The sequence below is a fragment of the Sorex fumeus genome, unplaced genomic scaffold (assembly GCF_029834395.1).
Source record: "Sorex fumeus unplaced genomic scaffold, SorFum_2.1 ptg000002l, whole genome shotgun sequence".
NCBI classification, from domain to species: domain Eukaryota; kingdom Metazoa; phylum Chordata; class Mammalia; order Eulipotyphla; family Soricidae; genus Sorex; species Sorex fumeus.
In genome coordinates this window covers 10455430-10599608 of record NW_026606059.1, presented here as the reverse complement: position 1 = coordinate 10599608, position 144179 = coordinate 10455430, and the positions used below count along the sequence as shown (strand labels likewise).

General features: G+C 41.7%; 2 protein-coding genes, 1 non-coding gene and 1 pseudogene across 3 annotated transcripts; 2 read left to right on the top strand and 2 right to left on the bottom strand.

Moving 5' to 3' along the window:
* Positions 1 to 11958: 11958 nt before the first annotated feature.
* OTUD6B (OTU deubiquitinase 6B) lies at positions 11959 to 32843 on the top strand. Its single transcript, XM_056109972.1, has 7 exons — positions 11959 to 12153; positions 12738 to 12895; positions 16136 to 16216; positions 22395 to 22707; positions 24711 to 24772; positions 28288 to 28394; positions 32419 to 32843. Exons 1-7 carry the CDS (start codon positions 11976 to 11978, stop codon positions 32501 to 32503), a joined length of 984 nt encoding a protein of 327 aa, XP_055965947.1. The 5' UTR covers positions 11959 to 11975; the 3' UTR covers positions 32504 to 32843.
* Positions 18820 to 18943, bottom strand: LOC130023204 (uncharacterized; annotated as a pseudogene).
* Positions 32844 to 42490: 9647 nt separating the features above from the next.
* Positions 42491 to 142351, top strand: LRRC69 (leucine rich repeat containing 69). Its single transcript, XM_056113275.1, has 8 exons — positions 42491 to 42673; positions 66745 to 66871; positions 70992 to 71064; positions 79627 to 79822; positions 84370 to 84441; positions 114684 to 114785; positions 124675 to 124854; positions 142241 to 142351. Exons 1-8 carry the CDS (start codon positions 42491 to 42493, stop codon positions 142349 to 142351), a joined length of 1044 nt encoding a protein of 347 aa, XP_055969250.1.
* Positions 84608 to 84711, bottom strand: LOC130023076 (U6 spliceosomal RNA). Its single transcript, XR_008792399.1, has one exon. It is a non-coding gene; the product is annotated as a U6 spliceosomal RNA (small nuclear RNA).
* Positions 142352 to 144179: the final 1828 nt, after the last annotated feature.

Sequence of the window (144179 nt, the reverse complement as noted above, 5' to 3'; positions counted from 1 at the left end):
GTGTTTATATATATACACACACATATGTGTGTATACATATACACATATGTATATGTACATAACATACATATAGAATGGTAGTGAATGTAATGGAATTTAAGGCAGAATAAGGGCAAATTGGAAATTTGATTGAAGGGAGTATGTTGCTTTTTTATATGAAGAACTTGGGTTGAATTAGTTGACGTTTGAATAGAAGTGTGGGCAGTGCCCATACAGAACAGAGGAGAGAATACGGATATCTGAATGCAGGGTCAGTAAGGAAGTCAGTGTTATCTGAAGAAAAAGAGGGGCAGAAAAACGAGGTGAGAATGTGGCAGAAGGAAAAAGGAGATCAGAGGGCTGGAGACAGTGTTCAGTGGTAGGGAGTTTGACATGCATGCAGCCCACCCAAGGCATTTGATGTTCATGTAGCCCACCCAGGTTCTATCCCAATACCCCAAAGGGTCCCCTGAGCCAAGAATGATCACTGACCACAGTATTTGAGATTGTCCACTTCTCGAAAGCCTAGGATAATAACAAGGGGCATAATAACTATTTTTAATATTGATAGTTTCATAGGAATCTTTATAATTAACTTTATCTTTAGTCTTTTTCTTTTTTTCTTTTTTGGGTCACACCCGGCGATGCACAGGGGTTACTCCTGGCTCTTTACTCAGGAATTATTCCTGGTGGTGCTCAGGGGACCATGTGGGCTGCTGGGAAACAAACCCGGGTTGGCCACGTGCAAGGCAAATGCCCTACCCACTGTGCTATTGCTCCAGCCCCTCTTTAGTCTTTTTTAATAGTCTAGGTTGTCATTGGTCATTTTTCTCATAGGAGAGCAAATTTCATTATCATTTAAATTTTCATTTATGTGTATCTATATTCAATTAGTAATACTAGATTTAACAAAATAAAATTTATGAATCTTATTTAAAATTGTATCCACTGATGAACGAAATGTATTTTCTTTTGTTCCTACAAATATAGCTAAGTTACATTTCCCAGTCATTCTTTCCTTAGTGGCAGCCAAGTGTTCTGCTTATGGGCCAGAGAAGATAACTAGATGTGATATGGTAGAAGAGTTTAACTGCTGGTCTAGAGACTGAGCAGTGCAAGTCCCCAGTTTCAAGAGCTAGAGTTCAAAAATCGCCCTTACACTTTCCTCCTCCACATTCTTTTCTTTCTAAGAAAGATGTCGGGAGATGGCCCCAAGGAGAATGAGTCACATATTGGAAATGGCTCAAGAAGGAAGAACCTTGAAACAATAAATCACTCCTTAGAGAACATATTCACCAAAACTGTTTTTGAATTGTTTGGTGACAATTCAAAAATACTTTATTGTGTACACTGACCTGATCTCGGTGCTCCTTGGAGAACTGATTCTCATATCTCTTTCGTCTTTGGGTTAGCAAATCCAAAACATGACACAGGGGCACATTCAACTGTAAAAGACCTCAAAGTCAAAGGAAGAAAGAAAAAGGCCTTCATCACACACACACACACACACACACACACACACACACACACACACACGTCATATGTGTATATGCGGTCGCTTGCTTGCTTGCTTGATTAGATACTCTACCACTTTTGCTTCTTTGTGGTAAGTTTTATATGACATGTCATATAAAACTTTGTTGTCCAAGAAACTCCTTTTTGATATTTTCTTGTTGCAGCTGCCTGAATAAAGTAACCCCAAATCTGGGTCTTTTCAAAGTTAGACCACTGTTTCACTGTATTGCTGTCATTCCGTTGTTCATTGATTTACTCGAGTGGGCACCAGTAACGTCTCCATTTGTCACTGCCCTGAGATTTTAGCAGCCTCTCCTTACTCATCTTTCCCAACGATTGGAGACTCTTTCGGGGTCAGGGGAATGAGACTTGTTATAGTTACTGTTTTTGGCATATCGAATACACCACAGGGAGCTTGCCAGGCTTTGCCTGTGCGGGCAGGATACTCTCGGCAGCTCGCCGGGCTCTCTGAGAGGCATATATATATATATATATATATATATATATATATATTTCTCTCTATGGTTTGTTGCCTACTGTCTGAACCCCATCAAACATGGTGTGCTAATTATGGAAAATGGGTAGGAAGTGTCCTATGAAGTTCAAAGTTATATACCTAAAGTAAATAATACAAATATTTCCCTTAGTTTATTGTCTTTTGACTTTATCTACGTTAAAGGTATTTCAAGGACTAATTTTTCCACTATATGCTGTTTCTGCACATGGTCTTTCTTTACAGTCTCTGTAACTTTTAGTCCATGAAATGTAGATTTCAAAACTATTTTCTTTTGCTGCTAAAACTCATGCCTCATTCTTTCTCTGTTCTCATTAATCCCAGAAGACATGATAAGAAAGCAGAAAACTATTTCCTGCCTTGTCCCTCTCATATCTTCTTGGGCACTCACTTTCGTGCCCACTCTCCCTTTTGGTCATGTGTCTCAGCAATATGCCTCAATCCCCAAAGCCCCAGCTCCAGAGCGTATAAGGGACAGAGTGAGAAAGACAGATAGACAGAAACACACAGAGACAGAGAGAATAGTTTTCTTATCTATTTCGACTTTAAAAGATCACAAAAATTCCTCAGCTCATGACCCCTTTTTCCATATCCTCCAGTACTGAAGAGATTTGCAGTATCAAAACTCTCTCTCCTCTATTTCTCTCTCTCTCTCTCTCTTTCTCTCTCTCCTCTCTCTGGTTTTTGGGTCAGTGGTGTCATAGGTTACTCCTGGCAAGGTTCACAGGACCGTATGAGATGCCAGGGACAAACCAGGTTGGCCATGTGCAAGGTAAATACCCTCCCCGCTCGCTTTACTATTGCATAGACCCCTCTCTCTGATTCCTTAGCCTTCTCTCATTTATTATCCTTCTGCAAATCCATATTGAAAATCTAGGGGAATCAGCCCATTTCAATAAGCATAACTTAATAGCCCCTGCAAAATCCCAATGGTCATACTGTTGTTTTGTTTTGGGACTCCACTCTACAATGCTCTGGGTTTGCTCCTGGCTCTTGGCTCTTGGTTTAGGATAAATCCTGGGAGAGCCTGGGTACTGCATGTAGTGCTGGGGATCAAACTAGCATTGGCCACATGCAAGGCATATGCCCTAACTCCTGTACTACCTCCTCAGTCCTCACTTTTTTGTTGTTGTTGTTGTTGTTTTTCTTTTTGGGTCACACCTGGCGATGCACAGGGGTCACTCCTGGCTCTGCACTCAGGAATTACCCCTGGCGGTGCTCAGGGGACCATATGGGATTCTGGGAATCGAACCCGGGTCGGCCGCATGCAAGGCAAGTGCCCTACCCACTGTGCTATTGCTCCAGCCCCTCATTTGTTTTTTAAGGTAACACAAAAACAAGTTCTGGGGCTTAGTGTATGGACCAACATCTTTGATGAGCCATGATTTGACCAAGACAGAATATTTCAATACCAGAACACAAAGATAAGCCCTCTCTGTACTTTCTCCTGGTCCTTAAATTATGTCTAATTTTGCTGTGCAGTAGTACGAGGGTTAGGCTTGCCTTGCATTAACTCAGGTTCCATCCTCAGCATCAGTGGCTGTGACTTTGGAGGCCCACTCCCTGGCAGTGAGCACAGGGCTCCCTGATCACCACTTGAAAGCCTCTCTCCCCAAGATACTGATGGGTTTTTTTTTTTCCTTGTTTGTTTTTTTCTTTTTGGGTTGGAGCGATAGTACAGCTGGTAAGGCATTTGCCTTGCACGCGGCCGACCCGGGTTCGATTCCTCCGCCCCTCTCGGAGAGCCTGGCAAGCTACTGAGAGTATCTTGCCCGCATGGCAAAGCCTGGCAAGCTCTCTGTGACGTATTCGACATACTCAAAACAGCAACAACCAGTCTCACAATTTGTTGTGAGACGTTACTCATACCCGCTCGAGCAAATCGATGAACAATGGGAGGACAGTGCTACAGTGCTTTTGGAGTCACACCTAGTGAGGCTCAGGGCTTACTCCTGGCTCTGCACTCAGGAATCACTCCTGGTGGTACTTGGAAGACCATATGAAATGCCAGGGATTGAACCTGGGTCAGCCGTGTGCATGGCAAATGCCATTCCCGCTATATTATGGCTCCAGCCTGAGAATGATCTGTACTTATACGTGACTTTGTTATAAAAAATTGAAAATACCTTAAAGCTAACAATATAATATTCCAGTAAGGGAAAATTAAAACACAGAAGCACTAAATAAGTATTTCTACCACTTTGTTTTCTCATCTAATTAATCAAGGGATCAGTGACACAAAATGCTTTCCAGGATCAGTCATTATGGCAATAAAATTTTTGCAATGTTTGCAAGATTGATTACTGAGATATTACAGTTTCAAATTCATTGTTTTTCTCTTTTAATCATAAAATTTACTTATTGATCACTTATTTTGTACCAAGTACTATTGGAAGTGTGGTGACATCAAATTATTTAAGGGTTGAAAAGATAGTACAACAGGTAATGTGTTTGCCTTGTGCACAGCTGACCCAGGTTCGATCCCCAGCATCTCACATGATCCCCTGAGCACCGCCAGGAGTAATTTATGAGTGCAGAGCCAGAAGTAACCCCTGAACAGCTCTGGTTGTGACCCAAAAATTTTTTAAAAAATATTAAAGTATTCATTTTCCAGAGAGATAGTAGTTACCAGTGAAGGTATTTACCCTGCAGTCTGTTGATCTCAATTCTCTCCCCAACACACATCCCAAGGTAACGGTGAGCATTGTCAGGAGTGACCACGGAGCACAGTGCCCAGAGTAGCACCTGAGTACCACTAATTATGTCTTAAGCCCTCTCCAAATTAAAGCATTTTTTTCCTAATGACTATGAGAAAAATTATAGTCACATAGTTAAGGAATTCAAATTCCCAATCAAACACAGCTTTTGAAATAATGCACATATTCTCGGCCAGAGATGTTTTTAATGAAGAGGTAAGAGAACAATAATTAGAATGGCATCTCGATGTCTTGTATTATGGATGAAGAAATATTTTGGGAAGAAAAATGATTTGCGGGTTCAGACTCCACTAAAATTATTGCTCGATACTAATCTTTTGTCTTTAAGGAAAGTAAATTGCCTCTTTGAGCCATCTGTATTTTATATTCCAGATGGTTTTTACTTCTTAACAATCTAGCTGAATAGGAAAAATTGCTTGACTGAATTAAAATTCTGCATTTAATTTGAAAAAAGTAATGAACAACCTATTGGGAAAATAATATGCAGGTAGTTTCATGTTTACCTTCTACATTTTGCCATGGCATTTCTAGGCAAAATGTTCTTTTTAATTACACTTGCATTTTTACACAGAAGCATTTAAGGGCTACACTGACACAAAATAGACTTTGCAGAAGCTTATACTTGTACTGGTAAAAAGCTGTATTATTATTGGAAAAACTACATATGCTCCCGTTAAGAAGACTTTATGAAGTATACTAGTAATAGACTGCAGCATTTATCAGTGTAACGATAATTAAGTAACCCAGAGCAAATGTGCCAGAAACCTGGAGAAAACTCAGTTAAGGACAGTAAAGGCAAATGATAGGCATAGAGATGAGAGAGAGAGAGAGAAAGAGAGAGAGAGACAGACAGAGAGAGAGAGAGAGAGAAAGAGAGAGAGAGAGAGAGAGAGAGAGAGAGAGAGAGAGAGAGAGAGAGAGAGAAGAGACTGAATGCATGTTAATTTCTAAACTTTAGGGCACAGAAACTAGAGCGAAGCCCCCAGCTTCCCAGGGCTAGCCCAGCAGGCAGGGAGCTTGCCTTGCACACAGCCCCCTGATGGTCCCCCAAGCCCACCTTGTGCTTCCCGGAGCAAAGAGCCAGGAGTAAATCCTGAGCACATCCAGGTTTGGCTAGAAGCTCAAGTAAAACTTGCTAATGAAGCGAGTTCAGCTGAGGAGAGGAATGTGAGGGATCAAGGCCCCTGCTCTGGGCTGTGGGAAGCTGCACCGCCCCCACACTGCAGAGCGAGCCCCTGCTGCAGATGGCTGCACCTGGACCTGGATAATCCGTGCCTGGTCACTGTGACCGCGGAATGTGCTCACGATGTTCTTGAAGTGGTCCAGCCCTGCTCTGCAAAATGATACGCTGGGGAGTTTCTGCTCCTGGGCTCTTGCCAGCTGCCTGCGAACACCCACCATCAGATATTCTATGAAACGGAGCTCTGCCTTTGTTCAGGGCCCAATCTCTTAAAAAATGTCAATTGGCTTAGTCGCTCGCCCAGTAGAGACGACGTATGAATCGTATGAATGCCTGAGCATTTTCGTAAATATATTCTGTATGTCTCTCGACTTGTTTTTATCTAACATTTTCTTGAAGCATTCTCTCCTTATCAACAGATAAAGATCTGTTGCATTCCGTTTAGATTTCCATCAATTTCCAGTGTGGGAGTACATGTCCAAACCTCCACTGGCCTTCTCCTATCATGTATGCTTGATTTTTAATGATGCAAAAGAGTTTTTATTAAAAGAAATTTAGAGATGTGTGTGGGCGAGAGAGGGAAGGAGGCGGGTGGGTGGGAGAAACACAGGCTTACCAGCTTTATCTTTTCTGGTCCCCCCCCTCAAAAAAAATATATATATTTTATTAGTGAAACACCATGAGGTACAGGTATAGACTTATAAATTTTTGCGCTTGTGTTTCAGTTATACAATGATCAAGTACCCATCCCTCCACCAGCGCCCATCCTCCACCACCATGGGTCCCAGCATCCCTCCCACCCCCCCATACCCCCGTCCCACCTTGCCTCTGTGGCAGGGCATTCCCTTTTGTTCTCTCTCTCCTTTTGGGTCCTGTGTTTTGCAAGAGAGGCATTGAGCGGCACTCATGTTTGGTCTATAGTCTACTTTCAGCATGCTTCTCCCACCCTGGGAGGATCCTCCCAACACCCTTTGTTTGGTGCTCCCTTCTCTATCTGAGCTCCCTTTTCCCCTAGCATGTGTGGCTGGCCTCCAAGTCATGGAGCAAAATTCCTGGTACTAATCTCGGCCACTCCTGGGTGTTAGTCCCCAAATTTTATGTCTTTATTCTCTAAGTTTTAGTTCTTCTATTTTTAACTTTTTTTTAATTATAAAAACTGGGGAATGCGAGTTCCCAAGCAGTGATCAGGGGTCTAGAGGCCACCCCCTGTGAACCTGCCAGACTTGGGTTTCAATGTGGAGATCCCTAGGATGTAGTGCTGCTTTGCCCCAGGGATCTTGGGGACCATCAAGGACACAATCAGCAGTGCTGGGGGAGGGGCACTTTGGTACCACAGACTGAGGACTAAACCTGCTGTACTCTCTTTCAAAACATTTTACACCTTTTTGTTACAAAGACACATAATTTAGGTTCCCATATCAGCTGTCCAGTATTAAACTGGGTTTTCCACCTCCATGCTCTGTCTGGTGGGAGGGTCCTCCTGAAGCTGTTTCGAGACTCACTTGGACACTCACTTTCACTTACTTGTACACCAACAATTTTTGGATTAAGCCACCAAGAGCAGCAGTACTTTCAACTTCATGGCTAGGTGCAGTATTTTCTCTCAGTACCACCAATTAATTTGTGCTTTTGCTGTGATCATCTTGGTGCTAAAAAGTATGTTTTTTTTTGCTTTTTGGGACACACCCAAGCAATGTTCAGGGGTTATCCTGGCTGTGCACTCAGGAATTATTCCTGGCTGTGCTTAGGGGACCATATGGGATGCCAGGGATTAAACCTGGGCAGGCCATGTGCAAATGCCCTACCTATTGTACTATATTGCTCTGGTCCCAAATACACACTTCTGTCTCAGGTCTTCAAGACATACTACCACAAGTTTTTCATGGAGCTGGAGAGTAAAACTGGTAAGAAGCTCTTAGCAGTGCCAGGGGTTCTCCCTGAGCACAAAACCAGGAGTAATCCTTGAGGTGTAGCCAAGAACAAACAAAAAGTTTTGCCAAATCGGTTCTTACATTCAACAAAGGTTTTAATAGCTTCTATCATTTTGCTCTTGTTCTTCGGGATTGTCACAGTGAAGAACAGAACATACCTCACAAGCACTGATTTTCTCCTTTTAAAAAACCCAGAATCACTATTTTAGTTTATTTCCAGGTCAGTCACTTGACCTGGTCTCTGGCAATATTAACAAGACATTCCGTACGCTTAGAAGCAATGAAGAAAAAAAAATGAGATTAGATCAAGCTCAGAGGAAAACGACATAAAGAAATGTAACAGACAAGATTAAGTCTGAGGCTGTCGCCAGTGGGAAAAAATGCTCATCCATTGCATAATGAGCACTAAGCACCGCCAACAAGCAATAAGTTTGGGGGCCATGGTCATATTTGTGACCCCATAGTTTTGGTTTTGATGGGGCACACCCAGTGGTGCTCAGGATTAATTTCCTGGCTCTGCACACAGGGAACACCACAGGCAGGCCTGGAGGACCATACGGGGCTTCCAACAATCGAACCCAGGTTGGCCACCTGCAAGTCTAGCACCCTCTACACTGCACCATTTCTGCAGCTCTGAACCCCGTTATTCTATGCTTCAGAGCACTGCTCGAGGGCCACCACTGGCAGTGCTGGGATTCGAACCAAGGTAGCAGTTGCAGCTGCCTGCTAGGCAAGCACCTTAATCTCCGCCCCACTGACCCACTGGTGTGGGCTCATGACTGGACTTAGTGGCAAAGGGCATCATATGCAGGCTGTGGTTAGGTAAGGCATCTCTGAAACATGAATTGTGACTCACGCGATAATAAATCTTTGTATTTCTTTTGTTACAAAATTTGAGTGATCATATCCCTACATCTGTCAACTCCCAGGATAAAAAACACCATGGCAGAAGCAGCTTAGCTTTTTCAAAAACAAAAAGGATCGAGGAGCCTCTGAAACTGGGAATAGACAGGATCAGAAATAAAAGTAGACATAAGGAAATGTGGGACTTCCTAGGATGTAGTGCAGTGCATTTACTGAAATTTAAGGGGGGGAAAAAGGCCTTGGTAATTACATGTAACTCAAAAAAGGAAAAAACAGTGAAACAAATAAAAACCCCAGAGAACAAATTTGGGTAAGATGATGAGGTCAGTTTAAGTACATTAAGAACCTGAAGAACTAGCCAAGTGAAACTAAGCCAAAGATTAGTTACCCTTATAAAGAGAATAGAGAGCTCTTTCTACCAAATGAGAACACAATGAAATCTGCAAGTCAGGCGTGAGATCTAGTCACAAATAGTACTGGCCAGTCTTCAGAACTGAGAAATGAATCTGTTGTTTAAGTGTCCTACCAGCTGTAGTATCTCCAGAGCACCCCACCCCCCCACTCATGGGAAAGCTTGGACATGCTGAATACTTTTGGAAGCCCTGTTGCTATTCATGTTACAGTGCTTATAACACGCTTCCAGGCACAGCCAACATTATTGTGAAACATTAATGTTTCAGAAACATTATAGGGCAGTTAACTGCTATATGGAGGTAGGCTAGATGAAGGTAAAAGGTAAAGGTAAAGGCCCTCCCGTTGATCGTCGATTTGCTCGAGCGGGCCCAGTAACGTCTCCATTGGAGACTTTGTTGTTACTGTGTCTGGCATATCGAGTACTCTCGGTAGCTTGCCGGGCTCTCCGAGAGGGGCGGAGGAATCGAACTGGGGTCGGCCATGTTGGCCGCTTGTAAGGCGAATGCCCTACCCGCTGTGCTATCGCTCCAGGCTAGATGAAAAGTACTGAAAAGTACGAAATCTGATTTTTTTCTGAGCGTTAACAGGCTGCCAGCTGGTTGACTCTGCTTTACCTCACCTTTTCACTTAGTTAAACAATTTACAAGTCCAACATATTTTTTGCTAAATATGCTTTATTTAAAGGATAACTTTATTAAGTACATAAAACGAGCTTATTCTAGGTGCATAAAATTTTAAAACTTAAAAACTACCACCCACACCCAGATATGAACAGTGTAACATGAACATTATTCACAACACAGTCTCTTACAAATGGCACATCTTTGTATGCTACGTTATAAAATTGCACTTTAACAGTTTTCAAATCGGAACTGTAATTAAACCTTTCTTATTTCCATGACTTATGACTTCCACTATCCTTAAATCCTGACTGTTCATGCAAACACGAGTATCCAAGTTGGAGGCATATTAGGTGTGCTGAACTTCTTGCTTTCTTACTGTTTTTTTTTTTTCAGTTCCATCCAAAAATACGCGGTAGTTCTATTTTTAACCTGTACCGTCACAATAGAAAAATCGACTTACAGCAAACTAGCACACACAGCAGTAACTACCGATTTTCCCTCGGTGAAGATGCACATAAAATAGTGTTATAGGTGAAGATGCACACAAAATAGTGTTATATTCAGTGTCCCCCAACAAGTACCGTAAAAAGGGGGGAAAAAAACCCCACACTATCGGTATTAAGATACAAACCCGGTCCTACTCACCCCTCAAAAATATTTCAAACAGGGGAAAATGAAACCACTCCTCTTAAGACCTGAAAAGGCCACTGTGCGTTAAAGAACATGCGTGATCTTTAAAAAAAAAAACTACATGCTAAGTACAAAAGCGTTGATCCCCGCGGCCCTGGATCTTCCAAGGTACCTTTTCCCGCTGCAACAAAGACATCAACAAAAACCGCCTTTGCAAACTTTGCACGGAGCTTCCTATCAGCCTCGCTAGCCCAGATCGGTTGCAAGCTGCCGAACAGGGCGGCGTCGATGCTCCCTAACTCTCATTCTCCAGGGGCTGCAGCACCGCGCGCAGCATCTCCCCCAGGCGCGGGTCTCGCGCCGCCAGCTCCCGCAAGGCCGGCACGTCGGGGACGACGGCGCGCCGGCCCCCGTGCACGAAGGCCAGCCGGGCCGGGTAGAGGACGCGGGGCTCCAGGCCGTGGTCCTGCAGCACCCGGTAGACCGCGCTCCACTGCCGGCGGGCCTGGAGCACGGCGGGGGAGAAATCCGAGGCCAGCCGCACGCCCTGGCCCGCGTAGGTCACCTCCTTCCGCTGCCGGGCCAGCTGCACGACCCGCTCCTTGTCGCCCAGGCGGCGGAAGGTCACCAGGATGTGCCGGGGGGTGCCCTTCTGCTCGTCGAACCGGGCGGGGACCCGCTGCGCCCGCTCGAGGGGGAGGGGCGGCTCCCCCGCCGCCGCCGCCCCCAGCTCGGGGAAGTTCTCCCCGAGCAGCGCCTGCACCAGCGCCTGCGCGTCGTTGGCGTGGTCCTCGGCCTCGGGGACGCCGATGAGGCGCAGGTTGTACCTGCGGGACCGCTTCTCGGCCCCGGCCACGGCCCGGCCGCGCCCCCGGCCCTGCCCGTCGGGCGGCGACCCCCGATCGCCGGGCTCGGCGGGCGCGCGCGGCTCCGGGGGCGGGACGGCGGCGGCGGCGGCGTTGGCGTTGGCGTTGGCGGCATCGCGGAACTCGAGGCCCCGCAGGCGAGCCGACATCAGCCGCTTGATCATGGTGCACAGGCCGCGCAGCTCCTGCGACACATTGCCCTCGAAGCGGACGCGCTCGAAGCTCTCGGCCAACGACTCCGTCTCCAAAGGCGGCATGGCCCCGGCTGGCTTGAAAAAGAAAAAAAAAAAAACAGCACGGCGGGGCGTGGGAGCGCCGCCGCGGCGGAACGGGCTTCCACCTCCCCTCACCCAGGCAGCATCTTCCCCCCCCACCCCGGGGTGTTCCCCACACCAAGAGCGCGGCGGGGCGTTTCCTTACCTTCCTCGGCAAGCGAGCGCACCAACAGAGCGAGAAACAGAGACGAACTCGCCCCGCAGCCACGAACGCGACTTAAAAAGCCGGAGTCAAGATGGCCCCTTCTACGTCATCTTCGCGCGCCTCGCGTCTGGGCCAATCGCCTGCGCTGGAGGGGGAAAGCCACGCCCCCGAGCTCCCCCGGGCTCCGCCCCCTTCCTCCCTCCTCCTCCCCGGCGTGGGAAGACGACGCCTGCGCAGCCGCTGGCCCGGGCTCCCGGCTTCAATGACTCCGCTGGAGATCCGGTCCCGCCCCGGGGGCGGGCCTGCGGCGGCGCGGCAGCCAATGGCGCGGCGGGTGAGAGTTGAGGGGTGGAAGGTGCCCGGCTCGCCGGGGCTGCAGGTTGCTCCCAGCGCGTGGACCGCGGGCTGCGTGGGCAACATGGAGGCGATCGTGGACGACGAGCTGGATGAGGAGGAGCAGCTGGTGAGGAGGCACCGGAAGGAGAAGAAGGAGTTGCAAGGTGATGGGGAGGGGAGGAGGGCAAGCCCTGGGGATCGGAGGGTCATCCCGGATCTGGGCAGGGGCGCCGGGCGGGCAGTGCCCTGGGCAGTCTGCAGCTGCGATCGGGAGCTGCCCGGACTTCCCTGCCTTCGCCCCAGGGGCCCTCCCATCCCTCCTGGCGCCCCTTCAATCCCTTTGAGTTGGAGGAGAACGTCGCCCAGTCTCCCTTCCCCACCCCCACCCTAGTGACCTGCAGGGTGGTGTTTTTCCCAATACCTCACCTGGGCTCTGGAAGAATTCTGACAGCACGTCATTTCCAGCGTGCATTTTTTTTTTTAAGCTTTTGCCTCCTCGCCTCTTTCCCCCCGGAACTAAACCCAGAATTGGTTCTTGCTTCTGTGTATCCTGGGGGTCTCGGCTTCAGCTGGACTCTCCTCTGCAATTCAGACTCTGATCTCTAGGACGACACCAGCTCACACAACCACGTGTTCCTCCCTCTCCCTTTTTTTTTCCCCCCCTGCCCTTCCCCTTTTGATGGTCCCCGTTTTTATTTTTTTCTTACACCTTGGAGTTTTGACTTCATGATTTTGGGTGTCTTTCCAGCCAGAATTCAGGGCATGAAGAACGCCGTTCCCAAGAATGACAAAAAGAGGAGGAAGCAGCTCACTGAGGATGTCGCCAAGTTGGAAGCGGAGATGGAGCAGAAGCATAAAGAGGAGCTGGAGCAATTGAAGATGGCATCGAAGGAGAAGGAGAGTAAGGTGGTACACGGAATGCTTTGTGCCTACGGCATTTGTCAGCCGTTGTCCTTTTGTGAACTGCTTATTATAGGAGGGAGGGAAATGCTTATTATAGGAGGGAGGGAAATGATCGCTTAATTTGCATATGCATCACTTTGCTTTCATGATTTGGGTGATCAGTGGGGCTGGAGTGGTTCAGCAGGTAGGGTGCTTGCCTTGCATGCCCTCACCCAGGTTCATTCCCCCGTTTGTCATATGGCCCCTAGATTTCCCTCCCTCCCCTTCCCCCAGGAATGGTCCCTGGACTCAGAGCCGGAAGTAAGCCCTGAGCATCACAGAACATGCAGAACATGATCCCAAACAAAACAGAACAATTCAGTGACTAGGTTTACATGATTACCTGGTTTGCATGCTTTTTGTAAGGGAGATCAGCACACACGTAGGTTTCATGGTTTACTTGTCCCAAACGTAAATTTGTAAAGCTGACTGCAGTGGAGGACCAGATTTTGAGACTTAGAATTGCCATAGAGTACCTAGGATTGGAGCATGAATACATTTATAAGCTTGCTCAGCATAAATTTCGCCACATATAGAAATAGAAATGCTAGTTCTAACACAAGGGTTTTCAAGAATTAAATGTGCTGTTGGTTACCAGTTTTAAGTTATAAAAGTGCTTTGTGAACAAATTGTAATGAATGAAATTTACCGATGTTTCTTGGGCAAATTGGAACATGCTGTCACTTTAAATTATTTTTATCAGTTGTGCTAATATATGTTGTGGATCAAGCACTTTAACATATTACATGAGTTACCTCAGATAATTCCTGTAGCCATATAGAGAGATATTAATGAAGTAAGTAAAATAGTCGCAGATTAAAAGTTCTGTTCCGGGTTCCTAATAGCTATTGAGGTCTGTCCTGGCTTCCTAATAGCTACTAAAATCCAAAGCCAAAATTGAAAATCAGAGCTCTGTAGATAATGAATGGCAATGCAGTTTGGGCCAGCATGGTAGTTTATTGGCGAGGTTTTAGATAACAAGAATCATAGACTCCAGAATCTCACTCCAGTTTTGGTTCTTAGAAAGTTCTTATGTCTGTACAAGAATTTTACTCACCTAACTCTAATTTCACAAAACACTATAACCAGTATTAAGTAAACAACCACTCCTTGAGGTCTTAATCTGATTTTGATATTTTGATCATTATTGCTGGATTTGTTATTTTGTCACTTGTCACTTGTCATCCTGTTGTTCATTGATTTGCTTGAGAGTGTGCCAGTAACATCTCCATTTGTCCCTATTGCATGCTAGCATAGCCCAGTGTCGTATTGGGGCCTCTTTCAGGGTCAGTGGAATGAGGCCCATTATTGTTACTGTTTTTGGCATATCAAATACACCACAGGTAGCTTGCCACGCTCTGCCGTGGGGGCGGGATACTCGCGGTAACTTGCCGGGCTCTCCGAAAGGGAACTGTTAGTGTTATTTTATTTTAGACCCTGATGTGTTTTATGTATGTGTCATTTCCACAATTATGTTAGCTGATAGTTGGGCTAAAAAAATACTATCTACCTGGGTCGGCTTCGTGCAGGGCAAATACCCTACCCATTGTGCTATTGCTCCAGCCTCATAATTTTAATCAACTATTCTGATGACAGACTGGAAATAGCACAGCGGGTGGGGCATTTGCCATGCACGTGGGCGACCTGGGTTTGATTCCTCCACCCCTCTCAGAGAGCCCAGCAAGCTACCAAAAGTATTTTGCCCGCAAGTCAGAGCCTGGCAGCTACTCATGGTGTATTTGGATTTATTTTTTTTTAACTTTTGCGTTACACCTGGAGATGCTCAGGGGTTACTCCTAGCTCTGCATTCAGAAATTACACCTGGTGGTGCTCAGGGGACCATGTGGGATGCTGGGAATCGAACCCTGGTCGGCTGCGTGCAAGGCAAACACCCTACCTGCTGTGCTATCACTCCAGCCCCTCGTGGTGTATTTGATATGCCAAAAATAGTTAACAACAAATCTCACAATTCATTGTGAGACATTACTGGTGCCCGCTCCAGCAAATCGATGGACAACGGGAGGACAGTGCTACAGTGCTAATCCCAATAGTTAAATGCTGTCGTCATTTATTTCATTAAGCAAACACCTAATACATGTTTGATTAAGACTAGCTTTACTTGCAGCAGTAATCACATTCAATTTTGGGGTTTTTTTTTTTGTTTGTTTGTTTTGTTTTGTTTTTGGGTCACACCCGAAAAGCATTATTCCTGACTCTGCGCTCAGGAATGATTGTGCTCAAGGGACCTTTGGGATGCTGGGAATTGAACTGGGATTGGCCGCATACAGGGCAAATGCCCTCCCTACTGTGCTTTTGCACCAGCCCCTCACATTCCATTTTATCAGTGGGGAAGGATCGAAAATTTCAAGTTGTTACAGGGGTCAGGAGTTGTACTCGTAAGTTTCCACCTCATTAATATCCAGAAAGATCCCTACTGCCTCATTGGCATGGAGGAAGTTAGTGATGAACTGAATCATCAGTGTAGGAGTTTATATCTCCCATAAGGACTGGCCACGTTGGAAAGGGAAGGGCGGGCGTGCTGTTGAAAATAAAGAAAATATACCGAGAGTACTTAGATCAATTATTATGCTTTCTAGAAGGGAGCAAGTGGGGATGAGTATTATCTTTGAAGAGCTGTAAGAAAACTTCTTGAGGGGCTGGAGTGGGACTTTAGCGGGTAGGAAGCACCCAGCCCGGCAAGGTTCGATCCCCGGCACCCCGTAGGGTGCCCCAAGCACTGCCAGGAGTGGTTCCCGAATGCAGAGCCAGGAGTAACCCCTGAGCATCACTGGGTTGGCCAGCCTTTCCCTATTCTCCCCCGAAAAAGCAAAAGAACTTCTTGGGAATCTAACAAATTCTGCTTTGAAAAATGAAATAAAGAACCAAAATAAAACATGTCATCTACTGCAGTGTCTAAGGCCGTTCCTCAAATTTTGGCAGGGAAGGGTTTGAGCCATAACTCCAAGAAAGTGTTTAGAGGAGCTACTCCCAGCTTTGTGCTCAGGATTGCTCCCTGGGGCAGTGCTTGTGTTGACCTTGTCCCGATGCTCGCTGTAAGCCCTGTACTATCTCTCCTGCCCTCAGAGATTTCAATTGTGGGGCCACACATAGTTGTCGTTTTCTGACATATAATGATCTAATACTTTGAGTAGTAATCGAAAAAGTCTTTTCCATTAACTTCTTAATGGTTTTTGTTTCCTCCAGGTAGATTCTGTTGCTGTCGACGTTTCAAACTTGGTTCTTGAGAATCATGCGCCTCGGATATCTAAAGCACAGAAGAGACGGGTATGAAAGTCAAGTCATCAAATGTTTATGTTCTGGCTGTGTGCTTAGTAGTGTTTAGGTATTATATCTGAAGAAAATGGGCAAAGCAAAGTGGTGGCAGTTTCTTGTCATAAGAACTTGCACTTATTTTCTGTGTGTCAGCTACTGTGCATCACGTATCACAAAAGTCAGGGCATGAAAACAACCTAAATGTCCAATGACAGATAAATTTTTTAAAAATGTGGTATATATGCACACAAAGGAATACTATACAGCAATGCAAAATGTGTAGATTATAGGAAATCTCATTTAACCCTCATATTCTATGAAGTAGGTGCCCCTATTTTATAGAGAAGAAAAATAGACTAACGCAATATAAAATGACACACAGTTTTGCAGTGTTGCAGAGGGTGGAACTAGCAAGGAGTGTGGAAAAGAATACTTTAAGAATACATTATTAATACTTTATGAATACTTTACGAATATGTTATCCCAGAAAAATAATTCCCAATCATCAGAATGTTGGGAAAGGTGATCCTGATGCACAACTTTGTTTGAAAAAAAATATCCTGAGATTAAGAGAAGCATTAAGGCTTTGAATCTAGATGTAAAACAAGATGTAATTTAGGTGTACGAGATTCTCAGAGAATTGTGAATGTATCTATGTAATGACTATATGAAAATTCAAAGAAGGAAACGTTTGTTGTGTTAAAAAAGAGTGAGTTGAATATTTAAGGAAATATAGTTATCAAGGGCTGGAGCGATAGCACAGCAGTAGGGCGTTTGCTTTGAGCACAGCCAACCCAACCCAGCTGGGCCAGGTTCGATTCCTACGCCCCTCTCAGAGAGCCCAGCAAGCTACCAAGAGTATCTCGTCCACATGGCAAAGCCTGGCAAGCTCCCCATGACGTATTTAATATGCCAAACACAGTAACAAGTCTCACAATGTTACTGGGCCCGCTCGAGCAAATCTTTGAACAACGGGAGGACAGTGCTACAGTGCTACAGTTTTCAAGATAGAATATTTGAAGTAGGAGAAAGAACATGCATCTAAACAAATGTGGGAGTGAAGTTTTGTACCATCGAGAGCTATAATTAATTGATTGGAAGTAGTGCATAGGGGGTTCAAAAATATGGGAATGATTATTTTGCTTTGAACTAGTAAAAGGGTTTAAATAGATTTATTTTTCCATCCTATCAGATAGTGTATTGCTAACAACAGGGTATATGTGGTTTTCTGCTTTAAATTTGTTTATTTGTTTTGGGGACGCATATTGGTGGTATCCATGGTCTGCTCCTGATTAGATACTCCAGGGACTATGCAGTGCAAGGGATTAAGCTCTGGCCTCTACTTGCAAAACACATGCTGCATCCCATGAGCTATTAACCCAACGCCCACTGAAGAAATTTTTCCTCTTTGTTCCCAGGGCCTCTTACATGCAAAACATACTTTTTACCACTGAGTTACACCCTCAGATTCCTATTTTTTTTTAATTTCCTTTGAAGGCTGAGGGGATGGGGGCTAACCCAGTGGTGCTCAGAGGTTGGTTACTCTTGGCTTTGTGTGAAGAGGGTCATACCTGGTGAGGCTCAGGGGACCATTTATGGCACCGGGGATGGAACTGAGTCAGCTGCATTCGAGACACATGCCATTACCCTTTTACTATCTTTCTGGCCCCTGAATTTCTTTGAAGGCAGATGTGCATCTTAGAATTTGGTGCTGCATAACTGAACAGTGTTGAGTTTGGTGTCAGTCAGATGGAATGTATTAATTCTCTCTCTTGTTGTGACCAGGTCAGATTTATAGCCTATTTCTAGCCTGTTTCTCATAATGTGACTATTACTTAATTTGTTGTTTCCAAAGCCCTTAACAAAAGACATAGAGATCGAATGGATCAGCAAGTGATTGTATTGTTTACTGTATTAAATAAACAATATATGGATATGGTAATATTATTTATGCCTTTTAAAAATGTCAGTCTTGCCTGGGATGATGGTACAGTGTATATGGATTTGCCTTGCATGTGGCTGACCAGGTAAAATTTCTGGCACCCCCTAAGGTCCCCCAAATTTCCTGTCAGGAGTCATCCCTACCTAGATTCAGGAGTAAGACATGAGAACCCCCAGGTGTGTCCCGTTTCCCTCCCCCAAATTTTAGCCTGAGAGCAGTGTTTTTTCTGTTTGTTTGAAGATTCAGTAAGTGGTAAATATTTCTCGTAACCTGTATACAACTTTATTTTTGAATACATGTCATAATTGTGAATTAAGGTTTTAGGGTAACTTGGAGATGATGTGGTTTAACTGTTTATTTAACATGCATGAAGGTTTTATAATTGTTACGTAGTTTGGACAGATAAAAACAAAGGACATCTTTTCCTTGGGAGTAGCAAATAAAGTGTTTGTTAAAATTGCCTCTACTTAGTGACTTATACATCTTTCGTAGCCTATTTAATTCTTTCTGTTTTGATTTTTTGGGGGCCCCTCAGTTGTGCTCAGGGTTCACTCCTGTTGTGGCCTAGGGGACGAATGTGGTGTTGGGGATTGAACCAAGCCCCTTACCTGCTACACTCTCTTGCCAGCCCCAGTTTATTTCTTTTTTAAGTTAAAAAGAATTTTATTTGCATTTTTGTAGACCTGGAGGGAAGTGGAGAGAAAAATACTTCCTACCCAGTCATCTCCCCCAGCCTGCCTTACTGTCCCGAATTTTAATTGCAGTCCCAATTTAATTCTAAGAAAAAAAATCTTGGAGTAGTAACTTGGTCTTGCATCTTAAGAAACTAAGACGAGCAAATTAAACTGAAAATAAGTAGAAGAAAGAAACTAAGGTAGTGAAAAGAATCGACATAGAGACCAGCAAAAGTAGAGAGAACAAGGATTCAACTCCTTCCTTCCTGTGTTTATCAAAATTGATTCATTTCTGCCTGGATAATTAGGCAACAAGAGAAAGAAATGGCATAGCTGAAATGACTGCCTTTCTGAACTATGCTCTCAAAACTTTTAGGGTTGTTTATGGTTAATGACATTAACGCTTGATAGTGAAGTCGCCCCTGGAAATATTATCTAAAATAATACTACAGTAATAGAATTCTAAAATAGAAAACAGTAAAAGTTCATAATGCCTGAGAAAATTAAGCCAGAAAATAGGATGAAGTGTTGGATAACAGGGTCTTTTCAACCTTTGGTTTGTTTTTGCTGAATATATAGCCATTGAAAATCCAATACCACGCGCTAACCAGCCAGGCTAACCAGCGAGGATGAAAGCCAGCTGACTGATAACTGGTCATCAGGAACCATGCTGGTCTCTGCTACTAGCATGTCCAAACTTTATGAACATTCATACATGAGCATGACAGTATTGTAGAGAAAATACGTTCTTTCTTATCTAGAAAAACGTTGTAATTTCTTTAAAAAAAATTCCTGTAACTTAAGTTGGAAGCTCTTTGATATGGTAGAAAGAGTTGAAGGTAGGATTTAGCATAACTGACTTTCAAAAAAAGAAACAAAAAACAAATGTAAGAGTTGGAATGATTTTCTTGAGTGTTGTTGTCGCTATATACCAACATATATCACCATGGCTCCAGTTTTACTGACAATATATATGCGTATGAGTTAATACATTATTTTTCATCCTGCATATATTTCCAGTGGGCTTCATTGGTGCCACTTTGCGTCCAATACTTTGGTTGTAGTAACCAACCAGCTCAAGGCCATTGTAGGAAAATACATTCCAGGCTGGGGAAGAGCTCCAGTGGATTTCCCACCAGTGGCCTGGATAGAAAATTCTTGCTTCCTAATATGCAGGCAGGGCAGGATGGAGAGAGAGGGTACAATGGGATTAGTGCTATAGAGGCTTGAGTGATTTTGCTGACCGTATGAAGTGCCACTCCCGGTAACTGGTACCTATTGCCGGTGACAGTTGCGAAGTTCACTGTAGCTCCCATCTGCCCGTTCAGGTGCTGGCGAGAAGGAGTTCTCTTGACTGTCCCAGATCACTGCTTGGCTCTGGCCAGATGTCTGGCTTTCGGAAGTCTTTCAGTGTGCTGTTTCCTCCGAAGAGGGAAACGAGGGGTTTGGGATGAGATGCTGTCCAAAATGCTTCTTGTCCTTCCCTCTGCAGTTGCTTTTCAGCCCTTTATAAAGTTATAGTGCCATCTTGTGTTTTAAGAATTTTATGTAGCTGTGGTCCACAGACGTAGGTATGCAGCTCCATAAAGAGGTTCTTGTTTCTCTGTCCTGGCTTGGGAGAAATAAGTTAAATAGCTGTCTTTTTTATTAGGGGAAATGATAACGGTTTTGCTTCAGGGAACTGAGAAATCATTTTAGGTCCATCAGCTGTGGCATATTATAGGCACATAGTACAGTCTGTGATATGAAGTTAAATTGAAAATTTCCTTCCCATTCCCTCTACCCCCAGGAGGCGTTAGAGCTAGGGAAATGAAAACCTTTCTATTTTCCTGTTCTTTTCGTCAGTTCATCATGTATTTTAGTGTATTTTGTTTAACTATTTTCTTTTTGTCTTTTGGTTTAACTTTTTTTGTTCTCTTAAATTGAAAATCACTTTTCCCCTTGAGCATACAAGTTCCTCTCCTCCCATTAAAGAAATAGAAGAGTACATAAAAGCATCTATACACGTGCACACACACAGACACATAATCTTATTTTGTAATCGTACTCTCTAGAGAAAAGCACTTTTAACTATTGGGTGTATTTCCTTTGCTTTGTGGAACTATATACACATACACACGTGCATATATTTTGGTTTGGGGGCCACAAACATTTGTGCTCGGGGCTCACTCTCTGCTCTGCGCTCAGGGGTCACTTTGGCAGGGCTCAGGTGACCTTATGTGGTATCGGGGATTGAACCTGGCTTGCACGGCAAGTACCTCACCCGCTATACTATCTCTTTGGCCTCATTTTAGTGCACTGGAAATATCACAACAGATCTTTGGAGCCGGTACTGAGATTGATAGTGATCCTTCAGAGTAACTCAGTCTGTAATATTTAAATTTTTATAAAGAAGTTTGTTTTCACTAACTTTAAATCAGAGGGCATCTTCTTTTTTTTTTTTTCCCTTTATTTTATTTTATTTTTTTTAAAGTTGTAGATTTACAATTTTTTTTCTTTGGTTTCAATCATACAATGATCAGATACCCATCCCTCCACCAGTGCCCATCTTCCACCACCATGGATAATATCCCTCCCACCCCCATCCCCCCATCCCCCCTGTCTCTGTGGCAGGGCAATCCCCTGTGTTCTCTCTCTCCTTTTGGGTGTTGTGGTCTGCAAAAGAGGCATTGAGTGGCAAACATGTTCAGTCCATAGTCTACTTTCGACATGCATCTCCCCTCCTGGGAGGATCCTCCAAACATCCTTTATTTGGTGCTCCCTTCTCTATCTGAACTGCCCTTTCCTCTAGGATACCCGGCTGGCCTCTAAGTTATGGAGTAATCCTCCTGGTGAGAGGGCATCTTCTTACGTACACGTTTTTCATTTAAGATGGAGTTCCTGTCCCATTCTAAGGACTTTTGCGTATTTATTAATGTCTCCTCAGTGATTTAGTATATTAATGAAGTGTAATAAATTAAAAAGCTAAAATTAGCTCAGAATTAAGTATGTTACCTGATGTGCTTATTAAGGCCTAAGACAACTCTGTAGCACTGTCCTCCCGTTGTTCATCAATTTGCTCAAGTAGGCACCAGTAACGTCTCCATTGTGAGACTTGTTGTTACTGTTTTTGGCATTTCAATATGCCACAGATAGCTTGCCAGGCTCTGCTTTGCAGGTGGGATACTCTCGGTAGCTTGCTGGGCCCTCCGAGAGGGACAGAGGAATCGAACGCGGGTTGCCGGCGTGCAAGGCAGACGCCCTACCCGCTGTGCTATGACTCTAGCCCTAAGGCAGCTCAAATTTTGAAAATGATGAAAACCTTGAGAAACATGACTTGTTGCTTTCAAATAGACTTCAAAGAGAAACTCAAAATTTCAGTAGAGTTAAGTACCTTACGCATGCAGATAAGGTTGTTTCCCCTTCAAACCAGTTCACAGAATAGAACATTCTTCAAGTCCTGAGCTCATCAATATGATTGTGTTTGTGGAGGAAGGAGGAAAGCTGGAAAAAAGTTTTTTGAGAACCCAAGACTTTAATTTCCTTGATAAATTTCCGTTAGTCCTAATTTTCACGAATCAACTTTCTACCCCAGGATAAAAAAGCCGCATTGCAGAAGGAACGGGAGGAGAGAATAGCAGAAGCTGAAATCGAAAACCTAACTGGAGCCAGACACGTCGAAAGCGAGAAGCTTGCAGGAATATTAGCGTCTAGACAATTGGAAATAAAACAGATTCAGTCTGACGGTCACTGTATGTATCGAGCCATTGAAGATCAGCTGAAAGAGCAAGAGTGCCCGCTGACCGTGGCTGCCTTGCGGAGCCAGACTGCTGAGTACATGCAGAACCATGCACAAGACTTTCTGCCATTTTTAACAAATCCCAACACGGGAGACATGTATACTCCAGGTAGTTTGTTTTGGGGGACGGCGGGGGTGGGGGTGAGGAAGGGGAGGTAGGGGTTGGTTCAGTTGTACTCAGGGGTTATTCCTGGTATGAGCTCAGGAGTGACTCCTAGCAGTGCTCAGGGGACCATATGTGATGCTTGGAATGACACATGAGGCCGAAAGGGTGCAAAGCAGGCTACTTAAGCCTCGTACTGTCTGTGGCTTGGTTTCATTTTCTCCTCCTGTGTCTTATTGTTGTTGAACTGGTGATTATTGGTAAATAAATAATCTGTTACTGAGATTCTAAGAAATAGTCACACAGACCTTAGCGGTAAAGAGAATTTTAGACTTGGTGAATTGGTTTCTATAATTTTAGCAAATACCAATACATTTTGCTATATTAGGATTGTTTTATATTTAACTGTTTTGTCATGAAAATACTTTTTTATGTAAGACAGAATTAAACATAGGATTTAATCCTATTATATAAAAAAAAAAAAAGTTCCCAAGTTGATATTTCACAAAGCTAAACATAGCTTTCACCAATTTCTGGAAGCGGAGACCATGATGAGAGAGTGAATGAATCCTGACTGGAAAATGGATGTAGAAAATGAATCCTTGTTTTACCAGTATTTTGTGAGACATGTATATATATATATATATATATATATATATATATATATATATGGTGTTTGTTCCAATTTTAACTTTCTATATGAAAGTGTATATGCTTAATAGTATATACTATTAGACTGTTCTTAGATCTTCCACCTCCTCAAGGCTGATCTGGGAAACTTTCTTTGCCTAAAGTTTATACTGAAGTAAATAAGGTCAGTACTTCCAAAATAACAATTGGAGGTACTTTTCGATGTTACCACTGGACATAGTGAATCAGCTTATTTGTACTTTTTTGTGACGTTCGGGGATTGGACCCAGAGCTTCAAACATGTCAGACAGGCACTGCACCATTGGTTGATCTGTCCCAGGGCACTCGTTTGTCCTTTTTCTGTTATATTTTGGGCTATACCCAGCAGTACTATAATTACCACACCATATTTGATGGGGTTCAGACAGTAGGCAACAAATCAGAGAGGGAAATATTATATATCTGCCTATCAGAGAGCCCGGCGAGCTACTGAGAGTATCCTACCTGCACGGCAGAGCCTGGCAAGCTACCCGTGGCGTATTCAATATGCCAGAAAGAGTAACAATAACAGGTCTCGTTCCCCTGACCCTGAAAGAGCTCCAGTCATTGGGAAAGATGAGTAAGGAGAGGCTGCTAAAATCTCAGGGCTGAGACAAATGGAGACTTCACTGGTGCCCGCTTGAGTAAATTGATGAACAACAGGATGACAGTGACAGTGACCCAACAGTGTTCAGAGGCCACTCTCAACTCTTTGCTCAGGAGTAACTCCCAGTGGTGCTCAGAGGGTCATATATTGTTTGGGAATCAGACTGGAGTTTGGCTACAGTACCCTAGGGGGAAGGCGCTATCCCTCTCACCCTCATTGCTACCTGTACCCTGATTCTCTTCATTCATTCAAAGGGAACCTGCTTTTCTAGGGATAGTGTTTTGTATTATAGTCTTTTTTTATGGTATTGTTGGGCATTACGTAGTCTCTTGCTGAAGGAAGTAAGTAGTAGTGGATTGCTTTACTCCTGGAAAATGTTGGAAAGTTTTAGCACTGTAGCACTGTCCTTCCGTTGTTCATCGATTTGCTCGAGCGGGCCCAGTAACATCTCCGTTGTGAGACTTATTGTTACTGTGTTTGGCATATCGAATACATCATGGGTAGCTTGCCAAGCTTTGCCGTGCGGGCAAGATACTGTCAGTAGCTTGCCGGGCTTTCAGTTAAAATTTGGATCTGGAGAGTGAATAAGATTATGGAAAGAGCACTCAGAGAAGGAAGAAGTTTACACATTGGCCAGTGTCGCCAGGGATTGTGGGAGCTATAAATGGGATTTTTGTAACATGAGTTACGAAAAATATGAAATGCCATGATGTGTTTTATCTATTCTCTGTAGAGGAGTTTGGAAAGTACTGTGAGGATATTGTAAACACAGCTGCATGGGGAGGTCAGCTTGAGGTAAGTCTGTAATTATTCATGGTGTTTGCGAATTGTTGCACTGTTTCTAAATCCTGCCTGTAGGTTTTGAACACATTTGTAAGATGATTCCAGTTTCTGTTTGATGATTACATTTTACAAAAAAAGTATTTGATTTTCCTTTTTTGGTGGGGAGAGGTGGGGCGCAGGGCTCACTCCCGGTGGGCCTGGGGGATTATATGGGGTGATGATCATACCTGGGTCAGCCACATGCAAGGCAAATGCCCTACCCCGCTGTCCTATCTCTCTGGCCCCTCTGTTTGCTTCCTCTGACAGGGCGTTGGAATAGGGCGTTAATTTAGGTGTTTGATTAAAGTATGTATTTTTGGGCAGTGAAATAGTATTTTTTTTTATAGCAGGGCACTTGATCTGTGATGGCAAACATTTGCCTCCATGATTTTATTTGTGATGCTGCTATTGGAAAGCTATTTGATTTTCTGGACATTTTATGTTCTAGCGAGCAATAGCACAGCAGGTAGGGCATTTGCCAACCCGGGTTCGATTCCCAGCATCCCATATGGTCCCCTGAGCACCGCTGGGGTAATTCCTGTGTGCAGAGTCCGGAGTAACCCCTGTGCATTGCAGGGTGCAACCCAAAAAGCAAAAAAAAAAAAAAAAAAAAAAATTTCCTGACTTAATCACTGTGGGAAGAGCAAGATCTCTGTTTTATCCGAAATAGGAAATGGGTGTGGAGAGTGAATTCAGCGTGGCATGGGGTTAAGCCCTGACCCCCACTGTCTCCTGAGCACAGCTGGGAGTGGACACTGCCCCGAGTCCACCCCCCACTCACCTGAACTGGCTGTAGCCTCCAGGCACAGGTGTGGCACAGAGACAGGACGTAATATTTTTCGTGAAATTTCCCATCACATCCTACCACGAGGCGTCTGTTCCCATTGTCATCAGTTCCCAGTCTTGTCACAGATGGACCCAAAAGCAGCGTTGGAGGCGCTAGTGTTCACACGTCAGGAAACGAGATGTTCAGAGACGTCATAGGGAGTGAGCCAGGGTTTTTTTTTTTAACGCTCTGATGACGTTTCAGCCTGTTTGCTTTATATCCTCTAAAGCTCCTAAGTGGTCCCTCTGTTGCAAGTAGCCCGACTGATTGGGAAGTCGAGGGATAAGAGCAAGCTGAGTTTTTGGGTTCTGTCTTTTCCCTCCTCTTGGGCTTTTCATGATCCCGGGGATGTTCACGCACCCCCCTCCCCCCATGCTTGAGCTTCTTCATTACTGAACGATGACCATAAGAGCATGAACCCAAGGATGTGGACAGTAGCTAAGGCAGCGTGCCCGGAACTCGGAGATAGAGGTTGTTAAGAGAGAGGACCGGGTGGATGAGGCCAAGAAGACGGTGATGATTCTTGTGGCTCTTGAGTCGTCACTTCCTTCGAGAGCGCTTTGTTAAAGGTTTGCCATAGTACTTCTAACCGCATTTTTCTCAGCATCTCTGTATTTGTACTCTCTCTGCGCCACCAGAGGGAACTGTGTCCATTCCTTAGATACGCTTCGACTTGTGTCTCTGAAACTCGAAGTAATTTTCATAGTGACTTTGTGACCATATTAGGTGTAATTAAAGTTCCTTAAACTTCTTATAGGATTCACATATTAGAGAGTAGTTGAGTGTTTTTTTTTAATTAAGAAAAGCCAATTAAAGTTGGACAAAATTCTCCTTAAGTCGTTCGTCTTTGAATTCATTTGAATTAAGAGTTGCAGCTTTCAGTAGGGCTGTTTGAATTCTCAAAGAGAAAAATCTTCATGTGATTTATGAAAATTTAGACGAGATGTTAAGATTTCTAGAATTTGCTTCAGACCCTCCACTGCATGCTTTTAAAATACATTATATGGGGCTGGAGAGATACATAGCTGGTAGGTTTATATCTGGTACCACTTGCCTTGTGCACACCCAGCCCAGGTTGAAGCCTGGGCATCTCGTGTGGTCCCCAAGCACCACCAAGAGTGATGCAGAGCCAGGAGTAAGCTCTGAGCACAGCTGAGTGTGCTCCCAAAACCACATAAATTAATTAATTAAACTAATTAAAGCACGGTGCAACACACTTTTGTATTCCTGAAGAAGTAACTTAAAAAAATAATTTTTAATTTTTTTTCCAGTGCTGGGCATTGAACTTGAGGTGTTATGCATGCAAACCTAGCTGTCTACTACAGACCTGTATGCCTAGCCCTTCTGCAGTAACTTATCCCCCCCAGCCTCCCGCCATTTCTTTGTGCCCTATTTGCGGTTTCTGGGCAACCATGCAGTGCCAGGGATAGAAAGCCTATCATCACCCTGTGGTGTGATCTCTCCAGCCCCTAAGGGCATTCTTGTTTGTTAAAAACCAGGGATGTAGCTCAGTGGCAGTGGGTGTGCCCTTGGCACCTGACGTCCTGGGTTCAAGCACTGGCCCTGCAGAAAGCAGAAAAACCAAAATATCCCCAGGGGACCAGGTGTCAGAGGGCATGCACTTAGGGAATGACTGTGCTTATAGATCGTGTCATTTGTGATGTGAGAGGCACCGGTCACCAAAAATTGGAGACTGGTAAATGGGCTGATTTTGAGGGAAACTTGGGTTAAAGAATCACACTTCCTCAGCTAAGGTCGTTTTCTTGCCTCATGTGGAACATCAGGTAGGCATTTGGCTTTATTCATTCTCAGATGTTAGGTCTGAGAAGCAGAACAGTAGATTATACTAAAGATTCTTATGAGGATCGAGGGAATTAAATTAGTATATATGGTCACTGTCACTGTCCTCCCATTGTTCATCAGTTTGCTCGAGCAGGCCCAGTAACATTGTGAGATTTGTTAACTGTGTTTGGCATATGGAATATGTCACGGGTAGCTTGCCAGGCTTTGCCGTGCCAGCGAGATACTCTCGGTAGCTTGCCGGGCTCTCCGAGAGGGGCAGAGGAATTGAACTCGGGTCGGCCGTGTCGGCCTTGTGCTATCTCTTCAGCCCGTTGGGATGGGAAATTTTAAGTGCATTCAAAAGTAGGCTGGTTTCCAATCTTATTTTGCCTACTTTGCCCCCCTTTTACAATAAAATCACTCAGCAGCCCTCCTGAAGGTGTACCTTTTTCTAGTGAACAGACAGAAAATTTGTCCTCCTGACACCCCAGTTACTCTGGTCACGGTCCTACCCCCCTCAGATTGCTCCTTGCGCTCCTGCGTCTTCTACTTTGGGGTACACTGTTCTGGTGTTCACTGGTCATGAAGCCAAGCTGGGCCTCCACACCCTGGTGTGCTGGGTGCTGGGTGCTGATAGCTCCCAAAAGCCAAGGTACTGCCAGGGTTTGAATATTGCCCACTCAGTTTAATAGATACTATATTTATTTGTGTATTCCACAGAGCGCTAAGAAGTCCCCACGGTATGTGATTTCTGTTCTGATCAGCTTCTCCTTTTCACGGGTACCTTAGGAGTCTGGGACTGGAGTAAGCTTCGTCTGCTTTTCTTTTTATTTGGGTCTGACTGTTTTCTTTGCTAATTAATACGTTTTCTTTCTTACAGCTAAGAGCACTGTCTCATATTTTACAAACACCGATAGAGATAATACAGGCTGATTCTCCTCCTATTGTGGTTGGTGAAGAATATACCAAAAAGCCATTGATGCTTGTGTAAGTACCTAGAAATTTCTACTGCTCGATTTTTCATCATTAAGACCATTTTTTTTTTTTTTTTGGTCTTTGGGTCACACCCAGCGATGCACAGGGGCTACTCCTGGCTCATGCACTCAGGAATTCCTCCTGGCAGTGCTCAGGGGACCATATGGGATGCTGGGAATCGAACCCAGGTCTGCCACGTGCAAGGCAAACGCCCTACCCGCTGTGCTATTGCTCCAGCCCCCAATTAAGACAAAATTAAGACAATTTTGAATTAATCAAAAATGACTTTTATTGAAAACACTGTGGTTTATAAAACTGTTCATTATACAGTTATTTCAGGTATTTAGTGATCCAACACCACCAGTGTGACCTTCCCTCCACCAGTGTCCCCATTTTCCCTCCTATTTTCAACCTGCCCCCTTAGGCACATAACAGATTTACTTGTTCCAACCAAGCTTTAAAGAACGGCAAATAGAATGATCAGAAAATAAATTAGTAAGAGCCAATTTGTGACTGCTATATGATTTTAACCTCTGTAAACAAGGAAAATAAAACTCTTTAATACAATATAATAAAGTGCTTCTCATTTACATAAGTAAGTTTTTAACTCTGGAATCTAAAATATATTGCATTAAATTTTATTTCCTAGTTGGATCTCATTATGGTAATAATCATGCTTTACCTGTCGTTAATAAGTCTTTTTAAAAAATTATGTAATGATCCTAAGCGAAATGAGTCAGAAAGAGAGGGGACAGACATAGAAAGATTGCATTCATCTGGGGAACATAAAGTAACAAAATTGGAGACTAACACCCAAGAGTGGCCGAGATAAGTACCAGGAGGTTTACTCCATGGCTTGGAGGCCAGCCGCACACGCTAGGGGTAAAGGCAGCTCAGATAGAGAAGGGAGCACCAAATACAGGCTGTTGGGAGGATCCTCCCAGGATGGAAGATGCATGCTGAAAGTAGACTAGAGACCGACAATGCCTCTTTTGCAAACCACAGCATCCGAATGGAGAGAGGGAACAAAAGGGATTGACCTGCCACAGAGGCGGGGTGGGTTGGGAGGATGTTGAGATTAGTGGTGGTGGGCACTGGTGGAGGGATGGGTGTGTAAACTCAAAAAAGGGCACAGCAGCGACAACGGCTGCTCTGTCTTTCCCGCCGCCCGCGTTCAGTAGTCTCACGCCGGTTCCCCAACCCCGGGGAGGTGGATGGCGATGGGCAGGCGAAGGAAGGAAACGAGGGCCAGGCTGGTTGGTCTTAGTTGCAGTTTATTCCAATCCTCTCTCCATACATTCCTGTCTCCCTCCTCTGCCTCCCCCTGCCATTCTTACAGTCTCATTATATCCCCCTGCATCAGGGATTGGGGTAACAATTACACATTGGTGCAATCACAATCAATAGAGGTAGAATTCTTTCCCTCGGGGACATCTGCTCCTAGGACAGATCCTCATTATCAGATCAATCCACCCTAGAGCGGGTTCCCCTGGCTGTGTTTCTCCTCTCCTTGTCTAACAAACGTGTAAGCGTATGTAATATAAATCATTTTGTATGGATACAGTAAGAAATACCTTAAACTTATAGAATTGCCCTCCTAGGGCCATCTCGATCTCAGACTACAGTGCTCAGGCCAAATAGTCTTTCCCACCCCTAACAGAATCCTAGTCTCGTCGTTACTTTTGGATCATGAGAGCATTTGTCTATGATCAGACTCTTAACTTATAGTTAAGAATCGTGGCACTTTGGCCTGGCCCATTTCGATGCCAGGGTAGCTCACCACTTGCCCTGGGTCTATTCAGTCCCTCGTCAGGACCCTGCTTTGGGGGTATTAGGAACTAAGGGCAATTGAGGCTTAATTCAAGAAAGCACATGCCCGGGAGTGAATAATATTCAGAGGCAATTAAATCCTGAGTTAGAAAGCATAATGTTAACGGTCTTCCTGTATCTATACAAAAGGGGCATTGCTTTAAAGTAAACTGTTCATAAGGCATAAGGAGAGGAGAAAGGCAATATTTCACTCATACATATAAAATCATAGATTTCTGGGGAATCTAACCTTACAAATTAAGAGAGTCTGATTAGGGGAAAAGCTGATTAACTGGTGGGGGAGGAGAGCATAGGGAAGAACTTACAGATAAACACAATGGAATGGAAATGCCTCAGGAGCACTGATGGGTGTAACCTGATAAACCTAAGCTCCTTGTGGAGAAAGGGAGAAAGGACAAAGCAATGTCATCCTACCGATGGCTACTCAATCACTGTAACTGAAACCCAAGCACAAACATTTGTAAGTCTACAACTGTACCTCATGGTGTTTCAGTAATAAAAAATTTGTAAAAAATTATGTAATGATATATTGTGACATTTACATAAAAAAGGTAAGGCCTGCTTATGTGAATTTCCCCCCCTACGTTAACATATTAACATAACCATATTGACACTGGTTTGCAGACTTGTTCATGAGGATTTATTACAGGCATTCAATATTCCAACACCAATCTCACCACCATAAGACAATTTTAATGTTGTATATGGTGATTAATAGAAAATTGAACTGTATCTGTATAAAATCATGTTGTAGGCAGATTATAGAATTAGCTTGTCAGAATGTGTGACTTGGGTAATTTTAAGCATCTAGTTATTCTTGTGTTTAAGAATAAAGTGATTTTTGATTTTGGACCACACCCAGCAGTGCCCGGGGCTCTCTCCTGGGTCTTTGCTCAGGGATTATTCCTGTTGGGGCTTGAGAGACCATCTGGGTGGCTGGGGGGGGGGGGGGGTTCAAAGCCGCATTCGAGACAAGCTCTCTGCCTGCTACACTATCACTCTAGCCACAGAAGAATAAACTAATTTCTTAAGGCGACAATGTTTTAGAATTATCTTGTTTATATTTTCTCTTTTCGATATTAATGATGCTGAAACTTTAAATAAATTAAAAATCTTCATGTGACTTATTTGTTCCTTAGAATTTCATTTTATTTTATTGTAAGAGTATTTTTTCCTGATTTAAAAAAAAATCATGGAAATCCAATTTGGGTATTTCAGTAAAAGTAGTATTTTTCGCTAACCCCTCAAAGTGAGTAATTACTGGCATGACAATAGTTAGAAATTTAAGGGTTTTTTTTTAAATTTATTTATTTTTATTTTTATTTTCATTTTGTTATTAGTGAAACACCATGAGGTACATAGACTTACAAATTTTTGTGCTTGGGTTTCAGTTATACAATGATCAAGTACCCGTCCCTCCACTGGTGCCCATCCTCCACCATCACAGGTCCCAGCATCCCTCCCACCCCTCGTCCCCCATCCCATCTTGCCTCTGTGGCAGGGCATTCCCTTTTGTTCTCTCTCTCTCTCCTTTTGGGTCCTGTGGTTTGCAAGAGAGGCATTGAGTGTCAATTATGTTTGGTCTATAGTCTACTTTCAGCATGCTTCTCCCATCCTGGGAGGATTCTCCCAACACCCTTTACTTGGTGCTCCCTTCTCTACCTGAGCTTCCTTTTCCCCTAGCACATGTGGCTGGCCTCCAAGTCATAGAGCAAAATTCCTGGTACTAATCTCGACCTTTCCTGGGTGGTAGTCTCCCATTATGTTACTTTATGTTCCCCAGATGAATGCAATCTTTCTATATCTATCCCTCTCTTTCTGACTCATTTCGCTTAGCATGATACTTTCCATGTAGTACCACTTGTATATAAATTTCATGACTTCATCTTTTCTAACAGCTACATAGTACTCCATTGTGTAGATGTACCAGAGTTTCTTTAACCGGATCATCTGTTCTTGGGCTTCGTAAGCAGTCGGTCTTTCCTTCTTCCCCTCCTGTGGTGATTGACCTGCCTCACACTCTGCTTTCATGGTTACTCCATCAGTTCTTCCTGATGGCTGGTGTTCCTCAAACAGAGTTGAAGTTCTAAGATGTCCACGTCATCTACTGAACGTTAATTCATTCAGAGCACCGGGTTTTATACGTCTAATAAACATCTATATCCTGTGAATTACAATCATCATTTCTCCTTTTTTTTCATTTCAGATATATGAGGCATGCGTATGGCCTAGGAGAACATTACAATTCTGTTACGCGGTTGGTGAGCACAGATACGGAGAATTGCAGCTAGTCTAGAAAATGTTGCACAATTACGGTTTAGCACAGTGTGCTGATCGGCGTCTTCACACCAAGTCTGGATTATTGGAAAATGTTACTGAAAAGTGGAACTACCTTAAATCAGTTTTATGGCAACCCTTGCTAACAGGTTTTTTTAAAAAAAATACGTCAGAAAAACTCTAAAGTGTCCTTTAGTGATATTTAAAAAAAACCTTTACAGTCCTTTGTGGAGAATGTCATTCATAAACCAAGATGGTACCTTATTCAATGATTTTCTTTTTTTAATTAGTGTAAGTTTCTGATCATTTTGTTCTGTGTTGAAATAAAGTTGAAATGTCTTTTCCTTCTCATTATTTTCTGTGACCAATATAATTTTTTTTAAAGAAACGAAATGACTCAGTCTCTTTATCGTTGCAATAATGTTATAGTGATGGCAAATTTAATTAATGCTTGGAAAAGGAACTTGATTACAGTTTCCTCAGTATTGACAGGATTAATGGCCCAAAGCTTTTAAAATAATTCCATTGAATTACAGTTTAGAAATTTGCTACACTAGGTTAGAGTTTTAAATATTCGGGTGGGATCAGCTGTTACATTTTTTATAAAAAGACCTATTGAAAGGCAAATGGGTCTTTCTTGTCTGATTAAAGCCTCTAAAGAATTACAGATTATCCTTTGTGTGTAATTTTTAAAAAGACCCAATAGATGACTATCTTTCTAATTCCTTTGTTATTACCTGCTATTTTGTTTTTCTTTTCTTTTCTTTGCTGTTCTTTTCTTTTTTGTTTTTGGCTTATGGGGCGTACTCCTGGCCAGGCTTTGAGGGATGCTGAAGTCAAACCTGGTACATTCAAGGCAAGTTCCCTACCTGCTCCGCTAAGCAGCTTCCCTCCTTTACGGTTTCTTAAACTTCAGACTGGAAAAATTTTCTTGATTATTTTTATAAGTTTTCTGGTATGCTTGTGTTTTCTCTTATCCGCCTCAGCTACTTTGCGTCCATTGTATCTTTTCCATTAAGACAACTGATGTCTGTCTTAGTCTGTAATTTCTACAGGTTGAAGAAATAGTGATGGAAAAGGGTGCCTGGCCAAATTCACTTCAAATTCTCCCTCTGTTTCTATCCTTCCTCTCACCTTCTGTTTTAGAATTTTCTTTAGGATTAGAAGAATGGCCTTATTTATTATTTTCTTAATACCCTCTTTCCTGTAATTTAGATATTTGACAATTGTTCCGTTGCATGTATGAGTGTAGTTGAAAGCTAAATGTCTGGGAGCTAAGACCATTGTGAAAATCATTATACAGTATTTTTTTAATTATTATTATTAGCTTGTGTTTTATTATTAGCATGAATGGTTTTATTCAGCTCAGATTTCAGGTTACCCCTACCAGTATTCTTCCAAGATACTGCCCTTGTACAAATGACAATTTATTCTCTAAGGAAGGCTTTTTGTTGTTGTTTCGGGTCATACCTGGCTCTGCTCATAACTGGCTTGGTTCTGGGACTGGCTCTCAGCGGTCCTTAGAGAATTTATCATATCTTAGTCCCACTGCGCAGTACTCACTCAGTCCGTTGAACTCCTCTTTGCCCCAATAGGAAGTGTTATGAAAATGAGATCTTTCAGTTTGAGGTATTTTATTTTTTCCAAATCAGAAATATAAATAACTATATGAAGTTTATCATACTTGAAGTTTTATTCCCTGAAATGCAGTTCATTTGGGGATTTGGTTTTTTGCTTTGGTTTGGCTTTTGGACGACGTCCAGTGATGCTCAGGGCTTACCCTTGGCTCTGTGCTCTGGGATCATGTCTGGGGCCGCTCAGGGACCTTACGGGATGCTGAGGATTCAGCCCGGGTCACCCGCATGCAGGTCAAGCTCCCTACCCGCTATGCTGTCTCTCTGGCCTCAAGAAACGCAGCTAATTTTTGTAAGCAAAGGTTGAGTTTAATCTATTAAAAATGGGGGAGTGTTTGTGCCATGGATCTAGCAGATAACTATGTGGGGAACCAGTCAAGAGCTAGTACTGCACTGAAGGTATTCTCAGGTCAAAGAGCCAAACAGTGGCCTGTGTTCCAGGACAGCAGGTAGGCAATTGGCTCAGATTCTTCAACATTCTAGTCCTTAGTCCCAAGCCCCTCCAGGGACCACTGAGCACAGAGCCCAGGGACCACTGAGCACTGATCACAGAGCCAGCACAGATAAATCGGTGCATAGAAAAAGATCAAAATCCATTTTCCTCTAGACAAAATATTAACTTTGTCTCTTTTGAGATCCATAATCTGACTTTTTTGGGGGGTTGGGGGTGGGAAGTGGTTTGAATTTAATAAAATAATGACATTATAAAATACTAGCCAACACCTTGGCTTTATTTTGAAGTAATGTTACCTCAAGGCTAAATGATCAACAGTAAATAGTAAGGCAGGATATTATAAACCTAGTTATTATAAATTCCATCTATGTTTAAAGTATTCTAAGATAGGGGCTGGAGCAATAGCACAGCGGGTAGGGCGTTTGCCTTGCACGTGGCCAACCCGGGTTCGATTCCCAGCATCCCAAATGGTCCCCTGAGCACTACCAGGGATAATTCCTGAGCACAGAGCCAGGAGGAACCCCTGTCCATTGTCGGGTGTGACCCAAAAAGCAAAAAAAAAGTATTCTAAGATAATTTATTGGTAGTAGTTTCTTTTTCTTTTTTTTTAATCCCCTTACAGGCTGAATGGGATTTTGTGATCATAGATTTTAAAACTTTTTTATTACTTTTTATTTTTAAGTGATCATTATAGTTAGGAAGTTTATATGTTCAACTTCTGTTCTTTCAAGAAACATCAGATAAAAATCATTTTAGCTAGATCTTAATATTGAGGTCTTTTAAAAAAAATGGCAGATGTTATTTTAAAGCAATCTGTTCTGATTTAGTATTCTATCTGTTGATGGCCTAACAGAAGTTTTATAAGCTTTCTTTTTCCCTAACTCAGAAACTATTTGTCAGAGTTCTGGAATATTTCATTAATTTTAGCCATTTAAATATGTTTACAACCTGTTAAAGCAAAAGAAATGTGTATGTGACTTGCAGTAAGCAATATAGCTTTGCTCATATTATCTGATATTTGCCAAAAGAATAAAATCGGAATTGATGAAATCAGCACTTGTTTGTTCAGGTTGTTATTCTTTAACAATGTAGAATTGTTTAGAAATAGATCAAAAGTTATTTTGTTTGAAAATTTCATCCCATATTTTGTCCTCAAATAATTGAAAATAAGACAATAGCAGATTTCCTGCCTCTTTTTGATTTGAGATAAATAGGTGAACATAGATAGTGCTATGCTCCTGATAAAAGCGAGAATAAAACAACCACTGTGAGCATTGACTCTTAGGAAGCACGTTGAAACTTGGAACCTCTTAGAATAACGAAGGTTTATTCGGAGAAACTAATTAGAAGAATAAGACTTGTGGGAATCAAAGAAAAATCATCTGTGTATAAGATTATTATGAGTAGCAAGAGTGAAGTTTGCACACATAAATGAGATTTTTCTGCACAGGTTATTGTAAACAGTGGGTGAGCAGGTTAGTTTTTTCTGAGTATTTTATTTTTTATTGGTAATGCCATAGAAATTAAAGGGTTTTTTTTTTTTTTTTTTTTGGTCTCGTGTTTTCATGGGCTGGAGTGATTGGAGTGATAGAACAGCGGTAGGGCGTTTGCCTTGCGCGCAGCCAGCCCCGCCGAGCCGGGATCGATTACTCCACCCCTCTTGGAGAGCCTGGCAAGCTACCGAGAGTATTCAATATGCCAAACACAGTAACAAGAAATCTCACAATGGAGACATTACTGGGCAAATCGATGAACAACGGGAGGACAGTGGACAGTGTTTTCATGTACATTGAATCTTTCTTTCTCCCTTTCTGTCTCTCTCTTATTTTGGTTTGCTTTGGTGCCACACACATTACATTGCATGCAGTGATGCTCAAGCATTATTCCTGGCTGTGCACTCGGGGATCACTCCTGGCCACACTCAGGAGGACGATCCGGGATGCCGGGGATGGAACTCGGCTGTGTGCAAGGCCAGCACCTACCTACTGCACTATCGCTTCAGACCCTCTTTCTCCCTTTCTGAAATCTTTGAAATGCTCTTTCCATCTCGTGTGGTGGGTGGCGGGTGGAAGGGGGTGTGGAGCAACAAAATTTGTAAGGTTGCTAATTCATTTCCTCGAATTGATTAATCGATTCTCTTTTCCTTTTGCGGTGTCATGAATCGAATCCAGTTACACACGCATGCAAGTGCTCTACCACTGAGTTCCACGTCCTGCTAATACTTTTTCAAGCTAAATTTCGGGGGCATCTTTTCTTACTCTCTCCTACTGCCTCAGTGTGAGAGGTGGCTTCTGCTGGTGGTGCCTCTGAGACCTTGGTCTTACGTCAAACTTGGGTCTGGCCAGGTCCACTTTCTCTCCAGCTTCTATCTTTATTTTTCTTATTTATTTCAATGACCCTTGTTTTGTGCACTCGGGTCTCTGCTGCTGCCTGCTTTAGGGGGGTCTGTGGGGTGACGGGGATTGAACCCATGTGGAGCTGACGGGGGTTGAACCCACGTGGAGTTATGCGCAAGACAAAGTGCTATACCCGCTGTGCTTTACCCCGGTTGGACAATCACCCACTTTTGATAGGAGAAACAAGGATATGAACAGTGAAATGTGTGCTATGTAATTTATGGTAAGTACAAATCCCTGAGCACACAGCTAGGAGGAAGCCTTGAACACTGCCAGTTGCAACCTCCCCAGATAAAATTCAAAAAATAAAAAATGAGCACTGGTGGAGGGATGGGTATTCGATCATTGTATAACTGAAATCCAAGCACAAAAATTTGTAAGTCTACAACTGTACCTCATGGTGTTTCACTAATAAAATTTTTTAAAAAATAAATAAAAAATAAAATAAATAAGCCAGGGTGTCCTGCACATGCGTCACATGTTGGGGGAACCTGAGTGCCATCCCGGGCGTGCCCATGCCCTTTGCCTTGACCCAACGACAAAGAGAGCCGTGACTCTGATTTCTCACAAACTGCTTCCTTCCTGTCGGGAAGTCTGAGCCACTAACTTCCGAGACCCTCAGAATCAACCCGTTTCTCTGCAGACGGCATCTGAGATGCTCCTGGCGCCCGTTGGGAGCCCTCGGGTTCCTCAGCAGTAAGGGGCAGAGGAGAGAGGGACACAGGGCAGGCCATGGCACAGTGAGCAGATGCTGTCACCTTGGCCATCCCCAGAACGATGCTTGCACACGTGAGCTTGGTTAATAAAAAGGGGGCTGTCTCAGTTAAAATATCCTTGAGAGGTGGTGCCTTTTTGTTGGCAAGATTGCCCAAACTCTGGTCAGGGGATGAGGGGGCCCCTGCTGGCACTTCTCAGACAACTGCCTAACGCAAGGGCCGAGGGCGTGGCGGGAGTTACCCAGGCCTGTGCTTTTGCTGAACCCTGAAGCGCCGAGAAGGGGACTATGAGGTTTTGGGGATCAGGGCCCAGTCCGTGCAAAGTTATGTGCCTTGCTCCTATACGATCTCTTTGACCCAATGTACTTTTTTTTTTTTAATTTTTACTCAGCGACTGCCATTTGCCAGGCAAAGTGCTAAATGCTTTTTGTTTGCCCTCACAGAAGATATGAGCTGTTGGTATTTTCATCCCTATTTTACAGATAATGGAAATGAGGACTTGGAGCAGCTGAAAATGAATAGTTTGCAAAACCACGCAGCTAGCAAGTGGCCCGGCTGAGTCTGGCATGCAGGCTTCCGAGAACCCAAAGCAAGCCAGACCTTTCATTTCCATATTTAAAAAGAAAATAAATGGAGAGAAACCCAATATTCTTTATTACGGGAGAATTCCTACAGTAGATTTCTAGAGCAGCAGCTGTCAGTTCATGCTTGAAGAGGTTGACCCCAGGTCTCCAAACATTCTTGTTGCCTAATAAGCTTGCTTAACCAAACCAAATGAAGGCATTGGGTTTTTCTCTCTCTAAGACCTTTGTTTATGAACCACAACTTTTCATGAATTTTTGAACTTTTTAATCCGTTATTTTGTCATAGGATCCCTACTATAATAGGAATTAGCCTGGTTTTTGTTTGGTTTTGGTTGTGTGTGTGTGTGTGTGTGTGTGTGTGTGTGTGTGTGGTGTGTATGTGTTTTAGAGTGAATAGGTAAGGGGCTGGAGCGATAGCACAGTGGGTAGGGCGTTTGTCTTACACGCGGCTGACCCGGGTTCGATTCCCAGCATCCCATATGGTCCCCTGAGCACTGCCAGGAGTAATTCCTGAGTGCAAAGCCAGTAATAATCCTGTGCTAGGTGTGACCCAAAAAGAAAAAAAAAACAAATAAAGTGAATAGGTGAAACAAGCCCTCTCAAAATTGATTATTGGTTTGCTTTAAGATACTTGAGATTCTAGCATGCTATATTTTAGCATTCTTGTAGCAATTTATACTTCCCAAATATTTTATAATTGTTAGCTAGCTGTTCCCCACACAATCTCAGTGGACCTGATTGGTTTTTCTTTCTTGTTATTTTACTGATGAGGAGAGAGATAACCGCTTGGACTTGCTTAAGTTTTCTTAAGTCAATAGCTCTGACTCCATGAGTGTCAGCCCTAGGATTCTTATCCTGTGTCGAGGTCACAGGCTGATATGACAAACAACAAAAAGCCTGGCAATTTTAAACTTTCTCTGCCAAATAGATGAATTGTTTTTGGTTTTTGCCTGCTGGTAAAGCTCTGGCTGTTGACCTTGGATGAAACCCCTGAAGGCCTACAGCGGACGATAGGTCATAGATCTGATTTGAGCATGGAGACTGCATTTCAAATGAAGGTGCTCTGTACTTCAAATCTCAACATTTCAAAACAGTATGTCCCATCTCCTTTCCTACTTCTTTTTCCCTGGTTCTTAGAATCTTGGGTCTGTGTTCTAGGTCTACCCTGACAAATATACTCTTATTTCTCCACATCTTAAATTGTGGTCCATCTTATCCCATGGACTGCTAAGGCCCGGTTCTAGGCACGTGCATACACGTTATCACTCATTTCCCCTCTGTGACCCCTTTTGTTCTCACCTAGGATAGTAACTGAAGCTTTGTCATTATTATCCCCCTCTTTACTCTTTACCTACTTCCAAGGCTTCCTGCTGCTAAAGGGAACTGCTAGATAAACGTAGATATGGGAGTGATAGCACAGCGGGTAGGGTGTTCGCCTTACAAGCGGCCAACATGGCCGACCTGAGTTCGATTCCTCCGCCCCTCTCAGAGAGCCCGGCAAGCTACTGAGAGTATTCGATATGCTAGACACAGTAACAACAAAGTCTCCAATGGAGACGTTACTGGGCCCGCTCGAGCAAATCGACGATCAACGGGAGGGCCTTTACTTTTTACCTATGACCGCTGTCTTCCTAGCAAACAGTGACTGCCCATTCCTAGAAGGTGAAGTCCAACCCTTCTTACCCTGGTGTTTAAGGAAAGCCCTTCATGACTAGTTCTGTATATAATGTCTCACCGCATCTCCCACCACTCCTATCTGTAGACATATGCACTAGAGATCGTGCTCCTTAATGGCACTCTGTTTAAGCCTCTGAATCTTTTTTTTTACATGCAGCTTTTGCCAGGATGCTTTCTGCTGCTTGGTGCCAGTTGGGATAGTACCCCTGCAGAGAGTTACTTAAAAGGAAATGAGTGATCATGAAATTAGAAAACAGACACACCAAACACACACACACACACACACACACACACACACACACACATCAAGGGCTTAATTAATTAATTAATTAATTTCTTGCTAGTGGGAATGCCAACTGGTCCAGCCTTTTAGGAAAACAATATGGGCATTCCTCAAAAAAAAAAAAAATGTAGAGGCCTCCCAGCACCATCTTACAGCACACAGCAACAAAGAAGAAAACTGACTGGAGGGCCCCACAGCTCCTGGAGAATGCTTCAGGCCCCAGACAGAGCCTATATCACCAGGAGGTCCCAGATGGGGTAGGTGCTGCCATCCTGCCTTCTCCAGATGGAATCCTGGTGACCATGAGCTTCTACAAGCATGGCTCTGGAATGTGGGTACCAGGACATTTTTTCTGAACATTTCCTTATATGCAAAGAGATCAATGGAAAGTAAATTATCCAACATTTCTCCCTGAAAATCAGGCTTGACTCTTTTGCAAACCACAACACCCAAAAGAAGAGAGAGAATAAAGGGGAATGCCCTGCCACAGAGGCAAGGTGGGATGGGGGAATGGGGGGTAGGAGGGATACTGGAATCCATGGTGGTGGGAAATGGGCACTGGTGGAGGGATGGCTATTTGATCATTGTATAATTGAATCCCAAGCACAAAATTTGTAAATCTAAAACTGTACCTCATGGTGTCTCACTAATAAAAATTTTTAAAAAATGTAGAAATTGAGCTTCCATATGACCCAACAATACCCTCGGGGATTATGCCCTGGAGGTGCAGAAGCACACAGCAGAAATAACTTCTGTACATAGCCAGAATCTGGAGACAACCCAAGTGTCTGAGAACAGATGCCTGGTTAAAGAAATGATGGTACATCTATACAATGGAATTGTATGCAACTGTTAGGAAAAATATTTTTTTTATAGGGTCAGAACTTCCCTGTGCTCAGGAGTGTTGAGTTTGGAGACTTACAGTGCCAGGAATGGAAATCAGGGTCTCACCGCACTCTAGGAATGTTCCTTCTCACTTGAGTTAATCTCCCCAGCCCATGAGGCCTCTCAATTTTAATGATACCAAAGTTGATTACAGAATGATTAATATGATTTATTTTGCAGGGAGCATGGAGGGGCAGATCCGGACGTGCAAGAATTTACTCCTGGCTCTGCATTCAAGGCTCACTTCTGGCTGTGCTCAGGAGACAGTATGCAGGGCCAAGGATCAAAACCAGGTCGACTGCTTGCAAGGCAAGCATCTTACCTGCTGTGCTCTCCAACGCTAACATCATTTTGTTAGAATTGTTTTCAGGGTGTGGTTTATGCCATACCAAGTAGTGCCCAGGGCTTGCTCTTAACTCTGTGCTCAGGAATCTACTCCTTGCACAAGGGCCTATATGTTGAGCCGAAGATCAAACCAGTGTTGACCATATGCAGATCCAGTACTGTAACCTTTGTGGATTAGCATTTCTTACTCAGAAACTTCACCAAATGTTCTCTAACATGTTTTCCTAACTTCTGTCATTCCCACAAATTTTGAAAATCAGGATTTTAAAAATGGTGTTTTTTTCCCCTTCAATCTATTTTTCTTTTCTGTTAGCTTCACTTTTTCTGTGAAAACAAAATTTATACAGTAAATTGCAGTTCTTTATGGAAAAGCAAAAAAAAAAAAAAGCTTGATTTTTTTTTCCTTTACAGATTTCCAGACTAATAAAGTCCTAACTGTAATCAAGGAGTTTCTTTTTTTTTTAAAAATACCTATATGAACTCTTGTATTTATTATTTTTTTTTGAGGGATGTGGGGGCACTCTTGACAATTCTCTGCACTTACTCCTGGTTCTGCACTCAGGAATCACTCCTGGCAGTGCTCTGGGGACCATATGGGATGCCCAGGATTGAACCCAGGTCAGCTGTGTGCAAGGCAAATCCCTCACCTGTTGTACAATCTCTCCATCGCCAGAGTTAATGTATTTTGATGTATTTCTCGTTACATTCTAGATGATTCTTTCTGACCCTCAAACTTTCCCATTGTAGCTAGGTTGGTGGGGAGGGGTTGCCGTGCTGTGATCTCATTGGTCATTGGTCATCTTCTCGTGGTAGTAGATGTCCTCAGCTAGTAGTGCACGCGTCCTGCCCCAAGCCTAGAATGAACTATTCCCCTTCCCTAACTTTTACATGAGACTCTCCTGCCTCCACCTTCACCACGCTAGATTTCAGAACGGTGTTGTTTCCATGACGCCGATTCAACAAATAGAACTTTGAAGACCACGTTGGCCAAGTCACCGGCTCCCTTTTCCGATTTCCCTTCGGTCCTATGACTGAGAAGTTGCTGCTCAGAGCTTTGAAGGGAGGGAAGAACACCAGGATCGTTACCTTGAATGGAAAGAGGTTGACAAAGATGCCTGCAGGGCTGAGGTCTCTGCCGGGGCTGAAGATCTTGGACCTCCAGAACAACCTCATCTCCGAAATAAGTGTGGAGATAAAGAACCTGACCCAGGTGAGGAATAAGGAATCTTGTGAATTACTGGGATGTTGCTGGAAGGTGCCAGAAGGCTTTCCCCCAGTCCTTGATGCTTGGGCAGGGGAACATTCATGTCAGTGCTGCCATGACCTCTTGTCCAAATCTAAACCAAGAGGCTCAGGTCTGGGTCCATTTTCTGAAAACTGTCACCTGGACAGGAGTTGGGAGCCTGGGTTTTGTCTACCTTGAGGACTTCATCTGTAGTGGGTTGGAGGATCCTGGAGACCATGTTGACCCTGGACCCTGAAGATTTTACATATGGAATGAGGAACCCACGGGGAGGTCGGAGGGGTCCCTTTTCAATTTCCTCACACAGGCTGAACTTTGAAATGGACTATTGGCAGCGAATGGGAAGGAGGGAACATTCATTTCTTCTGAAGTAGTCTTTTTAAAGAGGTTAGTATTTTAAATAAAGAATATCCTCCTTAAAGAGCAACAGTTGACAGGAATGGATCCCAGATGCTTGTGTTCACATGTAACTTGGATAGAATAACGGGAAAGTCCAGCTGTTAAAAATCTTGAGGTTGGGAGGAAGGCAAGGGACATGAACTTGGCAGTTTTCTTTTTGTCCACGTCTAAGCTGTCACCAGCAGTGCAGAAACCTATGGAACCAGCTAAGTAAGTCATCGCAGTTTGTTAGTTTTGCCTTTAGGTCACAAAACCCAACAAAAATACCCTCTATTCTCAACCGTCGTCACCCACCTCATTTCCGTTGAATGTACCTAATGGATTTCAGCCTGTAATCCATGTCCAAATAGAGAATTGCAAAGTGATTCCTTCACACACACACACACACACACACACACACACACACACACACACTGCAGCAGTCACTTCAGAAATCGCAGCTATAGAAACAGAAAAACAAGGACTGGGACTTTTCTTATAGGGTTTTCTAAAAGGAGTTTCAGTGCAAAGGAATTCAGGATTCAAGTGAGCCATGGAACAATTTCCTGTAGATGATTTAATCTGGTTGTTTGGTTTTTGTTTTTTGCCAAACCAGGTGGTGCTGCCACTCAGTGCTCATGAGATCGTGTGGTGCCGGGGATTGAACCCAGAGCACCCCCGTGCAAAGCATAGGCATTAGCCCTTTGACCTGCCTCTCTAGCCTGGAGTTTTTTAATTAAAGGAATATTGCAATGTATTAGGAAAACCAAACACTACCACAAGCTTGGACAAAAAAGCAAGGATCTTTTATTGCAGGGAGTCTTGGTTTTGCCCAGCATCGTTCAAAGGACCATGCAGTACTGGGAATTAGATGCAGGGGCATGAAAACATGTAACCCAGCCCTTTGAACCACCACCTCAGCCACAACAGCAACTATCTCCTCTTCTATCCTTCTTCGCCTCCAATTAGTTTTAACTCATCTTTTTTCCCCTTGATTCTGTCCATCCTAGTTAGTCCTTTCTTGCAAAGCCATTATTAGTGTTTTCTTTCTTCAAGGTTATTTTAATCTTACTAGTGTTATACCTGTTTCATTAAACCCCAGTCTCACTTTACTTCCACTCTGTGGGATAGATAACAATATTAGCAACTATAATCTACATTAACTCTCTTTCCCTTCTCAAATTCTAGTTATTTCTGTAACTTGGATAGAATTTACATTATATTCCGATAGCACAGCGGTAGGGCGTTTCCCTTGCACGCAGCCAACATGGCTGACCCGAGTTCGATTCCTCCGCCCCTCTAGGAGAGCCCGGCAAGCTACCGAGAGTGTCTCGTCCGCACGGCAGAGCCTGGCAAGCTCCCCGTGACGTATTCGATATGCCAGACACAGTAACAACAAAGTCTCCAATGGAGACGTTACTGGGCCCGCTCGAGCAAATCGACGAACAACGGGAGGGCCCTTACCTTACCTTTACCTATAACCATGATTAAATCTTTACTTTGTCCATGGATAGTTAAAAACAAATCTATCAAATAATCTGTAGATAGTTATATACAGCCATAGTCATATATAGTCATATTTCCTAACTATATATATAGTTAGGATATCTATAACTATATAGTTAGGAAATATGCACATGAATATATTACTGCATTTATTTTTTTAACATAAATCACGATCACGATCATCCTGTTGTTCGTTGATTGCCTTGAGCAGGCACCAGTAATGTCTCCTTCACCCTAGCCCTGAGATTTTAAGAAGTGCCATATTCAAGGCTCTTTCAGGGTTAGGAGAATGAGACCATCATTGTCACTGGTATTTGGCATATTGGGTACGCCACGGGGAGTTTGCCAGACTCTGCCGTGTGGGCAGGTTACATTCGGTAGCCTGCCAGGCTGTCCAAAGTAAGAATGAGATAATAAGATGTCGCACAGCTGCGAATGTGGCCGCATGCTTTCAGGAGCTGGGTTTTATAGTCTCTGGGTCTTGGCCGTTGATGGATTGCACGGCACCAGGGGGCCAGTTGGTGGGTGTGACCCCTGCCTACTGGAAGATGGAGGATCTGGGTGGAGGATGCTCAGCCTCGATCCGAGCAGGCTTGGAGATCTCAGCCCTGGGACCTGCATGCCTTTGTTCCTCTGTCGGTACCTTCATGTGTATGGAGAGTGGTCTCAGCATGGTGGTGGCTGGTTCTGGAGGTCTTCAGCTGCTGGAGATCCGCTTGGGGCAGGGAAGAAAACTCAATAATATAATAGATGGATTATTTTATTCTTATTTAGGCACTATGATTTACACATTTGTTGATGATAGAGTTTCAGGGATAGATTTTTCCAAGTATCACTGTCCACATCCATTCACCAACGACCCCAAGTTATCTCCTATCCCTGACCCATTCCTTGTCAGATACTTTTTAACTTTAAATATAGTACTTTGGTCCCCATACTTGAAGAAGTGCTGGCTCTGGTGGTTTAGATATATGCAGAGACCTCAGCTCTGTTCCATCAACATGTTTTTAAGCCCTGGTCCTTGCTGTTATGTTACCCTCAGACCACTTCCTGCTTCTTCCCTCCATTTCTCTAATGTCCTGTTATTTTCATTTCTGTAATACTGGACCAAGGATTTGCCTATCTTTGCTACTTCCCATTCTCTCTTCATGTTACTCTGTATTCCATAGGTCAATGAAAACATTAGATATCTATCCTTCCAACTTCACTTAACATAGAATATCCCAGCTCCATCCAAGTTGCAGTGAATTATAAGAGTTCATCAGTTCTAGTGGCTGCATAGCATTTTGTTGTGTATATTTACCACAGTTTCATTATCTATTTATCAATCATTGGATAACTGGGTTGTTTCCATACCCTTGTTATTGCAGTGAATATTGGTGTGCATATATGTATTTTCAAATGAATGTTTTTGTGTCTTTGAGACAGATATCAATAATGGAATTGCTGAACATATAGGAGTTATTCTTGGTTTCTGAGGAGTCTCCATACTGTTTTTCTATATGTACTGAATACAAAAAAATTTCCCAACATTGAATGAAGGTTCCTTTTTCACCACATCTCTATCATCACCAGTTGTTTTTAGACTTTTGGTATGCGCTTTTCTCACTGGTGTGAGATATCTCATGTTGTCATAATTTGGTGTTTAGATAATAAGTGCCAGTGAACACTTACTCATGACTACTGACTTTCTTCTTCACAGAAGTGACTGTTCATTTCCTCTCTTAAATTAAAAAGAAATTAAGTCACTGTGAGTTACTTTTTTGTTGACTGACAGAGTTTCATGTACAGTATTTCAACCCTTCACCATCACTGAGTGCCCCTTCTCTCCACCACTGACTTAGGATCACTTCATGAAACACCCTCTCATCGCAATTTTCGTGCCATGCGAGCTCAGTTCTGCAGACCAGTTTTCAGGCTCTGTTGCCCTTGACCATTTGTTATTCCCTTATTATGCTCCTTTCTTTCACACTGAGAAAGATCATTCTGTCTGTCCCTCTCCTGACTGAATCCACACAGTCTGTAACCTACCATTTCCATTCATGTGGCAGCAAATTGCATGATTTTGTCTTCTGTATATGTACCATTGCTTCATTTATTCACTCATCTATTCTTGGCCACTCATGTGGCTTCCAGATTCTGGCTATCGCGAATAGTGCTACAGTAGAATGGTATAGGAACTCAGATGTCTTTTCTGAGAAGTTTCCATATTGTTTTCCCCAAAAGATTGAACTAATTAACATTCCCTACAGCAGTGGATGAAAGTTCCTTTTTCCCCTACACCCCATGACACTGGTTTTTTTGGTTCTTTTTGTGCCAGTCTTACTGGCATGAAGTAATAGCTAATTATTTTGTGTTTCACTGATAAGTGATAAAGAGCAAATTTTTAATATACTTACTGTTCATATGTGTGTCTTCTTTGAGGAAGTTCCTGTTCATCACTTCCCATTTTTAATGAGATTGGTTAATTTTTTTCTTGTTAAATTTTACAGGTGCTTTATATATATAATATATATACACATATATATGTGTTTGTATATATAAACACACATATTTTGGATACATTGTTACATAAGTAGAGGGCAGATAGTCTCACCAATATATGATGTATCTTTTTATTCTGGTCATTTTCTTTGCAGTGTAAAAGCTTTTTAGTTTGATGTAATCTCCCTTGTTTATCTTTGCTTATATTTACTTGGCCAATGGCCTTCTCTAGAGTCAATAGCATGAAGATTTCTGCCTATGTTTTCCTCAATATAATTTATCGGTATAGGTCTGATATCAAGGTCTTTAGTCATTTTGAACTTGCTTTTGAACATGATGTGAGATAGGGGTCTGAGTTATTTTTTTCACATGTGACTGGACAGTTTTCCCAACACCATTTATTGAAGAGGATTTTGTTACTTCACTTGATACACTTAAGTGTCCTTTGTGAGACAGGTGCTGTCTCTGGGTTCCCAATTCAATTCCATTGGTCTGAGAGACTGTCCTTATTCTAATACCATACTGTCTTAGTTACTATAGCTTTATAGTACATTCTAATGTTGGGTAAAGAAAAACCTTCCGCCCTACCCAGGATTTCTTTGACTATTTATAGGATTTCATTATTCCATATAAATTAAGCAACATTTGTCTATATCTTTAAAAATATGTGTAGTGATATATAGGAGTGATAGTAATGTAGGTAGGACACTTGCCTTGCACACAGCATACATGGTCCCCCAAGCTTGCCAGAAGTGCTTCTTGAGTGCAGAACCAGGTGTAGGCCCTGGAGACTGCAGGGTGTCCCCCCCCCCCCGCCCCAAAACGTTCTGGGTATTTTTCTAGGAACTACATTGGATTTGTGTATTGCTTTGGGTAGGATTGTCATTTTCACAATATCAGCACTTCCAAATCATGAACAGAGTATATGTTTCCATTTTCTTACATCTTACTTCTTTTTGCAGTGATATTTTTTTTGTTATATGTCTTTCATCTGTGTGTGTGTGTGTGTGTGTGTGTGTGTGTTATGTGTGTTTTGGAATACATCCCGGTGTGCTCAAAGCTTACTCTGTGCTCTGTACTTAGGGATCAATCCTGGCAGGGCTTGGGGGCCTATATGGGGTGCAGAGGATTGTACCAGGGTCAACAATGTGGAAGGCAAATGCTCTGCTACTGTACTCTCTCTCCAGCCCCAAGCTCTGTTGTACTAACTAACGTTCAGTTAGGCAGTCTTAGGCACTGAGATAAGGAATGGAGAGAAATCATTTTTCACTAAGAGTTACGGGACTCGCTCAGATTTTGTGACCAAGAGCGGCTTTCTCAACCTCCTTTTATTTTCTGTTTTATTGTAACTATGTCCAGTGAAATTCAACAGAGTAGGAAGAATCAAAACAAGGAAATGGAAATAGAGGATGAGCATGTATCAAAGCTTGCATTGTTTTCCTCTGTTTAGAAGCAATCGGTTACAATATCCAGAAAAGAAAACAGGATCAGTTATAGGAAAGAAAACATGGTCAGTTACAATTTCTGAGGAAGAAAACATGGTCTAGCACTAGACTCCATAGGTCACGACTTCCTCACACCTGGGGTCTGTGATAAACAGGAGCGGATGTTTTTCTCCTATTTCTTGTTTGCATATGTAGGAATGCCATAGATTTCTGTGTGTTGATCTTGTAACCTATTATATTACTATGCCTGTATTTCTAGTGGTTGTGGTTTTTTTTTTTGTAGCTTTAAGGTTTTCTAAGTATAATATCATGTCACCTGCAATAGTGGCAACTCGACTTCTACTTTTCCAATCTGAATGCCCGTAATAATTCATTATTGCCTAATTTCTGTGGCTGGTACCCCTAATCCTATATTGAATGGTGGGAGTAAGAGCGGGCAGCATTGTCTTGTGCCTGATCTGGAGAGAAGGATTTCAGTATTTTTATCACTTAGTAAGATATTAGCTGTGGGTTTGTGCCAAATGTTTTTAATTTTATATAGAAACTTTCTTATATCCCCCTTTTATTGAATTTTTTTTATCACCAATGGGTGTTGTATCTGTCAAATGCTTTGCATTTATTAATATAATCATATGACTATTTTACATATATCGATATAGTGCATTCTTTCTCCTTTTTTATGGGGTTATTAAATTTATTGCTATTTCTATTTTTGAGTGCCTTTATTTAATTTGAATATTAAGGCTTTGTCTGATATTTTTTATTCTCAGTCCAAAAGAGAGCCCCATAAGCTACCGAGAGTATCTCGCCCACACGGAAAAGCCTGGCAAGATACACGTGAGGGATTTGATATGCCAAACACAGTAACAACAAGTCTCACAATGGAGATGTTACTGGGCCGCTGGAGTAAATTGATGAACAACAGGAGGACAGTACTACAGTGCTACAGTCCAAAATGAGAGAAGGTTGCAAAAAGCCCAGTGTGGTGGGTGTAAAATGACCCCTATCCCATCCTAGGCTCTGACCCCACCATCGGAGCGGCTCCAACATCCTCATTTCTGGGAAGGGGGCGTTGAGGAAGATACGCACACCACCACCTGAATGCTCACTTAACCTATTTGACAATAATCCCTTCCCCGTTCTTCCCTTTCATTCTGCAAAGAGTACTTAAGACTCAGAGGCACTGCGGTGCTACTCCCTACAGATAACTGAGTCCTGCCTAGCTTGGAGGGCTGCTGAAAGAAACCCGCTCACCCAGCGGGGCGCGCCCGCTGCCTTGGGCTGGGCCGTCCAGACTCTGGGCGGTGATGGTCACTGTGTGCCGCAGGATGTCGTCGTCTTGCTTCCCTCCTTCTCCCCGACAACCCGGCTCCACGCAGGGGTAGCGCTAGGCCACGTGTTTGGGGTCTTAACTCCGCACTTGGTGGGAGGGAAACCAGGGCCCCCCAGCAGCCGCCGCTCTGTCCATAGCTGGGATGCTGAGACCCCTCCCTGCTGCCCCCTTTCCTGCCTGATTACCGCCCCCCTCCCACCCCATCCCTTGGATGCTGCTCCCTCCGCCCAACCCCTGCCCCTGCCCCCTCCTGGAATTCACCCCGCCCAGAAAGGAAAAACGAGGTACCGTTTGGTTCCCCCCAAAGAAGACTGTGGGGTGGAGAAAACAGCCGAAGACAGAGAGGATGCCCAAGAGGGCAGGGGTGAAATGTGCTATTTTCTTGAGTTATCTCCACCCAGGACTTCATCCTCCATCCTCCAAGCAAAGGTAATCTCTCTCTTCTCTCTTCTCTCTTCTCTCTCCCCTCCATGAGATTCTCCTAATTGGGTGCACTGTTTTTTAGGTTACTTTCGACTTAATCTTTCAATTTTGTAGGAATAACTGTTCAGATACTATCCTGGCCTCCTGGTCTGGTCTTGTGGCAGTTCAAATCTTGCACCTGTGTTTTCTTCTTCTTTGTTTGTTTTCTCTTTGGGTCACACCCAGCGATGCTCCTGGGTCCCTCCTGGGTCTGCACTCAGGAATTACCCCTGGTGGTGCTAGGCGGACCTAATGGGATGCCTGCGCTCCAACCCAGGTCAGCCATGTTCAAGGCAAACGATCTACCCCTTGTGCTATCGCTCCAGCCCCGCATGTTTTATTCTTCATGTTTCATTAATAGTTGTTAGTAGGAAACAATGTAAAATGTGTTTCCTCATGGGTAAACTCCCCAGAGTCTTGATAATCATTTCTTTGTCTTTTTATGTCTACCTCTACCCTTTATTTTCTCCTTCTACTGTTTGTTAGGATTCTAAGTTTGGTTGGGGGGTTCCAAGGGTGGGGAGAAGGGGGTTCGGGGTCATGGTAGTGCTCAGGCATTATTCCTGGTTTAACCCCCGTATGATTTCTCTAGCCCAAAATGCTAAATTTTAATATCTCTTTTCTTAGTCTCAAAATCCTTAGAGATATGACTCAGCCCCTTTCAAGAATTAAATTGATTTGAAATGATAGATTTCTCCTGGTCAGCCTTTAAAGAGATTATATGACATAATCAGTTTAATGACATTATGGTTTAGCTGTTCACAAACAAGCAGTTTTCCTCATAGAACCTCCAATGTTATAGAATTTTGAAAAAAAATTCTTTCTTCTCTTTTGTAATGTGAATTCTAGAAACAATTTGACTAAGAGGTTTCTGAACCCCTCCAATGGTAATGGATTACTTATACAGCTCAAAAACACTCATTCTCACAGATGCTAATTGGAAAGGTTCATCAAGAAGAGAGCTTGGAAAACAGCAAAGAGGCCAGAACAAGAGTTTGGAAATCCTGGATTCTATAACTGTTTGAGTCACTTACTGGCTACATGCAAAGCACTTAATTTTAGTGTGCCTCAGTTTCTCCCTTTGTTTATTTTCCACAACAGTATCCAGCACCATCTGTGACTCAGGCACTAAAAATTGGTGACTCAGCAGTAAAGCATACAGATAACAATCTCTGCTTTTGTGGAGTTTATATTATAGTTCGAAGAAATAGAATAAACAAATAGGATGTGAGGTGATGATTCGTGTGAAGGAGAAAAATAAACTACAATGGGGGACTGTATTTTGTGGTACTCTGTTGAAAAGTTGATGAATGACCTTTGCCGCAAACAACGGTCTTTGTGGTCTTTTTAACTTGGTGATGTATATTCAGAGGTGAAAGACTAAAACATTTTCTTTTAAATCCCTGCATGTTCAGGCATGTAGCTCGGCAATAAAGTACTTGATGTGTGTGTGTGTGTGTGTGTGTGTGTGTGTGTGTGTGCGCGCGCGCGCATGCGAAGTCCTGGGTTTGAGCCCTTTTGCCTAAAAAAAATTGAAAATTAAACATATAAAATAAAATATATAAAAGGTAAAAGGTAAAGGCCCTCCCGTTGAATAAAACAAAATCCCGGAGGGCATTTTTAAGATTAAAAAGTATATCGTTTGTTTGGGGGCTACAGCTGATGGTGCTCAGGGCTGATTCCTGGATCTGTTTTGAGAGATCACTCCTGGTGTGCTCAGGGGACCATATTGGGGTTCAAAACAGTTGGTGTCTGCATGTAAGGCAACAGTATTACCCAGTCTACTTATCTCTGTGACTCTGGTGAATGTAATTTTGTTTTTTGCTTTTTGGGACATACCTGGTTTGCAGAGTGGTTGCTCCTGGCTCATGCACTCAGGAATTACTCCTGTTGGTGCTCGGGGGACCATATGGGATGCTGGAAGTAGAACCTGGGTCGACCGCGTGCAAAGCAAATGCCCTACCCACTGTGCTATCGCTCCAGCCCGGTGAATGAGATTTTTAAAAGGTAGTTTAACTTTTTAGTTGTGTTGCTACATATCATACCCTTTACTGAGTTAAAATGGTGAGGAAGAGGAGGAAGAGAAGGAGGAGAATAATGATTGAAGTTCTCATACTTAAAAAACAATTCTCTTTGTCTTCTGGACTAGACTTTTGTCAACATAGGAAGAACAGTTTCTCCTCACATACTTATTTCTGTTTATATTTCCCGCATGAGGCAAAGTGTTAAACTAGTTGATATTTCCTAATATCTTAAATAAGGACGATTCCCTTAAAATTTGCCCTCACAGAATGATACCAGTGGGAGCTAGAGATATAGTACAGGAAGTAAGGAATTTTCCATGCTTGTGGTGGAACCTGGGTCCATCCCTGTCACTATCTGGACACCTTGATCCAGATCCACAAATAACTCCACAAATAGTTGATCCAGATCCACAAATAACTCCACAAATAGCACCACTGCTTGAGGTTGAGCCTCATGTCTGATCGTGGGTTGCCTTGGTCCCGTGCATCTGATGTTCAAGGTCACTACAGTGATGTCCTCGAGGCTGTCTCTCCAGGTCAGAGACCTCCTGTGTGCCAGAGCCCTTTTTCTGACCATAGACAATTAAACACAGAAGTCAACAACGCTAAAATTTAGCAGAATTGGATGATTTGTAAAATGGTTACTGTTTTCAAGTTTAAAATACTTTCATTTTTTTTAATGTTTACTATTCAATGGACTTCTCTCTCCCTCCCTCCCTCCCTCCCTCCCTCCCTCCCTCCCTTCCTCCTTTTATTCCTTCCTTCCTTCCTTCCTTCCTTCCTTGGGCTGAGTAAAGGGAATTTAATAGCATGTCCCACTTGGGGGGGTATTATTTGGTTATATGATGCTATACATAAGCAGTAATGAGAACTGGTAGGGTGATTGCAATGGGTTCCAGCTGAAAAAAAGAGGCATTTAAAATGAGTTTGGGGAATAGGACTTGGTGACTATTGAGAGAGAGAGAGAGAGAGAGAGAGAGAGAGAGAGGGAGAGAGAGAGAGGTGAGAGAGAGGTATTCTAGATGCTTACAGTTCTTGACCATTACAGGATTACAAGGGAGGGGTGGGAAAAACAGCCCTGGTTGGTGTCTGCTGACATTGTCCAATTTTAGATTTTGAGTGTTAGTGACAACATTACATCCACTTGAGATATCTTTGGAGCCAAAACTAACAAGTTACAGTTTTTACAGGAATAACTCAATTTCTGCACTTAAGAAAAGAATTCAGTTGCACAAGTCCAGGATGTGGGTTATTTCCTTGAGAGTTAACTTGGGGCTTTTTGTTGGCCACAGACAAAATTAAGTTTGTAGTAACAATGTGCGGTGCTGCCGACAGAGTCCACGCCGTCCTGAAAAAAAGAGGCATTTAAAATGAGTTTGGGGAATGAAGAGAGTATCTGCCCTAGAAGCGGCTTTCCCCGAGGGAAAGAACTTTCCCCCTATTGATTGAGACCGCACCTCTGTGTAAGCCCCAACCCCTCATGCTTTTGGCGGTCAGTGCTGGGGCAGAGGCCAGGGCCTGGCTAGCGTCTGTGCTGTGAGGTGAAGTCTTCTGTCTAACCCGACCGGCCATGTTTTTGGGGAATTAAGTTAGAGAGTCACCGGCATGATGAGGAGTCTGGGAAATACGTCCTGAAGTAAACGGTTAAGGAAGAACGAAACGAATTCAGAGGCAATGTTACAGCATGCTTCAAAAAATGTTGAAAATGGTTATATGAGAGAAGGAAGCGGGGAGTGAGGAAATAAAAGTGTTTTTCTGACTGTTGTGGAAAGAATGGGGTGAAAGTTTCTGAGAGCTATATCACTGTATCACTGTCATCCCGTTGTTTGTTGATTTACTCCAGCGGGCGCCAATAAAGTCTATTCGTCTCATCCCTGAGATTTTAGCAGTCTCTCCTTACTCATCTTTCCCAATGATTGGAGGCTATTTCAGGGTCAGGGGAATGAGACCTATTGTAATTATTGGTTTTGGCATATCAGATATGCCATGGGGAGCTTGCCAGGCTCTGCCCAAGAAAGCTTAAATAAATGAATAAAAAAGATGTCTATATGAGATTTTTAAAAAAGCTAACCATTATTCAGCTAAACATTATTAACACGCCATTTCATCAGTAAAGAAACAAATAGTACCCGGCCCAGACAAGGTCAGACCTGAACACCTGAAGAACCTGCCGTCAGTACTCATCAATACACTGGCTCGGCTCTTCACTCGCTACCTGTCTGAATGCAAGGTTCCGTCCCAATGGAAAACCAGCAGGACCGTACTACTGTTCAAGAAGGGAGACATCCATGACATTGGCAACTATCGCCCAATCTGCCTATTGTCTGTCATCTACAAGTTGTTCACTCGAGTCATCCTAAATCGGACTGGCAGAACACTAGATGAAGGACAACCATGCGAGCAAGCAGGGTTCCGCAAAGGATTCAGCACCATCGACCATATCCACATGATAACCAAGCTCATTGAGGTTTCTCAGGAGTTCAAGATGCCGCTCTGTGTAACGTTCATTGATTTAAAGAAGGCCTTTGATTCTGTTGAGACGGAAGCGGTCATTGAAGCCCTAGCCAATCAGGTCATTCAAGCCCAATACATCAAGATCCTCTGTGAGCTGTATTGCAGATTCACCACCAGGATCTCACCATTCTACAAAGAAGTGATCGATGATGTCAAGAGAGGGGTTCAGCAGGGTGATACCATTTCACCGAAACTCTTCAGTGCCACCCGCGAGAACATCATGCGACGACTGGAATGGGAAGGAATGGGAGTGAAGATAGATGGTCGGCAACTACACCACCTCCGCTTTGCTGATGACATTGTTTTAATAACACCAAACATCAGCCAAGCGGCACAAATGCTGACCGACTTCGACCGTGAGTGTGGAAAGGTCGGACTACAGATGAATCTTACGAAGACAATGTTTATGAGAAACAGCCTCATTCCTGACACCCCATTCGCTCTCAATGGAACGATCATCTCCGAATGCAACAGCTATGTGTACCTAGGTCAAGAAGTCAACATGACAAATGACCTGGCACCCGAGCTGCGCAGGAGGAAGAGAGTGGCTTGGAACGCCTTCAAGAGCATCGAAGAAATAGCTAAGAGGACGAAGAACCTCCGGCTCCGGGCACATCTCTTTGATTCCATTGTTCTTCCAGTATTAACATATGCCTCAGAGACCTGGGCCCTACGCAAACAGGGTGAGAACACTATTCAGGTCTCCCAGAGAGGAATTGAAAGAGCTATGCTTGGAATATCACGTTTCACTCAAATGAGAGAAAGAATCCAGAGTTCCCGTCGACGATCAAGAATCAGGGACGCTGTCTCGTTTGCCAAGGTGTCAAAAATCAGATGGGCTGGTTATGTAATGAGATTTAGAGACGACCGCCGGACTAGAGCTGTTACTGACTGGATTCCACAGGATGTCAAAAGACCGCATGACCGCCTACCTACCAGATGGTCAGACTTCTTCATCAAGATCATGAACGATCGGTTTGAGGCTCTTCATGTTCTTAGAGCGAACAGACGCCATTGGGCTACACTAGCACTTGACAGAGACAAATGGAGACGTTACTGGAGCCCGCTCGAGCAAATCGACGATTAACGGGAAGTCAAGTGTGATCAAATGAACCATTATTCATTCAGTTCATGAGGAAGGTGCAGAATTGCTTCCTTCCTTTTTATTAGCGGTATTAGTCTCCATATGAAAGTTTTTTTCTGATTAGAAGCTCTAATTCTCTGACTTATGGGTCCCAGAACTTGCATCAGGCTACTTTCCACTCATTATTTTGTTTTGTTTTGACTTTAATTTTTTGTTCAGGGGCTATATTCTGGTTCAGTGCCTAGGAGTGACCTGCAGTTAGTGCTCCGGAACCATGGGTGGTGTGGAGGCTTTGAACCAGAATCCTGGCCACCACAGCTGCTGTTAAGGCAATGGCGTATCTAATGTGGCACCTTGACTTGTTTTCTGTATCACCAACGCTAACTAAACGACTTGCTTCTTGGTTAGTTGTGTCATCACGAAACAACTAGGAACCCTGCAGCTCTCTCGCTGCCTGTGTTCTGTGGTCTCAGCCACTTTCCCAACCAGGACGGCCAATGGCATGGGTGGATGAAGGAGGACACGAGAGCCAGGCTGGTTAGGGATCAGTTTCCCTTTATTTCATTCTCCCCACAAGCCTGTTCCAATCTCTCTCAGCCCCTCATTTCCAGTCTCCACCTGTCTCCCTCGCTCATTTCTCTGTGCTCCGACTCGAAGCCTTTGTCTCTCCCTAGTCTCTCACTAACTCCCCGCATTGGGGGTAGCCACCACACCCCTAGGTCCCTAGCACAGTCAACATATCAAAGACCTTCCTGGTCACCTTCAGCCAGGGGATCAGGCTCAAGGGCAAAATGCCACTTAGGGGTTTTTCTCCTTTCCTTAGTCCAATAACTTGAGTAACATCTTAATTAACATCTTAATTCCACTTCCTAAAATTAGTTATTAGTTAATATAGACACAGTAAGAGATACTTTAAGCTTGTAGGGTGACTCTCCTGGGGACATCTCGCTATAGACCTCAGACTACAGTGCTCAGGCAAGATTAATCTTTCCTAACCCTGGCAGGTTATTATTCTAGTTGTTACTTTTTGGATCATGACAGAATTTATTCATGATCATGATCTTAACTTACAGTTAAGTATTATGGCGCTTTGCCCTGGCCCATTTGGATTTCAGGGTAGCTCACCCTGGGTTGCCCTGGGTCCATCCAGTCCCTCATTGGGACCCTGCTTTGGGGAATCTAGGAAGTAAGGGCAACTGAGGCTTAAGTCGAGAGAACAGATGCCCAGGAATGAATTATCATTTGGAGCCAATTAACTCCCATGTTACAAAAGCATAGCATTAGCTATCTTCTTGTATCTACACAAAAAGGACATTGCTCTAAATTAACTATGCAAAGGACTTTTAAGGAGAAGAGAAAAGCAATATTTATAAGTTAAAAGTAAAGTAAGTAAAGGCCCTCCCGTTGATCATCGATTTGCTCGAGCGGGCCCCGTAACGTCTCCATTGGAGACTTTGTTGTTACTGTGTTTGGCATGTCGAATACATCATGGGTAGCTTGCCAGGCTCTGCCGTGCGGGCGAGATACTCTCGGTAGCTTGCCGGGCTCTCCGAGAGGGGCGGAGGAATCGAACTCAGGTCGGCCATGTTGGCTGCGTGCAAGGCAAACGCCTTACCGCTGTGCTATTTCTCCAGCCCCTGTTATAAGTTAACAGAGTCTGATTTGGAGATAAAGGTGATTGGCTGGTTGGGGAAGCAGAGCACAAAGAAAGAGGTTACAAATAAACACAGAGGAATGGGAGCACTGCAATGGGAGGAGTAACCCAATAAACCTAAGCTCCCTGTGGCAAGGCAGAAAGGACAAACCAATGTTACCCTACAATTAATATCACGCCTCTACTACCAGTACTTGGGAAGTGTGTTTGTGTGTGTGTGTGGGGGGGGGGGTTCTTGCCTATATTTTTCTCTCTAACATTCAGAATAGTCTAGGCACTGTGGCATCTAGTAAGTATGATTGAATTAATGAAACATTTACACTGGGTATTGATGCATTTCTTAAAGGTAACTTAGGTCTTGTTTACTGGGGCTCCTGGAGCTTTGTGTATGATTTATGTTTTCTAGCACAAAGCCCATGTTCTTGCCCTGGAGGGAGAGTATAGATAGCCAGTCTCTCAGACACTTTGATGAATTTGAAGGCCACCAAGACCTCTCATATTTCCTTTGCTCTCATAGTCTGTCAATTCTGTTCATTTTCTCTTAGTTTTAACTTTGAAATCCTTTAAAATGTGAGGTTTGAGGTTTTTATAAAACCCTCTTCATCTGCTACATGTGGTATTATTTGAGTGCGGGGCACAGCCACACCCATTGGTGCCCATGTGGTACTTCTGGCTCTGAGCACGGGAATCACTTCTGGTGGGCTCAGGGAGCCATATATGGGACGTTGGGGTTTGAACCCAGGTTGGCAAATGCTCTACACACTGTACTAGTGCTCCAGCCTCTCTTTGAAGCAAAACTTCTTCAAATAGTTGAGTCATGCTCTTCACTTCCACATTCTTCTGTAATATTCTTAATCAGGTAGCTCAGAATTTCATGTAGTTGCCTTTTGTAGCTGGAAGACCAGGATCCAGGATGCTAACCCATCATTCAGATCAAATACCTTCTCCTGAACCACCCGCCCATTTTATATCCTTCTCTTTTGAGTGATGTTGAATCAGAAAACCAGTTAGGTTGCTAGCCACCCTACTACGTTTCCTCACATCACTTTCCAAACTTGCCTTTTCCTTCTCAAACCTCTTGCATCTCCCCTAGCAGGTTGCTGTGTTTCAGTTGAGGAAAAACTGACTCATAAGCAGGAATTCGCTTGTCTGCTTGTCGCCTAATAGTCCTCTTTTATGCTAACCTCCACATTCCCTCCTAAGACTTGATTATCTTTTAATTTAAGGCCCTCCCGTTGATCGTCGATTTGCTCGAGCGGGCCCAGTAACATCTCCATTGGAGACTTTGTTGTTACTGTGTCTGGCATATCGAATACTCTCGGTAGCTTGCCGGGCTCTCCGAGAGGGGTGGAGGAATCGAACTCGGGTTGGCCATGTTGGCCGCTTATAAGGCGAACGCCCTACCCGCTGTGCTATCGCTCCACAATTGATTATCTTAAATTTCTTTTTTAAATCTAAGACTGGCATTCACTTGTAATTTCCTTTGGGCTGGAAAGCAGCAGTCCTTAGGGGCTCACTGTAGTTTGGAGATTAGGGTTGGCCCCTGGGGGTGCTCTGCAGACCATGTAATGCCAGGGATGGAACTCCTGCCTCCTGTGGTCACAGCTTCAGTGCTCTGCTTCCAACCTGGTTTGTATTTTCCCCTACAGTGCTACAACTGAGTAGTATTCCTGACCCTTAGGAGACTCTGTCTTTATCTTTTAAATATTTATTTGCGGGGCCACACCTAGTGGTACTGGGGGGGCGGTGCTGGGATCTGAATGGGGCAGGGATGGGGTGAGGGAACTTGAAATATGGAGGCTGTACGCAAAGCAGCCGCCTTAGTCTCTGTGCTGTCTGCTCCATCCATCTTCATCTTTTTCTTTTTTTAATTTTTATTAGTGGAACACCATGAGGTACAGTTGTAGACTTACAAATTTTTGTGCTTCGGTTTCAGTTATACAATGATCAAGTACCCATCCCTCCACCAGTGCCCATTTCCCACCACCACGGATCCCAGTATCCCTCCCACCCCCCATCCCCCCATCCCCCCCTGCCTCTGTGGCAGGGCATTCCCTTTTGTTCTCTCTCTCTCTCTCTCTCTCTCTCTCTCTCTCTCTCTCTCTCTCTCTCTCTCTCTCTCATCTTAAAGGAGATTGATTCTGAGTTGCGCCTCTCCTAAAAACAATTGGTCTCGTTCAACACAAGCTCATCTCTATTAGCATATATATATTTCTAGAGGCAGAATCTAGCTTTAGCTTTCTCTCCACGTCTCGTGTTCTTTCATAGCAAAACTTCTTCCAGTAGTTGAGTCATGCTCTTCACTTCCACATTCTTCTCCATGGCCCACTTCAATCCCTCTCCCGACACTTCACCCTGATTTTCAAGGTCACTCATGACTTTCATGTTGCTAAATCCAGTGGTTTTTCTCAGCTTCGACTTTACTGAACCTTCCTTTGGGATTTGACCCACATCTTTTGTTTATTAAAATAGTTTTCATTTTCTTTTGACTTCTTTTGTGAAACTGTTATTTGTCTCGGAAAGCCTGAGTCGGAGGTTTTGGTAATGTCTTTGGAACTTGCTCTCAGGAGAAACCTGTTCTCACAGACCCCAGTGAGGATCCTGATAAAGATGCAGTTGCAGGAGAAATTTATTCTCATCCCTATTCACCCTGAGTTCTAGCACATGCAAAGGGGTTGGTTCCTCTGTTGCATGAGATGGAAGATGCAGGCAAGTCAAAAATCTTCCATGCCTTTCAAGGTGAGCTTTTCCCAGCTGGAGAGATGGTGCAGCAGGAATGGCTTTTGCCTTCCTGGGTTTGATCCCACTGGCCTGGGTTTGATCCCTGGCATGCTTTATGTTCCCTGACCCACCCAGGAATGATTCCTGAGTATACAGTCAGGAGTAAGCTGGGTTCAAAAACTACAGAAAACAAAAACAAACAAGCAAATAAAGAGTGAAGCTTCTTTCATTAGGAAAGGAAATTCTGCAAGGAAGCGTGTAGGAGAAAGTTCTTTTTTTTTTTCTTTTTGAGTCACACCTGGCCATGCACAGGGGTTACTCCTCGTTCTGCAGTCAGGAATTATCCCTGGCAGTGCTCAGGGGACCATATGGGATGCTGGGAATCGAACCAGGGTTGGCCGCATGCAAGGCAGATGCCCTACCCGCTGTGCTATTGCTCCAGCCCCATGTAGGAGAAAGTTCTTACCAGGAAAACTCCACAGGAGCCAAGCATTGGTCACAGGTCAATAAAGGGTTTCTGTTACCATAGCAAATAGTGTCTGTCCACTTTTCCCTTCACTAACCATCTCTTATGCTCCTCTGCTAGGTTCTGGCTTCTCCCCAGATGCTCATCAGTGGTGTTTTCCTCAGAATCTCATGTGAAACATTTTGCTTGACAGACTGAACACTCATTAATTTATCTAGGATTTGGTCACACTGAAGAACACAACTTAGCTTCAAATGGCCTATTTGATATGCCATTACTACGTGGTCTACAAGGCATCTTAATTTAATTTGGAATAAAACAACTTTTAGTCCCTTGTCCAGTCTCCCAACTTGCATTGTTACTAGTTTTTCTCAGCTCCTGTGTTCCAAGATTTCTTTTTTAGCACTGTTCTTCTCTTATTCTTTTCTTTTTCCCTTTTTATCCTGAGGAGGATCGGTTAGGGTCTCCCAGCTCTGCTCAGGGCTTACCCCTGCTCTGCACTCAGGGATCACTCCTGGTAGGTCTTAGGGAACCATATGAGATGCAGGAATTGAATCTAGGTCAGCTGTGTGCAAGGCCCTCCCCGCTGTACTATCATTCTGGCCCTGGGGGGTTCTGCCTATTTTTTTTTCAGCAGATTTGGCACATTCTGATTTTATTTTGAAGTTCTTAATCCAACGTGAATTAACTTTTGTGCATGGTGTGAGGTATGGTTCCATTTTTTTTTCCCCACTGGACATCCATCCAGTTTTCCCAGCATCATTTGTTGAAGCGGTCTTTCTTATTCCATTTCATGGAACCAACTCCCTCGTCATAGATTAACTGTCCAGAAATCAGAGGGTTTATCTTGAGACTATTTTGTTTCATTAGTCTGAGAGGCTATCTTTATCAAAGTCCCTCAAGTTTTGATTTACTACAGCTTTATGGTAAGGTCAGCACGTGCGGTACTTCCCACCTTGTTTTCTCTCAAAATGACTTTGGTTCTCAAGAAAGTTTTATAATTCCACATACAATTTTAGTAGAGTTTGTTCTAAGTCCTTTAAGAATATCAGTCACAAATCGAGGTCATCTCTTTTCTGTGGTGGGGATCAATTTGCCTTCAGCTTGGAGTCAGGTTGAAGCTCCTCGTGGATCACTGGTGCTGTTTGCGGGTGACACAAGTATCTGGGCATCTCTTGCCCACAGCTTAGCTCTCTCTACCCATGTGGCCCCAGTGTAAACTGGAGAGGGAGAGGGATTCTGATCTCTGGGTCGACCTGTGCAGGACGTGGCACTGCAGTGCGGGAACTTTTGAATTTTCTTTAGTTGAATCACCGTGAGAGCCACAGTTACAAAACTGTTAATGATTGTGTTTCAGTCATAGTGTTCCAACACCCATTCCTTCACCAGTGTACATTTACCACCAACAATGTCCCCAGATTCCCTCCCGCCCCCAGCCTCCGGCCTGCCTCTAGGGCAGACTCTCAGGCTCTTTCTCTCTCTCTCTCTCTCTCTCTCTCTCTCTCTCTCTCTCTCTCTCCCCCCCCCCCGACACACACATACTTGTGCATTATGATTTGTAATACAGGGGTATTGACAGGTGATCATGTCTATCCCTTTACCTCCTTTCAGCACTCAGTTCTTGTCCAGAGTGATCTTTCCAACTATCATTATTATTGTGGCCCCTTCTCTATCCTGACTGCCCTTCCCAACAACTTGTAGCAGGCTTCCAACCATGGGCCAGCATTCCTGGCCCTTGTTTCTACCATCTTTGGTATAATTTCCATCATATATGTATATGTCTATATGTCACTGTCACTGTCACTGTCCTCCCATTCTTCGATTTGCTCAAGCAGGCCCAGTAAAGTCTCCATCGTGAGACTTGTTGTTACTGTGTTTGGCATATCTAATACGTCACGGGAGCTTGGCAGGCTTTGCCGTGTGGGCAAGATACTCTCAGTAGCTTGCCGGGCTCTCTGAGAGGGGCGGAGGAATCCAAGGCAGAAGAATCAAACTCCGGTCGGCCCAGTTGGCCACTATAGCACAGCGGGTAGAGCACTTGCCTTGCACCGACTGACCCTGGTTCGATTCCTCCACCCCTCTCGGAGAGCCCAGAAAACTACCGAGAGTATCTCACCTGCACGACAAAGCCTGGCAAGCTACCCATGATGTATTTATATGCAAAACACAGTAACAACAACTCTCACAGTGGAGATGTTACTGGGCTTGCTCGAGCAAATCGATGAACAACTGGAGGACAGTGCAGTGCAGCGTATGCCTCTATGTATGTATTTTTAATTAATTAATTAATTAATTTTTAATGTACGACTGTGAGGTACAGTTACAGACTTACAAACTTTTGTGCTTACGTTTCAGTCATACAATGATCCTCGATTGATACCCACCCCTCCACCAGCGCCCATTCTCCACCACCAGTGTTCCCAGTATCCCTTCCAATGTATGTATATTAATATCCCGCAAATGACCCAGCATCAGGGACTGGCTTGGTTCTCAGGGTCCATCTTGGCGCCCCCCACCCCTCCGGCCCCCAGGCCAGGTTTATCCCAGCCTGCCAAATGGGAAAGGAAGTGCAGGGCACTAGGCCAGGCACTCTGTCGCCTGCTTGCCCCATCCAGCCCTGGTTTAGGGCACAGAGGGTGGGGTCCTTTGGCATTCCAACGGTCTCTGTGTGGAAATTTGAGGCTCCTGGAATGTGGGCCCACAGTACATATTTTGAAAAGAAAAATTGATTTAGGAGGCAAAGAGATAATACAGTAGGTAAAGCTTGTTTTGCATGCAGCTGACCCAGGTTCAATCCCCAGCATCCCATATTGTCGCTCAAGCATGCCAAAAATGATTCCCAAGTATAGAGCCAAGAACAACCCCTGAGCATTGCTGGGTGTGGCCCCAAACCTCCCCCCCTCAATTGATTAAGCTGCTTCCTTAGGAATGGATATATGAGTTATACTCATTCACCCCCACCTCACGAGCTGGTTGTCGATATATTTCTAAGTATCAGAAAAATCAACATTCAAAACCTCATATTTGAGCCAAACATTTAAAACCTCATTTTAGAGCCAAACTTGACTATATATTGTTTATTTATTTGCTATGCCACGAAATTTTTTTATGTACTTAGGTTACATTCCTAGGTTTTTAAAATAAAATACAGTGACGAAAATATAATTCACAGAAGAGAATTTTCAAATACCTGAAAAGTATATGGTAAGGGAAAATAATAAATTCTTCGCCTTGTTGCCTGTTTTTCAGCAAGCGTACTGATATTTTTGTTTTGGACTAAACTTTTGAAGGATGTTTTTATAGCTGATAACTTGGGAATTATGGATAATGTCTGTCTCTAGAACGAAGGGCAGGCACACTTAATGCCCTTTACAAAAGATTGAGGTTTCCTAAATGAGGGCTCTTCTGTAATACAAACCATAGCATACATTGTAACCATCTGTTTCTGTTTGCAATGCTGGTATGAAAGTTGAATTATTGTGGACATTGCTATTTCTGTGATAATAACTTGTCCTTTGTCCTTTCCCAGGGGTCTCGTGCTTTCTACCAGTATTCTTGACACTGTGTTAACTGTTTGCCTGAAAGTTGGGCAAAATCTTGAATATTTTGCAACTTCTGGCACTCATAGTTCTCATAATTTGTTCACAGAGATCTTTCTTAACACTGGTTGGCAGCTGTGAACTTTCTATTAAGTATCAACAAAATAATACCTCCTTTTTTGGAAAAGAAATTTCAAATAGTTACTATCGTAGGCAAATTGGATCCCCCAAATATGCTCAAATTTAATTCTCTCTGACCTATAACTATGCTAGGTCATATGTGAAGGTAAATTCAGTGTACTGGAAAAATGAACATTAAGGTTAGCTGACTTTGAGATGAAGAATTGATCCTTTTTTATCCAGGTGGGCCCGCCGTATTTCAGAAGGTCATTAAATTGAAGAGTGTCAGAGTGATATGATTTGAGAATGACTAAACCAGCCACTGCTGGATTTGACCCGGAAAGAGGGGCTAGAAACCAAAGAACATGGACAGCCTCTAAAAATGGAGAAAATGGCCTTTACTGGCCCTTCTAATCTTTGTCAACCTGAAATCTACGTTGTCTGATACTAGTAGGGCCACCCCAGCTTTTTTGAGGGTGTTGTTTGCTTGCAGGATTGTTTTCCATCCTATGACTTTGAGTCTGTGTTTGTTCTGACTGTTCAGATGTGTTTCTTGTAGGCAGCAGAATGTTGGGTTCAGTCTCTGAATTTGTTTTGCCACTCTGTGTCTCTAAATTGGTGAATTTAGACCATTGGTTTAGACATTTAGACCATTGTCTCTAACTTGGTGAATTTAGACCATTGACGTTGAGAGAGATTATTGTTATGAGGTTTTGTGTCATTTTTCTGTAAGGGTTTGTTGTGCTTGTAGGGGTTTGTCTTGTGTTACAGTAACCCCTTTAGCCCATCCTTTAGGTTTGGTTTTGAGTCTATGAAGTTCCTGAGTTGTTTATCCACAAAATAGTGTACCTTTCCTTCGGCTCTCCGAGAGGGGCAGAAGAATTGAACCTGGCTCGGCTGGGCTGGCTGTGCGCAAGGCAAATGCCGTACTGCTGTGCTATCACTCCAGCCTGGTGTTTCACTAATAAATAAAAAAAATTAAAAAATTAATAAAAAATAAAAATGGAGAAAGAAAAGAAAACCTTTTCCTAGAGCCTCGAGAAAGAAACACATTCCTCTCAATACCTTGGCTTTAGTTCTGATGTCTTATTTGAGAAATCTAGATTTTCCCTCCACTTTTAGTGTCTCCAGAGCTGGAGGATAATACACTGCATTAGAGGTGTGTTCCTAACACTTCTCTGGGTCCCGTGGTTATTGCCAGAAGTGCTTGAGGGCCACCAGAGTTACCTGTCGCATTGCCTGGACATCAGTTTATGGTCCCAGATATCAAATGAGTACTGTAGCACTGCACTGTCCTCCCTTTGTTCATCGCGTTGCTCGATGAACCCAGTAACGTCTCCATTGTGAAACTTATTGTTATGAGTTGCTTGCCAAGCTTTGCCGTGTAGGCAGGATACTCTCAGTAGCTTGCCAGGCTCTCCCAGAGGGGTGGAGGAATTGAACCTGGGTTGGCCCGGTTGGCTGCATGCAAGGCAAACACCCTACCTGCTGTGCTATCACTCCAGCCGAAAAATGATATCTGTTGGGAAGTACAACCCCAATAAACTGGCAGGTTTGGATTTGAACCTCAGCATCCATCCCGTCGTCCCTTGATCCTCAGCATCCATCCCGTGGTCCCCTGGGCTATACCCAGAGCATTGTGTGCGCTACAGATTGGGAACAATCTCTGTACCAGCAATTACTGGATTACATCATAAGGGAGCATCTGAGTCCCTTTCTAAGTGGTTCTTCCTGTGACTAATTTGTCACTGAGTAATCTGTGCAGGTGGTCCCTGCAGGGCACATCTTCTCACCACAGCACGGTAAGAGTTTTACTTTCAAACTGTGATCACACAGAGTGACACTGAAACTGACCCCCAGTCCTCTGTTCACTCGTTCTCATTCCATGTACCAGAATGTCTTCCTGACCTAAAGGGAAAAGCTTAGATAGGAACACATCATATATTTGGCAATATCTTTTATATCAAAAATCTAGCACCTTTTCTGATCTTTAATGCTTTTCAGTCCATTGGTTACCATATTAGTCTGGAGTGGGTTGAGTGAATTTGAATGGTGCTTTTCAGCACCCTTGGGGTGCTTTGGGTAACAATTTAATGAAGTTAAAGTGCTTTCATTGAAAATTACTTTATAATTTAATTAACAGTGAATATGAAATTTAAATTTTATTTATAAATTTTGTTATAGGAATATGTGAAATAATTAAGGTATGTTAATGTGTCTTAGGTTACATGGATCTCAGAAAAGGAATTTATTTTTTTATTTGAAGGAGAATGATAGATGAGTGTATTCAGTCTCTTTATGTTTGCAGCTGAGAACACTAAATTTGGGAAATAACTGCTTAAACGAAGTTCCAGAAGCGATTAAATACCTTACTTCCCTGAAGCAGCTTCAGTTATTTGAAAATAACATTCAAAACTTCACAAGTGAAGCATGTGGTAAGTTATTCAAAGAATAGTAATGTCAAAGTAATCTAATATTTAATAATGTAGGAATAAAATATAAACACAGTTTACATTAATCTTTGGAGGAGATATTCACACCCCACTCTTAATATTAAGAAAATTTCAGGGAGCAGGAGGGGTAGTTAAATGAGCTGAGCATGTGCTTTCCATGGAGGGGGCCAAGGTTTAATCCTCAGAATTCCATGTTCCCCCCGGGAACTTCCAGGAGCAATTGCCAAGCGCAGAATCAAGCGTAACTCCTAAGCACTGCCCAAAGAAACGAATAAGCAGGGGTCGGAGCTATAGTACAGTGGGTAGGGCGTTTGCCTTGCATGCTGCCAAGCTGGGTCCGATCCCCAGCATCCCATATGGTCCCCCGAGCACCACCAAGAGTAATTCCTGAGTGCACAGACAGAGTAACCCCTGAGCACTGCTTGGTGTAACCCAAAAAGCCAAACAAAAACAAAACCCAAACCACTAATAAGCAAATAAATAACATTATAGTATGTTTTAGGGAAGGGACTCACACTCACTTCCTTTCTTTTCTTTTAAAATATATATTTTTGTTTTTGGACCACCCCTAACAGTGTACTGGTTTTATAGCAGATTACTGGTTTTGAGTTTAGGAGTGATCGCTGGCTTTGCTCAGGAAACCATATGTGGGACCAGGGATTGAACTGGTGTTAGCCACATGCAAGGCATGCCTTTTAACTTCTGAATTATCTCTTGGGTCCTGTAAGGGACAATGTTTTAAAAGAAAATTTTAAGATAATGCACCTTTTTCTTCAACTAATGTATTTCTTCATATGTAGACCTACGAAAACAGGTATCACTGTTAGTGAATTTTCCCCTTTCATAATCAGTGTTTATTTTGACTCTTGAATGAAAAATTCCTGTTTGAGGATTAGAGAAGTACATTAGTTGAAAATCAAAGAAATAAAATTTGTTGTCAGATATTTATTCAGAATCTTTGGTTTGACAGCACAGCCGGTAGGGTGTTTGCACATGGCCAACCCGGATTCGATTCTTCCCTCCCTCTCAGAGAGCCCGGCAAGCTACCGAGAGTATCCAGCCCACATGGCAGAGCCTGGAAAACTCCCCGTGGCATATTCGATGTGCCAAAAACAGTAGCAACAAGTCTCACAATGGAGACTTTACTGGTGCCCGCTCAGAAAATTGATGAACAATGAGAGGACAATGCTGCAGTGCTAATCTTCGGTCGTGATACTAAGTTTAAATTAATTTGGGAAGAATTTCTTAAGAATAGATATGAAACAATAAGTGTTTTTCTTTTATTTATGTTTTTCTTACCTAGTAATTTCTCTATTCAATGTGATACTCTTCCCATTAAGTGTAGAGTGGGTATCAGGACAGAAATCAGGAAAAAATATCCAGGTGATTTGCTCGAGCGGGCCCAGTAACGTCTCCATTGGAGACTTTGTTGTTACTGTGTCTGGCATATCAGATACTCTCGGTAGCTTGCCGGGCTCTCCGAGAGGGGCGGAGGAATCGAACTCGGGTCGGCCATGTTGGCTGCATGCAAGGCAGACGCCCTACCCGCTGTGCTATCGCTCCAGCCCAATCCAGGTGATAATAAAACATTTATTGACATAATATGGTTTATAAAATCACGTCTTTTAGGCATGCCATATTATAATCTGACATCGGTATGTACTTCATGATCACCAACAGAATTTCTGAGTTTCTCCATTGCTGGAAAATGATCTCCTTACTGCATTTACTCCCTCTTCTTTTAGGAAACCACCCGTCCTTTCTGTGGACCCAGGAAGTTTTATAGTTTGATTCATACAAGTTACTTTATCACTCTTTTACTTTATTCCCAGTGGCAAAAATCAAAGATAAATTTTGGAATTTATAAGTTTCTAGATAGTTCCAGGTATGATATATAATAACTGCCATCGTCAAGCGGCATGTAAAAGTTTTATTGTATAGCATGCAACATTTGGGGGAGATTTTTAAAAAACTACAGATGTGCTCTACTATCCTCTTTTTAAAGTATTTTGAAATCATATTTCCTGGAGAAATAATTTTTCTTTTATATAAGAACGATAAACACTTATTGAAGCAACACATTATATATACATTATATATAAATAGGTCATCTATGGGCTGGAGCGATAGCACAGCGGGTAGGGCGTTTGCCTTGCACGCAGCCAACATGGCCAACCTGAGTTTGTATTTGATATGTCAAACACAGTAACAACAAGTTTCACAATGGAGACCTTACTGGGCTCGCTCAAGCAAATTGATGAACAACGGGAGGACAGTGACAGTGATGTCATCTATCATATCACATTAGATATAAAGTTATATGTATAAATTATATGTACATGAATGACTCAGGGTCAATTAACATTGAATTAGAAAGAAAACAGTTTACACATAAGAAAAAATTAAGGGTATTCAGACAGATAATACTGTTTTATGAACCATATGGACTGGGGAAATTTAAACTATATACATACATTATAGCTGTCACTGTCCTGTCACTGTCCTCCCGTTGTTCATTGATTTGCTTGAGCAGGCCCAGCAACATCTCCATTGTGAGACTTATTGTTACTGTGTTTGGCATATCAGATACATCACAGGGAGTTTGCCAGGCTTTGCCATGTGGGTGAAATACTTTCGGTAGCTTGCTGGCTCTCCGAGAGGGGCAGAGGAATTGAACTCGGGTCGGGCATGTTGGCTGCATGCAAGGCAAACGCCCTACCCGCTGTGCTATCGCTCCAGCCCACATTATATATATATATATATATATATATATATATATACATATATACATATCTGATTTTTATCACAGTCTAGCGTGATAATTTAGAGTTCTGTAAGAGAGTATTTCCCTCGGGCTTTTCATATTTTGAGACTTTCAAAACATAATCTGCTTAGAGTGCCCTTTCCTGTGTCTAGATTCTGCATTTCTTGATTCTGGCTGTTGAACTTTAAAAATCCCAATTAGTGTGACTGCCATCACTTTCACTCTTTGTCAGATGCTGACCAGCCACACATGAAGGTAGTTTGGTCCCTGGGAGTTGCACCTTGTCTGGGGTGTATTATATGACATTGTCCTTTCTGACTGGTGTGGATGGGACAGGTGGGCCCGTGTCTCGGGTGGGCTCAGTTAGATTCTCTTGCTTGAGGAGGATGGTGGTGAGTAACGCAGTTTGCTTGTTTCGAGAGAGTCATTCGCATGAAGTGAGCAGAGCTATGGGCTGACCCTGGCTCCGAAAGACACTGGTTCTATTTTGGCGTCCCGATAAACAAAGTTAACTGAAGTGTCAAAATTTGCAAATCAGGGGAATTCATGTGAGAATCTGAGTTTCTGAGCCTTTTTTGTCTGTTTTGAAAAGGAAAGCTTAGCAACACTGGAATCACGTTCCACACCATGGCAGGAGCATGAGCTAGAAGAAGGGCAGCTGCCCCCTTAGTCACGTCTGAGTGCAGCTGGGCAGATTCTCACCAGGTTCTCTGTTGCCAGTCCTGCCCCGTGCCCTCAGGGTGTTGACTAGTACCATCTTGGCTACCGGAGTCATTTCAGTGGGAGAACCATTGCTACACTGTTTGTGGGCACAATTCAGGGGGTGCAGGAGGATGGGTATAAAAATATGGAAGAGTGGGGGAAATTTAGGCATTGAGACAGAGGGGAGGGAGGGAGGGAAGGAAGGAGGAAGGGAGAGAGAGAGATGCTTATGAAAAAGATTAGGGGAGAGAAAATATGAGAGGGGAGAAAGAGAAATAGAGAAAATGCACATGAAGCTGTAATAAGAAACTAAATTCTGTATTCCACAGACATTCCCGGAGAATATATATATATATATATATATATATATATATATATATATTCTCTGCCTTCTGATTGATACCCTTCAGATTTTGATCCCAGTCATAATATGCCTGGCGGGACACTATCCTCAAGGAACAAGACTTAGCTTTGTAAATTTGTATTAAATCCCCATTTCTTATTTGAAAGTTTGTCATCTACAGCCTAAAGAGCCTTTACGAAGGCAAGCAGGAAAACAAAGACACAAGAAAAATGCCTAAAATGATTTCTTTTTTCTAACAGATAGCTATCATCACTAAAATTATTTCCCAACAGATGGCTTACAAAACTTGAACCTGCTTAATTTGAACAACAACAAGCTTACCCTGCTTCCTGAACAAATCCAAAGGTAATGTGGTTTATAGTGAAATTTGGCAACCCTCCCCCCCTCCTCCCCTCTCCCCATCTCACTAACCTCTACGTACTGCCCTTCATCTCCTTACTAGATATTTGTGCTTGGTTTAAAGTCCCTGTGACACTTCTCAGCAAATGGGCCTCTGAAGGACTGAGGCCGGTTGCTCATCTGAAGATGCAGAATCCTTAAACTCTTCTGAGAAGTGTTACCAGCCTGTTTTGATAGTCTCAGTGTAAAAGAGTTTGACGCTTGAAGTTCTAAAACTAATTGTGCTATTGAATTCCCAGCTCTGGGGTACTTGGGCCTTAACTCGGTTAAAGAATCGGGAACGTTGCATTGATTTGATATGAATATCATAAACAATTTTCAGCGTCGTGGAAGAGGTAATAGAAAAGCAAAGAATTTAAAACCTAGCTGCCATTTTCATTAAATAAATAAAAAAAAGAAAGCCTCCACATTTTATGATCATTAACCCCCCAAAATTCTGTTTTTTCTTATCGTGCATGTCCACAGATGGGCTGTTAATAGTGCCTTTTTGGAGCCAGCTGAGGACCTTGTCCTCTTGCAGGCAAAACACCCTCTTGGGCTTTTCCTCTGACAGATGGAGAGCGAACTCTACTCAAATTTACTTAGGAGACTCTCTTTATTGCCTGCTGAACAGAAACAGATGTTTAACAGAGTAAAAGCATCCAGATTTTTAAAAGGAGGAGGAGACGAAACTATCAACAGTCCTCAAGAAAGGGATTTCTGCAGCACCTAAAGTTGACTCCAATTCCCATATCTCCACCTGGACCTCTTGATAAATGTGTTATATGTACCAAAATGGTCTTTACGGAGGACATCATGTTTTTAAGTCAGAGTAACAATCGAAAGCATTTGGAGTCAGTATCATTTCTGTAGAAGGGAAAGATTTATCACAATGAAAATGTCAATAATGCTCTGCTTGCTTTTTCATGAATTCAGTTGAATCAGTTGATCTCTGATTACACAATGAATCAAAGGATACCTTAGAAGATCTGGCAAAATGGACTGGAAAAATAGATCAGCCTGTGAGAGGCAGGCTTCTGCATGCTCAAGCTCTGGGTTCACTCTCCAGTACCTCATGATCCCCTAAACACTGGGAATGACCCCTGAGCACTGAGCAGGAAGCGCTCTCAGGTGCACAAACAAAACAGAAACCTGGCAAAGTACTTCAAGTGGTATTTTATTGTGACTAATTTTGGAACATTGGCTTTTAGTTTTCTCATCTTTAAAAGAAAGAATTTTGAGTCAATGAACTTTAATATCCATGCAGCTAAACTATGTTGTGATACCACAGTTTAGTAAAATTAGTTCTTTTTGGAGTGGAAAGCACAATATTCAATGAGTCATATAAATTTTATTTTATTATTTTTTTTTGGATTTATATGTTTATTTTTTATTTTTTTTCCATTTTTTTCTTTTTTTATTAGTGAAAAACCATGAGGTACAGTTATAGGCTTACAAATTTTGTGCTTGGGTTTCAGTTATACAATGATCAAGTGCCCATCCCTCCACCAGTGCCCGTCATCCATCCCCATGGGTCCAGCATCCCCCCCCACCCTCATCCCCACCCCCCCGTCCCATCCTGCCTCTGTGGCAGGGTATTCCCCCTTGTTCTCTCTCTCTTCTTTTGGGTACTGTGTTTTGCAAGAGAGGCTTTGAGTGGCAATCATGTTTGGTCTATCGACTACTTTTAGCATGCTTCTCCCACCCTGGGAGGGCCCTCACAACACCCTTCATTTGGTACTCTCTTCTCTATCTGAGCTTCCTTTTCACCTAGAGCCTGTGGCTGGCCTTCCATTCATGGAGCAAAATTCCTGGTACTAATCTCAGCCATTCCTGGGTGTTACTCTCCCTTTTTGTTGCTTTATGTTCCCCAGATGAATGCAATCTTTCTGTGTCTATCCCGCTCTTTCTGACTCATTTCACTTAACATGATACTTTCCATGTAGTACCACTTGCATGTAAATTTCATAACTTCATCTTTTCTAACAGCTACATAGTACTCCATTGTGTAGATGTACCAAAGTTTCTTTAACCAGTCATCTGTTCTTGGGCACTCAGGTTTTTTCCAGATTCTGGCTATTGTAAAGAGTGCTGCAATGAACAAACATAAATTTTAGCAATGTAAAGGCTTTAAAAAAAAGTAGGTTAGTGAAATATATCTTCTCTGTATCGTTCCAATTTTAGTATATGTGCTGCCGAAGCGAGTGATAGCACAGTGGTAGGGCGTTTGCCTTGCACGGAACCAATACGGCCGACCCGAGTTCGATTCCTCCGCCCCTCTCGGAGAGCCTGGCAAGCTACCGAGAGTATCTCACCCACACGGCAAAGCCTGGCAAGCTCCCCGAGACGTATTCGATATGTCAAACACAGTAACAAATGTCTCAATGGAGACGTTACTGGGCCCGCATGAGCAAATCGATGAACAACGGGAGGACCGTGACCGTGAAATATATAGGTTCATGCTATCTTATAGCTAATTCCGACTTCTTGATATTTTCTGCATCCCATAGGAAGCTGATTAGTTACCTCGTCAAGGAGGATTACGTTTTCTGACCTGAGAAAGGTTTTCGTATTTCTATACCCACAAGTCTTCACTCTAAAATTAGGCTACTTGGGTGCATCCATCAGTCTCTTGAGGGTTTTACGAGTTAATCCATCAAAGATACTTAGAGCTGAATCGGAAACATACTCCGTTTCAGTGCAAGCTCCATGGATGCTTGCATCGCTATCGTGCTTTCATTCACTTTTGTTCCCAACTTTTATTACTTCTTGTTACCAAAGATTGACTTGTTGCTTCTATTGTAAAACGCAGTGAGCATGCGCAGTGAGCGTGCGTGTGGCTCAGCATCCTTCTCTTCGTCTGTTGGTCAAGGAAGCAGTTACCTTAAGCAGCAAAGGTAGTGGACAGGTTCATTCAAGGGGGAGCTAGTAGGGAGCTAGAATGGTCGCGCCAGCTCTAAGTGGACGTTTGCTTTCCTTCTGGTTGGATCTTATGTCTTATTTCGCAGCTTGATTGGGACAGGCAGAAAGGCGTTGGGGCGACTGGTTTACTTAATCTCTAGAATGTGGGTTCAGGGATAGGAGAGGGGTTTCCTCAAAACAGCTCTTTGATGAGCCGGGGGCACAGCCTTAGTAAGAGAGGAGTGTGGGGGGCATTTTTGAGGGCAGCCTTTCTGGAAGGGAGGAGCAGAAGAAGTGACAAGCCCTTCAGGGTAAGCTTTTTCCAAATCCACCGATTAGTGAAGTTACTCTCGACCTCAGTGGAGAAGGCGAGCAAGTGTCTTCTCTCCTTGTTTCTCAGGTGGGTATTCATCCTTTTTTTGCTCTGTGAAATGGACACGTGGGCAGATGTTTCTACGCTCAGAGATCACTCCTGGAAGTGCTCCAGGAACCCTATGTGGTGATGGATTGAACGCGGGATCAGTTAAAGGCAAGACGAATGCTCCCCCAAGTTGTACTATTGCTCCAGCCCCATGTGTTTTTAGTACAAATCATGTAGTTACTGGAAAGTGGCTCAGATGCCTCTTGACTTTCAGAGGCCCCTGTCTGAGCTCCATCTGGAGAGACCCTAAGCACTATTGTATGTGACTCCCCCAAACTAGAACAAAACCAGCTCCCTATTTCACTGAGAAAGTTGGGTTCACTTAATTCCCTTTCAGTTAATTTATCTTGCCATAAATAGATGCTATGTTGCATTTATCCCAGCCCTTGGTTCTTGCCATTTTTATTAAGATTAATCATATTTTAATTAATCTCAAGGATCTTCCAATTGCTTTGGTTCTGTTTGGGACTCTTTGGGCTTCTTCTATGAATGTATGAGTCCATCCTCAGATTGGGGAAAGTCTTGTCTCTTAATTTCTTCTACCTAAGCTGCTGCTTTATTTTCTCTTTCCATTCTTTCTGGGAACGCTTTCATTTGAATACTGTTTTTCTTGAGGCTGTTCCAGAGATCTCTGATTATTTCTTGGTAATAGTTTTTCCTTTCTTCTGTACTTCATGATTGGTTCCCTACAGTTTGTGAGCCTGGTGGATGCATCCCTCTGCTTCTGTAAATCAGCTGTTCATTCCTGCACTGTGATTTTCAGTTCTCCACTGTGCCCCACAACTCCCTGAATGATGCCCTTCTATTATTTTCTTCAGCCTAGCCATCTTCACTGGGAATACTTCACTGGAGACATCTCACTAGAGACAGCTCTTGTGTGCTTGGTGCCCTTCCATAGATAGATAGATAGATAGATAGATCTCTCTATATACATATATGGAAGGAAATACATATATTTTAGATACAGTACATTCTACTTTATACAACATGGACATATTTAGCATATATTATTTTGCAGGCATAATTTGGAATGCTAGAAACACTTATTTTAAATTATGGGCAGAACTTAGCTATACCTCTCAGTTTATTGACTCCAAATTCAATTCTGTTTTTGCCTTTTTCAGGACATCTGCACATCAGGACAATGATCTTTTCTTTTTCACCTTTTTCTCCACTTTCCTGGCCAACTAACTGTCATGGAGTGTGTTGATTCTTTCATTTAGCTTCCATTCAGTGTGGCTGGGTGTGTAAACTTCCTACTGTGTCTAGTGTGGCTTAGCAGGGATCCTCCTGTGGTTGGTCTGAGGCTGCCACTTTAGGTCCCTTTGTCTTGGAGCTTTGTCTTGAGGGAAGGTGGGACTGTGTCGTTTCCATGTGTGCCCAGGAGGGTGGGCAGCAGGGGGTTGGACTGATTAACTGATTGGCCCCTCCTCCCTATGACCTCCAGATGCCTGAATCAAACTCCTTTCAGCAATTTAAAAATTTTAACCATTTTACTGGGAGCAATTTCATATTTCACTGTAGTTTTAATTTTCATTTTTCTGATGTCAAATGACGTGGAGCCCATTTTCTGGTTTTTACTCATCATTTCTCTATATGTGAAAACATTTTCTTTTGTGATGTATTAGCTTCAAGTATTATTTTCTGTACTATAAATGTATCAGGTTTCTTTCTCAGAATTGAATTGCAAGAGTTTTCCATGTATTCTGGTGATAAGTACTTTATTTTGCATGCTTATTTCTAATGTGTCCTTTGTCTTTGAATTTCTCTCATTGATATTACTTTGGTTTTTCGATCACATCCAGCAAACAGCTCCTGGGACTCTGTGATCCTGCATGCAAAGCGTGCACTCTAGTCCTTTGAGCTAGCTCCCCTGTCCACTTTGAAATTTTATTAATAGTTTCTTTATACAAATTAGAGTGTTTAACTAACGCTCTGATGGAAGTTTCAGTCTGAAGGTTACTGGAGCACCATGCAGAGCAGAGCCATCTCCTTAACTAAAGCCTTCTTTAGTTTTTCTCTGTAATATTTTGTAGTTTTACAGGATTTTGTTTAATGTATTCTTAAATTTTTGATTTTTTTGCTTTTAAAGTGTAGTTTTGGTTTAATTGCTAACTGTTTGCTGTTTGTAGATAGAGACAAAGATATTATCTAGCAATTAAACTTGTAAAAATTAAATTGCATATATATTTTATATATACACACATGGGCTGGAGCGATAGCGCAGCGGTAGGGCGTTTGCCTTGCATGCAGTCAACATGGCCGACCCGAGTTCGACTCCTCCACCCCTCTCAGGGAGCCCGGCAAGCTACCGAGAGTATCTCGCCCACAAGGCAGAGCCTGGCAAGCTCCCCATGACATATTCGATATACCAAATGCAGTAACAACAAGTCTCATGATGGAGACGTTACTGGGCCTGCTTGAGCAAATCGATGAACAACGGGAGGACCGTGACCGTGATATACACACATATGTGCATGAAAACCATACATGTATTTAAACATATACATGCATGTGTATATATGAAAGTGTACACATATGCACATGTATGTGTGTATATACAGATATATGTGCATATATTCGTGTATATACAGATATACACATATACTTAAAATTTTTTTTTGAATCACCATGAGATACACAGTTACAGAGCTGTTCTTGGCTGGGTGTCAGCCATACAGAGTTTCAACACCCATCCCTCCACAAGCACACATTTCCCACCATCAGAATCTCAGTTTCCCCCCCTGCCCTTTTCCCCCACACCTGCCTCTATGCAGGCACCTTTTTTTTTCTTATCTTTCTCTCCTTTTGGGGCATTATTTTGTAATCCAAGTACCGAGAAGTTATTATGTTTGTTCCTTTACAGCACACAGTTCTTATCCAGTGATCATCTCCAACTATCTTTGTCATACTGGTTCCTTCTCTATCCCCGCTGCCTTCTCCCCCAGTCGTTGAGGCAGGTTTCCAACCATGGACCAATCCTCCTGGCCCTTGTTTCTACTGTCCTTGGATATTAGTCTTCTAATGTTATTTTAATATCCCACAAGTGAGTGCAATAATTCTATATTTCCCCTCTCCTTGTGACTCATTTACTCATTTCACTCAGCATGATACTCTCCATGTTCATCCATCTATCACTGTCACTGTCCTCCCATTGTTCATCAATTTGCTCGAGCGGGCCCAGTAACGTCTTCATTGGAGACTTCGTTGTTACTGTGTCTGGCATATCGAATACGTCACGGGTAGCTTGCCAGGCTTTGCCGTGCGGGCGAGATACTCTCGGTAGCTTGCCTGGCTCTCCGAGAGGGGCGGAGGAATCGAACTCGGGTCAGTCATGTTGGCTGCGTGCAAGGCAGACACCCTAACGCTGTGCTATCGCTCCAGCCTCATCCATCTATATAAATTTAAAAAAACTATTCTTTGGAAAGGGTCTGGGGTTTGCTCCCCAGCAAACTTAGTGAGTGTAATCAGCTGGTTCACTGCTTGGCCCTGTAATGTAAGACTTTGTCTGGTGGTGCTTTGAGGGATTTCAAATTCTGGGATTGAACTTGGATCTATCCACTGGATAAACTCCAGCCTTTGGACAATTTTCCTGGCTTCAGATATTCTTATTTCAAGGATAATTTACTTTATGGCCTTTAAAAGAAATGTTTGCTAACCAAAAGTGATCAAGAGATTATCCTAGTGGCCAAGGAGACAGTATACTGGGTGAGGCTGTCAGATAAGGCCTTTCAGGTGATATATGACATATATGAACATCAAATATGTTCCCCTGAGCATTGTCAAGAATGATCCCTGAGCACAGAACCAGGAAGGAGTAAACCTTGAATATAGGCAGGTGTGGCTCAAAAAATTTAAATAAAATCCTATATGTTTAAATAAATTTTATAGTTTCAGTTTTTATTTTTAGGTCAGACTCATCTTAAATAAATGTGTATAAGATGTGAGGTAATGCTTAAAGTTTGTTTTTCCTCATAAACTTGTCCAGTTATTGTAATGCCATTTGTTAAAAGATGCTGTTGATAATTACTACTTACTGGCTAATCTTGCAAAGTTATTTTTAAAAAATATATGCCTTTTATCTTTTATTTATTTATAAAATAAGTATAACAACTTTAGTATTGTGCTGATTATTAAACTTAATGTACAAGCACTTAAATGGCATTTAGTACCATATTTTTTCTTGCTTTTTTATTCAAAATAATTAATACTACTTTAGCTTCTATAACAGTCTTTCCTATTGTTCTGAACTTACAAGTTCTGTTATTTTAAGAACTTCTCATTCTTATTTTTGTTATTCTAATATTGACTGTATATAATCTTATAATATACATTAAGTACTGCACCTACCATTGCAAACTCAAATTTTCTTGATCTTTTCCTCTCTACCTGATGTTGTGTTCTTCCCTGATTTTATGTTCCTACTTCATACCTTCATCTACACCGTGATATATACAGCAACTTATCTCTACAAAGTAAGAGAAATACTTTCCACATGAACTAAGTTATTCTCATATCTATTTGTTAGAGTCACGGTCACGGTCCTCCCGTTGTTCATCGTTTTGCTCGAGCGGGCCCAGTAACATCGTGAGACTTCTTACTGTGTCTGGCATATCGAATACATCACGGGTAGCTTGCCAGGCTTTGCTGTGTGGGCGAGATACTCTCGGTAGCTTGCCAGGCTCTCCAAGAGGGGCGGAGGAATCGAACTCAGGTCAGCCATGTTGGCTGCATGTAAGGCAAATGCCCTAACCGCTATGCTATCACTCCAGCCCATTTGCTATAGTATCAATGTCTAAATATATATCTGTGGCTATATTTGTTACCATATCCAGATCTATGTCTATCTATAGGCAAATCTCTACATGTATATCTATATTTATGTATGTACTTCTTCATGATATTTTTCTTTTTTGCTGGCATTCACTTCAATGCATTTAATATATATAAAAAAATAAAAAATAGAATTTTCATTTTTGGAAAACTAGGTTTTATTATAACAATAATTTATATAGAAGAAATCTGATTATAAAATGTCTTTGTACGCTAATTGCAACAGAAATTTTTTATAATCAAATGATCATTAATTGTGAACACAACATAGGTAAGGCACCAATAATCTACTAAAGTAATAGTAATGTAACTTCTAATAAGTGGCTTCTATACAGTGTAAGTTTCATCCACATGCTTTATTATTTATTCTTTAGATTATCCAACCTTAGATATTTGAGTATAACTAATAACAAGCTCATCAGAATTCCTGCAGAAATTTGTTTCCTTAAGAATCTTTCTGAACTTCATCTTAACTACAATCAGCTGAGTTACCTACCTGAAGAGATGAAATGCTTGAAGAAACTCCAGAAGCTTTTCGTGGTCAGGAACAAACTTGAAGCTTTGCCAGAGGTAAGAAAAACATGGATACCAATTTTCTTTGCTTGGAGAAGAGCTTTTTAAAAAAAAAACATCTTGGGAGTGGGAACAAAATAGTTGTGGCCATCCAAGTTCATTTTGGATTTGTTCACCCTCAGATTATATGTAATCAGTTCCCAAAGCCTCTATGACAAACAAAAATTATAGCTTGTACTATTGCACATAGGAAGGCTTGCCTTGCCTAGTAAATAAAATGCACTGGTTCACTTAAAATTTGAATTTCATTTCAGCAATGGAGAATTTTTGGTGTAAGCATATTTCAAATTTTACAGGGAATCACTGTATCACTGTCATCCCGTTGTTCATCGATTTACTCTACTGGGCACCAGTAACGTCTCCATTCATCCCAGCCTTGAGTTCGAGCAGCCTCTCCTTACTCGTTTTTCCCAACGCTGCTGTATTGGAGGCTCTTTCAGGGTCAGGGGAATGAGACCCGTTATTGTTACTGTTTTTGGCATATCAAATACACCATGGGTAGCTTGCCAGGCTCTGGAACTAAAAATATTGTCTGAATTTAAATGAGTTTTCTACATTTGATCTGGCAGCACTATATATGTATGTATACATACATATATCAAAATATAAGTTTATTTTGGCATTGGAACATGTGCTTGGTTTTTCTTCCCTGTCACTCTTGGGCTTTTGCAGCCTGCTCTGTGCCTAGAAGACTGACCTGAGCAAGCACGAATCAACACCTTTGTCCTTTGTTTTCCTCCTGGAGACCAAATGACCAATGAGAGGCACTTGCAGAAGAGAGCCCAGCCATGGTATCTCCCACGAAGATGCCATTCAAGCACTTCTTGAATTTGAATTCGAGCACTTCTCCGTCCTGCCTCAAGCTCTCTTCCTTCCACTTAAGGCTTCTAATGATTGCCTGTTTGAGGCAACTTTGTGAATTTTGGGAAGTAGTTTATTTCCTGTTTGAAAGAATCTTAATTGGTTTCCCATATCTAAATACATGATAGATTTATTAAACTCCTGAACTGTTTCCTGCTAGAAATGTGTCAATATTTATTTTTCTTCATGCAAATTAGGATTCACTTGTGCTTGTGTTGGTCGCAGCATATTATGATCACCGATGGCCTGACTCATTGAATCCATATAATTTGATGGCCTTCAACAATAATTATCAGAAAGCTTTGAGAAAATAAAGGTTTATTACTTATAAGACCTGGAAGTTACATGTTCACTTGTTGGAATAGTCAGGGGTAGGGGGACAGAAAGTTTAAGAATGAAACAGGTTCTGTGCTCCGTCAGGCTTAGATTTTAGGGTTCCTCTTCCTTTTTTTTTGTTTTGGAGTCGCACTTGGTGATGCTTAGGGTTTACCTGGCTCTGCAATCAGGAATCACTCCTGGTGGTGCTCAGGGCATGATATGGGATGCCGGGGATTGAATCCAGGTTGACTGCATATAAGACAAGTGCCCTACTACTGAGCTCTTTCCAGCCCTAAGTCTTTTGGGTGTGTGTGTGTGGTCCTTTTACTTTTTATTGGTGCTTTCAAATCATGAGTGGCCATCTTAAGCACACAGAAGAAAGTTAAAAGAAGAAAAACATAGAAAGTTCCAATTGGCCAGTTATCTAGGTCTGCATTTCTCTGTGGGGTAAGACCCCAGGATATCCTCAAGGACACAGGCGAAAATCCTGTGAGTCATCAATCTAGGACAGGTGTTGGGTGGGCGCTCATAGGAGGGAGACAAGGTTAAAAGCAGCTATGATCAGAACAAAGGTTGGAAAGTATTCACTGAGAAGAAACGGGAATATGTAATCATGTGATTGGCTGTATGTTGGTGTTATGTCTTACTGCAGTACATATCTCATGTATGCAGACACTCACCATTGAGCTTAGTTCAAGCACTTGAATTATGAAAAGGAAATGTCAGTTCTGCGAGTGTACAGTACAATTTGATAGTACGGAGTGTGTGTGCTCTAGTAAATGGAAGAAGAGAAAAGGAGTGTTTAATATGCAGCCCCACGAAGTGAAAGTTCTCAAGGAGGCCAGTCAGTTGGAAGAAAAGAAAAAGAAATGAAAGTACGTTTTTCAGAAGGCTGGCTTGCAGATTGGCCTTTGGGTAGTTAGTAAATTGCCATGTGGGCTGGTCCTCTGAGCCATAGGGGTCCAACCTGCATGCTATCTCCATTGTAGAGATCTTTGGGGAAGAGGAGAGAAACATTATTTGAGTTCTCAACAACCCAAACTCAGAGGTAGTGGCCAGTTTTAATTTTCTAACTCTTAATTCCTTTTGGATAGACTGGTTTCAATTAGAGTTGACATATAAATGATCAATTACTACTGTTTTTCTCTTAAAATAGTCCATAAAATTCCATATACAGGCCAGAGAGATAGTACAGCGGGTAAGACACTTACTTGCCTTGCATGCTGCTGATTGGATTTTATCCCTGGCATCTCATTATAAACCCCAGAGCCCTGCCAGAAGTTATCCCTGAGCACAGAAACAGGAGTCATACCTGAGCACTGCCAGGTGTGACCAAAAGCAAAAAAATTGCACACACACTGACATTTTATTTGTAACTTGTATATATATGTATATATGCATTATATAACTTGTGAAAGATACAGACTGTAAATAAGTATGCTTAAACTTATTAATAACTTTAAGATCTCAATTTCAATGAAAAGGAAAATATCTTGAAATTACAGAATGAATCAGTTCAATTCATTTGTTGGAGGAATAAGCAAATATAACAGCAAAATGATTGCTGTGAAGCAATACATTTTTTAGGACTCAATAACCACTCTATGAGATAAATCTTATTTCTTTATTAGAATAAGGGCTGGAGCGATAGCACAGCGGTAGGGTGTTTGCCTTGCATGCAGCCAACATGGCCGACCCGAGTTTGATTCCTCCGCCCCTCTCGGAGAGCCCGGCAAGCTTCCGAGAGTATCTTGCCTGCACGGCAGAGCCTGGCAAGCTCCCCGTGACGTATTCGATATGCCAGAACAGTAACAACAAAGTCTCCAATGGAGACGTTACTGGGCCTGCTCGAGCAAATCGATGATCAACGGGAGGGCCTTTACGTTTACTTTATTAGAATAGAGAAAGAAGTATGGAACTTAACACACTGTGCAAAAGTCTGAAAAGGCTCAAAGCTTTATCTGATTTTAAAGATTACTTCAAACCAGTGCACTTTTATACATTCCAATAACTTTTTATTTTTAAAATGAAAGGTGCGAGTTTTAAAGGCGTTGGTTTTAGTTTCACTTGTCTATTTTTGCTTTTGTTACCCTTGTTTTCATGTCATATCCAAAAAGGATATATCCTCAAGCAGGCCCCAGTAACATCTCCTTCGTCCTAGCCTAGCCCTGAGATTTTATAAAGTGCCACATTCGAGGCTCTTTCAGGGTCAGGAGAATGAGACCCACAATTGTTACTGGTTTTCGGCATATTGAATATGCCATGGGGAGTTTGCCAGATTCTGCCATGTGGGCAGGATACTTTTGGTAGCCTGCCAGGTTCTCCAGAGTAAGAACTAGATAAGATTTCGGGAGCAGAGTTATAGCCTCTGGGTCTTGGCCGTTGATGGGATTACATGGCGCGGGGCGGGGGGGCAGTTGGTGGGTGTAACACCTACATACTGGAAGATGGGGGATCTTGGTGGAGGAGGCTCCAGTCCCAATCCAAGCAGGTTTGGAGATCTACACCCCGGGTCCTGCACACCTGGGTTCCTCTGCCAGTTCCTTCATGTGTGAGGCTGGCAAAGACCGGAGGTCTTCAGCTGCCAGGGCTCTGCTCGAGGTGGGGAGGGAAACTCAACCCACCCTCCCCCAAGGGGCCCCAGTGAGGACAGCCACGAGCCACCAGCCAAGGGGCCCCTTGGGGGAATGTGGGTTGAGTTTCCCTCCCCACCTCGAGCAGAGCCCTGGCAACTGAAGACGTCCGGTTCCAGCCACAGCCATGCTTAAGATCACTCTCCACACTTTTGGATGAGCCTCACGCATAAAGGAACCGGCAGAGGAACCCAGGTGTGCGGGACCCGGGGCGTAGATCTCCAAGCCTACTCAGATAGGGACTGGGGCCTCCTCCACCCAGATCCCCCATCTTCCACTATGTAGGCATTACACCCACCAACTGCCCCGGTGCCGTGTAATCCCATCAACAGCCAAGACCCAGAGACTATAAAACCCTGCTCCCGGAAGAGAACAACTAATTCAACAAACAAATTAAATTATAACTTCTATTAGAATATCAATTTTATTGAGGAGGACATTGAAGTACAATGAGATTAAGAAATCTGTGCCTAGTTACAAAGTGCAGAAGTTTAGATTTTATCCTAGAAGTGGACTTATTCTTGAGCACCAGGTTATATCATCCCTGAGTGATTGGCGGAAGCAGAGAAGTGAGAAAACCTGAGAATCCAAGGCTTTGGATGTGCCTTGCGAGGAGAGATTGGAGCTCAACTGGTAAAGAGGAAAAATGATCAATAGATAGGGTGTGCATTTAAAATAAATACACATATTGGATTATAAAAAGCTTCCCTCTCCTTTTTGTTTCTGATACAGGGACTTTGTGTTCTCAGAAACTTAAGAGTTCTAGACATAGCTGGAAATCTTATCCAGGCATTTCCACAAGGAGTAAGTAGAATCCAATTCCTTTATTATTGAAAATAATTCTGTTTAGGCTTAGGGAAAAAATAGGAGCAGCCAGCAATACCTGTGGTAATTGGAAACTTGAATTATACAGATGACTAAAAGATTTGCTTTGTTCTAGTATTGCAAAACCTATTCTCTTTTCTTTTTGTAAAATATAAAACGCTTCATGAATTTGCATTTCATCCTTGTTCATGGGACCGTGTTAATCTTCTCTGTATTGCTCCAGTTTTAGTATGTGTCTTGTCAAAGCACATGTTCCATTTTCGTTGTATTCTGTGCCTGTTGAACTTACTTGAATTGAAAGAACTCTAATTGCTACCATAAATATTTGAATATATTAGTTATGGTTAAATGTACTTTGTCAATTTTTTGTCACCTTAGTCTGGAGTGATAGCACAGCGGGTAGGGCATCTGCCTTGCACGCAGCCAACATGCCGACCCGAGTTCGGTTCCTCCGCCCCTCTCAGAGAGCCCGGCAAGCTACCGAGAGTATTCGATATGCCAGACACAGTAACAACGAAGTCTCCAATGGAGACTTTACTGGGCCCGCTCGAGCAAATCCATGATCAACGGGAGGGCCTTTACTTTACTAGTCTTTGTGAATATATTACTTTCATGAACACGAACTTTTATCTCTTGTAATTCAATGTGGCAGTTTGTTGTTTTTAAGACATAAATAAATATTTTCCCATTTGCAAGTGAATTATTTTTTTGTTTAAGTGAAAAAACATGATTTATAAAGTTATTGGTGGTTGGATTTTGGCATATTTCAATACCAATCCCATCATCAATGTCTGTATTTTGATCTTGCTTTATTTCAGGTATTTGAAAAATCTTTGGTCTTGGCAATTTCTAACTTATGTTAGGTGTTTTATATTGCTCTTTTATCCCTTTATCACTTGATCACTTGACATCCCTTTAATCATCAATTTGCTCGAGTGGCTGCCAATAACGTCTTCATTCGTCCCTGTCATGTGCTAGTGTAGCCCAATGGCGTGTGCTCATTCTAGGAACATGAAGAGTGAAGCATGATACTCCAAGCATAGCTCTTTTGATTCCTCTTTGGGAGACCCGAATCGTGTTCTCATCCTGTTTTCATAGGGCCCAGGTCTCTGAGGCATATGTTAATGCAGGAAGGACAGTGGAATTGAAGAGATGTGCCTGGAGCCGGAGGTTCTTCGTCCTCTTAGCTATTTCTTTGATGCTCTTGAAGGCGTCCCAAGACACTCTTGTACTCTTGCGCAACTCAGTTGCCAGGTCATTCGTGATGTTGACTTCTCAACCTAGATACACATAACTGTTGCATTCGGAGATGGTCATTCCTTTGAGAGTGAATGGAATGTCAGGAACCAGACTGTTTCTCATAAACATTGTCTTAGTGAGATTCAGCTGTAGTCTGACCTTTCCATACTTACAGTCGAAGTCGGCCAGCATTTGTGCTGCTTGGCTGATGTTTGGTGCTATTAGAACGATGTCATCAGCGAAGTGGAGGTGGTGTACTTGCTGACCATCTATCTTCACTCCCATTCCTCCCCATTCCGGTCGTTGTATGACGTTCTCAAGGGTGGCACTGAAGAGTTTCGGTGAAATGCTATTGCCCTGCTGAACACCTCTTTTCACATCGATGATCACTTCTTTATGGAATGGTGAGATCCCGGTAGTGAATCCATAATACAGCTCACGGAGGATCCTGATGTCTTGAGTTGGAATGCCCTGTTTGGCTAGGGTCTCAATGACCGCTTCCGTCTCAACAGAATCAAAGGCCTTCTTTAAATCAATGAACATTAGACAGAGTAGCATCTTGAACTCCGAGGAAACCTCAGTGAGCTTGGTTATCATGTGGATATGGTTGATTGTGCTGAATCCTTTTAGGAACCTGGCTTGCTCGCATGGTTGTCCTTCATCTAGTGTTCTGCCAATCCTATTCAGGTTGACTCAAGTGAACAGCTTGCAGATGACAGAAAATAGGCAGATAGGGCGATAGTTGCCAATGTCATGAATGTCATGAATGTCTCCCTTCTTGTTCAGTAGTACAGTCCTGCTGGTTTTCCAGTGGGACGGGACCTTGCATTCAGACAGGTAGCGTGTGAAGAGCTGAGCCAGTGTATTGATGAGTACCGACGGCAGATTTTTCAGGTGTTCAGGTCTTACCTTGTCTGGGCTGGGTGCTGTTCACCAACGAGATGGCATGTCGGATTTTGGAAGGGAACACTTTGGGAACGACATATCCATCCTGTGGAATTTGGTATGTGTGCAGGTGGATGTGGTTATTGAAGAGATCTGAGTAGAAGTCATGGATAATCTTCTTCGCTGCCCTTCTGAAAGATGTGATAGATCCATCAGGATGTCGGAGGACAGTCATCTTGGTCTTGTAGTTGGCGGGTGTTGCGAATGCTTTTCCCGGTTTCTGCCACATCTGCCAACACTGCTGCTCTTCTCTCTTTTATATTTGAGGAAACATGTGTCCACATATAAGATACTAATCAGAAGCCCATAAAGCAGGAGGTGCTCAGGAAAGTTTTATTTTTTGTTTTTTTTAGAGCAATACCTGCTCAGGTCTTATTCCTGGCTCTGTGCTCAGGGCTCATCCCCGACATTGCCGAGGTCATTCCATTAATATCAGATGAGCTGTGCATCTCTTAGACCCTAGTGAAGAATTTTTGATACATTAACCTTGGTGCGTGGCCTCCCAAGCACTGTTCATGGGCCCCTGGTGCCACTTCAGATATACTTGATACAGTGGCCAGTAAGGTTATTATAAGTAAATATGATTGCAGTTACAGTGGTGTTTAGTTGCTTGGACCAGGCGGTATTGAGGGCTGGCTTGTAAGAGCCATCTTGAAGGTCCCCCAGGGTCACACCCAGCGGTGCTTTACGTACGTGTGGTACAGGGCAGCAAAGCTGGATTTAGTACAGGTTGAAAAACAGACTGGAGAAATAGCATAGTGGGTAGGGCATTTGCCTTGCATTCAGCCAACCTGGGTTCGATTCCTCCACCCCTCTCAGAGAGCCCGGCAAACTACCTAGAGTTTCCCACCCACACGCATAGACTGGCAAGCTACCCGTGACATAATCAATATGCCAAACACAGTAACAGTAAATCTCACAATGTTACTGGGCCTGCTCAAGCAAATCGATGAATAACGGGAGGACAGTGCTACAGTGAAAAATGGTGGATTCACCCCAGAAAATCATCTTATCTGAATGCTGACCAGAAGCATCTTATGGAGGAAAATCACTGAGGACTCTAGTTTCAGAAAAGCAGCCTGCAGAATTTCAGAGCGCTGGTCCCTGAAATATCTTCCCTAGCAGCCTATGTTATCTGTCTTTTCTAAAGTTTTGGCGAGGGATATTACGTTTATTACTGGATATAAAAATGTAAGGAAAACATTCTTTAGATTTTCCCAAGTTGAAGCCATGAGTAAATATTTGGTTTTAATTTTGATTCTGCTCTTCATTCCTTTTGTATCTGTTTCAAAGCCCACTCCCCCACCCCCTCCCCACATTTCAGCTGCTCATTTCCTCAAGTCTGTGAACAACGAGATGTTTTCTCAGATCTTGCTACTTCTCATGGACTGGGGTTGTCATTGGGAGGGAGTGCTTTGGAAATATCTCTTCAGAGGTAGTCTCGGTTGTGCCTTCTGCATCATACTCATGAAGCTACCTCAGATATGTTTTGGAAAATGACAACGTTTTGTCATTCAATAGCCTCACTTTGCAACTTCTGAAGAAGGCCCATAGCTCAGAACTTGACTTGTTTAATTATTTAACAAAACCAGTATCTCAGTTCTGAAAAATACAGCCGTCTAATTTAAAATGTATTTATGGAAAAGAAAAGAGAGTAAAAATGGTTAAGGGGACCCAAATTCAGACTGAGAGCTTAAGGACCGAATGTGAGGAATTAAAAAATCCTGGAGATTGATCAAAACAACTCCTGATGACAGTGCCTCACGCTGCCACTGATATTTCAACATATTTAGAAAACTCATACCTGGTTTCTCTTTTTTGTTTGTTTGTTTTATTAGTGAAACACCATGAGGTACAGTTGTAGACTTACAAGTTGTTGTGCTTGTGTTTCAGTTATACAATGATTGAGTACCCATCCCACCACCAGTGCCCATTCTCCACCCCCACCAATCCCTGTATCCCTCCCATCCCCCATCCCCCATCCCACCCTGCCTCTGTGGCAGGGCACTCCCTTTTGTTCTGTCTCTCCTTTTGGGTGCTGTGGTCTGCAGAATAGACATTGGGTGGCAGTCATATTCGGTCCATAGACTACTTTCAGCAGGCATCTCCCATCCTGGGCAGATCTTCCCAGTACCCTTTATTTGGTGCTCCCTTCTCTATCTGAGCTGCCTTTACCCCTAGAGTGTGCGGCTGGCCTCTAAGCCATGGAGTGAACAACCTGGTATTTATCACAGCTGTTCTTGGGTGTTAGTCTCTTATTTTGTTACTTTATGTTCCCCAGATGAATGCAATCTTTCTATGTCTGTCCCCTCTCTTTATGACTCAATTCGCTTAGCATTGTATTTTCCATGTAGTACCACTTGTATGTAAATTTCATGACTTCATTTTTTCTAACTTCATGCCTGGTTTCTTCAGGTACAATAATGGTGGTGATTTTTCTCCGCTGTCACGTAAGCTCTTCATGTCAGGTTTGCACGGTCTTTTAGAAATAGAACTGGTCCCCAGGTTCCCCTGGAGCTCAGAGTCAGGAGTCACCCATGAGCACTGTTAGGGATGGTCCCCAAACCATAAAAACAACAAAAATATGATCTTCAGTTACTGCAGGTCACAACTCAAGATGATAAAACTATTAAATCTAGAGAAAGTAAAACCTGCTCTTTCATATAAAATTATTTGAAATGGTAATTATGGTCTTCAGTAGGAGACATACCACTAGAGGGCACTGGGGGAGAGAACAGGGAGGGTGAAATATTATATGCCTAAAACTCATCAATCAATAACTTTGTAAATCATAATTCTTGAATATATTTTTAAAGAATACCACCCCCTGTCCCTCAAATTCAGCCCTTTCAACAGGGAGAAAAGTAAATTACTTGCCATTAAGATTTTTTAACATTCCCTTGAAGCAATTTAAATAATTTCAAAAGACTTTTAAGACCTTTCTCTGACTCTTCTTTGCCTCAGGAGAACATTTGTTTTTCAAATTTCCATCATTTGAAGAAAAAGCTGGCCTTCAAAAGTGAGAAAAATTTTAATGATCATCACTAGGGACATTGTGACATTCATTTTTGATGTGAAATTTATAGCAAAAAATAAATCCCCAAAAAGCTTTTTTCAAATTAACAGAAAACTTTATGTTTATGTAATATGTTTGACCTAAATTCTCCATTAGCAATCTATCTAAACTACCTAAATGATTTTTATTATTTTTTTTTAACATTAAGGAAAGACATTAAAAGTTATCTCTCTGTGGGGCTATCGTGACAGTATAATGGGTAGGACATTTGCCTTGAATGTGGGCCTAGGTTAAGAACCTGGCATCCCATATGGTCTCCTGAGCACTTCCAGGAGTAATTCCTGAGTGCAGAGTCAGGAGCAACCTTTGAATATCTTAGATGTGGACCAAAAGCAAACATACAAAGAAAAATTAGTTCACTGAAATAATGCTTTGCTTATCTGGCAATTTGCAAATTTTCCAAGATATATCTTATATTAAAACATGATTTGGAAAAAGACAAGTTTGGTATAAAACATTCTTCAATACCGAGTATACTGACTATCCCAGAGAAACAATTTTCTAATAGCAGAAATCTCAAAGTTGAGGGTGGAGCAGAATGCCCGGTGTAGGCTCTCTAATGTAGATGGCTGAGTTTCTGGCTCAGTAGATTGGGGAGCCCATAAAGTTGCACTTTCCTTAAGTTCTCTGGTGTTATTGATGCAGCATGTCCAAAGGGCACATTTGGAAAACCAGAAAGCAGAGAATAGAGCAGTGGTAGAGCTTGGATCTGTATTCAGGATTACTGTGTGCAAGCCCAAGGGTCCATCCATCTGAGTATTCTAAGTGAAAAAAAAATGTATACTGAAGGAAAAGTATTTGGTCTCAGGAGTTACAGGCAGGGGAAGTTCCTCTATGAGACGCAGATAAACAATAGTTCCCTTTGTCTCACTGGGAGTTTGGGTTCTGAGAACTTTGCAGTGCCCTTGACTTAAAATGATACCCGAGGAAAGTTCCTTGTACAATAGAGTTCTTGTGTGCTCTTAAAAAATTCTTCACACAGGAACTCTGACTTTGGTTTGTAAACACCAGGAATGCCTCTAAAGTTGGAGGCGTGGTTTTGTACGTTACTTAGTCCTCTTTACCTGGTTGGTGGATATAGTTGGAGCCTATTTACCATTGGCATAAGGATTTATTTTATTTGGGGGGGCTGTGAAGGGTCACACCCAGTGATACTCAGGGTTTACTTCTGGCTCTGCACTCAGGAATCAATCCTGGGGTTCTCAGGGGACCATATGGGATGCTGAGGATTGAACCTGGGTCGAATGCATGCCCTACCTGCTGTACTAATGTTCTGATCCCTGCATAACGTTCCAAACCTTTCTTCATCACTAAGGCTAAACATCGGAGAAAGGTTTTTGCATATAACTTGTTGTACTTATGTACTTCTTTTTTAAAAAAATTGTTATTGCTGCTGTGGTCCAGGGATCACACTGAGGCCTCACAGATGTAAGGCATGTCCTTTACCTCAGATTCATATACCCCCACCCTGTATGTGATTCCAAACCCTACAACTTATTTGGGAGAAATCTGGGTAAGGTCAAATCTTCATCTTGCAATTTTCAATTGTTTTTGAGTTCTGTATTCCTAAAGCTCCCCAAGATTGCACTCACGTGGAATATAAAGTAACAGAATGGGAGACTAACACCCAAGGATAATAGAAACAAGTACCAGGAGGTTTGCTCCATGGCTTGGAATCCGGCCTCACATGCTGGGGAAAAAGGCGGCTCAGACAGAGAAGGGACCGCCAAGTAAAGGGAGTTAACAGGGCCTGCTTGGGATGGAAGATGCGTGCTGAAAGTAGACTACAGATCGAACATGAAGGCCATTCAATACTTGCATTGCAGACCACAACACCCTAAAGGAGAGAGAGAGAGAGTAAAAGAGGCAGAGTGGGGGAGGGTGCAGGGAATGGGGGTTGGGAGGGATACTGGGATCATTGGTGGTAGAGAATGGGCACTGGTGGAGGAATGGGCACTCGATCATTGTATGACTGAAACGTAAGCATGAAAGCTTGTAAATCTGTAACTGTACCTCACCATGATGCATTAAAATTTTTTTAAAAATTAAAAAAAAATGTTCTTCATTTAGCCCACTAGCTGTAACTCCTAACAGAAATTTAGATCTAGCTAAAACATTTTCAAGGACATATAGAAATTTAGATCTAGCTAAAACATTTTCAAGGACATATAGAAATGTACCAATGTCTCAGAATATCCTTTGTTCAGTGAAGACCTTGAAGAAATGCTTTAAATTGAGGTCAAAGAGTTGACTGAAGCACATGGTACTCGGGGTCCTGTTTTCAGTTCTGGCAGCATATGGACCTCCTAAACACAGTCAGTCCACATCCCGGGGGACCCAGGCCCCCGAGCACTGCTGGGGGAGGTCTCTTGTACAAAAGATGTAAATCATAGCTATTGCTACATTTTTTCATAGTGATTTCTTTCAGTTTCAGACTAATTATATTAACATTCCTTTGAATCTGTACTCTCCACAGATTCTATGTGGGAGTTAAGACTCCTAAGTATTTGTTTATCCCTCGGGTTTGTATGTATAAAGTTTTTCATATAAGAAAAAAATGAAATAGAGCCTCATGCAATGGTAGTGTTAAGAGAAAACCTATGTGTGGACTATTTATAGTAGATGATAGCTAAAGCACCTATTTTATATAGGTCCCCCTTGTTTTCCTTCAGGAATTCTTCAAGCTTTTCATAAATTAAATTTTGAGGGTAGTATAAGCATTTTCTCCTTTTACAGAAACACAGAGGGAAAAAAATGAACAGCTTTTCCAGTCACACAAATCATTCGAATGGCGAAGAAATGATCTGAGCCCACTGTTCCCAAACAAAAATGAAATATGCCTGGCTTAGCAACTTACCAGTTGTATGACCTTAAGCACATAATTCAATTACTCTCTGCGTTATTCTTTTTTCTCATCAAATTGGAAATATTAATGATATTTTTACCATAACATTGTTGGGGAAGTGTCTGACGTGGTGCTTAGCAAATATAGAATGAATGAAAGATTAAATGAGAAAATACTTGCTAATAAAATCTTTATTAGTGCTTGGCACATTATAAATATTAAACATTTTCTTTTCATCTGAAAAACTGCTCTAGGTTATTTTCTACCAAAGACCCATTTTTTTCCCCTTAGGCCTATCTTGATTCAGAGAACAGAACTAAAATACTAACATACTATTTTCCTCAATAGTTCCTCTTTCTTTTTATTTTGTTTTTGGGCCACACCCATTGGCTCTCAGTCCTACTCCTGGCTCTGTGCTCAGAGACTATACCTGGTAAAGTTTAAGGGACCGTATGTTAACAGGGAACTAACGTGGGTTGACTGTGTGCAAAGTAAATGCCTTAATCTCATGTTCCCTCCTTCTTTAGATTTTTGTTTTGCATTCACCTGCTGATTTGATTCTCATCATATCTTTTTCCTCTTTCCTTGCTTGGTTTCTGAGTGGCATATCTGCACTGTAGCACTGTACTGTACTACTCCTGTTGTTCTTCGATTCACTCGAGCGGGCACCAGTAATGCCTCACAACAAATTGTGAGACTTGTTACTGTCAGTGTCCGCCCGTTGTTCATCAGTTTGCTTGAGCGGGCCCAGTAATGTCTCCATTGTGACAATTGTTACTGTGTTTGGCATATCGAATATGTCACGGGTAGTTTGCCAGGCTTTGCCATGCGGGCGAGATACTCTCAGTAGCTTGCCGGGTTCTTCAAGAGGGGTGGAGGAACTGAACCCAGGTTAGCTGCATGCAAAGCAAACGCCCTGCCGCTGTGCTATTGCTATAGCCCAGTGGCATATCTGTTTCTCTGAAATTAAGACCTTATTGTTACTGAACCACCTTTTTTAGATTCTACTAAATTTGTCAGGGCTGGAGCAATAAGCAATAGCACAGCAGTAGGGTGTTTACCTTGCACGTGGCTGGCCTGGCCTACCTGGGTTCAATTCCTCTGCCCCTCTCAGAGAGCCTGACAAGCTACCAAGAGTATCTCGCCCACACAGCAGAGCCTGGCAAGCTCCCCATGACATATTCGATATGCCAAACACAGTAACAGAAAGTCTCACAATGGAGACGTTACTGGGCCCGCTTGAGCCAATTGATGAGCAATGGGAGGACAGTACTACAGTGCTACTAAGTTTGTTGCCTGCTGCTAATTCTAATGTCTATTCTTCTTTTGAGTAGTTTTACTCTAAAATGACTTCTGTACTTTTAACCAATGCGAACTTCTCTTGACTCATACCAAGTTAAACTTGTCTTGCTCTAGTGTCCTTGCTTCAGACACCAGTTGGACATCTAGCACGGACAGATTCTGTTCTCTTGTTAGTCTTAGCCTTATATTTGTCTAATTCATAAAGCATAAACACTACCAAGTTTGTGTGTTTTAGTATTTTTTAAAAATCCAAACTTTGAATATTCCCCTAAGTAAGTAAAATAGCTTAGGACTTAGAATAAAAAGTTTGCAAATTTGCAACCAGAAAAGAATATAATAGATGACAGGAGAAACAGAAATGTGTTTGTGAAAGATCAGTAAAATCAATTTAAGGTATTTTAGATGACTCTTGATTATCTACATGAAGTATCGCAGGCTCTGTTCTTTATATATCTATGAAGGAGTAAGACTCAGTTTCCCTTTGCCAGCAAGAGAGACCCCAGTTTCCTCTCGCCAGCAGTTCTATTTCTCCCCATCGACCTAGCACACCTCATCTCCAAGGCCCTGTCTTTAACATTCCCGGAATTTCCCAGGACAATATTATTCTGCCCCAGAACTAGGAGTCACAAGACTAAGAGAAATACCAATACTCGAGGCAGATTTTATTCAGAATGACTCAAACCAGCCAGATGACTCTCTGCATTCTCTGTAATAATTGTTGATTGATAAGAAATGCAATGTGCTTCCACAAAACTCCCTTACTTTCAACTTAAAGTTCTTTTTCACACAGGGGTTCCTTTTTCTTTCTCTCTTACTTTCCAATAAACTTCTAAATGTTCCAGTAACGCTGAGTCTGAGCATCTGTATTACTCGTTATTCTTGAAAACACTGAAGAACCTGGGAATAACGAAGAACAGAGACCTGCTATCAATGCTCCAGCACCACCTACATCACGCATTGCATGTCGAAGTACTTATTAACTTCCTTAATAACTCTGTAAATCAAGCTGCCCCTTAAGTCCTCTTGTTCTGTGGGCAGCACATGTGCTCTAACAGCTCTTAGTCCATTGCTGTAACAGCTCTTAGTCCATTGCAAGGGTGGTGGTCAAGGGGGAGTTCTGAGGCAGTTGATGGTCTTCCTCTGACGTTCTCGACCTGGCTTTTGTTGCAGAGCTGACTCTTTTCCAGGAGTCTAGCCTCTTCCTCTCCCAGGAAGCCTCTAGCACTTGGCCTGGAATTCTGCATCACAGTGGTTTCCGGACTCCTGAGACAGGTGTCCATGTCTTTAGGCTGTGTCCAGATTTCAGGCTCCTGTTTTTTCCAAAACACATTTTATTAGAGCCCCCTGTCTCCATGCCTGCTACAAAATCTTGTTCTTCATTTATTCATCATGTTATATGGACCCACAAAGATTTGGATATGCAATATGGTGAGATAATGTGAAAGGGGGAATCACACGACAGTAAATGACAGTAAATAAATAGAAAAAGAATTGACTGAAGCATTTTACTAGTATGGCTTATTTAATTAAAAACATAAACCATCTTCAAACTTTGTAAGTTCCATATAAGTATGTCACATACGATGTAAGTCTTTGTAATGATAATATGTGGATTGGTATTGACTTACTGGACAAACTGCCAAGCTACCGAACGTAACCTGCCCACACGGCAGAGTCTGGCAAACTCCCCGTGGCGTACCCAATAAGCCAACTACCAGTAACAATGAAGGGTCTCATTCTCCTAACTCTGAAAGAGCCTTGAATATGGCACGTTTAAAAAAAATCTCAGGGCTAGGATGAAAGAGACATTACTGGGGCCTGCTCGAGGCAATCAACGAATAACAGGATGGTCGTGATCGTGATACTTTTGTGCTTAGTATGAAGTCAAGTGAAGAAAATGTCATATTTTTGAATGTCTCATAATCTCTAAGTGATTTTATCTGACTTCCACGGAGCTTTTATAGATGTAGTTATGCACAAATATACCAAACATGCACACACATATTCCTGTGGAGTTATTTAGTGTTGGGATAGGGGAAATATTTCTGTGAAACTGACTGAATACTTGAAGAATGGTTACTTCAAATGGTCAACACATCCATGATCATAAATGTCCTTAAGTGGTCAAAAATACTATAAGACTGTGGGAGAGGAACTTTTTGGGAAAATGAAATTGTGATGTTTGCCTTGTAGAAAAACTATTTAAACTTTCAAACCTTTTTTTTTTTTGCCAAGACAATTCGAAAACAGCATGAAAGGGTCAGAATGATTCACAACAAAATGTCCATAAAATTCTGGTCAGAGCCATCTCCGAAGATGTCCACAATCTGATGATTTCATTTAAGTATCTACTTTGCTAAAATAACTGTGAGAAATTTAGTTGACTTCACTCTCTTCTCTTTCCCCTTTTTTGAACTCAAAGAGCAAAATTAGAGAGCCACTTTGCTCTTGCTTTCATGGCGATGATTTCCTTTTTTGGTTTCTACTGAATATTAAGGAAAACTATCCCCCATCTTCAACAGTCATTACATGCCTCTCTAAAATTTGACCTTAATTTAAAAACTGTATATTTTTCCTTGGTTATCAGTACTGCCTTAAATGGTTCAGTTTATTAGGAACTATACATTTAAGTAATATGTAGTGGCCTTTAAGGAAAATGGACACAAGCCAATGCTTGCCTAATGAAAACCCCTTGTGGGCCCTGTGGTTTTTATGTAAGTGATGTAAGCTTAGCTAGTATAGAATTAGCGAGTTCCAAAACTTGACTTAATGCTTTGCCTGTCACTACTTTTATGAGAATGAGATCATGGATTTTGCTGTTTCTTACAGGGTCGGAGGAGGTGGCAGGGAGTGAGGAGAAGGGTGTTGAATTATACATCATTGCTTCTTTAACCGTTCTAATTTTTAAAAATCATGATATATATGCACATATTTAAATAAAAGGCATTGAGAAATTCATGAGATACCCTGAATCCAATGAGAATTTGAATAAAACTCTGATTCAAAAGTTGAAGACTCAAGTAAGAGAGGAGGTCCGGCTTCTTTTCCTGGTTCGGCTCAATTAAACAATCTCAGTTCTGCATTTCTCTTTCCTTATATGCTCTTAGGAGATTTAAAAGCAAGTTGGTTTTGGATTCTTATAATTACGTCCAAGGACCCTGTCCATATGGTATGGTGATGGACAAGAGTCTCTAGTGACCCTTGGAAATTTTATTCTTCTAGCTAAGTAGCTAAAAAAAAAAATTAATGTGTCAGGAGTGGGAAAGGATCGTGAGACACTGGTGGGTGTGGAGTTGGAACATCATCTGCCCAAACTCTATTATTAACAGTATTATAAATCATGGTGTCTAAATAAAAATTGGAAAAATGAGAAAGTGATTCAGAAGATGAAAGAAATGCCTATCTTTGAAACGGTGATTCCCAAAATTTAGAAAATGGTCACTTCACTTGTTGAAAGGGAAAATTAACTTGCTCTAAGTTAGAGAATTGAAGCAGTGGTTGGGACTGTGGTATAGCTGTAGTGTAAGTTATTTCAAAAGAAACATCAATGCTTTGGTTTTGTTTGGGGTGCACACACCCCATTGTGCTCAGGGCTTACTCCTGGCTCTGCAATCAGGGATCACTTTTGGCAGATCATATGTGGCACCAGGGATTGAACCTAGACTGGCTGTGTGCAAGGAAAGCGCCCTACCTGCTACTATTGCTCCCGCTCTCATGGGTCAATAATTTTGAAAGATTAAATTTAATACAGAATGGGGAGAGACATTGCAGTCCAGTGATGTACCTCCTATGAGATATTTTAGGCTTGATTTTCATTGAGAAAATGAACCTCCTGCCCACTGTCTTAGGTAAACTGTGTGTAAAGTTAGGTATTTTGCCTCTTTTCACTGATATACTAGAATGCTCCAGTGCCTGGCACAAAAGAGGTAGTGGATAGATATTTCTGGATAATGTATGCATGTATATGTGGGTGTATAGGTGGATGAATGGGTGCGTTGAATGACGGATGTTTTGGATCGGTATAAACTTTACATAACAAATGTATGCCATTCTCTAAGAAGTTGTAACTAATTTGTGAAATTTGAAATTCAAAAGTAAGTCTAAGATGATGGTTTTCAATCTGGGAAGGGTTTGCCTCCAAGGATTTTTGGCATTGTCAGGAGATATTTTGGGTGGTCATAACTGAGGCATCGGGGTGATGCTACTGGAATTGAGCGAGAGGTCTAGAGATTGTTCTAGAAGGTTTTAGTGCATGGACAGTCTTCCATAATGTACTATCTGTGCGAGTGTTAAAGATAAAAATAGCGTGGTTTATATATATATATATATAGGTCATGGTGGTCCTTCTGTTATTCATCGATTTGCTTGAGCTGGCCCAGTAACGTCTCTATCGTGAGACTTGTTGTTAGTGTGTTTGGCATATTGAATACGTCATGGGGAGCTTGCCAGGCTTTGCCGTGTGGGCGAGATACTCTCGGTAGCTTGCCAGGCGGAGGAATCGAACCTGGCTCAGTCGGGCTGACTCTGCACAAGGCAAACGCCCTACACTGTGTTATCGTTCCAGCCTATATGTCACTGTAGCACTGTTCTCTCGTTCATCGATTTACTCGAGTGGGCACCAGCAATGTCTCCATTGTGAGACTTGTTACTCATGGGCAGGATACTCTCAATAGTTTTCTGAGCTCTCTGAGAGGGATGGAGGAATCGAACCCAGGTCAGCTGTGTACAAGGCAAACGCCCTACCCATTGTGCTATCGCTCCAGCATATATATACATATATATACACACATATATACACACATATATACATAGATATGTATATATGTGTGTGTGTATATATATATATATATATATATATATATATATTACTTTAGGGCCACTCCATGTGTTGCTCATGGTTTACTCCTGTCTCTGCACTGAGGGTTAACTCTTGGCAGGGCCGAGGGAACATTTGGAATGCTGAGGATTAAACCTAGGTCAGCCATGTGCAAGGCAAGTGCCCCACCCTCTGTAATATACTCCAGCCCAGTTTTAATGCTTTAATTTTTATATATTTTACTCATTCCTCTATGTTTGCCAGACCATAGTTCCTAAAAAATATAGCCATATCAAATATATTTTAGAGTGTATAAGGATCAGCAATGGTGCTTGTTAAATTTTTATTTCATTATTTTTAAATTTGGGTACCGTGCCCAGTCATGCTCAGAGAACCATATAGTTTTGGAGGTCAAAACCAGGCTTACTTCATGCAAAACATGAGCTCCAACTGTTTAAACCATCTCCCTGCACCTTGTTAAAATTTTAATATCTTGCTCAAATATACCCATGTATTTTGAATTGTTATTCATATGTGTTTGCTTCAAGATTTGTTTTTTCTATATAACTCACCACATTGTGTAAGTCTTCTATTACATTGCCTAAAGTACTTGGGATATAAGAGCTCAGATATTAAAATACAAAACAAACAAAAATAAAAACCTGATTGCGATGCTATTCGATATGCCAGACACAGTAACAACAAAGTCTCCAATGGAGATGTTACTGGGCCCACTCGAGCAAATCGATGATCAACGGGAGGGCCTTTACCTTTACCTTTACCTTTACCTCCAAAATTTCTTATGTTACGTTGCAGGACACTCTGTTGCAAATCTGCAGTGAGAGTCGGTGCTGAGAGAATCAATTTTCTCATATTTGTAGGATTTTCATGAGGAGAGGGTTAAATAAGTTTATGGAAGACTTAAAGTGGCCCTATAAATGCTACCTTGCTCTACTTTTTGCTGTAGGTACCCACATGTCAACAAAATCCCACTGGAAGGTACAGAGATGGTGTAATGATGAGTTAGGTGTAGTGATTAGGGGCAGGAGGGATGAAAGATTCTAAAATATCACAAAATGGAAAATCACTTCTGTGTCAAGAAAATAACCACCCAGGCATGACAGGAAATTTGGCCAAGAAAGTAGTTGTTTATCTTGTTAGACTAAGGACCACCTCTCCTTAAGAAAGTCTGGCAAGAAAATTCCCTGGGCCGTGTACTGATGGCACAGAATCTTCACGGATGGGCAGAGGGAGGAGTGATGAGCTCTTCCGTCAGCTGCAGAAACGGTCCTGTGCCAAGGGCTTCCGTGACAGCTGCCCGACAAATGTAATGATAGCTCTGTTCTTTGAAAATCATACGTTTGGTTTTATGCAAAGTACATGAGCAGCATCATTATGTTTTATTTCGGATTTGGGGGCTACACCCTGCAGTGCTCAGGGGCTCTTCATGGCTCTGTGCTCCAGAGTGACTCCTGCTGGTGCTCAGGAGACCATGTGTGGTGCCAGGGAGCAAACTGGGATTATGTCCATTATAATCATATGCAAGGCAAGTAAGTTCCTTCCATCTTATACTTTTTTTTTTATGGGAACCTTTTTTCTTTTCTTTTTTTGGTTGGGGCAAGGGCATGCTTTGAGCCATGGTACACTTCCCCACTCCCCCCCCCCCCCCTTTTTTGGATAAAACACTAAATCCATATTTATGTACATGTAAAAAATAATCTTAGGCTGAAATATGTCAGAAATAAAACAAGTTATGCCTGCTGTTTAACAACTTAAGTATGGACAATTAAAACTGGAATGAAATAAGTAGACTAAAAAACCCCAAGGGATCGGACCTCTATTGTACTGTTGTCTCAGGAAAAAAAACATATAAAACCAGTAGTACCCCAATAATTAATACCATATGTCTATGGTAGTGCGTTTGCCTTTCATGTGGCCAACCAGGGTTCAGTCCCAGGCATCCCATATGGTTCCCTCGAGCACAACCAGGAGTAATTCCTGAGTGCAGAGCTAAGAGTAACCCCTGAGTGTCACTGGGTGTGATCCAGAAAGCAAAAAAGAAAGTAAAAAATAAAAGCAGCAGCAGACTCATGTGTATTGCGTAGCTGTAAACCCTGAATGAAAGCTCTGGCTAAACAGATTCTGTTGTGCCTGGTGGTTAGAAAGGGCATCTAGTGGCAGCGAAGTCTTTCTTGTGAAAGGAATGGCCCATTTAATTGTTGCAGCGAAGAAAGAATTTAGGGTGTGTCATATTTTTAGCGACCATGTTGCTGACAGACTTTTTGATTGGCAGGGCAGTGGGGTGTGTGTTTGTGTGTGTGGACGCACCCAGAAGTGTTCCGAGGCTATTTCTGACTCTTCTCAGGATTTACCTCTGGTGGTGCTCAGGGACCATATGTGGTACCAGGGATTCGAACTGGGGTCCGCTGCATGCAAAACAGACACCTTCACCTCTACACATTCTTTAGCCCCTGTTCTTGTACCTTCAAGGGGAACTTGAAAGAAATTATAAGTGTGGGTTTTTAAAAGGATGTACTTATAAGAAAAGTGAGCTATAAATAAAAAACATAATTTGAAACAGAAGACCACCCTGGGCACAGAAATTTTAGACCACTACATCATGTATGGGATTCTAAAAAACCGATACAGGGGGGTTAGTAGCTGGCACTGAGCAAGATATCACCATGCGTCACCATGGAGTGACTATGAGATTTTTGCTAGTGTAGCTCTTGGTTTCAGAATATAATTCTTTTGCTCACTTTCTCTTTGTTATGCTTATAAGTTGGGAGTTGGTGGCAATTTAGTATAATTATTTGGTGGATGGCTTTTCAAGATATTTGGATATTTCTCTGAAGCTAAGACTTTTCCTCCGTATATGTTGGCACTTGATCTTAGCCAAAAGGCCGAGAAGCGATCCTCCGTGTATGTTTGAAGACTCAGAGTCACAGCATCAAATAACAAGCATCAGGAAGTACAGATATTTGTTGGGTTTTCTTTTTCTACATAATATTGTACATACTTCGACCTTCCTTCTGTGTTAATGGAAGAAGGAAGATGAGTGAAATAAGAGATTTCAGTCTTTGAATGCTGGCATTGGGTTTGAACTCCAGCTCTGAAAGTTATGTTTGATTTCCTATAATTCCTGCAGATAACAGCATATTGAAAGAGATCTCTGAGTTGGCCATAAAAGAAAACAGGTTTTCTGAGGGTAGTTTTACAAATTAGCTTTCCAAGGGAAATGTGGTGAGTCAGGATTTTTGGCAGTGGCTTCTTTCTCAGCCATAACCCAGTAATGAGTAGCTAGTGTGCTATCTTTATATGAGGCAACATTGTGTTGTAGAAGACATGAAATTTTGTGGGCTGAATGTGAATTTTAGGTTTGTGGCTTCTAGCTTTGTGATTATCGCCAAGTTTTCAAAAAGTCCTTGAATTTGCATTCCATTACTTATTTTTTAAAAAGATGATAATGGAGTGATAATTCTGCTGTGAGAATTGACTGGGACAATAATGTAATTCATCAGAAGTACAGCAAATGTTTTGTGGATTGTGAATATATTTTATGCCCTGATTCCCATTTTCCCTATACTGTCAAAGCATGCTTCACCACCACAAACATACCAGTACAGTGGTGAAGGAGGAAGCCCTGGATGTCAAGTCTTACATAATTGTGCTAGAAGGTAGTTATCCCTTCCTCCCCGCACTGTTTTCCTTTAGACTATCTCCTACGTATCTATGGTACTCAGAGAACCATTTTTTAAAAAAGATTTTGGTGGGGGTTGTTCTCCCAAGTAATGCTTAGAGGGTGCAGGGCCTACAAACAAGTGACTTAGTCAACTGGATCAGCAGCTCAGTGTTAGGGAGAGAGTACGCAGTGTTCAGAGGTACTGGGCTCATCAGGGCCCTCTCGTGGTACCTGGTGGCCCTCCATGGCCATACCCTGTGGAGCTCGAGTGCCCCGGTGGTGCTGGAAATAGAAATTAAGTCATGAATCTACCTCTGTACTAATTCCTCGGACCCTCCCTTACATATCTCAAAGCCCTCTACAGCAATATGAGATTTTGAGAAAATGAATGTATTGGGCATTGAAAAAACAGTAAACTGAAAAAAGTTTATGTAATTATGAATTTCTGAGGAAGATTGTTGGAAATCCAATGGATGTTAGCATATTTTTACTTTATAGAAGGAAGAGGCCCTCCCGTTGATCGTCGATTTGCTCGAGCGGGCCCAGTAACGTCTCCATTGGAGACTTTGTTGTTACTGTGTCTGGCATATCGAATACATCACGGGGAGCTTTCCAGGCTCTGCCATGCGGGCGAGATACTCTTGGTAGCTTGCCGGGCTCTCTGAGAGGGGCGGAGGAATCAAACTCGGGTCGGCCATGTTGGCCGCTTGTAAGGCGAACACCCTACCGCTGTGCTATATGTTTTTTGTTTCTAGATCAAATCTGCAGTCTATAAAGCCAGGAAAAAATAGAAGACAGCCATTAAACATTAAACAGTTTTCATTTAATGCTAGAGTAGAAGAAGACATTTTATGAAATCATTTACTGAACAGCTTTGTAAGTGTATCTCACAGTGATCCAATTCAAATACATAAATAAATATTTAAAATAATTAAAAAAGAAAAAATATAGCACTTTATTAAAATACTATCTTTGAGATCTAGAAATTTTAGTCTAGAACTTATTGAAATCAGTTGTTAAATTTTCTAGCATAAAGAATCTATGTCCATTTATGTGTGTCCATGTGTAAAGTGAAAAGAAAATAAATTAATTGATGCTGAGGCCCTAAGCAACCTAACCATGACGGATAATATGTGAAAAAAAAAAAAGATTTTGTGTTTTATGTTTCTATAGCTCTATCGGTGTTTCTTAACTTTAAAAAATTTTTGTCCACCACCCCGAACATTTAATACATTTTCCTTCTAGCAATCACAGTACTATGACATTAAAATTTAATATTACAAATATACACTATATATAGTTATATTTTCAGGTAACATTGAGGTTTGAGGTCCAGAAGCTATTGATCATAATGTCTAAGATTGTTTCGCTCTCCCCATCAAGAAATTTTACCTTCTGTGTATTATGTCAGCTCTCACCTTTGATCTTGAAATGTACAGTCTTAATCAGATACAGCTTCAAAAATATATTTTGGACAGTCTTACTTTTATACTTCGTGGATCACATAGGTGGGAGAGAGTGTTCAATCCTCTGAGAAAAACTGAGTTAGGATCAGTTGGATTTCTTGAAATCCTATGGAGTATCAGCTGGGTTTCTTGAAATGCTTAAGGACAATGTTTTTAGACCTGAGAAAATGTTGTCTATCTTGAGAAGTTGATTCTGGCACTCAGTGATTATTGGATGCTTTTTAAAATTTCTATTTTTATTATAGTTTAATTAAAAGAAAATACCATTTAAGTTTTTTTTAAAAATGGAATCACAGTTAGATACACAGTTACAAAGCTGATTGTGATTGAGTTTTTTTTTCCCTTTATTTTATTTTATTTTTTTTTAAAGTTGTAGATTTACAATTTTTTGTGCTTTGGTTTCAATTATACAATGATCAGATACCCATCCCTTCACCAGTGCCCATTTTCCACCACCATGGATAATATCCCCCCCACCCCCATCCCCCTATCCCCCCTGTCTCTATGGCAGGGCAATCCCCTGTGTTCTCTCTCTCCTTTTGGGTGTTGTGGTCTGCAAAAGAGGCATTGAGTGGCAAACATGTTCAGTCCATAGTCTACTTTCGACATGCATCTCCCCTCCTGGGAGGATCCTCCAAACATCCTTTATTTGGTGCTCCCTTCTCTATCTGAACTGCCCTTTCCTCTAGGATACCCGGTTGGCCTCTAAGTTATGGAGTAATCCTCCTGGTGCTGATCTCAGCTATTCTTGGGTATTAATCTCATACTTTGTTACTTTATATCCCCCAGATGAATGCAATCTTTCTATGTCTATCCCTCTCTTTCTGACTCATTTCGCTTAGCATGATACTTTCCATATTGTACCACTTGTATGTAAATTTCATGACTTCATCTTTTCTAAGAGCTACATAGTACTCCATTGTGTAGATGTACCAAAGTTTCTTTAACCAGTCATCTGTTCTTGGGCATTCAGGTTTCTTCCAGTTTCTGGCTATTGTAAAGAGTGCTGCAATGAACAAACAAGTGCAGATGTCACTTCGACTATACATTTTTGCCTCTCTGGGATATATTCCCAGGAGTGGTATTGCTGGGTCAAATGGGAGCTCAATTTCTAATTTTTTGAGAATCGTCCATACTGTTTTCCAGAAGGGCTGAACCAGTGGACATTCCCACCAACAGTGAAGGAGTGTCCCTTTCTCGCCACATCCACGCCAGCATCGGTTGCTTTTGTTCTTTTGAATGTGGGCCAGTCTCTGAGGTGTGAGATGGTATCTCATTGTGGTTTTGATCTGCATCTCCCTGATGATTAATGATGTAGAGCATTTTCTCATGTGCTTTTTTGCCATTCGGATTTCTTCTTTGAGAAAGTTTCTGTTCATTTCATTGCCCCATTTTTGGATGGGGTTGGATGTTTTCTTCTTGTGGAGTTTAACCAGTATTTTGTATATCCTGGATATCAACCCCTTGTCAGATGTGTATTCGGTGAATATCCTTTCCCATTCTGTAGACTGTCTTTGTACTTTGGTCACTGTTTCTTTGGAGGTGCAGAAGCTTCTTAGTTTAAGATAGTCCCATTTATCTATCTCTGTTTTCACTTGCTCGGCCAGTGGCGTGGCATCTTTGAAGATACCATTAGCTTCAATGTCATGGAGGGTTTTGCCAACTTTATCTTCAATGTACCTAATGGTTTCTGGTCTGATGTTGAGGTCTTTAATCCATTTTGATCTTACTTTTGTACATGGTGTTAGGCAGAGTTCTGAGCCTATATTTTTGCATGTAGCCGTCCAGTGATGCCAACACAATTTATTAAAGAGGCTTTCCTTACTCCACTTCACATTACTTGCACCTTTATCAAAGATTAGATGAGCATATGATTGAGGGGAGATGTCAGTGTATTCAACCCTGTTCCATTGGTCTGCAGTTCTGCCTTTGTTCCAGTACCATGCTGTTTAAATTATTACTGCTTTGTAGTACAGTTTGAAGTTCGGGAGGTTGATTCCTCCCATTTTCTTTTTCCCAAGAATTGCATTAGCTATTCGTGGGGGCTTATTGTTCCATATATTGAGTTTTAGTCATCCAGGGTTCCAACATCCGTCCTTTCACCAGAGCACATTTCCCACCACCAGTGTCCCAGGATCCTTCCCACCCACCCCCAGCCCTATGCAGCCCGCCTCTTTCTATCGTACTTTTCCTCTCACCCCTCTCTCTTTCTCCACTTCCTCTCTTCTCCCTTTCTCCCTCCCTCCATCCCTCCCTCTCTGTCTCCCTCCTTTCCTCTCTCCCTCGCTGCCCCCCTCTCTCCCTCCCTCCCTCCCAATCTCTCTCTCTCTTTTTCTCCCTCTCTCTCTCTTTCATTTTCCTTTTAGACACTGCGGTTTCCAGTACTGTTACTGAAAGGGTCTCATGCACATCATTTTACCTCCTTTCAGCACTCAGTTCTTGTCCAGAATCATCATTTTCATCTCTCATTGTCATAGTGGTCCCTTCTCTGTCTTAATTGCACTTCCCTTCCCCTTTTAATTTTAATCTATTTTACAGCTTTTTAAAATTCAGGACACTGGCCATAGCCTGAAAATTTGGCAGCTGTCTTGATAGTTCACGTTGTGGGGGAGTAAAGGCTCTTTGAACTTTTTTTGATCTACCTTTGATCAATGAGACTGTGGAAATGGTTGAAGTAATTCAGAAGGAATAATGCATTCTCATAGCCCTTTGCTTCCTGCTTGGCCAGTTACTCAGGGCCTCCTTGTTCTTAAGCACTGCTCGTTCTAGGCCTGAGGTGTGTGGTATTCTGGGAAGAAGATCTGGGGATTGGGAAGTGGCATGCAGGGGGTAATGTGAGTGGGTGGGCCCATGATATCCGGCTCTTGGTTCTTTTTCTATCTGTTGTTCCTCCATCCCATTTTTCCCTGGAGGCCTCTATCTCACCATCCTTGAGTTTCTCCATCTCTTTGTAGCATTTTTTCTAGACTTTTATGTCTATTCTGGGTTACTGCTTCCTTCTCCATGTCTACATGTTATTTCTGTTTTGTAAGAATCGCTCATCTTGTATTTTAAATGGCGATTGGTTTATTATTTTGGAATGGTTTCTTGGTATTACTAAGGTTTCGTATGGGAAAGGCAGACTCTAATAGTGCTTAGTTTAACTCCTTGCAATCAGAGTACTTGTTTTGAATTGCAAGATTGCAGCCTAGAAAGTGCATTTACTCTTGGCTAGTAGAACTCAAATGAGCAAATAAATTAAAAAGAGGACCTAGTCATACTTTATCCCAACAAAATATTTTCTGTTGAAAGGATATTAATAAATATGGCTTTCCTACTTTTGATAATGATTGACTATTCGTGTAGTGCATTATTTTTTAAAAATGACTTAAAGATTACCAAACAGTTTAAACATCCATCCTTTGATCTTCATTGCAGTTAGGTTGATATTATTTCTATTTTTACGTGAAGAATAAACTATTACATGGCTTATGTGAGTAACAGAAGAAGGTTTGGAGGATTGTGATGAAGGCTCATTGAACCATTGGTAGGGAATGTTCTGGCATTATATGTTTAAAGAGGTGTGAACCTATATTCCTAAAACTTATACAGTGTTTAAGCCAGTGTTACTTCAATGAGAAAAAGAAAGATAAACAAGAAGAATCATGTGGAAAAAATAATTTCAACCCACCCCTCAGAATTTTCACTATTTCTTATTTTATTTGTTATTACATATACATTGGACTGAAGCGATAGCATAGCCAGTAGGATGTTTGCTTTGCACACAGCCAACCTGGGGTCGATTCCTCCACTCTCTTGGAGAGCCCGGCAAGCTACCGAGAATATCCCACCCACACAGCAGAGCCTGGCAAACTCCCCATGGCATATTTGATATGCCAAAAATAGTGACAACAAGTCTCACAATGGAGACATTACAGTGTTACATATACATTAAGCATGTTTTGATTAAAGTATCAGTGACTCAAGGAAAGAATTCAAGAAGTTTTTTAAACATTGATATGGAATTTAACTAAAAATGGACAAAGATACTTTGAGGGGGGAATCAAAGCTGTTTCGTTTTTGAGACGATATTCAAAGCCACAGTAGGCTTTGGGTGGTTCCCAAGGCAGAAGCTACCAAATGACTTTCTGCCGTTCTCATCCTGAATCTGGAAACTCTAATTTCCTGTCAAAACGGGGAAAACATGGAATATTGAAGATCTTACAATTTGTTTTCAAATCACAAACAGCTTTCACAGAAACTTTGAATGTCTTTTTTCTGTTGTACTGCTCTGCACTGATTTCTGTTCTGAATAAGTTATAATACATAGTTTCTCAGTTTAAACTGTAAACTATCCCAGACTAAAGATTGAAAACTCTCTTTCTTATTTCTTATGGGAAATGAAAAGTATCTTTTATACTTTAATCACTACTCTTTCCTGCTTTTCTTTGCAATTTGATTGTGAGATTTAGAGATACGGATCAGAGGACACCTCTAGGTTTATGGTACCTCCTTTCAGTAGAGAAATATTAATTATATAATTTTTTGAAACCCTAAAAAGAAGATTTTACAAAGAGTAAATAAGTTTTGCAAGTGTTAACTAGGTGGAGAGAAAGTAGATTGTTTTTCAAAGGAGGATTTAAGAAAAAAATACCCAAGTAACTTATCTGGATCAGTTCAGAGACTTTGGAAGAAATTGTCCATTTGCTCATGATGGCAGGAGACTTCTGTGGTCATTTTGAAATTCTAGTACAAGGTATATTTTGGTTCTTTAGATGGGACACATGTAAAGTTTAATTAAAGTTTCACAGGGAAGAGTAAGAGAATCTCTTGAGGAGATGATCTAGCTATTGTAGATAATTTAGATTTCCGGTCCCAGGAGATTCTGGGATTTTTAACTGAAAGAGCCATTGGTCTTAGAGCCAAGTGGTGTTTCCAAGTGTCGACTGTACGCATAGCCTGTTTCTGCATCATCATAAACTCAAATATATGTAGCGTTATGAACTTTTCAGCCCCTTGACATATAGCTGAACTTCTAGAAACAAATAACAAATTATTTCCATGTTTCTTGGTTCAGATTCCCAAGACCAGCCAGTTCCCGAATCCAGATTAGATAAGGCCTGTGATTAGCTCTCCTTGACTAAAGAGAGGCTTCCCTGATTGTTTCTCACTGTGCACTTAGTAAATTCGCACCATGTACAGGGTGTAGGTGGGAAGGTGCCTTGGTGAATGGCTTCCAGAGGATGGGGCATCGGTGGGGTAGTTTTAGTAATCCTGCTATATGCCTCATGGAGATAAATTAAAGCAAAGAAATCTGATCTACAAATCTATTTTTTAAAAACTCATACATGTATACATGTATGTATGGGCTGGAGCGATAGCAAAGCGGGTAGGGCGTTCGCCTTACAAGCGGCCAACATGGCCGACCCGAGTTCGATTCCTCCGCCCCTCTCGGAGAGCCCGGCAAGCTACTGAGAGTATTCGATATGCCAGACACAGTAACAACAAAGTCTCCAATGGAGACGTTACTGGGCCCGCTCGAGCAAATCGACGATCAACGGGAGGGCCTTTACCTTTTACCTTTACATGTATACATGTACTAATCCTTGTCTTAGGAACTATAATGGTGAAAAAAATTAGACCAGGTCTCTCTCTGTTAGAGCTGAGTATTATGAATGTGTAGAAAATTGAACCAAGCCCTCTAAAAGAGAAGACCCATTGACTGATGAGAGAGAACAGAAATCTGACTAAACAGTAGGTTGGGAAAGGCTTTTTTTTTTTTTTTGAAAATGGCATAAGTTAAGACCATAAGGATGAGAGGGAATCAGGCCAGAGAGATAGTCTAGGCGTTCAGGTGCTAGTCTTGCATATGGCTGAGCTCAGGTTCAATCCCCAGAACTGCACAATCTCCCAGCATCACCAAGAGTGATCCCTGAGCACAGAGCCAGAACTAAGCCTGGAGCACCATTAGGCATGGTCACAAAATAAAGCAAAACAAAACAAAATTAAAACAGAAAAAGTAGGTAGGAATCAATTAGGTAAAGGAAAGGACATATTTCAGAATGAGGTAACAGTATATGGAATTCTCTGAAGTGGGAAGGAGTATGGATATTCAGGAAACTGGACAGAATTCAGTGTGGTGGTTGAAGCTCAGAGATTGGGTGGGAGAAAGGGATTTTGATCAGGAATGCAGGGTCTGATTATATATACGAACATATGAAACTCATGATAACTGAAATAAGTTAAAAAAAATTAAACTGGGTAGTCTCACTCACTGGTGATATAGGAAGAGACAAAGCAAGAGAACAGTGGAAAACCCTGAGACTCTACCAACAGACTTGAGAGGAATCAAGGGGACTTGAGAGTGAGCTGACCAGGTCTAATGGATAGTAGTAGAGGAATATTGGCACTTAGATAGTGGGTGTGGTGTGGAATACTGTATCCTAAAACATATAAATATTTATAGTCTTGTAAACCACTTACCTCAACAAAGAGAAATTTTGAAAGGGGAGAAAAAGGACGATAAACTGGCATGAGATTCACCAGAGTAGAATTTCCAGCAACCCCTGAGGGCATATTGGAAGCTGATCATGAGAATTTTATTGTGATTTCTGTTTGGCTGCATCTGTGTCTCTGCAGTCAGTACTTGCTCATGGTGTTAGGGATGAACCAGGCTTTCCATGGTTAGGGTCTGCAAGATGTATGGATGACAGAGGGCCAGGGTGTGTAACAGAATTTGCCATTCTTTAAAATAATAACATAAGGGAACTTAAAAAATCGAAAGCCTATAAGAAACACATTTATACATAAACATTTGTTTATATTTAAATATATAGTTTGGATAAATTCCTGTAAGAGAATTATTCAGAGAATAAGGAAGGACCAGAGAGAAAGTATAAAAGGTCAAGTGCTTGCCTTATAAATGGCTGACTCGGGTTCGATTCCTGGTACACCATGTGGTGCCCTGAGCCTGCCAGGAGTGGTCTCTGGGCACAGAGCCAGGGGTGCCTCTGAGCATAGCCAGGCGTGGCCCAAGAACAAAAAAAATGAAATAAAACAAAGACCACTTTTAGGATTCTAAATGGCATTGTTAATATTTTTTTCCCTGCACAGATAGCTTTAATCTTGCTTGAAGTGGTACAGTGGACATTCTGATTTTGATAAGCTAAAATAATATAGTGCTCTGCACAACTCCCTGTTATTTATTACTACTCTTTTAGCTGCTGTGTGATGTGAATAATTTTCTTTGGTGAGATACATGACTCAATCTCATGAGCAGGTCTTCTTTTTGTTAAATATATATGAAAACTTACCTAGTTGAGAAATCCCTGATGAGCAATGCTTCTTCCTCTCCACCTGCTAATCATCTCTGGTATTCTATTCTGAATCTTAAAGTGGTGAACAAATCAGAGACCAAGGTGGTCCAATAAAAGGGAAGTGCAAATATCTAAAATGGTTAACTCTTGGAAAGGGTGTCTTAGGTATGATGCAGAGTGGAAAACGTGGGGAAAGTAGAACATGAGCTCTAAGAGACAGGATGGGGTGCAAATCAGGACAGAATCCCATAAACCAGTCTGAGGACTTGGTATTTGATTTTGAGTGACATGAAATCACTGGATAGTTTTGAGCTAGGGAGCGATGAGATTTCACTTGGGGTGTAAGGATGTCACACTTATTGGGAGTCTGCCCCGGGGAGAGTGGATAGAAACCCTTCAGCTTCTGGTTCTCAGCTAATTCAAGAACAGGCAGATAAGAGGTCAAGAAGGGTAAGGAATAAGGACTGTGAGGAGACACAGAGAGGTCTTCACAGATCTGGTGTTCTTTCTGTGGTGATATTTCAATGGAGTATCTTTATGAGTATCTTGATATCTTGATATCTTATTATCTTAGTTTTTCCTTTGGAGAACCTGGCAGGCTACCAAAAGTATTCTGCCCGCACGGCAGAGTCTGGCAAACTTCCCGTGTCGTACTCAATATGCCAAATACCAGTAACGATGATGGGTCTCATTCTCCTAATCCTGAAAGAGCATTGAAATGGCTCTTTTAAAATCTCAGGATTAGGAAGAAGGAGACGTTACTGGTGCCTGCTCGAGGAAATCAACGAACAACAGGATGATCGTGATTGTGATCTTTATGAGGAAGCGAACCATGATTTATGATCCCAGATACTGAAGACTACTAGGAGTTTGGCTTGGCGGCCTTTACCTGGCTCTCTTAGGTACAATCGGCAAGATTTTTTGAATCTGTTTATCTAAACATGTTTGGAGCCTAGAAACTCAGTCATTTTCTGTCTATGCACAGTTCTTTACTCTTTAATTCCCGGTTACTAAAGGATTCTAACCCATGCTCATTTTCTGCCTATTCCCCGCCCCGGCCCCCCAGACCTCCGTTAATACAGGGTATATGAGATGGGTTCCCAGAAAGTTTCAGTCTCTTTTTTATATTCAACAATTCCAATTAGATATGAAGTTTATTATATATTTTCTGGAATTTCCCATTGGTCACAAATATTATGTTCCTAAGAATTGTGAATCAAATGTGGGTTTTTTTGTTTGTTTTTGTTTTTGTTTTTTTGCTTTTTGGGTCCACCTGGTGATTCACAGGGGTTACTCCTGGCTCTGCACTCAGGAATTACCCCTGGTGGTGCTCAGGGGACCATTTGGGATGCTGGGAATCGAACCCGGGTCAGCCGCATACAAGGCAAACGCCCTACCTGCTGTGCTATTGCTCCAGCCCTGAATCAAACGTATTTTTAATGAAGTATTTTCTACTTAAAATTCTTGATTAACATTTTCATAAGTTGTCCTTTGCCTTATTTAGAAATGCCAGTTCCTATTAAAGGTACCCTTTGAGCTTTGAGAAGGTTTGAAGAGTAAGAGGTGATTTGCAATAGTCAATTTATCTGGTTTTGAACTACGTGAAATATTCACCTTACTTCTACCAATTTGTCTTGGTTATATAGTAGGGGCTGATCTCAGTGATTGTGGTGCACTGGGGTCACCCTAGTGCTTTTGAAATATGTCACATTTGTCAAAGAAGGCCAATACTGGAAATTGAACTCAGAGTCTCAACTATGCAGAGCAAGTGCCTTACTACTAAGTCACACTCAGGAACCCCAAGTCTAGGTAATTTAAAAAAAAATCTTATTTGAACCTTCATTTTGCTCCAGCTACTAATTCCCTCTTTACGTAATGTGAATGTCTATGATCTTATACTTCTCAATGTTTTTTTTTCATTTTTCTTAAAAAAAAGACTTGGAATTTGGAGCCTGAAAATTCTTTGTTAATGGGAACTGTTCTGTGCTTTGTAGGTTATTCATCAGCGTTATTAGTCATTGTTAATTTATTTTTAGAGTGGGGAGTGTGTTTGGGGTCAAAGTTGGTGATACTCAGGTTGGCTGCATGCAAGGCAAGTGCCTTACCTGCCGTACGATCCCTCCAGACCCTTAGCATACACATTTTAGCCCTGACTTTGGGCTATCACTGGATTCAGTGCTCTATCTGCCGCATGTACGTGGGTAACATAGGAAGCTGAATTAAGAATGTCAGAATGACTGCAGTGAAAGTATATGGCAATTTTCTTTAAGACCCAGAGCTCTGTATTTTATTTTAAAATCTTGTCTATGTTGTAGAAATTTCCTGTGTCCTATGAGACATAATGACATTATGCTCTGGAAAGATGTTTTAAATGAATTACTTTTTTAAAAAAATGAATTACTTTTTAATTTGTTGAATGTTTGTGTGCTTCAAACCCCAGGCTAAACTCAGAGAAAGAGATCTAATTGTCTCATTAATGTGGGATGTAGTGATGTAATAGTGTCAGCTTGCCCCAGCTCACAAGACCCAGTCTTCCCAAATCTCCTGCAACTCTTTGTTCAGTGACTGGAAATAACCATGGTAGGAGTATTTACATAATGGATTAGGAACACACTGCAAATCAGGGCTTTTCTTCCTTACCAAGAATTATTTTTAGGCACATCACTGAGGGTAGGTCTTATTTTCTCCATTTTGCAGCTTAAACTGAAGCTGAGAGAATTGCCGACCTCTATGAGTTTAACTTTGAAAGCCACATGAGTTCTTAGGTGGCAAGGGTACAATTAACATAAGAACATTCCTTACTGTTTTGCTCAAATTGTAGACACCTGTTGAACTTTTGTTTTCTATGTAGAAGTCACAATGTCCTCAGGAACTATGTTTTTCTTTTCACTGTGTACAATTGATTATAATGAGTATATTTTGATGTTCTTATTTCTCTTTCCTTCCTCAATGACCATAGATTATAAGATAGCTTTGAGACCTTAAACCTGTTGCATATTTGATACTAGCATGCACCCGTGCTTGCGCATGCGTGCGCGCACACACACACACACACACACACACACACACACACACACACACAGCCTTACTCCTGGATCTGCACTCAGGTATCACTCCCAGTGGGGCTAGGGGCACTGTATGTGGTGTGGAGATCAAACCCGGGCCGGCTGCATGTAGACAAGTACTCTGTCCACTCAATGATCACTCCAGCACTTGACTGATACTTTTTCACCATACTTAATTTTCTAACAAATACATTATTTTCAGAATGTTCTAAGCATTTGATCACTCTCTGTTCTGTTACTAACCAGCTACGTGTGATACTGAACAAGTTTACTCAATTGTCTATTATGGGGGATATCAGTGGCCTCTAAACTCATTGCCTGCATAAAAATTTGTATGCTTGCTACAACTAGCATATCTCCTGCTGTAGAAATATGGACATGAACTATGTGTCTTAGATCAAATAATTTTAGTTGAATTATTGAAAATATAGCTTCAGGAGTGAGGGTGGTTATTTTTCTGTGTAATAAAGTTTTTGTTTCATTTTGAAAGTTTCAGAAAATGAAGTTGAAAGAATTCTACTGTGAGGGGAACCCATTGTTCCTGCGGCAACCACATAAGGCTCTACAAGAGAATTATGTTTTTACTTTACAGGTAAAGACTTTTTATCATTTCCAGGTCTTCAAACTAAAGCATGATTTAGATTTTTAAAAAATTCCCTTTAAATTTCTTATCAAGCTAGCAAAATGATTAATGAATTTCTTGTTCTACTGGAAAAATAGATTATGAACATACTATCTTTGCCTTACTTATAGATTTAAATGTAATCATATTTGATTTGCTGTGTGAAATTAGTCTCTGCCTAACTTCAGAGACATAAAAAGTTTTGTTGGATTAAAAAAGATGAGTTTGTTTCCACTTTTGCATTTTGCATATTTTGCATTTTGCATATTTACTATGCAAGGATGGATTTGATATGCTTAATAAAATTAGTAAGGAAGTAAAAGACTATTACTGGGTGATTTCACTCAGGTGCTTAACATAAATAATTGAAGCAAATAAAAAAGTGACAACATTAAAAACAATAAAATTAATTGATTTTAATTGTTTTAATTTAAAGTGTTTTAATTGCTCTATGAAAACAATGTAGAATGGTGAGATCCTGGTAGTGAATCCGCAATACAGCTCACGGAGGATCTTGATGTATTGGGCTTGAATGCCCTGATTGGCTAGGGCTTCAATGACCGCTTCCGTCTCAACAGAATCAAAGGCCTTCTTTAAATCAATGAACGTTAAACAGAGCGGCATCTTGAACTCCCGAGAAACCTCAATGAGCTTGGTTATCGTGTGGATATGGTCGATGGTGCTGAATCCTTTGCGGAACCCGGCTTGCTCGCGTGGTTGTCCTTTATCTAGTGTTCTGCCAATCCTATTTAGGATGACTCGAGTGAAGAACTTGTAGATGACAGACAATAGGCAGATCGGGCGATAGTTGCCAATGTCGTGGATGTCTCCCTTCTTGAACAGTAGTACGATCCTGCTGGTTTTCCAGTGGGATGGAACCTTGCATTCAGACAGGTAGCATGTGAAGAGCCAAGCCAGTGTATTGATGAGTACTGATGGCAGGTTCTTCAGGTGTTCAGGTCTGACCTTGTCTGGGCCGGGTGCTGTTTGTTTCTTTACTGACGAAATGGCGTGTCGGATTTCGGAAGGGAGAACGTTGGGAACAACATATCCATCCTGTGGAATTTGGTATGTCGGCAAGTGGACATGGCTATCGAAGAGATTTGAGTAGAAGTCATGGATAATCTTCTCCATTGCCGTTCTGGAGGATGTGATAGATCCATTAGGATGTCAGAGGGCTGTCATCTTGGTCTTGTAGTTGGCGAAGGACAGGCAGGCGTTATGAATACTTTTCCTGGCTTCTGCTGTATCTCCCAGCACTTCTGCTCTTCTGTCTTTGAGGTCTTCCTTGATCGCATCTCTGCACTGCTTTGCAAGCTCGGATGTTAGCTTGCAATTGCCTGAGGCATGCACCAAACTACGTTGGCGAATAAGCTCAAGAGTTTTCTAAGACAGGCGTTTTTTGGTGGCTATCTCTCTCTTGGCATTTCTCACACAATCATGGAGGTGCTGAACCAGTCGATCGAATTCCTTGTCAATGTTGTCAACAATGGCATCTTCCCATGTTGCCGCAGTAGTGCCAAAGAGCTCCCAGTTGGTGGTCGTTCTAGGAGTTCTCTTTTTAAACTTTGCAGCCCTTTCTCTCTGCTCTGTGAAGTAGAATTTTGCACGAAGGAGACGGTGGTCCGATCCCGTTTGGAATTTTGGGACAACAGCGACATCGGTAATGGGAAAACATGGGAGTGAAGATAGATGGTCGGCAACTACACCACCTCCGCTTTGCTGATGACATCGTTCTAATAACACCAAACATCAGCCAAGCGGCACAAATGCTGGCCGACTTTGACCGTGAGTGTGGAAAGGTAGGACTACAGCTGAATCTTACGAAGACAATGTTTATGAGAAACAGCCTTGTTCCTGACGCTCCATTCGCTCTCAACGGAACCACCATCTCTGAATGCAACAGTTATATATACCTAGGTCGAGAAATCAACATGATGAATGACCTGGCACCTGAGTTGCGCAGGAGGAAGAGAGCGGCTTGGAATGCCTTCAAGAGCATTGAAGAAATAACTAAAAGGACAAAGAACCTCCAGCTACGAGCACATCTCTTTGATTCCACTATTCTTCCTGCATTAACATATGCCTCAGAGACCTGGACCCTACGAAAACAGGATGAGAACGCTATTCGGGTCTCTCAAAGAGGAATCGAAAGAACTATGCTTGGAATATCACGATTCACTCAAATGAGAGATAGAATCCGGAGTTCTGATCTTCGTCAACGCTCAAGAATCAGGGATGCTGTCTCATTTGCCAAGACATCAAAAATCAGATGGGCTGGACACGTAATGAGGTTTACAGACAACCACTGGACTAGAGCCATTACTGATTGGATTCCACGGGACATCAAGAGATCACGTGGACGCCCACCTATAAGATGGTCAGACTTCTTCGTCAAGACCCTAAATGATTGGTTTGAGGCTTTGCATGTTCCTAGAACAAACAGATACCATTGGGCTATGCTAGCACGCAACCGGGATGAATGGAGATGTTACTGGCACCCGCTCGAATAAATCGATGAATAACGGGGATTAAGTGATTAAGTGATTAAGCGACATTGGTCAGGCAAAACCGTCGATTGAATATGATGTGGTCTATTTCGTTGTGGAATCGTACACCAGGAGACTCCCATGTCCAACGTTTAGATTCTGCCTTCTGGAACTGTGAGTTACCATGAGTGGTCTTGGTCGACATGATGAACTCAGACAGTCTCTCACCCTGTTCATTCCATTCTAGGCCATGTGTCCTGATGTGAAGTTCTTCAGTTGATCTTCTCGGTCCTATCTTGGCATTAAAATCACCCACAATGATCTTGTAGAAGGTGTGGTCTTCTTTATAGAACTTCTCCAGCTCCATGTAGAACTTCTCGATTTCTCTTTCATAATGAGATGTTGGTGCGTAGACAACGAAGATAGAAACTGTCCGCAGTGAGCCACATCTATTCAAATGTAAACATCCGATTCGGGTTGTTAGGCATTCGAATGAATCAATGCTCTTGGCCAAGTTTGTGTTGACAAGGACACCGATGCCTCCAACACCTCTTTTATCGCATGTTCCGAGGAACAATTCTTCTCCAGTGTCAAAAACGGTATGGTGAGATTCATGCCTTCTTGTCTCGGTCAGACCAATGATGTTGTATTTGATCATTCGCGCTTGTACCATCAGGTCCTCGATGGATGCATCTGATGTTAGCGTACGTGCATTGCGGATTCACTACCAGGATCTCACCATTCTACAAAGAAGTAATCATTGATGTCAAAAGAGGGGTTCATCAGGGTGATACCATCTCACCGAAACTCTTCAGTGCCACCCTCGAGAACATCATGCGACGACTGGAATGGGAAGGAATGGGAGTGAAGATAGATGTTCAGCAACTACACCACCTCCGATTTGCTGATGACATTGTTTTAATCACACCAAACATCAGCCAAGCAGCACAAATGCTGGCCGACTTCGACCGTGAGTGTGGAAAGGTAGGACTACAACTGAATCTTACGAAGACAGTGTTTATGAGAAACAGCCTCGTTCCTGATGCCCCATTCGCTCTCAACGGAACAACCATCTTCGAATGCAACAGCTATGTGTACCTAGGTCGAGAAGTCAACATGACAAATGACCTGGCACCCGAGCTGTGCAGGAGGAAGAGAGCAGCTTGGAACGCCTTCAAGAACGTCGAAGAAATAGCTAAGAGGACGAAGAACCTCCGGCTCCAGGCACATCTCTTTGATTCCACTGTTCTTCCTGCATTAACATATGCCTCAGAGACCTGGGCCCTACGTAAACAGGATGAGAATGCTATTCGGGTCTCCCAAAGAGGAATTGAAAGAGCTATGCTTGGAATATCACGTTTCACTCAAATGAGAGAAAGAATCCAGAGTTCTGACATCTGTCGAAGATCAAGAATCAGGGACGCTGTCTCGTTTGCCAAGGTGTCAAAAATCAGATGGGCTGGTCACGTAATGAGATTTAAAGATGACCACTGGACTAAAGCTGTTACCGACTGGATCCCACGGGATGTCAAAAGACCGTGTGGCCGCCCACCTACCAGATGGTCAGACTTCTTCATCAAGATCATGAACGATCGGTTTGAGGCTCTTCATGTTCCCAGAGCGAACAGATGCCATTGGGCTACACTGGCACGCGACAGGGACGAATGGAGACGTGACTGGTGCCCGCTCGAGCAAATCCACGACTAACAGGAAGTTAAATGATTAAGTGATTAAGTGATGAAAACCATGTTGGTTACTAGAGAGAAGGGAATATGAAGAAGAATCATGGCAGAGAAGTCTTTTCGTTAGAGTTTAAAAGCATCTTTTATTAAACAAAATTTCTGGTTGCATGAAAAGTTCTGGAATTTTCAATAGAGGGCACAGGAGTTATTTGTGGGAATTTAAAAATATTATTTTCTATGTTTTTCCCCTTACTTTCTCTAAATTAACTTATTTTTGTAATAAAATTAACCACTATGGTTATGACTATTTTTGTTTCATTCTTGCTCATTTTCATTTTCTAGAATTAAATATGTATTACTTATATGATAGTAAAAAGTTATTTGAAATTAAACCAGATCATTGAACAAGTATTATTGCTTCCTATGCTGGTAAATTTAAATTATTATAACGTCTGAAAATGTTACGATAAGCCTTCATGTTCAGGTTTTTATCTAAAAAGATCTGAAAAGTACATATTTCCAACGGGACTCAGAATAATCTGTGATAGGATCTTCAAACTTTAAGTGATCTAACATTAAGGAAAACATAAGAATCTTCTAATTTTCTTCCTCATTTTTTCTGATAATGCCATCAACTTCTCTGACCAAAGTAAACATATTTTCTGGTCATAGTCATTCAGCTGCTAGGAATTAGAACAGAGAGAAGGGCAAAGATCACAGTAATAACAAAACATACCAAGGGATCTCTCTCATATGTGGGATATAAGGATGTTTCCTAGGGGAATATCAAATGTCCAAAGGCAATAGAAATGAGGATCAGGAGAACTGATCTTCAGCAAGAAGCTTGACACTGGGGCATGTGTGGGTGGTGGGGAGGGGGATAAGTTGGAAATGGGACACTAGGACAATGGCAGAGGGGAAATGTGCCTGCCACAGTAGCAGCGGGAGGGAAGCTGGAGACATTGATGGAGGGTGTTGGACCCTGGTGAAGGGATTGATGTTGGAACACGTAATGTAAGTGCTCTGCCAGTGAGCAATGTCTCTGTCAAAGATTTTCTTAATTTCCATCTCCACTAATTCATTATTTGTGCGTAGAGATATAACAGATTTATGCATATTGAGTTGTATTCTGCTCTATTTTTTAAAATTTTTTATTAGTGAAACACCATGAGGTACAGTTGTAGACTTACAATTTTTTGTGCTTGGCTTTCAGTTATACAATGATCAAGTACCTATCCCTCCATCAGTGCCCATTTTCCACCACCACGGGTCCCAGTATCCCTCCCACCCCCGATCCCCCCATCCCACCTGCCTCTGTGGCAGGGCATTCCCTTTTCTCTCTCTCTCTCTCTCTCTCTCTCTCTCTCATTTTGGGTGTTGTGGTTTGCAAAGAGGCATTGAGTGGCAATCATGTTTGGTCTATAGTCTACTTTCAGCATGCTTCTCCCATCCTGGGAGGATCCTCCCAACACCCGTTACTTGGTGCTCCTTCCTCTATCTGAGCTGCCTTTTCCCCTAGCATGTGTGGTTGGCCTTCAAGCCATGGAGCAAAATTCCTGGTACTTATCTTGGCTATTCTTGGGTGTTAGTCTCCTATTTTGTTACTTTTTGATCGCCAGATGAATGCAGTCTTTCTATGTCTGTCCCTCTCTTTCTGACTCATTTCCCTTAGCATGATACTTTCCGTGTAGTACCACTTGTATGTAAATTTCATGACTTCATCTTTTCTAACAGCTACATAGTACTCCATTGTGTAGATGTACCAAAGTTTCTTTAACCAGTCATATGTTCTCAGGCACTCAGGTTTTTTCCAGATTCTGGCTATTGTAAAGAGTACTGCAATGAACAAACAAGTGCAGATGTCACTTTGACTATGCTTTTTTGCCTCTCTGGGATATATTGCCAGGAGTGGTACTCTTGGGTCAGCTGGGAGCTCAATTTCTAATTTTTGGAGAATCGTCCATACTGTTTTCCAAAAGGGCTGAACCAGTCGGCTTTCCCACCAGCAGTGAAGGAGGGTCCCTTTCTCGCCACATCTGCACCAGCACCGGTTGCTTTTGTTCTTTTGGATGTGGGCCAGTCTCTGTAGTGTGAGATGATATTGTTGTTTTGATCTGCACCTCCCTGATGATTAATGATGTCATCTGCTCTACTTTTTAATCTCATTAATTACTTCTACTCATTTTTTTCTTGGTTTGAGTCTTGCATTTTCTATATGATCATCTCATCTGCTAATATCATTAGTTATATGTTTTTCTATCTTAATTCCTCTTCTTTGCCTAATTAATCTAGTTGGTGCAGCCAAAACTATGTTGAAAAGTAGTGGTAAGCACGAATATTCTTGTTTTAGTCCAGATCTTAAGGAAAAACTCAGTTTTCCACCGTTCTGTAGGATGAAATCAAATGGTTTATCAACTGTGGTCTTTATATATATGCTAAGGTATATGCTTTCTATTACAAATTTATGGAGTATCTTTCAGTCAAATAGATGTTGGATTTTGTCAGATGCCTTTAAAGCATCAGTTAATATCATTACTTGATTTTTATCTTTCTTTTTGTTGACGGTGGTGAATTGCATTAACTATTTGGGTATGTTGAACCATCCTTGCATACCTGAATAAATCCCATTTGCTCATGATGGTTTATTCATTTGCTGATACCCTATTTGATTTTCCAATATTTTATTGAAATTCTTTTGTATGCATATTCATCAGATATATCACCATACACTTTTCTCTTTATATTTTCTTTTTTTTGGCTTATAGTTAAATTGTTACTGTCTTGTAAAATGTGGTTATGAGTTTTTCCGACTATGATGGACATTTTATTTATTTAAATTTTAAAAAATTGAATTACCAGGGATTATAGAGTTACAAAGTTACTCATGATTGAGTTTCAGGCATTCAGTATTCCAATACCAGTCCCTTCACCAGCATCTGCTTCCTCCACCGATAGATGCAGTTTCCCTCCGACCTACAATCTGCCTCTATTGGCTGGCACAATATATTTTTTCTCCCACTCTCCCCAACTTTTAGACACTGTGTTTGCAATACTGTTACCAATAGGGTATCATGCATGTAACTTTACCTCCTTTCAGCATCCAATCCTGGTCCAGAGTGGTTACTATCCTCTATCATTGTTTAAGTGGTCCCTTTCCTGACCTATTCTCCTCCCAAGCCCCGGTGACAAGTTCCTACTAAGGACCAGTTCTCCGGATCTTCGCTTCCATTGCGTTCAGAGGCAAAGGAGTACATTTCAAAGAAAAGTTTGAGCAGAATGGTTGTAAGAACTTGCATCATATGATGTGAATAGCTTTTTGAATTTCTGTAGCACTGTAGCACTGTCCTCCCCTTGTTCATGGATTTGCTCTAGAGGGCACCAGTAACGTCTCCATTGTGAGACTTGTTGTTACTGTTTTTGGCATATCGAATTCGCAATGGGTAGCTTGCCAGGCTCTGCCATGTGGGCGGGATACTCTCGGTAGCTTGCCAGGCTCTCTGAGAGGGATGGAGGAATCGAACTCGGGTTGGCCGCATGCAAAGCAAATGCCCTACCCGCTGAGCTATTGCTCCAGCCCGAAAGTAGTGAGTGGTCGCAAGGTCAACCTAAAGTCAACCTGCAGCAAACTTTCAATTTCTATTTCAGAAAATAAGTGTATATTTTCATAAGAATTATTTCCTAATGTTGTATTGGGAAAAGTCTGTATTTGATGTGTAATTGTAAAAAAAAATACTGATATTTTAACCTTTTAACACATGAAATATATTTGTTTTGCCTGGAACTGGCATTTAACCATCATACCATTATTGTAACAATTACAGCAACATTAATAATAACTGCAACACAGCAATCATAATAAGACTATAATAGTACAAAGAGATGCTACGCTTTTTAAATATTCTAGGGTCATACCTGACAGTGCTTGGGGGCTGATCCTAATGTGGTGCTCTGTAATTGCTTTCTGTTCTTTTGGGCGATCGTTAAAATGCTAGATATTGGGGTGGACTCTCACATGCTGAGCTTACACTCAGCCCTTTGCGCCATCTCCTTGGCTCACAAATTCTACTTGGACACTACTTGGACAGCATTTTTTCAGGATGTAACCCCCCAAGAGTAAGAGTTTAAAGGAGAGGGGGCTATACTGTTAAAGGATCAGATATTTTGGAACCCAGGCTCAGGGCTGTTTCCTGTAAAATGACTGCTTCCCCACATGCGTGCCAAATAGGAGGATGAAGTAATAAGGAGCAGAAGGGATTTTGTTGATATTTATGTTTTATGGGTGTATGCATATACAAATGTGTACGTATTGCCAAAGACTGATCAGAGATTGATGTTGACCATTTTGACACTATTAAGAAAGTTTGTCCTTTGGCCAGAAAAAAAATTCCTGCACGAGACAATCTTGTGCACTATTAAAATTAAATGGCATTTTTATAACATTTATGCAGGACATTTTTCAGTAGTGTGAACAATAGATAGTTAGTGACATAAATGAGAACTATTTTGTTTGCCTACTCATCAAGACTTAATTTTATGCATTTTATATCTCTTGTTTATAACTTTAAGATGACAATTATGACGAAAGCCTACATTTGTCTCCAACCTCTTTTATTATTATTAGGGTATTAGTTGCACAAAATGATATTTCTTTTTCTCTTTTTGCCATACCAGTAGTGCTCAGGATGTCCTCCTAGCTCTGCCTCAGGGATCCCTTCTGGCAGACTGGGGGACCAACTGGGGTGTCAGGGATAGAATCCAGGTTGTGCAAGACAGATGTCCTACCCTCTGTACTATTGCTCTAGCCCCACAAACTCATATTTCTGATATCTATATGGGTATGTTTAATACTGATTAAACTGATATTTGATTCAAAGAAATCACTACTTTTTCCTGGTTGGGTTTATCCATTACTCAGTGCAGTGGATAATACACTTTAATACTTCTCAAACTCTGTGTACTTTAATACTTTTCAATGCTTTCAGAATTCATGAGGAATCTTGTTGCTTTTCAGTTTGTTATTGTATCTACTCTATGTTACGTACAATATTCTGAATTTCTGATAAACTGCTATTTGATACAAATTCTAGTGAGTCCTGAATCATGGTTCGAGTATTAAGGATTTATATACTAGTAAATATGACAGACTAAATCTTCAGGTTACAGTTAGACTCTATAACCCTTACTTATTATAGTGAAGTATAAAAATTGAACCTAATTATACTTAAATTGTTAACTTTAATTTTTAACTTTTTTGTATGTTTTTGAGGCCTCACCAGGGCTTCTTTCTGGTTCTGTGCTCAGGGATCACTCATGGTGGTCTTTGGGGACCATAAATGGTGCTGGGGATTAAAATTGGGTTAGCCACATGCAAGACAAAGGCCCAACTCACTGTACTATCACTGCGACCTAATTGTACTTAATTTTATAAAATATAGAATCATTCAATATAAGTCTATAGCAAATTTTGGTGTATAAAGGTCATAAAGCTACTACAGTGAAAGTAACTTGCTTTTGTTATATTCCTTAAAATTAAACTTAAAATGAAATTTAATTATAAGATGATTCATTATATTTAATATGGAATTTTAATAGAAACGGCAATAAATGAATTAGCGAAGTAGCAACTAAATGTAATGTAAAAGCTACCTTGAAAATAATACAGAGAAACCATATTCTTTTTTAATCTAGGAAATAACAGCAAGATTTATAATGAATAAACTAGTAGCAAAGAATCCTTTCCTAATGAAAGCTATAGAGTGGTACCCACTGGTCAAGGACAAGATTGCTCAGGCAAGAAAATGTGCTGTTTGTGGAAAGTCATTTTTAACCATATGGTTGGAATGTGTTGAATTTGTTCCTCCAGATAAGGTAAATGGCTCTTTTGTGTGAATATAAGCATAAGATCATCTCTTCCCTTATCTAAGACAATCATTAAGAACTAGATATGTAGCACTGACTTCTGGGGTCATATAATTTCTTTCCCAAATAATACAAATATAAATATTGATGTATAAAGTGGTTTAAATTTAAGGTGAACACTATGATGAAGTGATGTATGTATAAATTACAAAATGATTTTCACGATAGCCCTAGCACCATATCCATTCTGTTGCAAAATTAGCATTGTCTTTGGTCAATATTCACATCCATTAGCATATTAAGAGCACACATTAGCATTTCAAACACTAGTTCTAGAAGCAAGTTAACCTTTAACTGGAATTTTGTACTTTTTGACCAATGACCTCAACCTCTTCTTTATCAGCACTCTACTAATAAGGTCTGTCTTCTTTAGATTTCACATGTAAATGCAAAATAACAAATCTCTTTTTCTTCTGTTTTGTTTCACTTAGCATAAAGCCCTCATAGCCCATTTAAATTATTACAAACAGCAGAATTTCCTTCTTTCCTCAGGACTGAGTAATATTCTATTGTATTCAGTGATTGTATTCATTTAGGCATGGAGAGATTGTTTCCATAACTTGGCTTTTGTGAATAATGTTGTGATGAACATGAGTGTAAATATATTTAGAAACTTCAGTTTATCTGCTTACCCACTTAGAAGCAGGATTTCTTTTTTATTAAAAAATTTTATAATAGTGAGACATCATGAGGTACAGTTGCAGACTTACACATTTTGTGCTTGGGTTTCAATTATACAATGATCAAATACCCATCTCTCCTCCAGTGCCCATTTCCCACCACCACAGATCCCAGTATCCCTCCCACCCCCCATCCCCCCATCCCACCCTGCCTCTGTGGCAGGGCATTCCCCTCTGTTCTTTCTCTCCTTTTGAAAGATGTGGTTTTATTTTATTTTTTTAAAGAAATTCCTTATGGTTTCAATTGAGGCTGTGCTAATTTGCATTTCTAACAAGGGTGTTATAAGATATCTGTTCTCTCCCCATACTTGCAAACGCTAATCACATGTATTTTTGATGATTGCTGTTTTGTCAGCAGTTTTAAATCTTTGTTCACATGCAAACTGGCACTAGTTTGTGGACCAGCACTTGAAACTAATACTTTTTATATTTGGGTGTTAACGATTTACCAGTTATGATTTGCAATTACTTTCTTTGCCATTCAGTTCTTGGCTTTTTAAGTTTTAATTGTTTCTCTACTGTGCAGGACTTTTTTTGGGGGGGTCACACCTGACAATGAATAGGGGTTACTCCTGGCTCTGCACTCAGGAGTTGCTCCTGGCGATGCTCAGGGAACCATATGGGATGCTGGGAATCGAACCCGGATCAGCCATGTGCAAGGCAAATGCCCTACCCGTTGTGCTATCTCTCCAGCCCCTGTGCAAGACTTTTTAAAGGTTGCTATAATCCCATTGTTTTGACTTTTTATCTTTGTGCTCCATTTTGGGGTGAGGGGTTTCAGTACTGTCTCTCCAGCCCCTTCTCTGTGTCCTTGCTAACACATCTAGGAAATCATTTAGGCCAATGCTAAGGAGTTTCAATTCCCTCCCCCTAGATTTTCTTTTTAGAAGTTTTGCATTTTCCATAAAGTCTGATCCATTTTGAGTAAATTTTTTAATATAGTGTAAAATAGGGATCTAATATTGTTCAGTTGCTTATGATAATCCAGTTTGCTTAGCAACTATTTACGGAGTATTCTTTGTGCACTTCTCATGTGTTGTTGTCCATATTAAAAGTGGCAAAAGCTATTTCAGTGACATCTTAATATCATGGCGTTCCTAATGCAATGCCCCACCACCACCACCCACATACACACTCAAGACGTCTGTAGGCATCAACATCTTGATTTTTAAAAACATATTGAACCCAGGCTAGCCACAAGCAAGGCAAGTGTCCTATCCATTGTACTCTCTCTCCTACATAGCAAAATCAGCATTTGACATTAGGCTATTTGTCTTTAAAGCCTTTAATTTTTAATCATTGTATCTCACTTCGAGCAAAAGAAATAAGTAAGCCCTAAGGCCTGATTATATTGGTGGTATAATCCTGCCTTTCAGGTAAAGCTCGGGCTACATTCTCTGTGGTACTGTTCCACATGGGCTGGAGCGATAGCACATCAGGTAGGTCGTTTGCTTGCTCGCTGCCGACCCGGGTTTGATTCCTCTGTCCCTCTAGGAGAGCCCGGCAAGCTACTGAGAGTATCCCTCCTGCATGGCAAAGCCTGGATTACTACCCGTGATATATTCGATATGCCAGAAACAGTGACAACAAGTCTCACAACAAAGACGTTACTGGTGCCCGCCCAAGCAAATTCATGAACAATGGGAGGACAGTGCTACAGTGCTATATTATAAAACTATAACAATCAAAACGGTATAATACTGTCCTAAAACTGTAGCACTGTTGTCCCGTTGTTCATTGATTTGCTCGAGCAGGCACCAGTAACGTCTCCATTGTGAGACTTCTTGTTACTGTTTTTGTCATATCGAATATGCCACGGGGAGCTTGCCAGGCTCTGTCCTAAATAGATATACAAATCAATGGTGCAGAATCAAGAACGCACATAAAAACTTTTAGTATGGAGTGTTATAACCATCATGATGAGGTATTAGATAACCATGCTAGGAAGTAACATACAAAACTATCAATGACCTAGGCTGTTTCTTGGCCTTTCTAGGCTGATATAATAAAATAATACAGAATAGATGACTTATAAAAAACAGAAGTGTACTTCTAACAGTTCTGGTAGCTGGATTCTGAGCAAAGTGCCTGATGGTTAGGGAAAGGACATCTGTAGAGTAGCAGATGGGGCCAGACATTAATTCAAATCAAATGTTATCACCTCCCCCAGGACCCATAAAGCTTTCAACATACAAATTTGTTTGGGTTCTTAGAGCTAGCTCAGGGACTGGAGTAGGTGCCTGACACGAGCTAGGCCTTGATTCCTAGTATCTCATGCTCTTTTCAGTATCTCTGTCTCTGCCTGTGACCTAGAGGCTCCCACTGGGTGTGGCTGTAGCAGGCAGTACTCCATCACCTGTGCCTGGGCTGCAGGCCCTCAATCTCTAAGCAGAAAGATTAGAGTATCTTTTGCAAGAAAATTACTAGACGGTTTGGTGGTTAAGACTGGAAAGGAGCAGTGGCAGCAAGCTGGTGATAGGATCATATGCCAGTATTGTTCGAAGGGGTTTTATATACGGAACAGATTAAAGACAAAATAAACACCTGGTGATGCCCCACATCTGTACTCAACCATCGGGCCTGGAAAAGGGATTGAGTATCATGCAGAGTGACCCCCTGAGCACTTCTTGGGAGCCCCTTAACCACCAAAATAATTTTTCTGGACATAACAATGGCTAAAATGAAACTTTTCTTTTTTTAAAAAAATATATATTTTTTTATTTTTTGCTTTTTGGGTCACACCCAGCAATCTCAGGGGTTATTTCTAGTTCTGTGCTCAGGAATTACTCCTGGCAGTTCTTGGGGGGACCATATGGGATGCCGGGTATGGAACTGGGGTCAGCTGTGTGCAAAGCAAACACCCTACTGCTGTACTACCACTCCAGCCCTGAAACTCTTCTAAAAAGTCAATATTTGTATAAAAAGAGTTTCTGATTTCTGAATCTTCTGCTAATTTTGTGATTTGGATTTTAGTATCTCCAAGTATTTTAGGTGGTGCAACTCGCTTGTTCTGATGCTTTAAGTTTACAAAATAATGGAAAATCATGACTTGATATTTTGCCTCCTGTTCTCACATTTAGGTCTCTTTTTTTGCCATACTATAAAAAGAATATTTGAGTTTTAAACCACATTAGAGACGGCAGATACGTTTAATGGTTGATGGTGCCATGATTATTCATAAAAGGCTGGGTTTATGTATAAGGACAGGCTGTGATGAAGAAGGGAGGTGATTTCTTCGTTGACTTGTTGAGTAGAACACTCAACACTGTTGTTCAGGTCAGGTGGATGGAAATATGCACAAGTGTGTGTGTATGTGTGTGTGGGGGTGTGTGTGTGCACTCACACAGAATAATATTAGTCATCATTGAATAAGTATGGAAGAAAGGGCAGGAGACTTGGTTTCTATATACTTTATTTTTAGAGATGAACAGGCAGCAAGAATGCTTTTTATTTTTCAAATATTCCTGAGGATATTATAGAAAGTGCTAAAGAGTAGAGAACAATCTAACACAGGTAATAGCATAATGGTTAGAAAAAAACAAACCAGGCGTGGGTGTGAATCCTTGCTAATGGCAGAACATGTTCAGATATTAAAGCACAGCAAAATCTCATATATTGAAAAAGAACATTGAGTGTCAAGGCGACTGAATAACAAATCTATATCTAGACACACTTTGGTAAGACCTCTTACTAACCAAAGAAATGATTAAAAGCTAAGGATAAGCTTCCAAGAAAATAATTATCTTACAAATAAATAAGAAATCTGAAAGCAAATTCCAGAAAAAGGTATATCATTCTCAGAGCACTTAAGTTAAAATAATTTAATGTCTAGATAAATTGATAATCAAAAGACATGGGAGTGTTATAGAATTGTGAAAAGAAATTGTGAAAAGAAAAGCTGTTTTTGTTAGAAATAAAGTCATTTATTCTAATCCTATGGTAGTTCACTGTCACTGTCCTCCCGTTGTTCATCGATTTGCTCAAGCGGGCCCAGTAATGTCTCCATTGGAGATTTTGTTGTTACTGTATTAAGAAAGCTAATTCAGAAAGTTAATATTAGTAAGTATATGAATACTGAAGTATTTCAATGACGTTGTAAGTGGATAGTCTGAATTTATAAATTATGTTAAGCAAGTTTAAGAATTATATAAACATGTCTAAAATTCACAAAGAGAAAACATGTATTTCCAAGCTTCAGCAATTGAGATGTTAATGGGTCGTTCAGTTCTTTGATTCTGCAACAAAAACCACACAAAATACATGAGGGTGATACTTAAACTAATAATATTGGTAAACAGTTGCTTGGTCTTCAGGGTTTTTCCATTTATGTTTCCATTTCAGTAGAAAGAGGTTATATTAAAACTGGGTTGCCTATACATCTTACTTTCTATGAAAAAATTTAAATTGTCTTTTTAGGGACTAAACTTAGAAAATGCTGACATTTAGAGTCAATAGTTATCAGGAAGAAAGAACCCATCTGATAATGCCAACGTCTGCTTACCCTGTTGTACTTTGCATTAAAATGTTCTGTCTCCAGTGAGGTTTGCCATCTGAATGCATGGTTGAGGGAGAGAACGAACACTTGATGACAAATGGGTCTTTATTCATGACATAAAACAACTAGAATCAGCCAAATTTTAAATCATAATTGCTTCTCTTCAGATGAATGCAAAATTATGTCATGCTAATCAGATGAAATAGTGAAAACTGATTGGAAAATAGTCTATAAAAAATGTACTCAGCCTTGAAAATTAACCTTTATTATAATTCACCAGATGCCTTTTTCCCTTCTCTATATGTTATACCGCTTGCCATATGAGTTCAGTTACTCATAAGCAAATACAGAATGATCAATTTCACTATAATTGGTATTTAAGTATTAATTGATAATGAGATAGATATTTGAAATAGCAATAAAAATCATTCCTTTTCAGTTACTACCAACTTGGGCCATATTTGAACTAGTGACTTATAGGTAACCTAAGTAGTCTCATAAAATCCTTTCCAAACATTGGAGTGTTCCTGTACCCCAGACATGCATTGGACTGTTTTCATTTTGTATAGTTACGTTAGCTGAACTTAACATGTCCCCAGATTCCTTTAAAGTTGAAGAGTTTAGGGAGGGAACAATTTGGAACATGAACTCTCAACTCAGTAATGCATGATGTAATGTAATTAAACCTACCCTCACAAGAGATTAGATTGAGTAGGTTTTACTATAAATGAGTGAAAATGCTGATCCACTTTATGAAAATAAATGAAAATTTGCAACCTTAATTCCTTTTTTATGACAAGCTGCCAGTAATGAAACATAATATAAGATTACATTTAATAATTTTACTCATTTTTTAATAGGGCAAACTTGTACTTTGCAGTAAAAAGTTATTACTGTTTAGATATCGCTGACATTAATTTATGAAACTGATCATTTCAGTCAGTCAACTGTGGAAATGAATGTAGGTTTTAAAACATTTATGCAGTGGTTAGTCAATTTAATGTACATTAGGCACTCAGAGGATCAGAAGGCGTCACATTTCTAATTCTAAACAGTCATGAGAGTAATGTGTATTTATTGTTCAAAAATTGACATGGTATGTTCTTTATTATTTAATTCAGAGAATAGCAAAAGCAATTATAGCATATAAATTAACACACACATTGTGTCTTTATTAGTTCTACTCCTTTGGGAACTCACTGAGTTTTCTTTCTTTTTAAAGAAATCTCCCTTTTGTTCTTTTGCTGTTGGATAGAGTCCCAGTTATAGTCAATATCTATGACTCCTTTCTTCTAACACATCTTAAATTGTGTTCCACTGAATTCCGTTGAATTCTTTATCTGCAGTTGCTCGGCATCAAAATATTCTCACTCTCCATGAGAAATGCAAAGGATACTGACAATGAAGGGTGATGCTACTGAATGGGATTGCTCTGTAGAGCAAAGGGTGCCACTATGGATGGGAGGTTGGAACATAAGCAGTTATCTTTCTGGTTTCTGTTTTTACCACAGTCCCCAAGACCCTAAGAATAAAGTGACCTAAGCCAAGATGTTTTTGAGAGTGAAAACCTGGACTGTCCCAGGTAACCTAAATGGATCTTTTTCAACAGTTGACTTTAGAGAAGTTCTCTTTGCTACATTTAGCACCACTGGCCTTGAGGAAAAAGTCATCTGAATAGTCATCTTGGGCTTTCAGATTATTTCCAGAAATACATATTTTCCATATGTATTTGAGAGCTTGCTTCAAGCAGGAAACACTGAATACTGAGGGCAATGTACACAAGCAAGGATCCTAGTTTCTTCCAGTGGTTAATATCCAAGTATTTACGCATCTAAAGATGTATAAAATATACTATCGGTAGAAGTTAAATGTTAAATTAATCATAGAGAAATGAGAGGGTACTGTAGATTCTTTAACCTGGGAAGTACCAAGAAAGATGCTAATAGTTTTACAGGGCATTGAAGTAGGCTAAATTCAGGTATCTGGGAAAAAATGCAGAGGACATTTTAGGAGAAGAGAATGCTGTGGAAAGAAAATCTTCACAGGGTACTGATTCTACTAAATAGGCTTGTGGATGGGAATGAAGGAGATGTTTTAAACAGAACGAGGGTCAAACTTTATGAAACCACCCAAGGATAGAACAAGATTACACTTGACCCTGACTACAGATGGAATTTATCTGAACACAGAGGGGCAAGTTAATGGTACAAAGAAAGATGGACTTTGGAAAGTCATTTGGAAATACTGTATTGAATGAACTGAAGGTTGATGAAAAGAGAAACTGAAGAAAGGAGACCAATCAAATTAGTTGCGTAGCATAATTCAAGGTGTAAGATATGGCCACAGAAAAGATACAAGGAAGAGAAAACATCATATGGAAAGAAAGGGAACAGAATTTGGTGGTTGATTGAATATGGAAAACCTGAGGTGGGGGGGGGGCTGGAGCAATAGTACTGTGGGTAGGGTGTTTGCCTTGCACGCAGCCAACCTGGGTTCGATTCCCAGCATCCCATATGGTCCCCCAAGCACAGTCAGGAGTAATTCCTGAGTGCAGAGCCAGGAGTAACTACTCAGCATCGTCGGGTATGACCCCAAAAGCAAAAAAAATAAAAATAAAAAAAAAAGAAAACCTGAGAGGGGCGTGAATGTACAAAAACAAACAAACAAAAAACCCTCTCAAACGAGCAGAAATGTCCAAAGGGAGCTATGACTGAGAGGCATGACCCTCAAATTTCATTTTAAATGTGCTGAGCTTCAAGTAATGCATGGATAATTTAATTGAGCATGTTTAATCATCGGAGGAGGCAAAGTCCTGTTCTTATATGCTTTCTTTCTTTAAAATGTGCATGCTCCAACCATTGTTTACTTTTCCAAACACTTCTGCAAAGTATTCTTTAACTGTAATAAAAACACTGCTTTGGAAAAGCCACCTGCACTCCTATGTTCATCGCAGCACTGTTGACAACAGGCAGAATCTGGAAACAACCTGAGTACCCCAGGACAGATAAAGAAACTATGGTACATCAATGGAACACCATATGGCTGTGAGGAAACATGAAGTCATGTAATTTGCTTATACAAGGGTGGACATGGAGAGTACCATGCTGAGTGAAATCAGTCAGAGGGAGAGGGACAAACATAGAATGACTGCACTCATTGCGGGATGTTAACAAAAACAAAAACAAAAACAACCCACCGTAGTATGTGAATAATACTCAAAGACAGTAGAATCAAGGGCCAGGAGGACTGGTCCATGGTAGGAAATCATCCAGGGTGGAGGCAGGAGTGCAGTTAGGACACATGCCAATGTCAATGATAGTTGGGAATGATCACTGGACAAACAACGGAGTGCTGAAATGAGGTAAAGTCATGCATGATGCCCTTTTAGCAATAGTATTGCAAACCATGGTATCCAAATGGAAAATAAAGCGGGGGGGGGGGAGGGTGAGAGAGATAGAGAAAGAGGAGGAGGAGGAGGAGGAGGAGGAGGAGAAAAAGTGTCTGCTATATGTAGGATAACATTGTCTTGTCCTTCCTGCATGGCCTCAGGTAGCTTAGGTTTATTGGTTTTATAGGTTTACTGCTCCCATCACAGTGCTCCCATTCCTCTGTGTTTATTTGTAAACTTTGTGTTCTGTTGACTTGTAAATACTGTTTTTCTCGTCTCCCTAAGTCCTTTGCATAGTTTATTCAGAGCAATGTCCTTTTTGTATGGACACAAGAAGATAGTATATACTATGCTTTTGTAATGTGACTCTCAGTGTTATTTTCCTCCTAGGCATCTGTTCTCTCGACCTAAGCTTCAGCTGCCCCTACTTTCTAGCACCCCCCAAAGCAGGGTCCCGACGAGGGTCTGGATGGATGGAACCAGGGCAAGTGGTAAGCTATGTGCTACCCTGGCATTGAGATGGGCCTGGCCAAAGTGCCTAAAGCTTAACTATAAGTTCAGAGCTTGGTCATGGGCAAATGCTGTCATGATCCAAAGAGTAATAACTAGATTTGTACCCTGCTAGGGTTAGGAATGATTAATCTGGCCTGAGTGCTGTAGTCTGAGTCTGTGGCAAGAAGTTCCCAGGAGAACTGCCCTAAAAGCCTCAATGTCATCTCTTATTGTGTCCATACAAAAATAACTAGTATTAAGATGTTGATAGAGTTATTGGACTGAGGAAAAAACCCCAAGAGGTATTTTGTCCTTGGGCAGTCAGGAAGGGCTTTGGAATACCCCTAGGTGATGTTTCTGCCCTTGAGCCGGGCAGTCAGGAAGGGCTTCCTTATATTGATTTGGCTACCAGACTGGGTGCAGTATCTGCCCAGAGTGCTGGGGACTTGGAGTGAGAGCTGGAGAGAAGAGAGAGAGCAGGGCAGCAAGATGGAGTGTGGAGAGACTAGCAAGGGGGACAGAGGGAGAAGAATGTAGAAGAATACAGGAGCAGGCGCGTGAAGAGAGAGAGCCCAAGCTGTGAGATGGAGCTCAGAGCTAAGTGGGAGAGACAGGAGGAGCCGGGAATGAGGAGCAGGGTGAGACTAGAATGGGAGGCCCAGAGAGACTGGGGCAGGCGTGTGGGGAGAATGGAATAAACGGCATCTGATCAACCAACCGGCTGGCCCTCGTTTCCTCCACTGTCTTCCCCATGGCCTGGGCTGCCCCGGCTGCGGGAGCTGCGTGAAACCCCCAGAACCTGGGCAGCGAAGGAGAGAGCCTTCGGGGCCTCCTCTGGCCGCCCTTGGAGATGATTTAGCTATAGAGGCAGAATGTGAGGGTAGGGAAAGGAGAGATGTGTAGAAGGGAAACTGGGGACATTGATGGTAGGAAATGTGCACTGGTGAAGGGATGGGTGTTAGAACATGGCATGACTGACACTCTATCATGAACACCTTTGTAACTATCTTATGGGGATTCAATTAAAAATGTTTTAATAAAACCCTTTACACTGGTGGCTTGTGTTCAAATCTGTGTTCTTCCTTGAACAATCACAAACCATCACAACCATCCTGTTATTCATTGATTGCCTTGAGCAGGCCCCAGTAACGTCTCCTTCATCCTAGCCCTGAGATTTTTTTTTAAAAAGTGCCATCTTCAAGGTTCTTTCAGAGTTAGGAGAATGAGACCCTTCATTGTTACTGGTATTTGGCATATTGGGTACGCGACGGGGAGTTTGCCAGTCTCTGCTGTGTGGGCAGGTTACATTCAGTAGCCTGCCAGTTTGTTCAAAGTAGGAAGGAGATAATAAGATGTCGCTTCTGGGAGCTGGATTTTATAGTCTCTGAGTCTTGGCCGTTGATGGGATTATACAGTGCCAGGGGGCCAGTTCGTGGGTGTGACCCCCTCCCCCACCCGCCTACTGGAATTTGGAGGATCTGGGTAGATCCTCCAAATTCCAGACCCAGATCCTTCCTTGAACATGTATCCCAATTGCTATTCTCTATGTTCCCCTCCTCCCTCCCACCCCCCCCCTCCCCGCGCTTACTTTATTTACACTCCAAAGAGGCCTGTCTTCTTTTGAACACATTTTCCATTTTTCTCTCCTCTTACATCTTTCCAAGAAGTTTTATTTTGTTTAAAATAAAAACTATCGTTACACCTACACACACACACACACACACACACACACACACACACACACACACACCAGAAAACCCTACATTCGTGAAAGAACCTGGGAGTCTTACTATAATGAACAATGTAAAATTTGCTTAGGTTCTATACTATTTCTCTTAAACTGTCCTAGGACTGTCTCCGTCTAAAACCTAACACAAGTATCCTCTTTGCTCTCTGTATCTGTGCTGCTTTTCTCATTTGTATCGTGGAAGGATTAGGCCAACATCTAGTTTCAAAATGCCTTGATTTGTCTGTAAGGTGAGTGGAATTTGTCATGGTTTCATGGTGTTCATGAACCTGCTGATTTGGTCCATGACCAGTATTTGTTTTCTGTTGCTGTTCTAGAAAATTGTTATAAACACAATATCTTCACAACACTGCCGGGCTGCTGGAGCGATAGCACAGCGGTAGGGCATTTGCCTTGCACGCAGCCAACATGGCCGACCCAAGTTCGATTCCTCTGCCCCTCTTGGAGAGCCCGACAAGCTACCGAGAGTATCTTGCCCGCACGACAGAGCCTGGCAAGCTCCCCGTGACGTATTCGATATGCCAGACACAGTAACAACAAAGTCTCCAATGGAGACATTACTGGGTCCGCTCGAGCAACTCGATGAACAACGGGAGGACAGTGACAGTGATCTTCACAACAAAAATGTAATATCTTAGAGTTCAGTATGTCAGAAGTCTTACATGGGTCACATTAATCTAAAAAAAAAAATCAAGCTCTGGGAGAGGATAGATAGAGTATGGTGGGTAAGGCACTACTGTGTGCATAACACACAGCAGACTCCAGTTCCATTCCCAGAATTGCAAATGTTTCCCAAACACAGCCAGGAATGAGCCCTGAGCATAGAGCCAGGAGTAAACTCTGAGCACCACCAGGTCGGGGCTCCTCCCCACGAAATCAAGGTCTTGCATTGCTTTCTGGAAATTGGGGGTGATTCTGCTTTCTTTCCTTTTCCCAGATTTTAGGGATTTCTGCCCACATTCTTTGGTGCCTTTCAGCTCACTGCAAGCATGACAGATGAAGTCCCGTTCACGGCACATACCTTCTGCCTCCCTCCTTAACTTTTAATGATCCCTTGTGAATGAATTGGATTTACGTGGATAGTCCAAGCTAAATGTCCTTAACTTCATCCTAACTGCAGTGTTCCTTTTGCTATGTAAGGTAGTGTATATACATAGATTCCAGAGATCAGGACACTAACCTTTGTGAGGAAGGGCAGCGGAGAGGGCGTTATGCCCACATGATATCTAAAACCCACCATATAGTTTGTCTGCCCCATTACTTGTATTGCATATTATGTTGAAATGGTGTTCAGAGATTGAACTGGAGCAATATTACAATAGAGCGGGCACTGGTCTTGCACACTGATGATCCAGGTTCACTCCCTGGCATCATGTATGGCCCACCAAGACCACCAGGAATGATCCCAGAACACAAAGCCAGGAATAGGCTTTGTGTACCACTGGGTGAGTCCCTCCCACCCCCGAAACCCACAAAAAACAGATTCTTTTGTACTGTTTGACATAACTATATACATATACAATACCTTTATATCTGAAAGTTTTAAGTATGTCCAAAGATTGTCGCTTTTGTTGGATAGTTAAAAGAAAAAAAAATGAACTCAATTCAACATTCAACATTCAACCATTCAACAGATTTAAAGGTTATATTTTAGGTATGTTTAAATAGGGTGTATTTAACCTTAAGTGGAAAACTACATTTTCCCCAAATAAGAAATAATTATATGTTTGTTTTATTTAGAAAATAATGTATTTCACTGTAAAATAGTAAGGAGAGAAAATTAGACTGCAGTATAGCATTTCATTATTTAAGGTATTTTGTCCAAAAGATATACTTTTAAAATAAAAGCGTGCAGTCATAAATCAATGCCTCTCTTCTTCTCTGACTTTGGTTTGACAAAAAGAATCCTTCTTCTACTGTTTCAATTTATATCTGTAAACAACGACCAAAGCAGTGATTATTTTTGACAGACTCCTGAGGTTTCGTTAATTGAAGTCTGTGAAAGAGATGTCCTTTATAAGCTGGTATGTCATTATCCTCTTGTAACATGCCTATTTCGAATGGACGCATATCATACCGGTAAAGCTGTTGTGATGTTTCCACAAATGGAAATAAAAATTTATATGGACATTAAGAAATAAGATATTGAAGATTTTTTTCATGCAAACATTACTGAAGACACTGACCCTAGATGAGAAAATAAGTATCACCAAAAAATTACGTTAACTCTATTTTTGACAGTATACTTTCCAGGAAACAAGTCAAACAAATGAGAAATACACAAGAAAAATTAACCATTAAGATATAGACTATAATAATCAGCAGCATTTCATGCTCCATACAAAACAGATAATGACCTTTGTTAAGTTTCCTAAAAAGTTAAGTGAGACATTTTATTCTAATTAACTGAACAATAATATCCACAAGAAGGGGGAAGAACATGGACATTCTGCATTCCAGCTAGAAGCAGGAGCCAACCCAAACTCTTCCCGTGCAGTTTCCTAAGGACACAAGGGAAATGGCTAAAACCACAGTGAAAATAGAAAATGCCTCTAACTGTGTCTGGTACAAACTTTTCACCTCCTGAAGAAACTGGACAAGCCAAATAGGATGATTGTATGCTCCACTTGTTTCCTGATGTTTAGCTTTCTGTAATCTCCCTCTTCTGGTTCATGGCTTTGCTCTTTGTCCGAGTTTCTTAATCAGGAGCTGAGTGAAGTGTGTGCATCATGGTTTATTTTTGATTGACCTCCAGTTCAAGAAGAGCTCTTTTGCAGAACAAGGAAAAACTGAATCGAGAGGATTGCTTATGATGTTAAAAAGGCAAAGGCCACATGTAGCTTTTGACTTTTGTCATGAGTTCTCTTTGTACAGTTACTACACATCATTATTAAAATCTAATTAGTCAACATGATCTCATATAGAGTAGATTTAAAATATTGTACATAATGTGTTTCTATTAGTGGGCTGTTTATGCCTTCTTTTTACCTCTGGGATAATGGAGTAATTGTTAGTATTTCATCATTCAACATTTGACAGTGTGTTTATTGTTTATATCTGATTTGTTTCCTCAACCCAGTGTGCGCACTCCACTGTTTGCTCTCTTCATTCACCCTCAACGTCCTCTCCTGTCCTTTTGAGGCACTCATAATCCAGTTACCCCTCCCACTTTCTCATATCATGAAATCTTGCCTAATGTGGCAGCCTTTGGTGGTGTCATCTTCCTCTGCACTTCTCCAGAGCCTATGATGAAGCTGAGTTTTGTGTTTCTAGGTACTTTTTGTTTATATCTTGTCTTTCCAATTACATGCTAAAAGGATTATTATTATTAGGGATCGTTTCCTTAGTATCCTTGGCACTTTACCTCGTGACAGCTTGCAATGTTTTCAGGATTCTTTATTGCAAGTTAAAGAAACGCATTTCATGCACTAACTCAAATAATGAAGACTCAGGTGTGGAATTTGGCTGAATTAATCCTGGTTGAATCGGATACCCAAATTTATCTAAAAAAAAATTGACCTTCTATATTGACATTCTATAATGTTTCTGGTTGTGTATGTGTGTGTGTGTGTGTGTGTGTGTGTGTTGAATTTGTTCTCAGGCAGAAGAGTCCTAAATGTGTCTTTTGAAACTTAGAAAAACTTTCTAGCTCGATGGATCTAAGGCAAGTCGTGGGGTAATTCATGTTAATTTTATTAAATGATCTTGGTTTATCTACTGTACCTGATTTACATGGTTATGTCTTTTTTTTTTTACTTTTTTTGCTTTTTGGGTCACACCTGGTGATGCACAGGGGCCACTCCTGGCTCTGTACTCAGGAACTACTCCTGACTACTCCTGGCAGTGCTTGGGGGACCACATGGGATGCTGGGAATTGAACCTGGGTCGGCCTTGTGCAAGGCAAATGCCCCACCTGGTGTACTATCATGACAGCCCCACATGGTTATGTCTTGAGCCAGGATTTGGCACCAATTTCTGTCTTTCTCTTGTAATGAAAGGATAGACGTGGGAGAAGGAAAAAGAAAAGGTAGGGTCAGAGAAATACAGTGGGTAAGACACTTTGCCTTGTATGCACCAACATAGATTCAATCCCCACCAACTCTAAGTACCAGCAGTGATGCCTGAGAACCCAACCAGGAGTCAAGTCCTGGGCACTTAAAATAATACCAAAATAAAAATAGAAGTAACAGAATGGGTGCATTTTTCTGCAAGTAGATTGGAAAATGGACACCGGACAGGTACAACCAAACTGCCCATTGGGGATGTATAAAATATTTCATCAGTGATCACCTAGATTACTCTTAGGAAAGAAGTCAGGTTGTAGAGATTTTTAACTATTTTCAGGTTCATCCAAACTATTTTGTTAGACTAGTTCCATTATTTCCTGAACACTTCTAATCACTGTAGAAGGTATATGTGGAGGAAACATAAAGTACATCTTTGGGTATCTATGGATTATAAACAGTGCTAAAAACCTGTTACTCTTTCAAAGACAGGCTGTGCTTTTGTGCTTGAAACTTCAATGGATACTCAATGTTCTTCTGTCAAAAAGTGAACAGAAAAGTAATCTAACCTCTCGCTGGGAGTTGTAATGGTGATAGTGAACTAGGATTATGACACTAAGTAGGATTATCAGGCAGTGAAACTACTGGCCATGTCCTTGGTTTTGAACTAGCTCACCAAGAACAATATTGACTTCAAAAGTTGTTTATTTTTTAAAAAATTTTTATTAGTGAAACACCATGTGGTACAGTTGTAGACTTACAAATTTTTGTGCTTGGGTTTCAGTTATACAATGATCGAGTACCCATCCCTCCACTAGTGCTCATTCTCCACCACCACTAATCCCAGTATCCCTCCCACCTCCCATCCCCCCATCCCACCCTGCCTCTGTGGCTGGGCATTCCCTTTTGTTCTCTCTCTCCTTTTGGGTGCTGTGGTGTGCAAAAGAGGCATTGAGTGGCAATCATGTTTGGTCTATAGTCTACTTTCCTCATGCATCTCCCATCCTGGGTGATCTTCCCAATACCCTTTATTTGGTGCTCCCTTCTCTATCTGAGCTGCCTTTACCCCTAGAGTGTGCGGCTGACCTCCAAGCCATGGAGTAAACCTCCTGGTATTTATCTCGGCTATTCTTAGGTATTAGTCTCCTGTTTTGTTACTTTATGTTTCCCAGATGGATTTCAATCTTCCTATGTCTGTCCCTCTCTTTCTGACTCATTTTGCTTAGCATGATACTTTCCATGTAGTACCACTTGTATGTAAATTTCATGACTTCATCCTTTCTAACAGCTACATTGTACTCCATTGTGTAGATGTACCAAAGTTTCTTTAACCAGTCATCTGTTCTCGGGCACTCAGGTTTTTTTCAGATTCTAGCTATTGTAAACAGTGCTGCAATGAACAAACAAATGCAGATGTCACTTCGACTATACTTTTTTGCCTTTCTGGGGTAGCAACCCGATGGTAAAATTTGGGCGTTTCCATAATTTTAAATATTGGTTTGTGAGAACAAGAACACTAAAGTTGACCAACAAAATTTTTATAATTTAGGTACTGAGAAGTAAAATGAAAGCTACTTGGAGTATAAAACGTCATATAAAGTTGTGCATTAAGAGTATAAAAACTTCATGTAAAATTATTTTAGGCAATTAGTGATTATTTTAATGAATACTGTAGATATTTGACAAATTTGGGGTAGATTTTCTTGGGAAATGGATGCTGAAAGGGCAAAACTCAAGTGTCCAGTGGGGATCTGAATAGTGTGTATTGACCAATTTAATATTTTGTAGGTCAGAATAAGTTTTGTGTGGATTTTATAACATTTTCACCTTTTCCCCCTGCATCATGCTTAGACAGTATAAAATATTTTTTGAGTAAATATTGTTGTTTCGTTTGTTTTTGTTTCGTGTTAAGTGTGCCCTTATCAGCTCTTAATTTGTATATTTGTGTGTATGAAAAGTGGTGATCAAACCTCGGAAAATAGTGAACTTTCAAAATTAAAATTCTGAAATCTGAGAAAATGAGTGATTATTTTATTCAAACTAACACCTAAGAATGGCCGAGATTAGTACCAGGAATTTTGCTCCATGACTTGGAGGCCAGCCACACATACTGGGGGGAAAAGAGCTCAGATAAAGAGGGGAACACCAAATAAAGGTGTTGGGAGGATCCTCCCAGAATGGGAGAAGCATGCTGAAAGTGGACTATAGACCAAACATGATTGCCACTCAATGTTTCTTTTGCAAACCACAACACCCAAAAGGAGAGAGAGAGAACAGAGAGGAATGCCCTGCCACAGAGGCAGGGTGGGACGGGGGGATGGGGGATGGGAAGGATACTTGGATCCGTGGTGGTGGGAAGTGGGCACTGGTGGAGGGATGGTGTTTGATCATTGTATAATTGAAACCCAAGCACAAAAATGTGTAAGTCTGCAACAGTACCTCATGATGTCTCACTATTAAAAATTGTTTTTAATAAAAAAAATTTGTTGAGCACTATGTTAATCTTGTTTTTTAATCTTTACCTTTTAGAACTGGAAGATAAGTGGAAATCTTAAGCTGGTACCTATTCGAGTATTGATTTGTTCTTACATGTGCTTTAGTCTGCGTAACCCTGACATCTTTGGGATTGCTCAAGTGTAGTGCAGATAGACGGCTGTTACTGGCTCCCTGACTCATCCCGTCAGCTGCACAGAGAGTGATTCTACTCAGGCTAGCATGTTGGACCTCTTCTTTATCAATACGTTAACCAAGAAAGAAAACTAATTGAAGTATAAAGATAATTAAAACACAACAATCTAACATCAGATTACTTAGACTCTAGGTGTGTTTCTTTTCTTTTGACTTAAAATTTAAAAAACAAAACAAAACAGGAAAAGTAAAGATCAGCACAGCAAGTGAGTGTCATTTTCAGGGCATTTTATGACCAGTACCTTCACTGTAAGCATTAAAATCAGCATTAAAATTCTTGGAAGGGAATATTTATCTTATGGATGTTCTTCAATTGAAAGAGAATCACTTTTCAGTGTTAGACAATTGATGTACATTTGTATGGTTTCAGTGAGCTCTTATTTTATTTTATTTTTTGGTGTTTTTTTTTTCGGTCACACCCTCCATTGCCTGGGGTTTATGCCTGGTTCTGCACTCAGGAATCACTTCTGGGAGGCTCAGGGGACTGTGCGGGGTTTTGGGGCTTGAACCTAGGTCATCTCTGTTGGTAAATGCCCAACACAACACTATTACTCTGGCCAGAGCTCTTAATTTTTAAGAGATACAATCATGCATTGAGTAGGATTTTACTTCGATTTCACTTGAAAAGGAGTAGAATGTGAAAACACCCAGCCTGGTTCCTCCTTAGATTATTTTTCCTGCGTTTACAATTTGGCAGAATCTCCTGCTCCGGTGCCAGGCTGTCTTCAACAGGGCCCCTTGGAGGGGGGCAGCTTGAGTCTCCCTCCCTGCCCCAAGCAGAGCCCTGGCAGCTGAAGACCTCCAGAACCCAGCCACAGCCATGCTCAAGGCCACTCTCCACATGTTTGGATGACCCTCATGCATGAAGGAACCGGCAGAGGAACTCAGGTGTGCAGGACCTGGGGCTGAGATCTCCAAGCCTGCTCATGTCAGGACTGGGCTTTGTCCACTCCGATCCCCTGTTTTCCAGTAGCTTGACAGTCATATCCACAAACTTTCCCCGATGCCATGTAATCTCATCAACAGTCAAGATCCAAAGACTATAAAATAAAGCTCCTGGAAGAGATCAATACCGTATTTACCAAAAGCCTCCGCCTCTCTCAGAAAGCCCTGTCTCTCCTCTCACATGACTTCAGGTGATTGCAGTGTCTTGGAAACTGACAGTTTGCTAAACCCCACTAGTAATATGTTTCATTTACTTTTTTTTATGTTGAACTTGTTTTTATTTTATTTTATTTTATTGCTTTTTAAAAAAGTTTTTATTAGTGAAAAACAATGAGATACAGTTGTAGAGTTACAAATTTTTGTGCTTGGGTTTCAATTATACAATGATCAAGTACCCATCCCTCCACCAGTGCCCATTCTCCACCTCCAATGCTCCCAGTATCCCTCCCAACCCCCATCCCCCCAATCTCACCCCACCCTCTGGTAGATCCTCCCAGGATGGGAGAAGCATGCTGAAAGTAGACTATAGACCAAACATGATTGCCACCCATTGCCTCTTTTGCAAACCACAACACCCAAAAGGAGAGAGAGAACAAAAGGGAATGCCCTGCCACAGAGGCAGAGTGGGAGAGGGGTAGATGGGGGGTGGGAGGGATACTGGGATCCGTGGTGGTGGGAAATGGGCACTGGTGGAGAGATGGGTATTTGATCATTGTATAACTGAAACCCAAGCACAAAAATGTGTAAGTCTACAACTGCACCTCATGGTGTCTCACTAATACAAATTAAAAAAAAAAGTTGTTTCATTTTTTCCTAAGAAATATGTTTCTTCATG

What these genes read in the sequence shown, in the direction of transcription:
- LRRC69 (XM_056113275.1), top strand. Translation starts at nt 42,491, where the DNA reads ATGACTGAGAAGTTGCTGCTCAGAGCTTTGAAGGGAGGGAAGAACACC. An exon ending in AGATAAAGAACCTGACCCAG is followed by an intron (nt 42,674 to 66,744) that starts GTGAGGAATAAG and finishes TTATGTTTGCAG; the next exon opens with CTGAGAACACTAAATTTGGG. An exon ending in ATTATGTTTTTACTTTACAG is followed by an intron (nt 114,786 to 124,674) that starts GTAAAGACTTTT and finishes TTTTTAATCTAG; the next exon opens with GAAATAACAGCAAGATTTAT.
- OTUD6B (XM_056109972.1), top strand. Translation starts at nt 11,976, where the DNA reads ATGGCGCGGCGGGTGAGAGTTGAGGGGTGGAAGGTGCCCGGCTCGCCG. An exon ending in GGGAGACATGTATACTCCAG is followed by an intron (nt 22,708 to 24,710) that starts GTAGTTTGTTTT and finishes TATTCTCTGTAG; the next exon opens with AGGAGTTTGGAAAGTACTGT. An exon ending in CATGGGGAGGTCAGCTTGAG is followed by an intron (nt 24,773 to 28,287) that starts GTAAGTCTGTAA and finishes TCTTTCTTACAG; the next exon opens with CTAAGAGCACTGTCTCATAT.